Source organism: Girardinichthys multiradiatus, chromosome 5 (assembly GCF_021462225.1).
Source record: "Girardinichthys multiradiatus isolate DD_20200921_A chromosome 5, DD_fGirMul_XY1, whole genome shotgun sequence".
Taxonomy (NCBI): Eukaryota; Metazoa; Chordata; class Actinopteri; order Cyprinodontiformes; family Goodeidae; genus Girardinichthys; species Girardinichthys multiradiatus.
Genome location: NC_061798.1, coordinates 30,766,220 through 30,892,607, shown reverse-complemented (window position 1 = coordinate 30,892,607; position 126,388 = coordinate 30,766,220). Strand labels below are relative to the sequence as shown.

The window sequence follows — 126,388 nt, the reverse complement described above, 5'->3', positions numbered from 1 at the left end:
GCGAAGATACAAACAGTTCATTCACAGATATGTAGGATGTGACCCTCATCTCATCAAGATGAGTGAGCTTTCGAGAGGACCTCAAGATTTGCCTTTAATCGAGGCTGTTGATATCATGAACTATCTGGCACTTCAAACGTCTTACTACACTAAACAGCAGATGAAAGCCTATAAAAGTCTGGAGGCATAAAACGTTTTTGTCAGCGGGTGGGTCCAGAACCTCGGCACCAAATGGCTCCGCGATAATTATCGTTTGGTCTTTGCTAAGGTGAGTGTTAGTTCATATATTCATATATTAGTGGAGATGTTAGCGGTTAGCAGTAGTGGCTAAAACAAACATACATTTCACGACAAACTAATGGTTAACAGAACCACAAAAAAAGAAGTTGGACTGCTACTTATCGCTGACGAAGTGGTTGCTACAGACACTCACATTAGCAGACTCTGCTCCTCCCAACCGCAGACGTAGATTTGTAATCCACTTTTTAAGTCGTTTTTCGGTTAGTTTTTACATCTTTCACCTTTATGAATGACAACATTTGGCACTCGATAATAATGCTTTTCCTTTTCTCTGCTGGAGCGATTGGAGCAGCCATAAACGGCGCAAAACATGGGCGTGTTTACAAATCCTCGGCTACTTCACTTCCTGCCCTCCATCTGCATTCCGCGCTCTCGCGGCATTGCTATGTGACGTCACGTGAAAGCTAGCCATTCCAGCAGTTTTTTATTTCAAAATGTCATTTAAAAAAAAAAACAGCTTTAATTTTAAAAGGGTAATTTTTCCCCATGGCCTATTTATTTCATAATGCCACTTTTTAGCTGAATGACTTGGCCAGTCAATCAGGAGAAACAGGGCGGAACCAGGTTTTTGATTGGCTGCTCTTTTACCAAGACAGAAGCAATCCCACACCTGTCTCCTTGTCCTCCGTTTGGAGGAGGGGAGCAGAGGTGCTATCAGTCACTGTTTTGGAGGCCGAATCGTCCGATTCCTGCGCAGCATCAAAGATATCAATGCTTCTTCCAGTGAGCATTGGTCCGCTATGGGGAATTTCCCTTCCAGCGGAGAGAAAATGGCTGTGCGCGAAGGGATAAACCCACTAGCGATAGCTTAAAGGGCGAAGCCTATACGAAATAGAACTGATCTCTATGTAAGGCTCAGCCAATGAGGATGCAGGTCCAGCCCGTTGACGCTGATTGGCCGACAGTCATTCAGTTGTAAAGAGACACTGAAACAAATGGCCATGGGGAGAAATCACCCTTATAAAATAAAAGCTGGCTTTTGGAAATAAAAACTGACTTTTAAAAAATGACATTTTGAAATAAAAAAATTAAAAAAACTGCCGGAATTACATAAAAATAGCCTCAACAATAATTTCAATTATTAGGTAAGAATTCTACATGATAATTCATATTATAAAGCTGATTTTTAATGGAAATGAAATATATTTCATAATAATGAGCTGAGAATTTAAAATGCATTCAATTATTTCACAAGTTCATTGTCACATTAAATCATTATCTGTTATTTATTGATGTAGATACTTATTTCATAATGTTTCATTTATTTATTTAATTTTGAGCACTTTGGCGTTCCATACTCGAGGTGGCTGCTGGACAATTGTCATCTCAGCAATCTTGGCGATAACAATTGCGCAATAAAAATTGTGTTTTTTATGTTGGTTTTTTTTGCTGATTTTATGTCATAATCGAATTTTCTATAAAAGGGAATCATTAGTCTTCATTGAAATAAATAACTATGTTTAAAATTAATGTATATAAAACACAAGCTTAATTTATTTAATGGAATTACTGAAAAAAAAAAAAAAAACCTTTTTGATGATATTCTAATTTATTTGGTATCAAACTGAGTTTGCCAGGTGGACAATTATCTTGTGCCAAGCTTGCTCTCAGTGTGTGAGACATTTCAGCATGTTGTTGACAAAGGTAGCACTCTCAACGTCAAAACAGGGTTAGAAACAATAAAACGCTCCCCAGAGGCAAATACTGGTGACCATGATGTGTTTTGCAATTAAGTTAATAAAGCATTTACATTCTTTTCGTCAACTCTTCTAGCTCTAGGTCAGTACATGTGTGGGGTTAATCAATTTGAAGTGTTTTATCGTTTTCCAGCTTGCAGAAGTTGGTTTAACAACCTGACAAAGCTAATTTCTCTGGTGTGTCTGCAACAGAATTAAAACCATGGAAGGGCTCCTTGCAGAGAGAATAAACTGGTGCTAAACCAGCTTGCAGAAGAATGTGGCAAATTTCTAAATGCTTGCTAACTCTGTTATCTGTAAGGACAGTACTGCAGTTAAACACTAAGCCGTACACATGTTTCACATGTTAAAGAAAATCTCATCAGAGAATGTGCAGCTTCTTAAGGGTGGATGTTTTATGACCAGATTTCGAAACAATCCTTGTCTGATGCAACCAAGTAAAATCAGCTCCACACTTACACATCTGCTACAAATAAATATGTATTCCTTCTCAGCTTTGTTTTTCTTTCATTGCATCTCTTATGAAATCTTAAGAACAATAACCTTTTTAACAGAGCACAGTTGTCATACATAAACACAAAAAAATATTTATTTTACCTCACAGAAAGAAGAGATTTTCTACCCAAAGGTAAACACATCTTCCCCGACAAATTCTCCCCCCAGTGTTTTCTGGGTCAGCAACATGGTCAGAGTTACTGTAAATCTGGCCACAGAAGTTTAAAAAGAAGTCACAATTATGGTTAAAAAAACTGGAGTACTGCGTTTCAATTTTTTTGTTTTATAGTTACTTAGTAACCATATCCAGAAACTGCAATTCCTTGTCAAAGGTATTCGCACCCTTCGAAGTTTTTCTCATTTGGTAACATTACAGCCACAAACATCAAAGGCTTTTATTGTTATTTTAAGAAATAGACCAAGATTAGATAGCACACAACTATGAAGTGGAAGGAAAATTATACATAGTTTTATAAATTTCTTACAAATAAAAATCTCAAAAGCTTGTCATGCATATGTATTCAGCCCCTTTTACTCCAATACCCCTAAATAAAATCTAGATAAAACCAGTTATCCTTACAAGTCTTGAGTAAAATGAGTCTATCTCTGTGGAATTTAATCTCAGCTATTCTGAGAAGGCCTCAGAGGTTTGTTGGAGAACATTAGTGAACAAACAGCATCATGACGACCCAGGAACACAGCAGACACGTCAGGGAAAACACTGAGAGGTTTACAGCAGGGTTAGATTTATAAAACAATATTTCAAGATTTGAACTTCTCACAGAGAACTGCTCAGTCTCCAATCTGGAAATGGAAAGAGTATGAAACAGCAGTAAACCTACCAAGACATTGCTGTCCATCTAAACTTAGAGCGTTAACCAGAGAAAGAGCAAAGATGCCCCACTACACCTGGAAGGCCTGCAGAGGGGCTGCACAGCTGAGGTTCGGGAAAGTGACAAAAGGACCACTTTTAATAATGCACTTCATGTATCTGAGTGTCAAGTAGAAAGCCATTGTAAAAAGAAAGCCATGAGCAGTCAAGCCATGTAGAAAACACAGCAAACATTGAAGAGAGTGTCCCCCCCAAGGAGGACTAGTTTTAGAAACTTTTATATCCTACATGTATCACTTTGAGAAATAAAAGAAAGCAGAAAAAGTAATTTCCCCTATAAAACAAAATTAAAGGGGTTCATCATTTATTGATAGTCTGTGCAACAATTGTGTATTAATGCATATACCTTCTGGAATAAAGTTGCAGATGTGAGGGAAAGATGGATGACGCCAAATACAAACCAATCCTGAAATAAATCCTGTTAAAGGCTCCAAAAGACATGACGCTAGGGTGGATATTTGCCTTCAGGCAGGGCAACAACAGGACCTTCTCAAAATATTAGCATATTGTGATAAAGTTAATTATTTTCCATAATGTAATGATGAAAATTTAACATTCATATATTTTAGATTCATTGCACACTAACTGAAATATTTCAGGTCTTTTATTGTCTTAATACGGATGATTTTGGCATACAGCTCATGAAAATCCAAAATTCCCATCTCACAAAATTAGCATATTTCATCCGACCAATAAAAGAAAAGTGTTTTTAATACAAAAAACGTCAACCTTCAAATAATCATGTACAGTTATGCACTCAATACTTGGTCAGGAATCCTTTTGCAGAAATGACTGCTTCAATGCGGCGTGGCATGGAGGCAATCAGCCTGTGTCACTGCTGAGGTCTTATGGAGGCCCAGGATGCTTCGATAGCAGCCTTTAGCTCATCCAGAGTGTTGGGTCTTGAGTCTCTCAACGTTCTCTTCACAATATCCCACAGATTCTCTATGGGGTTCAGGTCAGGAGAGTTGGCAGGCCAATTGAGCACAGTGATACCATGGTCAGTAAACCATTTACCAATGGTTTTGTCACTGTGAGCAGGTACCAGGTCGTGCTGAAAAATGAAATCTTCATCTTCATAAAGCTTTTCAGCAGATGGAAGCATGAAGTGCTCCAAAATCTCCTGATAGCTAGCTGCATTGACCCTGCCCTTGATAAAACACAGTGGACCAACACCAGCAGCTGACACGGCACCCCAGACCATCACTGACTGTGGGTACTTGACACTGGACTTCTGGCATTTTGGCATTTCCTTCTCCCCAGTCTTCCTCCAGACTCTGGCACCTTGATTTCCGAATGACATGCAGAATTTGCTTTCATCCGAAAAAAGTACTTTGGACCACTGAGCAACAGTCCAGTGCTGCTTCTCTGTAGCCCAGGTCAGGCGCTTCTGCCACTGTTTCTGGTTCAAAAGTGGCTTGACCTGGAGAATGCAGCACCTGTAGCCCATTTCCTGCACACGCCTGTGCACGGTGGCTCTGGATGTTTCTACTCCAGACTCAGTCCACTGCTTCCGCAGGTCCCCCAAGGTCTGGAATCGGCCCTTCTCCACAATCTTCCTCAGGGTCCGGTCACCTCTTCTCGTTGTGCAGCGTTTTCTGCCACACTTTTTCCTTCCCACAGACTTCCCACTGAGGTGCCTTGATACAGCACTCTGGGAACAGCCTATTCATTCAGAAATTTCTCTCTGTGTCTTACCCTCTTGCTTGAGGGTGTCAATAGTGGCCTTCTGGACAGCAGTCAGGTCGGCAGTCTTACCCATGATTGGGGTTTTGAGTGATGAACCAGGCTGGGAGTTTTAAAGGCCTCAGGAATCTTTTGCAGGTGTTTAGAGTTAACTCGTTGATTCAGATGATGAGGTTCATAGCTCGTTTAGAGACCCTTTTAATGATATGCTAATTTTGTGAGATAGGAATTTTGGGTTTTCATGAGATGTATGCCAAAATCATCCGTATTAAGACAATAAAAGACCTGAAATATTTCAGTTAGTGTGCAATGAATCTAAAATATATGAATGTTAAATTTTCATCATGATATTATGGAAAATAATTAACTTTATCACAATATGCTAATATTTTGAGAAGGACTTGTATAAACATAGACCCAGAGCTACAATAGAATGGTTTGGATCTGCTGCTTACATGTGTTAGAATGGTTCAGTCAAAGTCCAGACATAAATCCAATTGAGTATATGTGTCAAGAGTTGAAAGCTGATTTTCACAGACACTTATCTTCCTGTCAGACTATGAGCTTTTTTATAAAGGCAACTTTCAGTTTCTAGATGTACTAAAGTGGTACAAACATACACCAAAAGATTTGCCGTAATTGCATCAAAATGTTGTTCAACAAAGTGCTAATTAGGAGAATGAATACATATGCACTCCAAATTTTCAGGTTTTTTGCTTCCTCTTTACAATTATGCACTTCTTTGTGCTGGTCTATCAAATAAAATGCCATTAAACTCTGTTGATGTTTGTGGTTGTAATCTGACAAAATAAACAAAAAACTGTATAAAAGTTAAGAGTTTAAGGTACTATAGTCTCACATTGTTTGAATGCTCCAAATAACTGTAGCATAATTAAAGTTCAGCTCAACCAAGTTTGAGTTGATCGCCCAGAAAGTCCTGAGGGAAAATGATCCAAACCATTTCAGAATACACTTTACATCCCTGCTTTTTTCTTCCTGTCTACAGATAATTTATCATCTATTAACAAGGCATTTTATAGCAGTTGCACAAAAACTTTACATTTTTTGATCAGTAAATCTGGTGTTTAGTTTTTTCTTCATGTAATCATGTTTTGACAATAGACATTGTTAAGTTACAAGTTGTTGTAAAAATGGATTCCTCGTATTTATCGATGACATTGATCCATGTAAGCTGTTTAGGTTAAAGCCCTTTTTTGTCTAAATAAGTGTCGTCTGCTTTACTCATTCTGCCCTCATGATAAATCACTTGGTAGATGATCAGAGCAAGCCCTAATGGAGAATCTATGAAAAAGGCTCAAAGAGAGTAAACAGGGTTTTACTAAGTGTTTACACTCTGTCTCCCTGCAGACATCAGAGCTGATAACTTAACATTACCAGGCACAATGAATAACCCTGACTCTGGAGCCTGTGTGCCCTCACAGGTCAAATAAACCTGCAAGTGTTTGTAGGATAAAAAAAACAGGCAGCTGCAAGATCTCTGTGTAGTTCTGCTGATAAAAAGAGATATGAGCTGGGAGTGTTGGAGTGGAGAGGTCACAGAGATCTGACACTGAGGGCCTTTTTATTCACCTGAAACTGTGCCACATTCCTTTGTTTCAGCTTCTCTTTACATGCGAGGTACGTGTGTCAGTGAGAGGAGTGGGCCAGCTTGCAACCAGGAAGCTTCCACGGCACACTTCCTCTTATTAACTTTAGGACCGCATTTAACCACATGAAAATGGTGCTGTACATTCTGAATATACAAAGAAAGAATATAGATAACATTGGCCATTGGACATTGGATATGAGGACAGCCAAGGAGAGCTTTAGCTTGACAGCAGACAGAATGAAGGCTGGCCTTAAGGTCTTGTCAAAACTGTTTTTTTTTTTTTTGTACCTGTTAAAAACCAAACCTAATGTTAGGATCTGGATTAACAGGACCTCTCCCTTATTGTTACACCCATGTAGCAACATTCTGCTGGTATCCTCTGCCACTAAACGTCTGTGCCTGTCAAGTTATTAATCCATTTCAACATTTCTCTTTGCCAGCTTCTCAGTGGGATCATCACTAGTCCATATTAAGCAGCAGACATTTCTGTGCTGTTGTTGGATGTCTCATTTGGGCTGTTATGCTGTTGACAAACCTAACACCTTCACCTTAAAGCTGTTGTCTAATGATAAAAGATGCCTTGTTATCTTGGGAGATATATTCAGCTACTCCAGAGTCAGGGGCAACAGAGGAGCCCACAGCATGATATGACCTCTACCGTGTTGGGTTGATTTACTCTTAATGACTAAGACTTATGTAATAGGGGGGTTTTGTTAAACATTTCTCTGGAATCAAGTAGGCAGGTGGTAATGAGAGACATATGAGACAAACAGCCTACTCAGACCATGGGCCAGTCAGGACGAAGCTCTATGTTAGATTTCTGTTTAGATTTCATTGCTTTGACTTGAGATTGTTGTGTATGTTGTCATGGTTCTCTCAAACGAACGGTATCAATGCTACTTTAAGCGTTACATCAAGGCTGTTATGAGATTCAGACATTGTTGCCAATAAAATGGCAACAGTTGTTGCCAAAATAAAAAAGTGGTAGTGATCCATCAGTATCTTACCAGATGTAGATAGCTCTGTTAGCATCTTCAGTCTGATGATACAGAGTTTAATGTTTCAGCTTACTTCTACCATGTTAAAACAGCAGTAATCTGTTTTAACATGTCTTTGCAGTGAATGCTAAACTGTTGATACATTTGCATCAGACACTTAGTCTCTTAAAAGTAAATTTTTTTACAGTGCACCCCATGGTAGACTGTAGTTTGTTGCTATGACTGGGGTCACACACCAGTAAGAGGGTATTTTTATATATTTATTTATATTTGTAATTGTATAATAAACTCAGGACATGTGGAGATCCACTACAATTGTTTTTCCAATTAATTCTGCTCTTTCTTGTGTTATTTATTAGCAAAAGAATCCATGTAAATGTTTCCATTCTGCCTTGCAAGAAATATAACAGTTGTTATGAAAATGCACAAACATAAACTTTCTCCAGCTGAGATTAAATTTGTTTTTTAATTGTAGAATGCATTTTAACTGCAAATGAAAAAACAAAGTAGCAACTTAAGTTGAAAACTACAAGTAAGACAACCTTGTCTTCATTATTTGTTTATTTAGGTCTTCATACTGTTTATCAATATTGTCGCTACAGTTGTTTATCTAAAAGTAAATGCAGAGAGGGGGATTTTGATCTGTCTGGCAGGTGATATCACAATAAATCCGCATGTTCCTCCCTTATCTCTTTTTCATCTGTGCTTCCTTATCTTTCTGGGACTAAATAAGGTTCCTCTCACTTTCACTACCTCTAACTGCTGCCCTTTATGCAGGGAAGTATGACGTGGCGTGCTTTCTTGCTAAATGTTCTTTCTTCTCTTTCAACAACCACCATCACTGCCCTTGAGCAAGACACTTTAGCTTATTAAAGATCCCACGGAGTTTCTCAGCTGCCCACTGTGGATAAATTAAGATTTCTTATAAAGAAAGGGGAAATAAAAGGTCTCTGGGGCTGAAATAAGAGATATAGGAATGTGTGTGTGCTGGGGTTGGGGGAAGCAGTGTGAGGACAGACGGAGCGTTCCTCCTGTCAGGCCGCTTGAGAAGAGCCAGGTGACCGCAGGGAGGGACAGGGGGAGAAGGTCAGAGGCTGCGCTGCTCTGTAAATACTTCAGGTGGTGAAGGAGCATTTGAGGTCAAACAGCATCTCAGCAGCGGACCTCAGTGGTGGTAAAATGATTACAGTTCAGCCTCCTTATTGAGCCAGAGTCTGGAGCGATTTTACTGAAAATGTGTTTCAGAACTGGAAGAGGCTGGCCTTTTTTAAATCTAGTTTAGCTTCCTTTTAATGTTGAATGCAGCTCCACTTCTTTAAACAAAGGCCACTATAGATTGTAATCCACTCTGTGTTATAAATATATTTTGCAAGAGCTCTACTGTGGAGGCAGATGCGGATAAAACATTTCACCATACAAGTTAAAGTTGAAAGCAGAGTTTAAATTCAGAAAAGGAAGAGTGAAATAATACATAAAAATATAACAGAATAGAGTAAATCTAATCTGACAGTAAAATAGATTTTAATCCTTTCATGCGAAACAAAAATATGTTTGTTTTTTACAGGCTGTCCCTTTGATACTTCTTTGTTTGTTTGTTTTTTGTCCCTTTATTTATACTAGCAGATTATACCATCCCAATCCCTCTTCCTGCAACACTTTGGTAGAAATGCACGTGTTCATGGAGGGGAGAGAAAGGAGGAGTGGAGGACTTCAGTATTTCTCAAAATGCGCTGCACAGCTTTGGCAGTTGGGGGAGAATGTGACGACTGGGTATCATGCTCTTCCCTCAGAGTGTTTTCTCACGGGAAAACCTCCCAGGATGCAAACAGGGGCTTAGAGCGTACGTGTGTGTTTTTAGTCCTATTAAGACCTTTGTTTCTTTTCCGGGAAGACTGTAGGTTGTGCAGATCACGGACCAGAGCTATAATAAGACTTGTGGAGCAATGTGAGCCATGGAGTTGCCAATGATAAAGTGACACCATTCAAAGCTATGTGCACTCAAGGGGTTAAACCTAAATCAGTGGTTCACAACCTTCAGTGAAAATGCTTTCACATGATCTTTTAATAACGCTAATATCTGCTATTTACTTTATAAACTTATACAAGAGACCATTATTTGTAATGTTGTCAGAGTTTTCTCAGCCAGACAACATTGATTAATGTTCAAATGACTGAAAATGTTTTGGCTATTAACAAACTTTATCATATTAATTGATAGATTGCACAAGGAAAAATGCTCTTGTTTTTGTTGAGGAAAAAGCAAAAAGAGGATCAATCAGCGAGGGAATGGTGTGGCTGTAACACAGTTAATTTGCAAACATAAAGGTATGAGAACAAGCTCAAGTGTCAGTTTGATTCTTTCTGATACAAGAAGGTACCCACGACTCAGTTACTTTTGTCTAGTCTTATATTAAAACACCCCATCAACAGCGAGTCGTCAGTCGTCAAGTGGGGAGCAAACACTTGGGTTTTGCAACACACCCTCTCTTGTGGCTTACCATTAAACATGTTCTGTTTCTGGGCTTCTCCAGGTGGACTGACATAGTCAACAACTAGATCTGCACAATGTATTGCACATTTATTGTTACTATAATATCACTGCTTGCAGTAAATGCTAGCTAAATATTTAAGTTCCACGCACTCAGGCTCTTCATGCCTTTTCTATATTTCGTGACATTTGTTTAATGCATCTCAAAAACTGGTGGTAAAGTCATTAAGAAACTAAAACTAACTTGTTTTATTGCCAAAAAAACATCGGCCAGAAGAAACCTTTTATTAAAGCGTTGCTGTTCAGATGAAAATAATGTTTGCTATGAACCCAAAGCAGAAAAACATTAACACTTGTATGCCTGTGTATTATTCAGCCTGTTGGATGGAGAAGATGACAACCCCTGACACAGCTGATAGTGCCAAAAATGCTAAATGTCCCAGAAAGATAAGGAAGCACAGACAAGAAAGAGATAAGGGAGGAACATGTGGATTTATCGTATATCTTTATCGCAATCTTTCTCATTAATGTCACACATTCCTATAGTGTAGATGGTAACATAAGGTTATATCATGGAGATACAAACAATTTCAGTTGGAGTTGTTTAAGTCCCTAAAATCTGCTTAAACAGGGGTTTGCTCTGACTGCCTGTTAGCTTTCCACCGATTTGAAGACTTCTTCACTTTTTACTGGCAAACATCTATTGAACCTCAGTTCAATGAACTATTCCTTTAAGTTAGTTTTGATTTTATTCCCAGATCCAAATTCAGAATTCAGAGGCACCTGCAACGCACACAACCACCAGCTTTCACTGCTTCAGTTTTAACAGGGATTTCTGAGATAATTGTGCCTGAACAACTCTTTGTTCTGTTAGTGATTATCAGCTCTACATCACAGTTACCTTGTCTGTCTTTACGCTGCAAATAAAGGTGAATCTCTGTGAATTAGAAAATCATGAAAAAGTATATTTCTGTAATTCAACTCAAAAAGTGTAACTCATGTATGTGTTTAATTCTGTTAAATGTAATTCAATTCAATTCAGTTCAGTTTATTTATATAGTGCCACTTCACAGCACATGTTGTCTCAAGGCACTTCATAAAAGTCAGGTACATACATTCCTATTAATCCTAACCATTGAACAGTGCAGTCAGATTCAGTTATTTATTCAAATTGGATAAAAAGTTTTTCTATCTAAAGAAACCCAGCAGATTGCATCCAGTCAGTGACTTGCAGCATTTATTCCTCCTGGATGAGCATGTAGAGACAGTGGACAGTCACTGGCGTTGACTTTGCAGCAATCCCTCATACTGAGCATGCATGTAGCGACAGTGGAGAGGAAAAACTCCCTTTTAACAGGAAGAAACCTCCAGCAGAACCAGAAACAGGCTCAATGTGAGCGGCCATCTGCCACGACCGACTGGGGGTTTGAGAGAACAGAGCAGAGACACAAAGAACAAAGAAGCACTGATCCAGAAGTACTTTCTATGGGAAGGAAAAGTTAATGTTAATGGATGTAGCTCCTTTAGTTGTTTCACCTAGAAAGAAAGAACAGATAAACTCTGAGCCAGTTTTCAAGGTTAGAGTCTGAAAGAGAGCACATATGATTATTTACAGTGAAGTAAAATAAAATAATAAACTGATAAAGTTTGTCCATTTAGAGCCCACTGATGGCCATTGTTATACTAAAAACCACAAGGATTGGGGGTACCTCTCTCTGTCAGACTGATTATAACCATTGGAAAAGAGAAGGGGTCATACAGGTAGCAGGCTTAAAAGATTTTGCCTTGAGTTTTGGTCAGGCACGTTTGCAGGCCAATCAAGCAGAGTGATTAATTTTAAAGCAGATATTGGTTTAAAATGAAAATGTCAGGGCAGCACTATTGCAATGCAGCAAGAAGGTACCGGGTCCAACTCCTGGCCAGGGATCTTTCTGCATGCTTCCTCCCACAGTCGAAAGACATGAACATGACTGTTAGGTCAATTGGTCTCTCTACATTGCCCTTAGGTTTGAATGGGTCTGTGCATGGTTAAATGCCTGAAATATATTGCTCTGTGTGTAAGGAACCTATACATCAGTTTACATTTTTGAGCTGAACTGCTTATCTAATTTATTTTTGCAATGACAAACTAACGTCTTGACATATACCTGTTATTGATATAAACATTTTCTCTGAAAATCACTAAAAGGCAGCTGAAGTACCACGCTTCGAGAACCGTGGGCCCTAAATAAACCAATAAACCATGAGTTTTAGAGATTTGAGTGAATAAGTTTGGATGGTGTTGTTGTCCTGCCTGCTGATCTAACTGTTATAGCAATAATGTGTTTATAAAGCCAACCAACTCCAAAACAATGAAAGATTGTTTTTACTGTCGGTTTTAATGAGAACCTCGCATGGTGATGAAAAAAAAATTAAATAAAGTGTTAGAAAGTTGTTAAGCGTTTAGAGGGATGTTTAACTGAAAGCTGTGTCCGCGCCTATCTTTCCGGTCAATCTGAGGGAGGGAGGGGTTTGGACCAATCTGAGGGAGGGAGGGGTTTGGACCAATCTGAGGGAGGGAGGGGTTTGGACCAATCTGAGGGAGGGAGGGGTTTGGAGCGAGCGCTCGCGTGTCACTGAAGCGGAGTCGGCTGCTGGCACGCGCTCCTACTGAGGAGCTCGCGGAGAAAGTTTTCATCGAGCCTCCGTTGTCCGGGTGCGCGTGCGTACTGCCCCATTTCAACAACCCCGAGGTCCGAGCCTCTTCTATCTCAAACGCTCCGAGTTTCAATTTGGACCGCTGCGTCATGTAGCCGTCTGACCGTCCTGCTGATGCGATTTGTGGATATTTTAAGTGGATAAGCTTCGGTTAGGGAGGACAGGGGAGGGGAAAGCGCCTGGTTGAACTGGTGGAAGTTGGGGCATCCGGTGACCGCTGGGGCGGACAGGCCACCATGCTCCGGCCATGGGCTGCGCACTGGGTCATGTTTGCACTGGTGTGTCGGGTTGTCGCTCAGTACTCGAGCGACCTGTGCAGCTGGAGAGGAAGGTGAGGATGAGGGAAAACTTCCGATTTATAACTTAGCAACTGGCTCAATAATGAACAGTTACAAGCAATTTATTTAGAAAAGGTACATGCATGCGTTTCTGTCTTAAAGAAATTCAAACTTTTGTCTTTGGACTTCAGTTTGTTGATGATAAATGCAGGAAACGCATAACATCTAAAGTTTATCCATATATAGAACAGATAAGCATTTTTTTCTGTTTGTCTTACACACAGTTTTTTTTTTTCCTGCTTCAAATAACCATAATCTTTAAATTACTTATCTTCAAGAAGGCCAGGCGAAAACAGTTAAAGATCTCCCAGTACGTCATTGCTTGTGGTTTAACATACGTTTCTTTTCTGAGTTACTCTTCTTAAGAAAACAACTACCAGAAGAGGCAGACAAAGAATAATTCCTGGAACCGACTGTTATTAATTGTTTGACCAATTTTATGCAGAGAATGTTCTCCTTAAGGTTCTCTTTTACAGGAATGTCTGTTTCTATCTTAAATAAACACATCCGCAGGGCGCCTTTGATCACTCCTTGAAATCCCTCAGTCATAAAAGATGTCAGTCAACACTGTGTTGTAAAGATGAACTGCTTCTTCTAACGATTTTTATCAGATCCTGGGGCTGGTGCTGCTCATGCACATCGGAGACAAATGAAACGATTTGTTTGCCAACAGCTGTTGGAGTTCAGTTTCATTTGCTCTCCTGCGCAAAAGTCCAAACCTCTGTTTCCACGTTTTGTCATATTTCAGCTACAAACTTCAATGCTGTTGGGATTTTATGTGGTTGTTCAGCATCTTAGAGCCCAACTGTGTAGTGAATGTGTTTCATATATGTGGCTTTCAAAAATATTTTTACAAATAAAAATCTGAGTGCATGCACATATGCACACTGCTTTTATTTTATTTTTAACCTTTAAATTAAATCCAGTGCAACAACTTGCATTCAAAGTCACCTGACTATATATTTTATAGAGTCCAATGGGTGCAATTAAATCTTGGCATAAATACAACTGCTTTGTAAAGTTGTGGAGGAGTTTAAAGCAGAGTTAGGTTATAAAAAACATCTCAAGCTTTGAGCATCTCACTGAGCTCTGTTCAAATGTGTCATCTTTAACTAGAGCATAGTACAACTGCAAACCTACCAGAACATGACCATCTACCCAAAGATGCCAGGCAAGGAGAGCATTAGTCAGTGAAGCTGCCAAATTGCCCTTGATTACACTAGAGGAACTGCAGAGCTCCGCAGCTCAGATGGGAGAACCTCTTCACTTGACAACAATTATTCTCACACTCTACAAATCTGGCTCCGTGAAAGAAAGGCAGGCTTGATGGGTTACCCTTAACAATTCCCCTTTGCAGTTTGTCACAAGCCATATAGAGATGACAGCAGACATGTGGAAGGAGGTGGTTTGGTTACATGAGACTAAAACTGAAGTGTGGCAAAAAACTAACACGCTAAACACGCCATCCATCTGGTGAAAGGTTGGTGGCAGCATCATGCTGTGGGGATACCTTTCTTGGCACGGACAGGGAAGCTTCTTAGAGTTAATTAGGAGAAGAATGGTGCTAAATACAGGGCAATATACAGTCATAACTACAACTGAATGGTTCGCATCCAAGCAAGTTCTGGACCTGAATCTAATTGAGAATTCTTGTCAGGATTTAATAATTGATGTTCACAGACACTATGTAGAATCTGACTGAGTTTGAGCAATATTTTAGTCTCTAGATGCTTTTAGAGACATTCTGCAAACATTTAAATCAGGACTGAATATACATGCAAGCCACACTTTTCAGATTTGTATTTGTAAACAAGCTATGAATGAAGCAGGTATGAAGACCCATCCAATAAATTAGAATATTGTTGAAAAGGTAATTTATTTCAGTAGCTTATCTCGCTGAAACATTATATAGATTAACTGCACACAAATTGATGTTTTCAAGTCTTTATTTCTGTTAATTATTAAGATTTTCTGCTTACAGCTAATGAAAATATGACATTTAAGATTAGAATATTACATCAGACCAATAAAACAAAATTTTACATACAGAAATATGAACTTTGTGTTTTATACCTGCTTAAAGATTATTTTCAAAAAGTACTCTTAATCTGACAAACAATCCTCATTGGAACCCATTCTGGTTTACTGAATATGACCGTACATTTATTTTCTCATGTTGTAGGATGTGTCTGTGATCACATGGAGAGAGCATTCATGTCAAGAATGCCTGTCGTCTTAATACTGGTCATAATTTTTATTCAATCTCTTTACAATAATGCTTGAGAAAAGTAATCTTCTGCTTATCTGTAGTGGTTTGAGCCATGAAACTCATCGCAGAGATGTGGAGCAGGTCTATCTTCGCTGCTCTCAGGGGTCTCTGGAGTGGCTCTACCCCACTGGGGCCATCATCATCAACCTGCGACCAAACACTGAGCCTTCATCGGGACGCATGGCTGACGTACATGCGTGCATCAAGCCTCAAACCTTCTCCCAGGTGGGCCAACATTTAGAAATGCAGTTGTCATTTGCCAAGTCATTGTACACCGTTTGGATAAGATTTCCTGCTCTTCCTGTTCAGGGTTCTCATGTGTACCTGGAGCACAGAGGAGACCTGAGGCTGCTGCTTTCAGACAAGGACCAGGCTCAGGGAGAAGTGCGCTGTTTCAACATGAAGGAGGGGGCTCTGTTTGTGGAGGCCATCCCGCAGACAGACATCAGCCGGAAGATAACGGCTTTCCAGTATGAACTGGTGCCCAGTCAGGGACCAGGAGCCCACATGTACCCATACCTGCGGCAGGGTTCAGGTAACAAGAAGTTTATTTCTGTTATTCTAGATGTATGAAACACATTTGTGTGTGTCTTCATTCTATTTTTAAGTTTACAAGCTTCATTAAAATTCTAAGTTTTAGTTTTTCATGCCAAAAATCTCCTGCTATCATCTTCATATTTAGGTGTGATTACACATGTTTTTTCCTATCTAGGTGCATCAGAACATTGAGTTAAAAAAAGCTTGATTGTTGAATTATTAAGCAAGGTGTGTGATGTAATTAGAGCTATGTTAATGTTTTGATATTAGGTGCTTACATTAAAGTGTGATGTTTGTGCATTTAAATGCATTAAACATAATGTGCATACCTTTATTTGCTGTACTGAGAATAAATCAACACTAATCTGCAAATCTTTAATAAACACATAAAAAAAAATCTTTTTATTATTGCTTATTTTTACTTGAAATATTTTTATAAAAGATTCTCTTTTTTTACCACAAAGTGCAAAAAAAACAAAACTCCACCTCAACAACTGCAGAGGAGCGACATATATTTTAAAACAGAAAAACAAACAGGAGGGGCAGTAAATATGCAATCATTCATGGCAAAGATAATCAATTGCTTCATAACTAACAATTATTTTGCTGATTGACTATTTTTCCGGTTAAGCAATTAATAATTCGATAGCAAAAAGGTTTTTTACAGAATTTGGCATATTTTACTCTAGTTAATACAGTTTTATACTCCATTAAACGATTATTTGATTACTAAATTAATTGATGATTATTTTAATAATCAATTAATCACAATAAATCCGATTAATTGTTTCAAAAATTTCTTCTGTTTGGTGTCAGTCGCATACAGTATTTAACCAGTTTTATTTCACTGAGATACATTAACTTCCTTTCAAGATCCAAGGTTTTTGTGGTGTAGACCTTGATCGTTATACCATTAACTGTTTTGTTAATTATCTACAATCTTTCTGTGGCTGAACACAATAGGCTCTGGTGATCTGAGGGCAGACACTGACAGACAAGCGTGGTGGTCTGAAAAACAGTTTTGTAAGCACGACGACTTGTCACTGTTTAATCTTGGTTTCTTCGTCCCAACCTTTATGACGCCTGCCTCCCCCATGTCCTCACTCTCTCAAGTGAGACACACGTATGAAAACAAAAAGACCAATCAGAAAAGTCCTGTCAGGGTCAAGCACAAGGGTCAGCTAATTCTCCCTCAGCTGTCAGTCAAAACCAGAACCACCCATCCCCCGCGTCTTCCCTTCTCCTTACAACAGGATTTCTGGGCAGCCCTCCCGCACATGTGCAGTGAGGTGGGAAGGGATGTAGGGCTACTTTTATAATGATGGAGAAGAACGCCTCCCACAGTGAAGTTTCCTGCCAGGGCGTGCGTCTGCCGTTTTATTGCTGTTTTTATAGCTGCCAGGGTCGAAGGTTAATCCTTTGATTCAGTGTGCTTTTTCTCAATTTTATGATATATGGTATGTTGTGGATCCCTGACTTAGAAGTCTAAGTACTGTTAAAAACTGTCTATCCTTTATTGGTCTCTGATTATAGCATGAGCCAACACTGGCATTTAAATAAAGCAACGTATTTGGATTTACATGCTGATATTGTCAAGATTCATTTTGAATTTTTTTATTGACCACCATGCTGATCGTTGATCGCTTTGTTTTATGCTTGCTGAAAAGGTTCATGGTTTTCAGGGAATAGATGTAAGAAGCTAAAATGATCCACAATACTTTAGGAAAAAACCTCTAACTATGACGACGTTTTTTTTGTTTGTATTTTGTTATTTATTGTCGCCACCTAGTGGATATTTCAATATATATTCAAAAGTATTTTTCAGAAAATCTAACCCCCTCATATTGGTGTAACTTAGTTTTTTTATATATATTTGTTTAAAAGGAAAAATCATCTAGTGTTGTTTAGTTGGGAGTCCAGGTTTTTGATAACATATTTTGATTAAATAAGCAAGGAAAAAAGAGAAGCAATGTATGTTTTTATGGTACAATTATTTAATATTCTTTCTGGTTTCTTTCCCATTTTCTGTTTTAGTCACCTGCAAACCCTGCTCAGATCAAGAGGTCCTCATGGCTGTCTGCACAAGTGATTTTGGTAAATGCGTACACACATACGCACACATTAAAAAATTAAATAATGCAGAATGATCTGCTGTTTGCAGATGTAGACCCTGGGGACAGCTGTTAACATGATTTTACAGATTCTATAACTATAATCAGTCCTGCAAAAACCAAAGGAGCAAAATGGATCGTAGCCACACAGCTGGTGACCACGAGATAAACTGCCCCTTGAGCTTTTGCAAAAAAAAGGATCAAGGGCCCAACTTTCCTCATCAAGAACTGTTGGGCTTACGCGGATGTTGTCTAACAGGGCCACCGTTCTCCAGTGACACAAAGCTCATGTTAAATACAGAAAAGGAGTAACTAAATTTAAAAATTGGGTTGTGTTAAGTCCTCATTTGACATGATACCCTTCATTCTTAATGACACCCCTGGTCAAGATGTTTAAAAGAAAACAATCTTTCATTTGAATATTTTTTTTCATGGGAAAAAGATCTAATAAAATAAATAATTAATAAATAATGAAATAATGGTTTTATGCAAGAACCTTTGCCACCCCTAACCCATCAAAAAATGTAGGTATTTAAGTATGTCAAGGCACAAAGGTATGTTTCTCTTAGCCACCATCCACTAGGCTGGATGAGGACGAGAGGTTTATCTTTCCACTACACCCAGTGAGCAGAATTGTAAGAGAGGTAAAAACAATCTGAACAGCTTAACTACTGCAAATGTTGGCATCTCTGGATCACCGGACTGCTGCCAGAAAAAGCTACTTCAGTCCTACCAACAAAAACATGTGGAGTTGGCTAAACGTTTCTGGGACCTTAAATCGGAACTGTGCACATTGGCCACATTAGAGTAAGATTGAGATTTTCAGAAACAAAAACTGGAGTTGGATTTTGGCATAAAACAAAGGATGAATATGTGGGAAAACTCTTCATTCTTACTCTAAAGTTTGGTGGAGGATCTGTAATGCTGAGGGCTTTTTAATCTTCCAAAAGGCCCTGGAATCCTGGCATCCTTTTAGGATGAAATCTATCAGGTTATGCCAGAAAACTGCAAATCTTAAACTTAAAAAACACTAGAAATCCAATAATTATTGGTGGAAAATTGGTTGCCCTTCAGGAATAAATAAAAATTAGCTGTGCTCCTTCTTGTTGACTCCAAGCAGAGTAGAAATAAAAAAATAACCCAACTAGACACATATGATTTCTGAAGCCTTTAAATATCTTCAAAAATGTTTATGTTGGAGTCAGCTGCATGTTTCACATATCTGTGCTTTCGGTGCAAGCCCTCGACGTCTCTGTTTTGGTTTGCTAACAGATCCACAGGTAGTGCAGTTTTAGCACAGCGGTTAATCCGTACAGAGCCTCTCATACACCTCTGTTGATAGAATTTAAAGTACTCAGACTCTAACTTTAACAATTACATAGGATAATTAGTTAAATAAGATCACTACTTTTAAGGTAATCCATATTTAGGTCAAACTGTTTTAATTTTATTTCCTCTGTCTTGTATTCTCCTATCCGATCTTTTAAGCTGGCAGTGGTATCTTTCGAGAGGTCATGCCAGGCACAAACCAGCACCTCGTGGTTGTGGTCACTCTGCATCGGCTGTTCCACCAGAAGAGCGGCTTGTTTGTGTGGGGCGGAGCCAGAGGACGGGCTTGGAGTGGACGGGTTAACGTTCCCGCTCCATGCATTGTTCATCCAGGAGAGCACGAGTACCTTCTGATCGGCTCTGTCCACTTTGGTGAGGCATGGCTTTCCTGTGCGCCTCGCTATAAGGACTTCTTGAGGATGTACGTTGAAGCAGTAAATGCAGGAACAAACCCCTGCCACATAGACACGAACTGAGAGATTTCTTCATGACTGGTGGAAGAAGATTTACCAAAAAATCCACGAGTTGATCTGTTAAAAGAGAAAAGGGTAAAAATAATAAGAAGATGGATCAGTTTGTCTAAAACACCGATGTCTGGGTTTTGTTGTTGAAAAGACTGATTATGCTGCCTGCCTACATTTGACTATTCTTGTAAATTACAAGTGTATTTCTGTACAGAAGTGGCAGCAAAGGAATGATTTCTGCAAACTGCACGTTGTGTCTTAATATTTGTTGTGATGATGGTGATACTGCTCATTCTAGAAATGAAAGTTTGCTTTGTAAAAAGCTTTCTGTAAATATTCATCTTCTGAGTGAAGTCAATGGTATGCAGCTCTGTGAGTCTATATGTACTGAATTTGTGTGTGATTGAGTTCAAATGGCTTTTACATATTTCCAAAAAAATAAAATGTGAGTCTTTTTATTAACAAACGGTATAAGGTGTATCAGTATGTGGCTTTGTTATTGCAGTATAATGAACAAAATGGAAAGGGTGTACAATGAAATGCAATAAATTAAAGTAGGCTCCATATTGGAACCAACAGAGAACAAAACGTTACTGTCGTCTTTGACGACCTTAATGAATGCAAGCAAAAGAACATTATCCCGAAAGCTGTCCAGTAGAAAAACATGATATAAGTTCTCACCAACCACTGGCAAGCAGGAGAGATGGAGTGCGTCAGTGATTTTGTCATTATGGAGCTACACTGCAGAGCCAACTGTGTTCATTATTTCTGTGTGAAAAAAGAAACAAAGATATTATTTTAGCAAAAAAACTTAGCCCATTCAATAGCTAAAGTACAATTATTTTTCTCTGTAGTTTCATGAAAGATGCTCAATACCAGCACATCTTAAAAGTAACCAGAAGGACAAAAGAGCTTCTTTTAGCCACATAAATAAGATGGGTGGTTACTTTGATATTTGATATGTTAAAGTGAAAGAGCAGGCGGATGTATGAATTACTTTAGACGGGTGTTTGTACATCTTTTCCTACCTCTGCTGTCAACAGCGGCGTATGTAATGCTTTCTCTCCTTCCTCAGGAAGTGCAGGAATGGAAGGAATGTCACTTTCCTGCTCTCGCTTTCTCTCCCACACAGACACATGTTCTGGTGCTTGTTATTGCTTGACTGCTGATTGATGTAATACTGGCTGGCAATTCCTGCCTTAATCATGATTTTCCAATCTTTAGTTGTAAGTCTTGTGAGTCTAAAGCCTATAACAACGACTTAAAAACAAAACAGTTACCTGTTTGACCTAAGTTTGCATTCTTTAATAAATGTTTTAATATGTGAAATAATACACAGAAAATTGGCAACTGACTCGACTTTTTTCTTCAGTTCTCATGCTGCCCTCTATGGGGTGTTGACCTGGTATTGAGCTATAATGCCCATATCAAAAACTGGTTCCTTGGTCCTGACAGTAAACATGCAATCACCTCAAGTTACATTACAACAGTTTTTTATCAAAAACCTTTCCTATTGTATATCAGTTAGGATTACCTATATTATCTCAGCTAAATGCTAGAATGTTTTATTACTTTCTTTTTTAATACGTTTACCCATACTATTATTACTTTGGCTTTAAACAGTTTGGGAAAGCCCAGACGGTGGTATGATTGCTTTAATTGTATGATTGCTCACTTGAGTTAATTCAACTGCCCTTAGATATGAGCGTGTGGTTGTTTGTCCTGTGTGTCTCTGTGTCGCCGCGTGATGGACTGGTGATCAGTCCACAGTGTACATCGCCTCTCACCCAATGGCCGCTGGAGGTAGGCACCAGCTCTCCAGATGGGCGACTCCTCGTACATGCATTTTTGTCTTCTGATTTTTATATTTTCTCTCAAACAAAAACATTATATGAAACAGACCAAAACTGCTTTTCAGAATTATAATACAAGACAAAAAAATATAAATATATAATATAAATATAAAACATTTTTTTTTTATATGTCATCATCAAGAAGTCAAACTACAAAATAATAAAACTAACATTAAATATGAAACATTGGTGATCATCAACAACATAAAAGATGAAACGAGTAAAAACAAGGCTACAGAAAAGCAGCTGAACTAGATTTTTCCACAATTTGACATTTGTTGTCACTTCATTCCCACTATTTATGGGCTATCTGTTAAAAAAGTGTGTTTTTAACACAATTATGTAAAATTAAATGATTAGTTTTGATTATATAGCATACTGATTTAATATGAATAGGTTTGAGGAGTTGTGGAGCAGAGCAGGGAACAGAGAGGAGACATCTAGACATAATAAAAAGGTTTAAGATAGATGCAATAAAACCAAGAGGGCCATCTATATATCTCTTCCTGTCTTCGCTGAGGAATGTGTATGCGTGTATGTGTGTTTTTGATGAGCTGTAGTTCGAAAAAAAACCAACACGCGTCTTACGTGCTGCTGAGGTCCAAACCAAGTCCATAACAGCCCACCCTGGAAACAGCCCAGCTCGGCCTGCCATCCTTGCTAATTCGGGACACACTTATCCCTCTGCATGGCGGTCTTAATGTCAACCAGAGTGTGTGAGATATGAAAAGCGTTTGTGCTGCAGTATGCAAGAGGCACAGCTGAGCAGTCAGCTGGACATAATGGGAACGGCTGAGCTCAGGGAAAATACACCCGCATGTTTCCACCCACACACACTGAGTAAAAGCGCTGACATTTTGAAATGCACTGGTCAGGGTGAGGTCTTTTGTTTAACATGGTGGAATAATATTTTAGGTTGTGAGCGGGTTCCAAAACGGGGTGAAAGAGGATATGATATACAGAGACAAATGTACTTCATAAAGTCCCCATGCTCCTCTGTTTAGACTTTAAACACACGCAGATAAAAGATTACAAAAGACTCTTAGAGATGTAGATGTACAGACTTTGCAACAAGGTTTAACCAAAATGCAAGTTTCACTGACTTATTCTGTCCTTGAATGAGAAGTTAAATTCCTATATTTAGTGGTATCTTATTTCCTCTTTCTTTAAATTAGTAAAGTATCCATTCATATTTATATTGGCTGTCCATCAATAATGGTCCACCCAGTCCTTCCTCATAATCATATTTAAAATATGTTTGTTAGTTTAATGAACTTAACTCAGACCTATCAATCATTAAAATATGTATAAAGATCCTAAATCAAAAGATTAACCAATGTGGTTTCTACAACAATTGCATACTTTAAATAATCGATTTTTTAATTTAATGTTTGTGGACCCTGTCCAGGGTGTACCCCGCCTCTCGCCCATAGACTGCTGGAGATAGCCACCAGCTCCCCCGCGACCCACTAGGGACGAAGCAGTATAGAAAATGACTGACTGACTGACTGTGGACTTAATAGCAATCTGTAATGTTATTTTATTTTCTTTAGTTGAATATAAAACGTTTTAAGATAACATTGTCTTTAAAGGCTCAAAATATTTTTAGTCCCCAGCATGGTGCTTCCTCGTATAATGAGACATAGTATGATATACATTCATATTCAATAAAGTCGAATATGCATTCTGATGAGGCTTGTTTATCAATCCCACATCTCTATAAAATTTTGATTTTATTGGTCTGATGTAAAATTCTAGTCCTAAATATCATGTTTTATTAGTTGTAAGCGGAACATCAATTTATATAAATAAGGACTTGAAAACAGCAGTCTGTGTGTAATTCACCCTATTTAATGTGTTTCACTTCGTGTATATACTTACTGAAATAAATGAACTTTTCCATAGTATATAATAATAATAATAATATATAATTTATTTAGTCTGACTCTAAGAAATTAATGTTGTACATACTGATTGATAGACTGGAAAAATGGGTGATTATCTGGTGCTGTTTTGTCTGGATTGGTTCAGATCTTGCTTCTCAGGCTGGTATTTCTTTCTCATTTGGCAATTAAAGATCTATGTAAACAAACATCAGAGGTGAGGTTCCTCAGGGAGCCACTTTGTTCAGCATCCATATGTTCCCAGCCTATATCAGATCATGCAGTGCCTCAACATCTCTTACCATATGTGTACTCAGGATCAGGATACAACTACACAGGCTGAATGAGGCGAACAACTGTAGGGCATGTCAGAAACCTTGGCATGGTTATGGGCTTAGACCTAAATTTAAACTTCCACATAAATTGTATTATTAATTCTACTTACTACCATCAAAAAACATTGCTAGAATAAAGGGTTTCCCAAAAAAACAGATCAGAGAAATACCAGTGCATGCTTTTTCTTTTCGGTAGGTTTGATTATTGTAAAATCATCATTACCATTTCATGTTAAGAAAAAGATAAATAAATCTATGAAGCAGCTGGAGCTCATCCAAAAGGCTGCTGCCTGTCATGATTTGAGGGTGTTTTGGGGTTTTCTTATTTCCAGTTTACGTTTTGGATCTTGTTTCTTGTTTTGGATCTTTATTTTCTTATTATTGTTTTCTAGTTCATGTTCTGTACTTTATATTTTCCCAAATAGTTTTATTATTGGATTTCTGTCTTGCCCTAGTCACGTTTTGTTTTCCCTGCATCTGTCAACCTGCAATCAGCTTTATCCGGTCCACCTCCATCATGTAATCAGTCTTCTCGTTTTACCTGTAACACGCTCCATATATACACAATTATTCTGTTTTCTCGTCGCAGAAACATCACGCCTTCTTGTTGTCATCCATGCCTATACCTGTTTGGTTTCTGCTCCCTTTTGTGAGTAATTCGCCTTGCTTTAAAATAAACTGTTTTACTTACAGTTAAGATGTCTAGCCATCTGCATTCTGGAGTCCTCCACCTTGCCAAACCTGACACTGCCAGAGTTCTGACTAAAACTAGGAAAATATATAATATTACACAAATCCTTAAATCGCTGCATAGTCTCACTGTTTGTTAAAGGATAGATTTTGAAGGCCTATAAGGCCCTGACTGGTTTGGGGGTCTAAATACATTTCAGAGTTGCTAGTCAGATATAACTTATGTTGACCCCTATTTTCCTTAGTCCAGGTTAGAGACCTCATCACTCTGTCTCAGGGGAAGCAGCATTTAGTTTCTGTCCTCAGCTCTCAACAAACTCCCTAAAAAACTAAGAAGTGCGGAAACAGTTGTTTTCTTTAAATATGTACAAGGAACTCATTTTAATGGCAACAAACCCAAAAAAGTTCAAAGGTCATTTTGTCAATTCAGTTTTACAATGTGTTAATCATTTATTTGTTTTAAATTAGCATTTTTCATATGTTCTATTTTTTCATGAGTACTCTTTTATTGCATTTCTTGTTTTTAATGTAATTTTCATTGCCTCTGTAACTTCCTGTGAAACACTACACTGTGTACGAATGCATCATTCATACACAAATAAAGGCCATGACTCTGATTCAAGGGGTCGCCTTGCAACAGTCTGGTGAACCTGAAAATATTTTCAGAAATTACTTTCAGAAATAAAAAACAAATACAGATCATATACATTGCTCAAAAAAATAAAGGGAACACTCAAATAACACATCCTAGATCTGAATGAATGAAATATTCTCATTGAATACTTTGTTCTGTACAAAGTTGAATGCGCTGACAACAAAATCACACAAAAATCATTAATGGAAATCAAATTTATTAACCAATGGAGGCCTGGATTTGGAGTCACACAAAATTAAAGTGGAAAAACACACTACAGGTTGATCCAACTTTGATGTAATGTCCTTAAAACAAGTCAAAATGAGGCTCAGTATTGTGTGTGACCTCCATGTGTCTGTATGACCTCCCTACAACATCTGGGCATGCTCCTGATGAGACGGAGGATGGTCTCCTGAGGGATCTCCTCCCAGACCTGGACTAAAGCATCCGCCAACTCCTGGACAGTCTGTGGTGCAACATGACGTTGGTGGATGGAGCGAGACATGATGTCCCAGATGTGCTCAATCGGATTCAGGTCTGGGGAACGGGCGGGCCAGTCCATAGCTTCAATGTCTTCATCTTGCAGGAACTGCTGACAGACTCCAGCCACATGAGGTGTAGCAATGTCCTGCATTAGGAGGAACCCAGGACCAACCGCACCAGAATATGGTCTCACAAGAGGTCTGAGGATCTCATCTCGGTACTTAATGGCAGTCAGGCTACCTCTGGCGAGCACACGGAGGGCTATGCGGCTCTCCAAAGAAATGCCACCCCGCACCATTACTGACCCACTGCCAAACTGGTCATGCTGAAGAATGTTGCAGGCAGCAGATCTCTCTCCACGGTGTCTCCAGACTCTGTCACGTCTGTCACATGAGCTCATTGTGAACCTGCTTTCATCTGTGAAGAGCACAGGGCACCAGTGGTGAATTTGCCAATCCTGGTGTTCTCTGGCAAATACTATTGGGATTATGATTATTGATTAATTAATATTAATCAAGAATTATAAGTAAAAATCATAATTTGAGAAAATTAATTTCTTAACCAAAAATCCTCATTTATGAATCGAAACCAGAGATGTCCTCTGGTGTTGTAATTGTGGCTCAAAAACTTTGATAATTACAATTATTAAATTATCTGTAATAGTTGGTAACTATTATTAGACGTCACTGTTTAATCAACCGTTTCTGCCGAAACGTGGGGAACTTTAACCTTATTTTGACTGACAAATCACTCTTGCACGAATAAACACAAACGCCTTCTCTTTATCTACGTGAATATTTATTAAATCAACAGTCCTGATTCAATTCGCTCTTCGATTCAATAATCTTCACCTAATCGAACATGCAAAGTTCTACACAAAAGGGTAAAAAATTATCTAACTAAACAAATAAAACAAAACAGCAGTGGGTGTGTATGGAATCAAACCAGCAGTTGTGGCAAACAAGTGATAATGTCACTGTGAGCGAAGCTCGGGGAGACCACCCCCCAAAGTATAGCTCAGCGGGACACAGGCAGTCATAAACGTCCTCCAAGCAAAGTTGTAAACCCAGAGGAGAAAGGGTAATAAACTTTTGGCGGCAAGCTAGTAAAGCACAAAGTTGAAGACAAAGAAAATGGTTGATTTTCACCATAAGGTTATTATAGCAGTCCAGTTTCACAGCGCACCCGTGCTCAGGTGTTCGCACAGTAAAAACACAACTTACGAGACTCGGCGGTCTCCGAAATGCAATAGCAGTCAAGTTTAAAAAAAAAAAGGTTGCATGCACATACAATTCAGAACACGTGGTCCACCAATACCAAGCGTCCTGCGTGGGCTGTGAGCACTACCCCCATTTGTGGACGTTGGGCCCTCATACCATCCCCTTGGAGTCGGTTTCTAACCATTTGTGCAGACACATGCACATTTGTGGCCTGCTGGAGGTCATTTTGCAAGGCTCTGTTCTGGCAGTGCTCCTCCAGTTCCTCCTTGCACAAAGGCGGAGGTAGTGGTCCTGTTGCTGGGTTGTTGCCCTCCTACGGCCTCCTCCACGTCTCCTGGTGTACTGGCCTGTCTCCTGGTAGCGCCTCCAAGCTCTGGACACTACGCTGACAGACACAGCAAACCTTCTTGCCATAGTTCGCATTGATGTGCCATCCTGGATGAGCTGCACTACCTGAGCCACTTGTGTGGGTTGTAGAGTCCGTCTCATGCTACCACGAGTGTGAAAGCACCACCAACATTCAAAAGTGACCAAAACATCAGCCAGAAAGCAAAGGTACTGAGAAGTGGTCTGTGGTCCCCACCTGCAGAACCACTCCTTTATTAAGTGTCTTGTTAATCACCAAAGATTTCCCCCCTGTTGTCTGTTTCATTTGAACAACAACATGTGAAACTGATTGTCAATCAGTGTTGCTTCCTAAGTGGACAGTTTGATTTCACAGAAGTTTGATTTACTTGGAGTTATATAGTGTTCCCTTTATTTTTTTGAGCAGTGTATATGAGAAAGGACCTGAGCAATACACTTTATATTTCACATCTTCCACACAGGTCATATAAAAAAAAACAAAAAAAGAAACCCTTTTCACCTACTTGGAAGTATGACTGGGTGGAGGGCTAACAATTTGCACTTCTGAAGCAAGTACGTGGATACCCGCCAGTCACTGAGTAGACTGTTAACACCTCTCTGTACCAATGTATTTTAGTGCCTGATCTGACAGCTGAAGCTTGCTCAAAGCTGAGTCAAGCAACAGGTCAATGATCCTAAACCCAGCAGCAAATCTGGAGCAAAATGCTGAAAAATAAAGGATTCAGGTTTCCATTCAATTAAAGACCCAATTACATTTTAACTGAAATGTTGCAACAAGACTTTACAAGTGTCAAGATAAGAATAAACATATTCCTGATTCCTTCAATCGTGTAAAGCAATATTTTCAATAATGTAAAATAAAAATCCTTAGTAACTACATAAGGCACTGATAATATCACTCAGATTAAAATTAAATCAAATTATATCTAGTAAAGTTGGTTAAAGATGATCAATTGATATACCACAGGTGCATTTCAATGAATTTGGATATTGTAAAAAAAGTTAAACTCATTTGAAATGTTATGATCATGCTAAAACTTATGCTGTCATGGGGATGATAGTTGACTAGGTCAGTAGTTTTCAAAGTGTGGTTCGCGGCCCAAGGAAGACCTCAGAAAGGTTGGGATGATGATAAAACAAAAACACTGTTCTTATCCTCAGCAGTTTGTTGAATGTTATTCAGTGGGATTATAATTGCGTTAACATATTTTAATAATATTCTTACATTAAATAAATGTATTGATTATTGAATAGTTAATAAAAGACATTCAAAAAAGCTGATATTTCTTTGGGTTTGCAAAAGGGGGTCCAGAAGCTAATGCTGTTTGGGGGTCCATGGTATGGAAAAGCTTGGGAACCCCTGGACTAGGCAACTGTCTGTCACTCTTTGACACTCGTTCAAAGGGAGGGTAAGCCAGAAAAGATCATTGCTAAAGAAGCTGGCTGCTCACAACATGCTGTATCCAAACATATTAATGGAAAATTAAGTGAAAGGAAAAAGGGTGCTACAACGCCCATAAAAGGGTTTGGAGGAGATTCAAAAAGTGTTGACGGAGCCTCCTTACAAAGACATGTCCAGGCCATGGTCTACAACTATCGCATTCCTCTTGTTAAGCCACATCTGAACCAGACACATCTTACTAAGGACAAGAAGGACTGGACTGTAGCTCAGTGATCCAATTCAAATTTTTACTTTATCAAGTCCAAAGACAGTGGAGTGTCTATCTAGAAAAATCTGAGCCCTTCATGCTTCCCTCTGCTAATGAGCTTTACTGAGAAGGTCATTTCAATTTCCAGCAGAACTTGGCACATGCCCAGTCTGCCAAAAGTATAAATACATGCTTCGATGACCATGGTATCACTACACTGGATAAGACGGCAAATATGTTTTACCTAAATGCCAGAGAGAACGTGGTGGAGTAGTTAGACGGTGCTGGAAGTGGAGGAGAGTCTTCCAAGTTGAATTCTGTCTAAACTCCATGTCATAATGATCAAAACTATCAGAAATGTTGGAAATATATCACTGTCCATTGAATAAATGTGTAATAGTATGCTGGGTGTCCGATGGGCCAAGGTGCAGAACGGAGCGTGGGAGCCGCATGGTGAGTTGAAGTATCTTTAACAATAAGAGAACTGGTAACTTACAGCATGGAACACAGGCTGGTACGCAAACATGGAGCAGGAGGTTAACAAGGTGGCAAACAGTGACATGGACCAGAGAATATAAATACAGAGGGTAGAGTGGAGGGATGACCAATGAACAACAAGATTGAATTAGGTGAAATGTGGAGCCGCTGGTGACAGGGAGAATGTACTTGAAGGAGGGAGGCTAATTAACACAAGGGAGTCCAGGGAAGTGAAAGAAACATTAAAACACAAGAATGAATCATAAACCTATTACAATGATGAACTAAAGTAACAGCAACGGAAGACCATAAACAGGGAAGTGCAGAGAAACGGACAAGAAACTCCAACTGAAAGTCTGATACCGAGGAATCATGACAAAATTAGATTAACTTTTTGAATTAAATTGCTGATTTTACATTTTGATTTTTTGTTTGTAAATTGTTTAAATAATAACCTGGTGTAATATATTGCTAATCCTTGCCCCAACCTGCATGTGCTGATGCCTTAATGAGTATTTATTTGCTTACATTTAAAACCTGTTCAAGTTCAGATAACTTTGTTTTATGGTCTCATACAAAAAGCCCATCAATGCAAAAAGGGAAGACTTTGTAAGACCTTTAAAAATACAAAATATCACTCATTTTAAGATTAAATGGATTTTAAATAACTCATACCAGCTTCCCTGTAGCCCTTTGTATGCGTTTCTGGAAGAGGATGGAGCGCCCCTCTGTGGAAGATAAATTAGGAGCTGCAGAAAATATGGGAAAGAATATTCAGAGGTTTTGCTTTTTGTTTTGTTTTGCTTCAAATGAAAACCAAACGAAAATGCACATAATTAATAAAAAAAAAACAACTTTACTGGGGTTATATATTTGTGCCAGCATTTTACTTTAAATATATGAATAGATAGCAATACATTTCACTGATAAGTCTCTCCCACTCATAACATGTGCCAATGGTCTAAAATTAGCCTTTTGAATGCAGAAGTGAGAATATTCTGCAGGCACCAGCTATTGTTTCAGTGTTGGGGCGTAGGTTATATTCTAGGTTCACTTTCAGTAGTTTCTTTTTCTTTGAAAGACATCAAAGATGTGGAGCTTTCAGAAACTGCTGTTCAACCTTTGCTGTAAGTTCATTATTTTATATAACCTCTTATATCTGGAGGAACTGATATAAAGCCAACGAATCAGAATACCTGATGCTGTTATCAAACTGTTAATTTTAAAATGTTTTCTTATGTTGTTTTTTGCCTCCAGCAGCTCTGAACTGTGTGAGCAGTGTTGCAGGTTTGATCCATGTGTTTGGATATGAGGGCAGAGATGGGAAGGTTTCCTGCTCATATCCTCATGGTTATGAGAATTATGAGAAGTACTTGTGCAGGAACGATTGTGATTACAGTGACATCCTTATTACAACATCACAAATGAATAAAAGCAGACACTTCATCTATGATGACAAAAGTGCAAGAATCTTCACAACAACAATTTCTAACTTTCTGTCAACCGACGCCGGGAATTATTGGTGTGGGGTGAGCAGGAATGCAAAAGATATCTACACTGAAGTAAAACTAGAAATAAGACAAGGTATGTAGATATTTCTTTTTACTGCTTAAGTCGTTAAATAGTTTTTAAACAGGGTTTATAAATGCTTTAAAGGAAAGGCCCTAAATATTTAGAATATTCAAAAGGTGTGGCAGCTGAGTAAAATTAGCACAATGACAGGATTTCCTCCATTTCCATGATTAGTTCACCAAACCTTTGCACTGCCGCTCTAAAGTATTGGATTATAAGAAACATGAAAACCTGGAAAGAGAGGACGTACTAATATTTAAACCTTATAATCAGAACAGGGTGTTTGAAGGTGATAGCTTTATATTCTTGGTTCGCAGTGTTACTGGATGGAACAAATTTTTCTTAAGATCTGTTACCAGTGCAAAGAAAATGAAAGTTTGATAACAATCTTATACTGTTGAGATCAAAATACTCATAAATGCCCCGAGGCACAACAAACTGCGGACAAGCATTTAAACTATATACATTGCCTGTAAAAATATTTATGTCCCTTGAAATTTTCAACATTTTGTGATGTTACACATACAAACTTTAACATCTTTGATTGAAATTTTATATGATAAACCAACAAATTGCATCACGGTTGTAAAGTGGAAGGAAGAGAATACAAAGTCTTCACTTTTTTTGTGCAAACTAAAATCAGAAAAGTGCTACCAATTGTCTTCTGGAGCCAGCTAATCAGTGAAAAACACAAAAAAAGTTCAAGGGGTATGAATATGTTTTCAAGACGCTGTCAAAGCTCACATATGCAAACAACCATGGTACTTTCATTATGTTATAAAACAACTGAACAGACATCCCCACCCCCACCAAGTTCAGTACGGCATAAAATGATTCAGATCAACTCATGGGAGCCAAAACATGAGTTTGCTTTCCCACATTAAAAATAGGGAAGCAGTTGCACCTCTTGCGCCAGTGCTGAGGTGCCTGTGAATACAAAGTCCTTGCAATGTTTTATTTATGAAGCCACTATGTAACTGCAACATGCAACATTGTCTGACTATGTTTTTTACAGACATGTGCTGCAGTACTGTAAATAACATCCAAGGTCATGAGGAAGGTTCAGTGTCCATCAGCTGTCCGTATGACTCTGATTCTGTCAACAACCTGAAGTACATCTGCAGAGGAAACCGTCCCTCCACATGTCTACAGCAAGCAGTAATCACCTCTGACACCGAACAAAATGGACGACTCACATTCAAAAGTGACACAAACTCAAGAATATTCAAAGTGACCATTTCCAAACTGACCCTGAATGATTCTGGATTGTACCTCTGTGGTGTGCAAAAAATCACACAAGAGGATGTTTTCTCTGCTGTTGAGCTGAAAGTCAAGGGTAGGTGATCAAACTTATAATGCTTATGAGTCTAACGGACTGAAAACATTTACCAAAAAAAAAGCAGCAGATTAGTGGCAAGTTCAATTTGAGTAGTTGTGTTTATAGACTCCTTAATAATTTTGTTTTGTGTACCTCCTAGAATGGTGCTGTTTAAAGTCACACCAAATTAGAGGAAATGTGGGGCGTCCAATAACTTTGCAGTGCCCTTATCCACCTCAACACCGAAATAACAGGAAGTTCGTCTGCAAAGGAAGCCAACGCAGCGGCTGCAGTGACATAATGATAGGTCAAAGCAGATTCTCACTGCACAATGTCTCCTTTGAGTCCTTCTCAGTTACAATCACACAGCTAGAAGAAGAAGATGCTGGGACGTACTGGTGCCGTTCAGACCCAGAGTGGACTGTTGGAAATTATACCCAGTTTCATCTGTCTGTAGGTAAGAGGCACATAGGGATGATCTAAATAATTGTTTGTGTTTAGCAAAATGTTTAACAAAAACAATTATATAACATAAATAAAACAAGATAGTAAAACAATCTAGAAAATGTAAAACAATTTATGGGAAAAAAATAGTTTCACACTAAAACATTTATTTACTCCAAATCAAAGCTCCAAGCTCAGTAGATGCAGTTCCCTGATGCAAACTGCATCACGCACAATGTGTGAAAATGTGGCGGTGAGTTGGACAAGTCTTAAAACAGTTTTTACATGGTTTATTACATTTAATTTTGTTGATTGTGACAGAAAAGGAACAGAATGCAGGCACAGAAAAAGAGCTTGAGGAGCTGCCAGCACATAGAACCACAGCAGGTGAGATGGTCAAAAAAAAACCAAGACTCAATACCACAAAGGAAACTGAAAAAGAATGAGCTCAGAATTTCTCATACTTAAATTTAGCACATGTAGAGTATTTCTCTAATGCCCTATAAGTGTTTTGAACTTTTCACACATATTCTATAAGCATTTGTAGTCCCAACTATTGCAGACTTTTTATTTATTTATTAATTTATTCAAAAATTAATGTCAGCAGAGCTTTAGTGGTTAAGATAGAGACACAACGCCAAACCCTGTCCGTTTTATTATTTCTGCACTCAACACCAAGCTACAGCAGAACATCAGTATTTGTATTTTTATCAGGTAATAATGACGCACAATAAACCCACGCCTTCATATTAACACCACTGAAAAGAACACCTTTAGTGTTTCTGTTTGTGCTGTTTGTGATGGCTGGTAAACATGTGACTCTTCTGTAGAGTTAACTCTTATCCTTCAATCAATATCTGTGCCAAATTCTTTGTGATTCTCAGTTGTGTAAAGTACCTCGCTAAAAACGTTTTCCAAAGTTTTCCAAAATGATCAATTTCTGAGAAATATTTGGTTCAAACAATAAAACAATAAAAACAAAAATAAACATTTTCTTGTCAGTTAATCCTAAAAGTACTGAGATGTGTGAATCCGCACCATAAAACTAATCCCAACCTGTTGAACAGTGAAAACCATGAACTGTAATGAGAGTTTTGTCTTTGACAGTATATCAGCACCAGAGCAGCACAGTGAAAACTGTCCATACACCTACACCACCGGGCTCTAAAGAACTCACTAAAGGTACAGTGAGTGTATATTTCGGTAGTCGGTATCCTGGGTTAGGCTCTGAAGGTACTTCTGTTACTTTCTAAATAATCCAGTTAAAGTTTAATGTCTCAATGATGGTTTGTTGGTTTCGGTTTACAGTTTGGTTTTTTGGGTTTCAGAATCAGAATCAGAAATGCTTTATTGCCAAGTACGTTTTTGGACATACAAGGAATTTGTTTTGGCGTGGTCGGTGCAATACAATACAAATTAGGTGAATGCAAGGAAAAATTATGTTGAAGGTTTTTAAAGTTATGAGTGTGTGCACCAATTAAAAGGGGAACCAACCTGAGATGGAGAATGTATGAAACTTCAAAGTAACCCTAAAGAAATTACTTTGGGATATTCGTATGCATATTTCCATTTTGTTTTTCTGTGCCCCTCAGCATTTATCTCACAGCTTTAGAAAAGATGATTGATTTGAATGATTTTAGAACAGATTTTGTGACCAATTACCAACTTCAGTTGTAGGAGGTACAAAGTAAACTCCTTCCCTTTGACTTTTGATAACACTTTTTACACCTCCTAAACACAGATAATAGATGTTTACATATCCTTATCATCATTAGCTCCGAATTCATGTTCATTTTGATCATGATTTAAATCTACTTTTCCAGGGTACCAGTAAGCTTCTGAAACAAACCCAAACCCAATCCTATCAAAAGTGTGTTGACAATGACCATTAAAGCCAAATCTATGACAGGAAACTAACCAACTTAAAATGAAATCTTTGACTTTTGATGACAAAAGTTATCAAATACCCACCAAAAAGTATACCAGACCCTGGTTATGGTGACCGAAAGCTTCTGGTGGAGCAGTAACGGCAATCTGTTAAGGAATATTTTCCTATATGTTATTGCAGTGTTTTCATTGATTTGAGCTTTTATGTATATTTTCTGAGTCATGCAATTTAGAATAAAAATTACAATATCTTCATATATGTGAATGTCAAAATAATTTACTAATCCCAAAGGGAAATGAAATAATTATTGTTTTTAAAAGTCATTAAAGTTATGTGTTGTACGATCTTTGCAACCTGAAAAAGAATAATTCAAATAACTCATTAAAAAAGGAAATTAATGCCAATGATGAACATGTGTAAACATCTGACAAGCATTACAGTTTTAGACTGTTCTATAATGGACTTCCATATTACAGTGATGCTGATACAAATATAAAAAAACAAAACAACCATCACTGTTTTGTCCTTGAAGCACCCTTTAAATATGCAATTCACTGCTTTTGTGAAGCAGTCACAAGTGTTTATTATATTTTTCTCTCTTAGGGCTTCCAGATGCTGTTTCCTATTCGCTTTCTGTAGGACTTCCTGTAGTGCTGCTGCTGATGCTGACAATCATCCTGGTCAAAGTTTACAGGAACAAATGCCATAAAGTGAAAGGTACATTTAGAGCTTCTAATTTTCTCAATGCTACCAAATACGTCTGTGTGCAGTTGTTTTTTTATGTTCTATTTTGTTGCAGAAACAAAGGTCATTGCAGACGGAAACAAGCTCGATTTCACAGAACAGGATGTGTGGGGTGGAGAAGATGTAAGAAAACTAAAGTTCAAAGATTTGCTCTGTGAGCAATGTGTGATAACACCATCGAGCCTTGCAAACACATTCATACCACTTACCAAACCATCTCAGCCAAACTGGATAAGGAGCATCAGAGGACATCAGTATTTTTACGTTTGTCTACAGATTCTAAGTTAGATTTAGATCTAAACTTTGACTGGGCCTGTGTAGCAAATCAACATGTTTTGATCTAAATCCGGGGTCCCCAAACTCTTTAGACGGTGTGGCTCCTCTCCACTCCATTTTTCTCTACTTGGTAAGGTAACTGTTTCAAGACCCTGTCCCGAAACCCATACTACACCCTATACCCCTCTGTGAAATGTGTACGTTGTAAAAGGGCACGTAGGGGTTGAAGTGCACAGGTTGCAAGCGTGCAAAATATGAGAATTGGGACAGTAAGGGGTTACATCATCGACTGTGCCCCTTAGCTGCGACATCAACAATGGCGGCACCCGTCGCTGTTTTTGCAGTCTTGCAGCTAAGAATTATTTTAAAACTGCAACAAGCAATCGTTTTGAAGAGAAGAAATTGCAGGACCTGAATAAAGCTACTACACCAGACTATTGCCGCGGCGCCAGTATTTGTTTGAAAGGTATTTTCAGTGTTATGGGCTACTGACTGCCCAGAATCACCCTGAAGTTGGTGCCGTCTTACAATGTTGAGCCTGGAAAACCAGTAAAAAAAAATCTATTGTTGGCTTGCTGTTTAGAGTTTGGGCAGTTATTATTATTCTGATTTTATGGTTGATTACATTGATGGTTGTGATTAGTTTTTGCTCCAAAGGTCACCTGCAGCAATGAATTGTGGGTAATATACTTTGGCAAAACCCTCTTTGATGTGAGCTTCACAGTGTGGATTATGGGCGCACAGGGGGCGGAACGAAAGACCACTCTGGAGAATTGGGACAAACTACACACTCGAACATATCAACGGGAACGCCCAATTGAGAGACTCAAGGGTGAAAGTGTGTGTATTGGGACAGGGCCCAACTGACGCACTGACAGCTGGAACTACGGCAGCTGAAGCCCCGCCTCCATTGTACCAACTTTTGGTACCTTTGGCAGTGTGGGCTGGTGCCAGGTCATGCTGGAAAGTGAAATCAGCATCTCCATAAAGCTTGTTAGCAAAGCATGAAATGCTCTAAAATGTCCTGGTAGATGGCTGTGTTGAATGTGGACTTCAGAAAACACAGTGGACCAGTGAACACCAGTAGATGGCATGACACCCCAAACCATCAATGACTGTGGAAACTTCACTGGACTTCAAGCAACATGGATTCTGTGCCTCTCCGCTCCTCTGAACTCTAGGATCTTGATTTCCATGTCCAGGATTTGTCTGTGCTCAGTGGCTCTTGACTCCAGCCTCAGTCCACTCCTTGTGAAGCTGCCTCAGATTCTTGAAGGGATTTGTCTTGACAATTCTCTTCAGGCTGCTGTTATTTCTGGTGCCAGTGCACCCTTTTCCACCACACTTTTCCTTCCTCTCAACTTTCTATAAATATGCTTTCGATTTTTTTATGATAATCTAATTTTCTGAGACATTGAATTTGGGGTTTTCATTATCTGTAAGCCATAATTATTAAAATTATAACAAATAAAGGCTTCATTCTACGTGTAATGAATCTAAACAATGAGTTTCACTTTCTGAAATTAAAAAATGTTGACCTTTTTTTTACAATATTCCGATTTTTTTTAATTCTACTTGTATTCCAAATTATGATTTCACAGAATAAAGCTGTATGAAAAAATAGGATGATAAAGTGCACAGATAATGGTTGTCATGTAGATTTATTTTTAAGGCAGATGGTTGCACTGGAGTTTAAGTTGGTAAATCAGAGCAAAAATAATGTATGCTTTACTTTGCTCTTCACAAATATGCACTACTTTGTGTTGGTCCATCACACAAAATCAATTAAATACACTGAGGACTGTGTTTGCAACGTTACAAAAGGTGAAAAAGGTCCAAAATTTGAAAACGTTCTAAAATATGAAACAGTTTAAAAAGTATGAATATCTTTGCAAGGCACTGTACATCATTTTGATGAATGTATTTTAGAAGACTTTTAGAAAATCAGTTTTATTGCATGTACTAATAATATTTGATCCATTGCATCTCTTTAGGTGTACCAGAATCATGATGCTGTAGTAATGAGGTCAAAGCAACAAAATGCCAGTTACTACGTCGATGATGTGAATGGAGATGAAGCAGACTACGAAAACTTCACAGCCGCAGAGAGTATCTACGGTAACCAATAAACCTGAAAAGATGAAGAGCAAGTTTGCTTCTACTCATACATCGATAATCATTCTTCATTTTTGGCTGAAAGTTAGATTTTTCCTTCTTACGAAACATTGTATTTGTGATCCAGAATTGATTTTATACTCTCTCAAGATATATAGCATTTTTAGTTTAAATTTGTGTTACTTTTGAATGCTTCTTTTTCACTGGAAATTTTTGCATGGCTTGACTTTAATGAAGAAGTTCATTATTACTCTGTTGTTGAGAACATAGAAAAATCCAGACAAAAAAAGTTATTTGTTGACAACTTGTAAATAAAGTAAATATGTTTTACTGAACGAATTCAAATAAAATGTTTGTTAATAATTAGATCTTAACAATATTTATATTTCAGATATCTATAATAAATAAATGTATGACTGTATTAATTTAATAGACTTACAGTTTATGATCATATACAATATGGTTTGATAATTTGTTTAATGCTGCATAAATGTGACTCAAAAGTAAATCCCAGCTGTCACTTCTAGTTTTTGGTATAAAAACATGGTACATTAATTTATAGTAAATATGATTTTGTATTTTATTTTTTTGTTTGTTTTGTTTTGTTTTAAAAGGATGTACTTCTTTTTAGAGCAAAGATGAAGAAATGCAAATAATAATAATAATAATTTTTTTAAGAGATAAATATTTTGTTTGGTTTCAGTTCCTTGATTAACACTGAAGCAGAAGTTGTTACATTAGAGTGACTTTCGATGTCAAGAAAGTCATAAAGGGGATTTATTAATTGGGTGTTTTCTGGCTTACATTGCTAAAAAACAACAACATGGAAACTCTAAAATTTGTCATAGCTTAGTAGGAATATCTCAACATCGCTCGCTTGTGGTCAGCCGAGTTTCTTCGCTAGCATCAAAGCGCAGGCAGATACAGCTCTGCTCCGTCTTTGCAAGTCTTATTATCACATGGATTTTCATGAAGAAGCACAAATTGTTGGAACATAACTAAAATGTACGCAGAAAAGCAGAATGATGCAAGGTCTTCTACGACTCACAAGTCTATGACAATTATAGATAAAATTTAGCACTTATTTCAAATATCTATTTATGGTTTGTGAGTTCATAAAAGTAACATAAGTTTGCTCCCCTGTTGCTCCAATTGAAATAATACATAGATAAAACAAACAAACTAATTTCTGAGTCAGATTAAATGTATCCAAAAGTTGTGTCTCTGAGAAACAGGAGAAAATCTCCAGCAAAGACATGAGAGATGCATCAGCCTTGTTTTCAGCTAAAAGCTGTTTGGAGCCTGAATATTATGTTCTCTTTGTCAAACTGTGATCTTCTGTGTTCTTAAAAGAAGTACGTTGCTGCTTATTACACCTACCTTACGCATTCATAGGTCAAAGGTCAAAGAGATGAGAGAGTGAATTCATATATCAAAGAGTGTGAAGCAGCCAAGCTCCAAAGAGAGACTTTCAAAAACATTCAGAAATCAAATCAACTATGAAATAAGTTACAGCCTTTAGGGGTGGTTTAAAATCTTTGCAGATTACTGCAGTTGTATGTATGTTGTACGCAAAGCCAAAAAAAAAGTATACTGAAGTAGTCACCGCCTGATAATTAAAGAGATACTTGATCATGTGTACAGTAGAGAGGAGCATGACTGTGGCTGGTATGTATTGTGTTCCCAACCCACTGCCCCTCCCACACACACCCATGAGCAAATTCGAACCCTGCGGATGAACAGAACATTAATAAGAACGGTTGCAGCAGAAGTCCTCTACAACAAATTGGATGCTAGGTTTGCGTTTCTGCTGTAAAGGTGAGTTACCTTTTATGGCAAAGATGTTTATTATCAGTTACACTTTCTTCACACATGATTTTTCATTAAGTTTGCAACAATAAAAGTCTTGAATGGCTTGTTTTGTTTTTCTGCGTGATGAAGAACTAAACTGCCTGTTTGCCATATTCTGGGAACATAACTACAGACTAAGCACTTTCACTATTTTACTGTGAGAGTCAGTTATTTGTTGAGTTGTGTTTTGTTAATTCCCGTCGGCAGAAGCAGGAAAAACAATACAATTGTTTCCCGCTGCGGCCACTAGATGATGTTGATGCTCTAGATTACTACCCGTGAATTCCTGACGTTTCTATGACTTTTTGTTGATAATGTTTAATGCAAGAAGGTGTGTGGCTGTAATAGGAATGTGGTTTATTGTTGCTTATTTGTTATTAATGAGTAAATTACTATTTTATCCTACTTTAGTTTAAAAAGAGAAAATATTTAGGCATATCTGAAAGCAATATATAAATATCTATTCAGTCAAATTTCAAACTAAACAGGAAGCAAAAATATTATTATTAAAACTCCAAACTATGAGAAGCAAACTGACAGAACAGGACTAAATAAAGTAAAGTTAACTTAAGCCCCTGCGGTATGCCAGGTTTTCAGCCCATGTCTTTCTGTGAATCACACTGTTGGAGTTAAAATACTATTATTTACTATAAACTGTGTTGCCTTTTCTATTTGCCATAAATTTAAAGAATGGAAAGGGAATTAATCGTGTCTTTATGGCAGCTTGCTTGTAAAGACATTATCAAAAGATATAATTGTAAATTAATTGAATTCTCACTCCTAAAGCAAAGTTATACACACAAATTAATAGTGCTGCACAAAATATTGAAGTGCAACTACCACTAAGGCGAGTGCATTATTAATACTAGAGTGTACTACTTTGACTGCAATATTTTGAAAGTTGTTTCATTTATACCAGTCAATAATAATAACTATGGTGGGCAAAAATACAACAATTTCATGCACTGGCCTGCAGTGGGAAACCAGATTGAACCCTTTTATTACATGGAAAACAATACATTCTTGTTTCTCTCAATGTATAATGTATAAATAATAATTTACATACTTAAAGAGGCATTTAAAGAGTCAGAATCACAAATATTGGAATAATTTGATCAGGGATGAAGGTGAAAGAGCGATTAAAGGAAAATTGATGTTTTTTAATAAAAAATCCTCATGCAATCAAATAAACTTGGTTTCTAATCTGTAACAAATCAAAAACTTTAATTTCTACCAAAGCTTAATGCCCCTACTTTTGTTATTTGTAAAATTATTTAAACAAGTGTTTTATGTAACAAACAAATGGAGTTTAAACGAAAATTCAACATGAAAAACTCACCATTACCTCCAGCTTCGTCTAATTACTCCTCCATGCGGCTCTGCTCCACCAATCAGCGTCAAGTCTGCATTTCTCCCTGGCCAATCATCCTTTAAGGCTCCGCTTTAAAAGATCTTCATCCGTAGACCCCTCCATTCTGCAGCTGAACTTTGACCCTCCTCCACCCCATCTCCACCATTTGGCTTCCAAACTCTTTCCAAATCTCCTCAGGCCTCCACTCCAACACCAGGATCGGATCCCAGGGGGAAGACATCTTTAAATCTAACCCTAAGACGTTCATTCAAGCCCATGTCATTCTCAGCATTCATGTCTTCCACTGGGGTCCGAGCAATAAAGATATAAACATTCACTAATAAACTTTTCTAATTGCATTTCTGCCTTCTCTTTGTGAGTCTTTCCAGGTTGAATTATTAATTCACTTATTTAAACTGGCATTTAAACGTTTAACATCCTGAAAATTATTGAATGTTTACTAGTTTACTCTGAAGTTAAGAGATTTATATTAAAAAAGCATTAACAGACGTGTCTTTATGTTTATGCTCATTTTTACTTTAGGTTGTAATTGGGGGACATAAAGATGTGGATCCTTCAAAACCTGCTAATCCTGTGCAGTAAGTTTTCTGCTTTGATTTTCTGAAAACATAACATGAAGAATGTTGATTTATCGCCTTGTGCTGAGTTTCTTTGAAACAAAGTACGTTCATTTCTACCAGATGATTCAAAACATAAATAAGAGAAATAATTCAAATTTGTTTCAGGGGAATACAGCTGACAATGATGCTATTTATGTGGTCAAATAGAATAATAATATTCATTGTTAAAGTGTATAAATAAATGAAAACTATATCAATGTTGTCTTCTGTCTGCAGCAGTTCTGAGTACTGTGAGCAGTGCTGCAGGTTTGATCCGTGTGTTTGGATATGAGGGCGGAGATGTGAGGGTTTCCTGTCCATATGGTGAAGGCTTTGGGAAACATCAGAAATACCTGTGTAAGAATAGCTGTGGTTACCGTGATTTTCTTATTAAATCATCGGAAAAAAATAAAACCAAATACTCCATTTATGATGACAAAAGAACAAGAGTCTTTACAGTGATCATCTCTGATCTTCATTTTGATGATGCTGGGAAATACTGGTGTGGAGTGACCAGAATAGGAAGAGATCTCTACACTGAAGTAAAGCTGGAAGTAAGACCAGGTAAACAGTTAAACTGTTTCACAATCCAGTAATAATACTTTCCTGAATACAAACTCATCAAAAGATTTAATGGTGAATAATAGAATTATATTTTACTGTTTTAGTACTCATGTTAATGCAAAAACACTTGACTCTGAATAATTGAGCTCCCAGCAATCCCTTTATATATTTTTGTTTTCTACTTCCAAGCACTATCGATTTTAAAAATAAAACTACGAATGGCAAAAGTCTGTTGATTAGTTTTGTCTCGCCACACACGCTCAACATGTCCAATTCACATCAAAGGTGGTCCAATGTCCATTGCAAGTCCAATGCATGTAAAAATATTAACATTACATCCAGGCAGAAAAAAAACCTGTTTCTAAAATATAAAAACTCTTAAACCTAAATCTGCCGGGGGACTAAATCATTTTGGGCTTAGCTGTGACAGTAAAACAATTTAAACTGTAGTAAGGTTTTTTTTTCTCTCTAACAGTGTATCAGCACCAGAGCAGCACAATAAAAACTATTACTACCACACCATCATACTATGAAGAACTGACTGAAGGTACAGTGTGTGTTTACGTATACATGGACACAGATTTGGTATTTAGTTAAGTAAGTCATATATTTTGAAATTGTTTTATAAGTTAGCCAAAGAATCAAAATGCTGCCTGATTAAAGACATTTTATCATCAGGGGAAAAAATAAGAGTTTCAGTTTTGTCTTGATTTAACTGCAGATAATTGTTGTACAGCCATGATTTGATTTCTGACAGACACTTTCTGAGTTCAGACAATTGATAAATCTCAGATGATCGGAAAGAGCAACACAATTGTATAGAGTCAGCATACAGAAGTTATGACACATTTTTGTGGCGTTTTAGGATGACCCCCAAAGGATATAGATACAACAAAAAGAGGATCGGGCCCAAAACTGAGCCTCGAGGTACCCCACAAGACAACAGTGCACTATCTGAGTAAACTTGGTTCATAAAAAACAGTAAAAGACCTTTCTGATAAATAAGGATAAATAAGGAGTGAACCAGTTTAATACAATGCCAGAAATGCCAAACAAGTCCCTCAGTCTGTTAATAAGTACAGTGTGATCCACGGTGTCAAAGGTTGATGTCAAGTCCAGTAAAACCAGCAAAGAAAAGTGACCAGAGTCAGCTGCCATCAGCAAGTCACTTGAAATCTTTAATAACTATGTCTCTATAGAGTGTAATTTTCGAAAGCCAGATTGAAAGGTATTTATAATGCCCTTTTCCTCCAAAAAGCGGTTAAGTTGTTCTGCTACAGATTTCTCAAGGATCTTTTATTAAAATGGTAGCTTAGAGATCGGTCTGTAGCTTTCAGGGAGAGAGGAGTCCAGATGAGGTTTTTTTTAGCAGTGGACAGACAACAGCTTTATTAAATAAGCAAGGCACTGAGCCAGAAGAAAGAGAAAAATTTATAAATTTTACAACCCTGGGACCAATGCAGTCAAATATAATCATGAAAAAATATGTAGGGAGGACATCAAGGAGGCTAGAAAACCGTTTCATTTAACCCAGCAATTCTTTGATGTCTTGGATTGACACTGGGGTAAAAAGTAATGGCGAAACAATGTTCATGTTTGTCAGTCAGTCAGTCATTTTCTACCGCTTAGTCCATAGTGGGTCGCTGGGGAGCTGGTGCCTATCTCCAGCAGTCTATGGGCGAGAGGCGGGGTACCCTGGACAGGTCGCCAGTCCATCGCAGGGCAACACACAAACAACAATGCACACACTCATTCATACACCTAAGGGCAATTTAGAGAGACCAATTAACCTAACAGTTCATGTTTGTGTCAAACATAATTTTTGTGTTTCTCCCCTTTAATTTGATATGATTTGGTAAATAATTTATATGTTTTAATGCCCTTTCTTGTCCAAAAAAAGCCAGAGTGGAAAAACACTAAACATGCTATATTTTGGTGCCTATTCTTCAAATACACATGAAAATAACTAATATTTTCTAAACCACATTCCCAACACTAACTTGACTCTGAATAATTGAGTTCCCAGTGACCTTTTACCTATTTCTCTTTTCTACTACCAAGCACTATCGATTCTAAAAATAAAACTGCCCGTGGCTAAAGTCTATCGATTAGTTCTGTCTCACCACACACGTTCAACATGTGTAATGCATGTTAAAGTTGACATCCGATGTGCCTAAAATTGCACATGGTGGCCCAAATGTGTTTGATTTGATGAAACTAAGCAGAGGTGGTACACGGCTCTGTGGTGCTTGTGTTGTAAATGGTCAAGGACTGCAGTGAAAGGAGAGAAACATTGATGGAGACCTCTGCTTTACACAATCTACATTCAGCCTGCTGGCAGACAACAGCAATGGCAAACAGTGGGTGATACTGTGCCCACAACATCTGGGAGGGCATAGCAGTTATGAAAAAAAGATTGGCATGATTCTACCAAACACCTGCCAATTTCTTTACAGTTGATGCCTTGAACGACCTCAACTAAACAATGTTGAAAAGGAGAAATGGTGTTTCTAGTTGAAAAAAATAATTTATGTGATTTAATTTACATTGTTAGAAAAGGCATGTGGGAAATTTCTATCATTATAGCAATCAAAGCCACTTTGAAGTAGCTGACTAACTTTGCATGTTTCACATGAGATTTTCAAGATGATTTTGATGAGCTCCAAGTCTTTGAGTTTGGAAGGCCTCCTTGCCATCACCCTAATCTTAAGTCCTTCCAAAGATTCTCTATCAGAGTCAAGCCAGGACTGGCTGGGCTGGTCCAGAACGTTAATATTACTTCCAGGTAGAAAAAAAAAACTTGTTTCTAAAATTAAAAAATCTCTTTAAGCCTAAATCTGCCAGGGGGATAGATAATTTTGGGCTTAACTGTGACAGTAAAACAATCTTAACTGTACTAAAGTTTCTTTTTTCTCTAACAGTGTATCATCACCAGAGCAGCACAGTGAAAACTATCATTACTACTACACCACTGTACTATGAGAAACTGAATGAAGGTACAGTGTGTGTTTAAGTACACATGGTCACAGATTTGGTATTTAGTTATGTTTGAGGTTAGGATTTAATGTTTGTCCACAAACATTATTAGATACATTCTGTATTTGACAGCTTTAAATAGTACATCATCAATAACAGGGGCAGTTGAAGGTTTACACTCTCATTTTAGGACTGTTCATGGTTTATTTAAATAGTGCTTTTTCCAGGATGTATTGACTAATATCCGGAAGAATAACGTTTTTAAAACATATTTTTTATATTAATGAGACTGAAATATTCAAATTTGCTTTATTTGCCTTGCCACATACTGATAATGATCATAGTCATCATTTCTTTGAAAATAAAAGTATAAAAAATGTCTTCTTTCTCCAGCAGCTCGGAGTAGTGTGAGCAGTGCCGGAGGTTTGATCCGTGTGTTTGGATATGAGAGCAGAGATGTGAGGGTCTCCTGCCCATATGGTCGGGGATATGAGGGTCATCAGAAGTACCTGTGCAAGAATGACTGCGGCTACAGCGAAATTCTTGTTAGAACGGCGCAAAAAAATAAAACCAAATACTCCATTAATGATGACAAAACAACAAGAATCTTTACGGTGATCATCTCTGATCTTTGTTTTGATGATGCTGGGACATACTGGTGTGGAGTGACCAGAGTAGGTAGAGATCTCTACACTGAAGTAAAGCTGGAAGTAAGACCAGGTAAATGAATGAAGTTTGTCTTTCACATATTGAATTTATGAGAAGAAAAAATAACCATGTCAAATGTGGTGTTTAATGCAGTTATTGGATGAATCATGTGAAATAATGTTTTATCAGTTATTTATTTAAACTGTAAGTATGTGTACTACAGGCTGTTTGTGCTACCTTTAGTGATTGAGTCTAATTAGTAATTTAAAATTGTTATGAGTTCTTAAACATTTTTATAGTTAAACATTTGGATGACAGTACAGCAAATAGAAATGCCAATTTTCCTTGAGGGCATTTTTTTCTTACAGTTGAATATCGCTTGAATAACTCCAAGTTTGTGTCATTTTACATTGGTGTTTATCTTAATGTCAGACAGCTGCTGCAACACGGTGAATAAAATCCACAGTATTGAAGAAGGTTCAGCGTCCATCAGCTGCCCGTATGACACTGAGTCTGTCAACAACCTGATGTTTGTCTGCAGAGGAAACCGTCCCTCCACATGTCTACAGCAGGCATTAATCACTTCCAACATCACACAAAATGGACGATTCAGACTCATTGATGAGAGGAAGTCTAGAATATTCACACTAACCATTTCCAGTCTGATGCTGAAGGATTCTGGGTTGTATCTTTGCGGCGTCCAGAGAAACTCAGGGTTGGATGTTTTTTCTGCTGTTCAGTTGGAGGTTAAAGGTGAGAGGTTGAACGTTTACCTCAAGTGCTTGTCTATCTATGCCATCTATGCCATTAAGAGTTGGTTAGTGGCACTAAAATTACTTCATTTTCTTCAAAATAATCCTGCTGTCTGTGCCCATTAGAGTGGTGTTGTGTGAAAACAATAAAGATGAGTGGATCTGTGGGAAGGCCAGTAACCTTCCAGTGCCCTTCTCCACCCCAACATCATAATGATACAATGCTCCTCTGCAAAGGACACGCAGTCAACAACTGCACAGACATGATGAATCAAAGTAGGTTTACGCTGCAAAATGTTTCCCCCAGCTCTTTTTCTGTGACCATCACAAAGCTGGAAGCAGGAGATGCTGGAACATACTGGTGTCGCTCAGACCCGGAGGCGAGCGTAGGAAACTACACCCACTTTCATCTGTCTGTAGGTGAGAGCGACACAGGCACGTAAAAGTATAAACTAACACAGTTTCTAGTACAATTTCTCATATTAGGTGCAGAGGTTAAAAAATAAAAACTAGGACAGTAATTTAAAAAAACCGTGAATCACTGTTGATTCAGTCTGTATTAACGCAGACTGAATCAGATTATTTCAAAGTATGTGTGTGTTGTTGTGTTTGTTTAAGTATTAGGCATTTACTTTTGCTGTTCTAGATTAGAATCTAGAGGCAGTGGTTGGTTTATGTCAGCTGAGATGAGCCTAAAGAAAAACAACAGTATTCATAGGATGTTATTAATCACAGCTGCTCATGAGCTTTTTGCAGTTAAAAGAGATAGTTACATTTTTGAAGTGAGGTTCAGTTTAAAAGTCAGTAGCTTGCAGTAGATAACTAGATAAATCCAGATGAGTTGGTAGAGCAGTGGTTTTCAATCCTGGTCCTCAAGGTAGACTGCCCTGCATGTTTCTCTGCTTTAACTCAGATTATTGCAGTTTAGCAAAAGCCTTTTAATCATCCATCAATTGGAATCAGGTGTGCTGGAGCAGAGGAACATCTAAAACACAAAGGACCGTGGACCCTGAGGACCAGGGTTAAAGAACATTGCTCTAGAAATGGTCTGAGATGACTGAGAACAGGAAGGTATTTCAATTAACAGGCGTAATAAACAAAAATATGTTTTTTTCATGAATGTAAATTTTTTAAATTCTACAGTCCTTTGTCTCAGATAGTTACTCTGACCTGAAATGTTTTACATGTTCTGTTCTCAGTACGTGATTCAAAAAGAAACACATTTCAAAAAGAAACATGTGTTGCCGGTTTGAACCCTCACTCTGTTTGTCTTAGTCATTGTGTCCTTGGGAAAAACACTTCACCCGCCTTGCCTGCTAATGGTGGTCAGAGGGCTCAGTGGTGCCGATATATGGCAGCCTTGCTTCTGGCAGTCTGCCCCAGGGCAGCTGTGGCTACATTGTAGTCTACTACTGTCAGTGTGAGAATGTGTGTATGAATGAGTGGATGACTAATTGTAGAGTGGGGCGCTTTGGAGTCCTCAAACTAGATAAAGCGCTATATAAGTACAAGGTATTTACCATTTAGTGGTGCACTGCTGCCCACCTCAGTCTCCCATATGGATATTCATAGGTTTCTATGTCAATAACAGACTAATGCAGCTGTGATGGTAGCTTACAGGGTCATAAAACTGCATTTACCTAAACTGATACATTTTTGAGATGATTTATATGATTTAGATGACTTAAAGTCTATTGAAAACTGACCTAACTCAAACTACCTGTTCCTACCTATCTGAATTTATGCCTAAACCCTGAGAGATCCACTGATTTAAAAGTTCACGTCAAAAATCCTGAATTATATAGTTAATGCGATTGAGCAAGAATAAGATATTTTTATTTGTTTCACAAGAATGTTTTTAAAATAATTTTTAGTGTTACAGGAGTGGTAAAAGAAAATAAGGTAAAAGTTAAGTACAGTCATACGTGTGGTCCTCAGGGCCCCCTATCCTGCATGTTTTAAATGTTTCTCTGTTCCAGCACATCTGATTCAAATGATTGCATGACCTTCTTTGCATGCCATCAAGTGCTGCTTCAGCCTAGTAATGACCCAGTTATTTAAGACAGCTGTATAGCAACAAAAAGACACCTAAAAAATGCAGGACAGGGGGCCTTGAGGAGCAGGGTTGGGAACCACTGGGTTAGAGAATATATCCAATATTGAGCACAGTATCATTGCATGTATAACTGAACAAAGTCAATTTTTAAATCTGTCCATTCATGAATCAATACAATATAAACAGGCTAAGCAGAGTATGTGTATGCATGTTAAATTTCTTCTGTTTTTCATTTATGGCAGATGAAGCAAACCATGAGCATTCGGATGCATCTGTCTTTGCACTTTTTGCTCTACCTGCTGTGATGCTGGTGGTAATGGTCCTGGTTAAAGTTTACAAGAACAAATGTCACAAAAAATAAAAGGTGAGCTTCTTTGTCTTTAATATGAGCAAACGATGGTGTCCCAATGGTTTTACTTCTTTATGATTTTTTTCAGAAAGACAAGTTGCCACATAAAGAAATAAACTTCAGTTTGTAGACAAACGAACTGATGTACATGTAAGACAACTGAAGTCTACAGCTTTCTTCATAGGATATGTGGGATCAGATGAGATAATGTTCATGTTTTCAACAAGAGAATGGATTAATGTATGCGCTCCAGGCTGGTGAAAGAGTGGAGACTCATTAATATCCTGAACAATTTCACTACAAGCTCAATTAATGAGATTCTTTTTTTTTTTTATCATGTAATCAGTCAGATTTTATTTAGAGAGCACTTTCATACAACCAAATGTAACACCTTGTTTTTCACAGAGGTAAAAAAACAAAGGGAAATGCATGTAAACAGCACTCAACAAACAAACTGCTTAACTAAATAATAATAAATAAAATAATTATTAAACAACAACAAAAAATGTCAAGTTTTATTTAACTGGGAAAATGCAGTTGTATCTGTAAAAATGAAACAAAATGGGTGTAAACAAATAAAAATATTAAAACTAAATTGTATACTTAAACTAAAGGAACAAAATGGAACATAACATTAAATTTAATTCATAATTAGATTCATAACCAAAATGAATATTTAAATTGAGATTAAAAGGATATATATTATTAAGAGATCAAAGTAATAGTGTAGAACGACCCAAAAATAAAAATGATGTGAAATTTATGGGAAATAAAATCTATTCATGTATTTTAAATCTTAATTATCCCATAAATTTATTTTTTTTATTTTTTTTAACAAAGGCCAGAGATCATCTCTTCCCTGGACACCTCAGTGCTCAGAGCTCTGTGGAGAGCAGTGCCAGTCCGAGCACGCTCCTTACTGGGCGTGGACTGGAGTGTAATAGAAACAATGTTACAGGCTTATTCTACTCAGGATATAAAGAATTCAAACATTACACATTTTGCCAGGTTCCTCTTGGAAAAAAATATTTTTAAACTCAATGAGGGATTGCCTGGTTAAATTAAGGTCATAATAAAAAAATAAGGCCAACTCTGTAGGGAGATGTAGACAGGACCAGTGCAGCTCAGTGTAAAACATCCAGGTAAAGAGAAGAGGAGGGAAGCTGCCTTCCTAGAGGGTGAGAAAGCAGCAATAAATGTGTCATGCTTTAAATATTCTCTTCATGAAGCCAGACTCATCAGCTCATACAGTAAAGCACTTATGCAGCAAGAGTTTTGGTTGTGATTTGTTTTCTGACTATCCTAAGAGCGAACATTGTATTTTGATTTTATTTTATGCCACTGTAACAGATATCAACAATGTGTTGGATTAAAGAACTTTGTTTAAACATGGAACTGCACACATTGTGTTCAATAAAACTTTGTTAATTTTTTTTATTCACAAATTCTTGATTTTAGATGTTTCTTTCTTTTTTGGCTACATATCTTTTTATATGATTTAATTTACTAGGTCTTAAATGGAAGAGACAGGAAACCCAAAAATGAGAGCTAAATGCAAAGATTCTTTCTCTTTATTTCACTGCAGGTCTTCCGAGGGGAGAAGAGGGGAGCTTTCTGTGTGGGTAAAGGTATATTGCCAGAGATGCAGCTGGGATAAGACTCCTCTTGACCTAAGAGGGCCAAATATATAATAACTAACTTCTTTTCTCAATTTCAGGTTAAACTAAAGGCTTAATTTACACAGCAGAGGTCACTAACTGGTGGTTGGGATCTGTACCCAAACAAAGTATTATCTAGAACCTGGCTCACTACAACACTTTCATGAATGTTGGGACCACAGCCATGGATTACAACATAAAAGTCCGATACAAACTTTCCTGGAACTTTCAAAATAAATGTCATTAACTGACTTCCAGCACAACTTAGGAAGGGGGGGTAACAGGTCATTGCCCGTACAAAACCCCCACATTTCCAATGAATTGATCTCTTACACCCGGACCCCACTGAGGAGCTGGCAGGAGAGACACAGGGCGCTAATGTCTCTTTGCAGGCAAACAGACATAACTCTTCAAACTGGATCCAAGAGTGTCATAAGATCATGCGATCATATGCACTAAGCTAAGTACGAATGAATTGCTGTTTGAGTGTCCAGTATTCATTCTTGAAAGGGGGTAATTAAGGTACAAGCGTTGCTTGACTTTCTCTCTGAGATCTACAGAAGAAAACTGTTTCCAGAGAGTTCCCAGCAGTTTCCCGGTCTGAAGGAAGACAACGGGACGCATCACCGTGGTAACGTGCAGTTTGGTCGGGGACAGAATGAGCCGTCCCACCCAACAGTTACAGAGGTTAGTTGAAGCTAATCTTTTGTTCACAGTGGATGCCTTCTTCAAATTTCGTCATCGCCCGGACAACTTCTCCTCAGCACGGTTCATACGAGGTTAGGTTTGGTAGAAGTGGTTTAGAATGAAATAATCTAAACGTTTTTCATTTTATGGAGTTTGGTTTTGTTTGTGTTGAACTCAGCTATCTTGGTGCTAGCAGGCTATCTGCTCAGCACGTGCTCAGTTTTGTGTTCTGTGTTTTTGTGTTTTTAAAGTTAAGACAAACTTTATTCAAAAGGTGATTATAGACACAGAAGATCGGCCATAACGCGCCATCCGCCCTTATGCATTTTAACCCTTTTATTAATGGTATTTTAAAGGTGTGTGTTTGATTCTGGTGCCAAGCTATCAGCTTCTTTTGTTAGCTTTAACTGCTAACAGCTTAGAACACGTGCTTGCCTGCTAAAGAATATTTACCCAGAAAGGTTGTTAGTTTTCAATCCAGTAAATAATAGTTCCCTAAACATTATTTTACTAAACTTGATAACTAAGTAAACACCATTAGCCCCATTTCTCCAGAAAGATTTGGCTCTTTTCCAAAATATTTCCTTAAATATTTTACCATTTCCTTAACAATATTTCGTTAAATATTATTTTAATAAATAAATGCAGCTAATGAGACACTGTTGAGAATTAGTCATCCAGAACGTTGGTTTTATTCAGATCAAAATATTTTATCTGATCTTGCATTGTAAGTGGTTGTCTAAAGGTTTGCTGATTATTGCCTAAGTTAGTTCCAAGACTAACTTAACTTCACTTCCAGATTGTTCAAGATAATCCTTGGTTCTCAAACATAAACATTGCATGGTAATGTTGCATCACTCTTTCGGTCATGGTTTTCAACCATCTTTAATCAACTTGTTTATATTGTACACAGCCCATTAGTCTTCGTTATTCTTTAATTCTGCTTGGTAGTTTAGATGGATTGTCTTAGCATAGTAAAGAGTTTGTTGATTGAAATATGTTTGACTTTGAGTTGAATTATTTTTGCTGGATGGACTATCTTATTGCTGTGGTTAATGAACTACACATCAAACCCAGCAACCAGAGAGGTAAAGTAACAGTCGTTTGACAATATACCGCATATGAGCTTCGAATACTGACTTGCTATAAAATGAGTGAAATTTACATAGCAATTTCAATTTTTAATCCCGAATGGATGGATTTGTTTATGATTTTTCTTGCTCTGAGGAGTTAAAAATCTTCCTGCCATAGTTTTCAGAGACTGTAGCGATTATTAAAATGTGAATTTTGTCGATTTGTTTTTTCAATATCCCGCTACTGCCTGAACATTACTAGATACAGTGTCTGCAGCCAGATCCATCTTAAAGTGACTTGGTTCTCAACAAAGCCATCAATGAAATAAGTCTTTACACAGAAGAATATCACAGTTGCTGTAAAAATAAGAGTGAGCAGAGAGTAGGAAGAAGAAACATTTTAAGGTCCCTTCATCTCCATTAAACACAATATATCTGTTAAATATTTCACACAGCAAATTGTTTCCCAGAGCTGCAACATATCGTGGAGATTGAAAATTAAAGGTTAACAACATGAAAGTTTATGTTAAACATAAAGGATCAATTGTACAAATCAAAATTCTGCTGGTACCTTTATATTTGTCGGTGAGCCAACTGTATTTGTTTGAAATGAAAAAGAAAAATTTGATAAAAACAAAACACAAATGCTTTAAAATCCTATTTGTCCATCCTTCCGTCAGTCCTCTAAATTTGCACAATTGTGTTAAAGGTCTCAGATGGACTGAAGCTAGCTGTTACCTGGCAACAAGAAGGGTACAGGTCAAGGTACCAGGACAGAGACATTTGACAAGCATGTAGTGATGCAGGCCCACACACACTTTATGACAAGTTACAAGATGTTCATGAACTTGCTGTTCACCTAATATGCATGATTGTTTTGCACAGCAAAAATGGAAACAGGAAACCATCTTGTTGATAGTGATACGTCTTGTACCAAAAACCCCACACAGTCTTTCATTCAGAAAAAAAATCGGACAGGTATTTGTTAGGTTTTTGTTTTCATAAGACACCTCTTTAAAAGCTGCATTTCAACGCTTTGCTGAATAGAAGCTGTGTGGAAGAGTGCGTCTGTACTACTAAGTTGAACAATTAGACACAAAAGCTAAGAGTTCTCTCTTCTCCCAGTCTTCATGCGCAAACTTTATTCACATTCAGTGCACAAAAATATCTCCATCAATAATTCCTAAAATTCCCTCCCTTCAATTCTTACAGGGTGTAATTACTGACATTAGACTGGTCAACATGTGTTGACCAGTCTAATGTAACATTCTGACTTATGCAAACTTGGTTTCTTGTTGTACAAAACACGGGTAATAGATGTGCTATTTTATGTCACAAACACAATTTAACAAAGTAAATTGCTTTCACAGCTGCTGAAGGGTTGTTTAAATAGAAAACAAAGAAGAGTATTATTAATAATGAGGTCTGTTGTCATGTGTCAGGGGTGTTACTCTCACCAGCTAGGTGATTTCCTTCTTAAGTTTCAGACAGCAACTTAAAATTGCATTTGCTGTAGTTTGAACAGATGCTCATCTTGTTCAGTAAGTCGTTTTATAAAATTGTTTTAAATAAAACATATTTAACGGACTTAATGTAACATTTCCTGATCTCCGTTGTTGATACATGAAAGATCCTGTTTGCAAAGACTGAAATGTTCAAATCTTTTTACCTTGTAATGACCCTTTGAAGAAATAAACTACATTTAATTAAACTGATAGAATAATAAAATTTTTAAGTACTCTTGTTTAACAAATCATTTTATGTTTTGCTTCCAGCAGCTCTCAGGTGTGTGAGTGGTGCTGCTGATTTGATCCATGTGTCTGAATTCGAGGGCAGAGAAGTACAAATTTTATGGTCATATAATGAGGGATATGAGGATTATGAAAAGCACCTGTGTAAGAATGAATGCAGCTCTAGTGATGTTCTTATTAAAACAGCATCTGGAAATAATAACAAATACTCCATCCACGATGATAAGAGAACCAGAATCTTCACAACAACCATCTCATTGATCTTCGTCTTGATGATGCTACAAAATACTTTTGTGGGGTGGCCAGACTAGGAAGAGATTGGTACACTGAAGTAAAGCTGGAAATAAAACCAAGTAAAATAATAATAAAGTTTGTTTCTGAGTTCAGTCAACATTATAAAACTGAATCAAATTAAGCTGTTTCAGCTATGACTTTATTTAATGTAGCTATCAGCTAAATTAGGGTCGCTAAATATTGTTTGCCCCACTCCTTGAACCGTCACCTTAACGTGGTGGAGGGGTTTGAGTGCACGAATGATCTTAGAGGGTATGTTTCCTGGGGTTTAAATGCCCCTGTTAGGGTCTCCCTTGGCAAACAGGCTCTAGGTGATGGGTCAGACAAAGAGCGGTTCAAGAACCCTTCATGACGACTATTAAATCAAGGCACGTGACGTCGCCCGGTACGACGGAGCCGGGGTCCCACCCAGGAGCCAGGCCTGGGGGCGGGACTTGTCGGAGAGTTCCTGGTGGCTGGGTTGCTCCTCGCGGGACCCGGTCGGGCCAAGCCCGAATGAGAGACGCGAGGCTATTCCCCAGTGGGCCCACCACCTGCAGGGGGAACCGTGAGGGGCCGTGCAAAGAGGATTGGGCGGCGGACGAAGGTGAAGACCTCGGCGGCCTAATCCCCGGATTCTTAGGATGGCTCTATGGACATGTAATGTCACCTCACTAGGGCGGAGGGAGCCTGAGCTTGTGCGGGAGGTCGAGAGATATCAACTAGAAATAGTCGGGCTCGCCTCCACGCACAGGGGCTCTGGAACCCATCTCAAGAGGGGCTGGACTCTCTTCTACTCTGGAGTGGCCCACGGGGAGAGGCGGCGGGCTGGGTGGGTTTGCTTGTTGCCCCCCAGCTCAGCCGTTTCATGTTGGGGTTTACCCCAGTGGATGAGAGGGTCGCATCCCTGCGCCTTCGGGTTGGGGACAGGTGTCTGACTGTCGTTTCGGCCTAAGGGGCGAGCGGTAGTGCGGAGTACCCGGCCTTCTTGGCGTCCCTGTTGGGGGTGCTGGATAGTGCTCCATTACTCTGCTGGGGGACTTCAACGCCCACGTGGGAAACAACAGTGACACCTGGAGAGACGTGATCAGGAGGAATGGCCTCCCCCATCTGAATCCGAGTGGTGTTTTGTTATTGGACTTCTGTGCTAGTCACGGATTGTCCATAATGAAGACCATTTTCAAACATAAGGGTGTCCATCAGTGCACTTGGCACCAGGACACCCTAGGCAGGAGGTCAATGATTGACTTTGTTGTCGTATCATCAGACCTTCGGCCACATGTTTTGGACACTTGGGTGAAGAGAGGGGCTGAGCTTTCCACTGATCACCACCAGGTGGTGAGTTGGATCCACTGGAGGAGGAGAAAGCCGGACAGACTTGGCAGGCCCAAGCGCATAGTGAGGGACTGCTGGGAACGTCTGGCGGAGCCCTTGGCCAGGGATGTATTCAACTCCCACCTTCGGGAGAGCTTTGACCAGATTCCGGGGGATGTTGGAGACATAGAGTCCGAGTGGACCATGTTCTCCGCATCTATTGTCGATGCTGCTGCCCGTAGCTGGGGCCATAAGGTCTGCGGTGCCTGTCGCGGTGGCAATCCCCGAACCCGGTGGTGGACACCGGCAGTAAGGGACGCTGTCAAGCTGAAGAAAGAGTCCCATAGGCTGTGATTCTCTTGTGGGACTCCTGAGGCAGCTGACGGGTACCGTAAGGCCAAGCGTGTCGCGGCCCGGGCTGTGGCAGAGGCAAAAACTCAGGCCTGGGAGGAGTTTGGTGAGGCCATGGAGAAGGACTACCTGTTGGCCTCGAAGTGATTCTGGCAAACTGTCCGGCGCCTCAGGAGTGGAAAGCAGTGCTTCGCCAACAATGTTTGCAGTGGGGGTGGGAGGCTGCTGACCTCGACTAGGGACATTCTCGGGCGGTGGAAGGAGTACTTTGAGGATCTCCTCAATCCTGCCATCACGCATTCCCTGGTGGAAACAGAGGCTGGGGACTCGGGGTTGGACTCTTTCATCACCCAGGCTGAAGTCACCGAGGTGGTTAAAAAGCTCCGCAGTGGCAGGGCTTCGGGGGTGGATGAGATCCGCCCTGAGTACTTCGAGCGTCTGGATGTTGTGGGGCTGTCATGGTTGACACGCCTCTTCAACATTGCGTGGCGGTCAGGGACAGTGCCTCTGGACTGGCAGACAGGGGTAGCGGTCCCCCTTCATAAGAAGAGTGACCAGAGGGTGTGTTCCAACTACAGGGGGATCACACTCCTGAGCCTCCCTGGTAAGGCCTACGCTAGGGTATTGGAGAGGAGAGTCCAGCCGATAGTCGAACCTCAGCTTCAGGAGGAGCAGTGTGGTTTTCGTCCTGGCCGTGGAACACTGGACAAGCTCTATACCCTCTACAGGGTACTCGAGGGTTCATGGGAGTTTGCCCAACCGGTCCACATGTGTTTTGTGTACCTGGAGAAAGCATTCGACTGTCCCTCGTGGTGCCCTGTGGGGGGTGCTCCAGGACTATGGAATCGGGGGCCCTTTACTAGGGGCCATCCGGTCTTTGTACAAGCAGAGCAGGAGTTTGGTTTGCATTGCCGGCACTAAGTCGGACCTGTTCCCGGTGCATGTTGGACTCCGGCAGGACTGCCCTTTTTCACCGGTCCTGTTCATAACTTTTATGGACAGGATTTCTAGGTGCAGCCAAGGGCCGGAGGGGCTCTGGTTTGGGGACCAGAAGATTTAGTCTCTTCTTTTTGCAGATGACGTGGTCCTGCTGGCCCCCTCTAGCCAAGACCTACAGCATGCGCTGGAGCAGTTTGCAACCAAGTGTGAAGCAGCTGGGATGAAGATCAGCTCCTCCAAGTCCGAGGCCATGGTTCTTCACCGGAAAAGGGTGGCTTGTCCTCTTCAGGTTGGAGGGGAGTTCCTGCCTCAAGTGGAAGAGTTTAAGTATCTCGGGGTCTTGTTCACGAGTGAGGGAAGAATGGAGCTGGAGATCGACAGACGGATCGGTGCGGCTGCCGCAGTAATGGGGGCCGCTTTGCCGGTCCATTGTGGTGAAGAGAGAGCTGAGCCGAAAAGCGAAGCTCTCGATTTACCAGCCGGTCTACATTCCTACCCTCACCTATGGCCATGAACTTTGGGTCATGACCGAAAGAACGAGATCCCGGATACAAGCGGCTGAAATGAGCTTCCTCCGTAGGGTGGCCGGGCACTCCCTTAGAGATAAGGTGAGGAGCTCGGCCATCCGGGAGGGGCTCGGAGTAGAGCCGCTGCTCCTCCACATCGAGAGGAGCCAGTTGAGGTGGCACGGGCATCTATACCGGATGCCCCCTGGACGCCTTCCTCGGGAGGTGTTTCAGGCACGTCCCACCGGGAGGAGGCCCAGGGGACGGCCCAGGACACGCTGGAGGGACTACGTCTCTCGGCTGGCCTGGGAACGCCTTGGGCTCCCCCCAGAGGAGCTGGAGGAGGTGTCTGGAGAGAGGGAAGTCTGGGCGTCTCTGCTGCTCCCGTGACCCAGTCCCGGATAAAGCAGAAGACGATGAGTACGAGTATGAGTACGAGTAAATATTGTTTGTCAGTTAAGGTATAAGATAAATTATTGCATTTCAGTGGACCCTCTGCACCACCTTCAGTGCTTCAGCCTCACAGAAAATAAGATTCAATAAATATGAGCTCTTAAACACTTCTATTTATACTGACAGGAGAAAGTAGTTGAGTAGGCTATACAGTTAACTATCAAAACATTTTTCTAGACAATGAAATTAAATAATTTCATAAATGATGTTTCCAAGATACGCTATAAATACAACCCCGATTTCAATGAAGTTGGGACGTTGTGTAAAACGTAAATAAAAATAAAATGTAATCCTGTTCAACCTATATGCAATTGAATACACCACAAAAACAAGATATTTAATGTTCAAGCTAATAAACTTTGTTTTTATTTACAAATATTCACTCACCTTGAATTTGATGCTTGCAAAACATTCCAAAAAAGCTGAAAAATGGGCAACAAAAGACTGGGAAAGTTGAGGAAGGCTCAAAAACACCTATTTGGATTATTACACAAGTGAACAGATTCATTGGAAACATACAACACAGCTCTTCGCTACATCTGCAAGTGCAAGTCAGATCTCTATCATGTAAAGCGAAGCCATATATCAACACCCAGAAACACCGCCGGTTTCTCTGAGCCCAAGCTGAGATGGAGTTACGCAAAGTGGAAATGTGTGCTGTGGTCTGGTAGGTCCACATTTGAAATTGTTTTTGGAAACCATGGATGCTGTGTCCGCTGGGCCAAAGAGGAAAAGAAATATCCGGATTTTTATCAGCACAAAGTTTAAAAGCAAGCATCCATGATGGTACAGGGATGTGTTAGGGCCCATGGACTGGCTAACTTTCACTTAGAGCAACAAACGCTTCAGGGACGTCACTGCTTATATTAGCAAGACATTGCCAAGCCGCATTCTGTACATGTTACAACAGCATGGCTATGTAGTAAGAGAGTGCAGTACTAGACTGGCCTGCCTGTAGTCCAGACCATGCTACCATTGAAAATGCGTGGCACACTGAAGTTGTACAAAAAGCAAGAATGGGAAACACTTCCACCTACAAAGCTTCAACAATTAGTGTCATTAGTTCCCAAACACTTATTGAGTGTTGTCAAAAGGAAAGGTGATATAACACAGTGGTAAACAGGGCCCATGTACCAGCTTTTTGGAAAGTGTTGGATGTATCAAATTCAAAAGTGAATGTTAGCAAAAAAACAATAAAACTTTTCAGTTTGAACATTAAATATCTTGTTTTTGTAGTGTATTAAACTGTATATAGGTTGAACAGGATTTCCAACTTCTCTGGAATTGGGGTTGTACTTTTTCTTACAATTGTTGCTAGTTCATGGTGTTGTTTGTCCTCATGTCAAACAGCTGCTGCAACACGGTGAATAAAACCCAAAGTATTGAGGAAGGTTCAGTGTCCATCAGCTGCCTGTATGACTGAGTCTGTCAACAACCTGATGTTTGTCTGCAGTGGAAACCGTCCTTCCACATGTCTACAGCAAGCAGTAGTCCCTTCCAACAACACATAAAATGGACAATTCAGACTCACTGATGACAGGAAGTCTAGAATATTCACAGTGACCATTTCCAGTCTGACCCTGAATGATTCTGGGTCGTATCTTTGTGGTGTCCAAAGAAACTCAGGGCTGGATGTTTCCTCTGCTGTTGAATTGGAGGTCAAAGGTGAGGAATCAAGCACGTTACCTCAAATTTCTGTAATTAATGCAATAAACTGAGAGAAAAGAGTGTGACTTGATCCTTTTAACAATTCTGCTGTTTTGTTTATCAATCAGAATGGTGCTGTGTGGAGTCCAAGGACATGAGCGGCATTATGGGACATACTGTAACCTTCCAGTGTCCTTATCCGCCTCATCATAGTAATAATACGATGTTCCTTTGCAAAGGAAACAAGCGCAGCAACTGCACAGACATGGCTTATCAAAGCAGGTTCATGCGGCATAATCGTACTGCAACATTTGTTTCTGTGATGATCACAAATCGTGAAGCAGAGGATTCGAGGACATACTGGTGTAGATCAGACCTAGAGTGGAGTGTGGGAAACTACATGCAGTTTCATCTGTCTGTTGGTAAGAGCATGGTTTTTATTTAGACTGAAACTAAAAATTACAGTTTTATTTATAAAGCAGATTAAAAATGAAAGATAGGAAACTGGTTTCAGGGAAATAACTAAATTGGTGTAAGGATTTTATTTTTGTGCTGAAATACCCTTGGTTTATTTGAGTTGGTGTGTTGCTTGTTACAGAGAAAGAACAGAGTGATACGTCAGGACAGCCCAAGATGAAAGGTGAGATGGTGAAATGAAACTGAACAGTCAGTTTTTATAGAAATGCATAACATCTCACATTCATGTTTAGCATGTTCATGTTCAATGTGTTTGTTACAGTTGGTTCTTCTCTACTCCAAAAACACGCCACACCCCCTTTGACACCTAAACTCAAACCAAACAGATCAATCTAACTAAAGCTCCCCTTAACGTCACTTAGTCATATGCATAATTTGCTTTAGCTTCCTCAAAGTCTTACAGAACAATCTGACAAACTGTTATGATTTGAAACAGGTACTTTTCAACTCAGTTACAATCAAACATCCATTTAAAAGAAAATCTTTATGTAATTAAAAGTTACTTAGATACATTTTCTTAACAGCTTTTTTATTCACTGCTGTGTTCAGTCAGAAAACTGACTGAAGGCTGAATTTAGCTCGTTTTATGCTCTTTTCCATAAGTCAAAGTTAGCATTTATAAAGAAGCACCACTTTAATTGCTTTCCTTTTTTTAAGTCCTGTGTCTACTGAACCACTCACTTTTTCTATTTAGCAAAACTAGCATGTGACCTTAATGCCTAAACACTTGATACACAACACTGATGACAGTCACAGTCATTTTGAAAGATTGATTTCTCCGCCAATTGTTGCAGTAAGTCCAAATGAGATTAACGGTATATTATTGTCGTGGTGCGACTTTTTGGACTTTGTTGTGGTTTGTGTTTTGACTTTAGTTTGGTTTTGTAGTCATGGTTGTTTGTTTATTTTCTTCTACTGCCTCCTAGTGTTTGTTGTTTTCTCTCCCCTCACTTCTAGTTCCTTCTGTGGTTGCTTTCCTATTTCTTGTTATGGTATTATTATTATTATTATTAGAGTTCTTTGTCTCCCTGGATTCTTTGGTTTAATTTCTCATTTAGTATCTCTGTTTATTTATGTTAGGTATTTGTTCTCTTTCTGGGTTTAGTCCTCTGCTTTGTTTCTCTAGTTCCAGCCTACCTTTTTTAGGTTAGCTTTAGTTATTGTTTACTTTTGGTTTGCACATTTTCTAGTTCTCACGTTCTCTGTTTCCTTTTTTGTTACTTCAGTCAGTGTTTGTTTAGGTTTTGTTTATTCTACGGTCAGGGTTTCTTTATAGGTTCTTTGTTTATTTTTAGGTCGTGTTGTTCTTCTATTTTCTCTAGTTCTCTGTTTACTTTCTTTAATGTCTATTTTAGGTTATGTCTTAGTCCAGCTCCTCTCATGTCCACTTAATTTTCTAGTTAGGTCTTCTTAGCAGCTATCTATATCCCCTCAGTTCTCTGCAGCCTGGTTCACACCTGTTTTCCATCCTCCTCTGATTTCCTGCCTCTAGTTCTCATTGATTCATACCTCACTCCCCTCTGCTTATAAGCTCTCTGGTTCTCTTTGTTCTTCGCTGGTTCCTTCCATTCTCTACCCACGTCATGTGCTGTTCGTACCATGTTCCTGCTAAGCCAACTTTGTAAATTGTGGATTTTCGTCTTTGTTAATTGCCTGCAGTGATTTTGCTACGTTACTGCTACGTTTTGGAAAACCTTTTTGATTCTTCTTAAAATAAAGAAGAAGGTTCCTTTAAACATGCTGCTACCTAGCTCTTGTCTGCTCGTTGGTCACTCTAAACCCCAGAATGCGACAATTATATAGTAAATGTAAAAGATAAGTAGGAATAAAGCTTATAATAAATCTGTGATTTCAGTAAATGGGCAAGTCATGCTTTTAATATGTGATTGATCATAAGTTGAGACATATTAGCAGATATTATACATTTGTGTCTCAGATATTGTTAGTACAAAAATTAACAAATGTTGTTGCATATAGAAAAACTCTGAATTTGTTGGATGTGTGTGTTTTTTTTATTCAGGAAAGCCAGATTTTAAGTATAGCTGTGCTGGTTTACCACTCACAATGTGGCACGTTTGCCTGGCATGTCTTTCCTGTGAGGCAGCGAAGCTAGTGTAGCTTCTGTTTTTCTTTGTCTATTCCTGGACACAAATAGACAGAGTTAAGCTGAGGATCACAGTGTTGACAACATTAAACCACTGTGGTTTCCCCAAAATGTCTCTAAAAGCAGAAATGTGCCTGTGTTCCTTTTGGGAAAAAAAGAAGAGACCTGTAATGATTCTGCTCTTATTAGAACGGTCCTGTGTGACGTCCAAGTACATTAAAGGCACCTCGTCTAATAACATGGCACTGTCCTTATCCACCTGAACATCATGATAGCAGGATGTTTTTGAAGGAACTCGACTGGTTGGTGGTTCCAAACCTCTTGGAGAACCAACCACAGATCTTCTTGTTATCATTTTCTTAATTGTTTTGACCCACATGCAGATTGACACTCAGGAGGCAGGAGAAAAGTTAAACAAGTTTATTATTGTTCACAAATGTGATATGAAACTGGAACCGGGACTGGAGACACAGCACTGTACGGAGAAAAAGATCAGGTAAGTACTCTGAAGTCTGACGGGAATAACTGAAGAAGGATTGGAGTTTTTGCTTACAGTTGATGGAGAGGTGGCTGGATGAGGGAGAATGATGTGGAGCCTGGGAGGACGGGTATAAGCTGCTGCCAAATCGGGGACCTTCCCAAGGAAATGGTGAGCGCTCTGGTGGAGGTTCCGGTGAGTACTTGACGGTAGGGTTATTAAATATTTATTTATATGAACAGAGGTTACCTGGAGAGGTGTTTGTGGAGTTACAGGTCCTTCTCAAAATATTAGCATATTGTGATAAAGTTCATTATTTTCCATAATGTAATGATGAAAATTTAACATTCATTTATTTTAGATTCATTGCACACTAACTGAAATATTTCAGGTCTTTTATTGTCTTAATACGGATGATTTTGGCATACAGCTCATGAAAACCCAAAATTCCTATCTCACAAAATTAGCATATCATTAAAAGGGCCTCTAAACGAGCTATGAACCTAATCATCTGAATCAACGAGTTAACTCTAAACACCTGCAAAAGATTCCTGAGGCCTTTAAAACTCCCAGCCTGGTTCATCACTCAAAACCCCAATCATGGGTAAGACTGCCGACCTGACTGCTGTCCAGAAGGCCACTTTTGACACCCTCAAGCAAGAGGGTAAGACACAGAAAGAAATTTCTGAACAAATAGGCTGTTCCCAGAGTGCTGTATCAAGGCACCTCAGTGGGAAGTCTGTGGGAAGGAAAAAGTGTGGCAGAAAACGCTGCATAACGAGAAGAGGTGACCGGACCCTGAGGAAGATTGTGGAGAAGGGCCGATTCCAGACCTTGGGGGACCTGCGGAAGCAGTGGACTGAGTCTGGAGTAGAAACATCCAGAGCCACCGTGCACAGGCGTGTGTAGGAAATGGGCTACAGGTGCCGCATTCCCCAGGTCAAGCCACTTTTGAACCAGAAACAGCGGCAGAAGCGCCTGACCTGGGCTACAGAGAAGCAGCACTGGACTGTTGCTCAGTGGTCCAAAGTACTTTTTTCGGATGAAAGTAAATTATGCATGTCATTCGGAAATCAAGGTGCCAGAGTCTGGAGGAAGACTGGGGAGAAGGAAATGCCAAAATGCCAGAAGTCCAGTGTCAAGTACCCACAGTCAGTGATGGTCTGGGGTGCCGTGTCAGCTGCTGGTGTTGGTCCACTGTGTTTTATCAAGGGCAGGGTCAATGCAGCTAGCTATCAGGAGATTTTGGAGCACTTCATGCTTCCATCTGCTGAAAAGCTTTATGGAGATGAAGATTTCATTTTTCAGCACGACCTGGCACCTGCTCACAGTGACAAAACCACTGGTAAATGGTTTACTGACCATGGTATCACTGTGCTCAATTGGCCTGCCAACTCTCCTGACCTGAACCCCATAGAGAATCTGTGGGATATTGTGAAGAGAACGTTGAGAGACTCAAGACCCAACACTCTGGATGAGCTAAAGGCCGCTATCGAAGCATCCTGGGCCTCCTTAAGACCTCAGCAGTGCCACAGGCTGATTGCCTCCATGCCACGCCGCATTGAAGCAGTCATTTCTGCAAAAGGATTCCCGACCAAGTATTGAGTGCATAACTGTACATGATTATTTGAAGGTTGACGTTTTTTGTATTAAAATCACTTTTCTTTTATTGGTCGGATGAAATATGCTAATTTTGTGAGATAGGAATTTTGGGTTTTCATGAGCTGTATGCCAAAATCATCCGTATTAAGACAATAAAAGACCTGAAATATTTCAGTTAGTGTGCAATGAATCTAAAATATATGAATGTTAAATTTTCATCATGACATTATGGAAAATAATGAACTTTATAACAATATGCTAATTTTTTGAGAAGGACCTGTAGTTGGTGGAGGGTGAGTAGGGTTCGCTTTGCCTGAGGACGAAGGACTTGAACTGTCAGCTGGAGCTTGATCCAAAAAGGTTTCTTAGAAAGCTTGTGGTCTTTGACTGAGACAGGATCCAGACAGAAGCTTGGAGAAAGGACTGAAGATCTCTAGAGCCTGAGACTAGGACAGTGGGTTTCCTAGGAAGGAGCACACAATCAGGTAAATATACTGTGAACTTTAGCTTGGACTCAAACATTAGAGGTGAAATTACCTCAAAGGCAACCACTCAGGTACTGGAGTGCTGACAGCTCCACCTTCTTATACTCCAGGTTGATGGAAATGGGAAACACCTGCTACCCTCAGCAATGGAGGATCTTGGCGGCATCTAGTGGTAAGTAAGTGTTTGCAGCAGGCAAATAAAAAACATGAAACTCCCAGGCTCCGATACTTCTGTGGATGTAGGCTTTCTTACATCCTTCTCTCTCTTCATGTAATCCCAGACACACTCCATGATGTTGAGATCAGGGCTGTGTGGGGGCCATACCACCACTTCCAGTAAGTATTATGTATTGTACGTTGGATTGTTTGACATGAATTAAAGATATTTACATATACATATTTACAGCATTTTTTCACACCTGCCTAAAACTTGTGCACAGTATTTTACATACAGTAAAACACATGACCAAAGAACAAGTCAGGCCCTTCTGTATATATACAGAAATCAGGTTGATTCTTACTTTGCTTGCTAGTCTAGCACAAGTGTTTTTTTTATGTTATATTATTAGTTGTTTGATTTCTTTTCCTTGTCTGTTGCAAAGAAAGAATAACTTACTGAAAATTTGGTACTGAAGGATCTGCCAAAGCAAAACAAGATGTCAGGTGAGACCTTGAATGACGGGAACATATGAATACAACCATAGGAATAAAATGTAAAGCCCTCACAGTTCTTACAGGAAATTAGATGAGCAAACAGGGTGAATGTAGCATGCTGTTCTCTACATTTTCACACATACAGCAGTAGTCTTATTTGCATAGCTGCTAGTTGGTAGAGCTTTTAAAACATCTGAGGCTTTCTGTACCATGTGACTAATTAGGGAAATGGTTTGTGGGTTGGTGTGAAATTTGAAATGCAAGATCAAGCCAAATATGTTAGACCACTCTTCACATTTTTTAAACCTGAGACTTCATTGTTTGTGTGCAAACAAGCAAGAGAAAGAAAATATTCCATTTTCTGGGAACATTTTCAGCTGATCCCTCCTAGAGAAGAGTGTCATGAGGACATGTTGTGACCAGTCAGGGGCATATGATGCAACTGAGGAAAAACAGATCAGAAGAACCAAGGGAACTAAAGGAAGAACTGAGAAAATAAAAACGATATAAACTGATATGCAAAGACCTTATTGGCAATAATAAACAACACATAATACTTTGAATACAATTATGAACCATCATGACAGCAGATGGGTTGTCAATGCACGGCCTTTAGGTTTTGGTCAGTAGTAGGCCATGGCTGAGCATTTAAAACACTGACAAACAAATCATTTTCTCAACACAATTTGGTGTAAAGCTTGTCTGGCCATCACTACTTACCATCACCAATGGTGGCAAAGGAAATAAAGCAAAAACAGGCAAAACATAAAGAGGAACACAGGCATGAAGCAAGAGACTACAGGGAGCATAACTGCTTCAAAAACAGGAAAGAGAAAATTAAGGATCTGACAGTGAGGAAAGTGACTATTGGAATAAAAACGGGAGAGTGCCTAGACTGGTGGAAAACAGCTGTGAAGGGACTTAGACTGAGTGAGCTGAGGAATACAGACTTATCACTAAGCACAAGTAAACACAGGTATGAAGAATAACTAACCTCACACCAGCACTGTTTGCTTATGCGAGGTCTCTGCTTTCCTTTAATATTCTAACTAAGCTATATTTTAAATTCTTTCCTCTGGGGAATTTATTTAATTATAACATCTCATATGCATAGACATTAGATTCTGATTCAGAGCAGCACTGTTCCCCAAAACATCTTTAGTTTCCAAGAGTTTAGTTCTTTTGCAAATAGTGAAAATAAACTAAAACTTCATCATTTTATGAAACATATTTTGAAAAAAAAACTAAAAAATTAAAATAATTTTATATTATTTTGTGTTAAAGTGACTCTGGACCAAATGGATGACAGCAAAAATAAAAGCAAGATAAGGTGTATTACAAGACTTTTTCTCTTACGGTGTTTTGGCTGCAGACTAGCACAGCTGCAAAGGTCATTACAACAACACCTCAGGCTACATTTAATGTCTCTGAGAAATCACATCAAGCTACAGAGTGGTCCATCAAATTATTTCTCCATTTTTAATTACTTTTAATAACATTTGTGAAAACAATGAAGAAACCCCCAAAATGAAGACAAAACCTAAAACTTTAAAGATTTGAGGTAGTAAATCAATATTAGGAGGGTGCCTCTTTGACCTTGTTTACCAAATGTCCTCAGTATACACTGCTATGTAGCGGGGCTACACGTCTTTTAAATACAGGGTTAAAAACCACTCCTGTAAACCTGTATGCATACTAGAATAGGATACAACAGACTGACAGGTTACTGGTTACCTGCTGCTTTCAGTGCATTTTCCTCATTAAGTTTAAACATGTTTACTTAAGAAAACAAATATTTCAGCTGTAGAGTCTCTAAATATTTCTGCAACTTCCATTAAATTCTGAATTCCCCAATTAGATTCAACATTTAAAACAAGTCTGACTGAGAAGCACTTTAGGGTAGCTTATCTGTTGTTTCAGGAATGTTGTGGTTTGGTGCTCAAGCTGTTCTAATCTTTATATGCACCTTTTAGATTTACGGGAATCTTGTTGTACCTTCTGTTCTGGTAATGATAGTGATTATCATCCTAAATAAAGAGTGCCGCAAAAAAGGTCACAAAGTAAAAGGTTAGTTAGGTTCTTCCACTGCCAACTAAAACTCATGACTGCCAACTAATTTGTCTTCTAATGCTTTGCTCTATCAGAAGCAGATGTCACCACAAACAGAAGCAAAAATGAGGCAGAAAACTCAGAGGAAGTGATGGGTGGAGCTGATGTAAGAAAATTGAAGTTTACACAAATTTGCTGGCAGGAAAAAGTTTATTTTATGCAATACATTTTTGTTTAACACTTCAGCTTTTAGCTGCTTGATAGAGAAAAGTAGAAATGCAGCTCACTTCTCTGTTTAAACCCTGTATCTGATATAAAAGCAATTAACTTCTACTTTATGGGAAAAAAAAAATATTTTAATTTAATACCAAAAACTCACTGTATTTATGTAATTATAGTGTTTGAATCTGGAAAACTTTGTTACACTACACCTTTCATTTACATGTATAGAGGGTGAGAGACAAGCTGGTATTCATGAACTTCAGATCACAAACGTCTTAGGGTGTATTCACACCAGGAAAGTCCTTTGGTCCACTTGTTTGGTCCAGATCAAAAGCAGACTTTTTTTTTTTTTGTTTGGTGTGGGTCGCTTTCACATTATACTGTACTACACTATACTACACTGTAAATAAAGTCACGCGTGTGACAATTGTTGCTCCCATTGGACAGAAATGACTAGGGCTGACAGAGCACAGACCCGGAAATGGAGGAAAACTATTATGGAAGTAAAGCTTGCCGCATTGCTGTTCTGCATATTTGTGCAGTTAATATAGTTTCACAATCATTGTGAGTGTCAAGAGCAGCTAATTCAGCAAAGGTTTTGCGACGTTCTATTTCTATCAGGGACAGCGTAGGAGAATGCGAGCTACAAGCCGAAGAAGATGTGCTCTGCATGCCCTGATCCACAGCATGATGGCAGCGGTATTGCTAAGCAACGGACAGAGGATCAGTTATAACTTCAGTGCATTCACTATTTGCAACATTCACTACAGTGGCTCGTTAAGTTCAAAAAGGCGTATGTTTCCTGTAGTTGGGTCGGATTGAGGCCGGTCCGTATTTACGCCAGAAGATCGAGACCATCTCCAAAAGTGGGTCTCGGTCCGTTTAGGGGGTAACAAATACTGGTCCATTTAAAGCGGACCATACCTGGCAAGGGTAAATACACCCTTAAACAAAGGGGAGGCACTGTCTCACCTGAAGTGGGCTCATTAAGAGATCAGGCCAATCATTTATTAGAATGAACCTCAGCACAATCTAAGCCGTGCAGGTTGACCAGTCTTCCTGCATCTATTGATCTGTCATCTGTTTGTTCTGTTATAGAGTTATAAAAATCATGATGATCTTGAATTGAGCTCGCAGCAGAGGACCTGCAAAGAGCAGAGTGCCCGTTATCAATTAGGTAATTCAGACTATGAAGATGACTAATAGACTAATGGAACTTATAAAACTTAAAAGAGATGAAGACTGCACCAAATATTGCCATTTATTTTACTTGTTATTGCATGAAAATCTGTGTAAAAATACAGAAATGTTTTCAACTATGACAGTGTAGCGATTTAAAAGATAATAATTAACTGTCAACAGTTAGTTGAAAAATGTACTGATGCACAAGTTCCTTATAGGATTTCCAGGTCTGGATGCAGAAGATGTCCTTTACAGCTGAATGCTGAGTGTGTGTTATTGTTGTGAAGGTGAGCTGCTTCAGAGAAGGATGATTATTATTAATTTGATTCACTTTAGATGTATGATCTTGTGTTGATAAAGAAGTTTTCCCTAAATATGCAACATTAAATCCCTCGAATTAGTCAAGTTTTTGTTTAATATTTTGAGTGTAAAATGTGCTGATGTTTATTTACCCATTTAGCCACTAGATGTTGGTGTTGCTTTATGTAACATCCTGTGAATACTAAATGTTTCTCTAATTGATGACACATTTCATAATAGTCAGTGCTACATTGTGTTTAATGTATCATCTATATATGTCAGTGTGGTGTTTAACCATATAAAAATATTTTAGTAAAACAAATTGGATGGATTGCATGCAAAGCACTCAAGAAAACACCAACAAAATAATGACAATACAGATACAGTGTAAGGATTCATGATTAACTGTTTAATGTAAATGTGAAGATAATTCTAATATTCACTTTACTAAAAGAGATGTCAGGAGTTCAACGGACCAGATTCAGTATGTACAACACTACAGATAACACTCCAGTGAGATAACGTTAGGCAAATAACACTTGACAGAGCATCAGCTCCTTTGGAGACAGTCTTTTGAAGGCCACACGGTTTGCAAGCAAATCTAGAAATTTACAATAAGAAACCTTTCAAACCTAATACACAAAGTTGTAAAACAAGAAAAAGCATCGTCAGTACCAGCTTACCTTGCCGGGGTACAGTGCAGCTTATGGGGAAGAGGCGGGGTACACCCTGGATATGTTGTCATTCCATCACAGGACAACACAGAGACACACACTCATACCTAAGGGCAATTTACAGAGACCAATAAACCTAAGAATAATGGGGTTCTTTGGACTGTGAGAAGAAGCTGAAACTCAATTGTACTTTTTCCAATAAGATTACTTTGTAGAGCATACATAACATTTCACACATATGAGATATTTGAACCCACATTGTGGCTTTAAAACTCCACAGTAGAGTTATAACAACATCAACCAACGTTGGTTTTAGGTTAAATGTTTTTCACACCACTTTTACTTCATGCCTGTTTTAGTTTCTCTGTGGTCTTGAGGATCGCAAGGCTTCAAAACCTTTTGTTATGCAGTATCCTATACTGTATGATCTTATAGCAATTTAACATGTATTTAGTGAGTTGATTTAATGTCATGTGATCGGAGTTATTCATACAGATGATCTGTATTTTTCTATGATAATAAAGAATTTTGAAAATCTAAGCAGACAAAGTCTCCAAACTGAGTGAAATTTATTTTTAATTGTAGTTTTCTTTCAGAATAAATTTAGAAAAATGTCAGCATCGCTGAGTTGTTTGACCAGGGTTGCAAATCTGATCCATGAGTCTGGATTTGAAAGTAGATGTCAGATTTCAATTCAATTCTATTCTATTCAATTCAGTTTATTTATATAGCGCCAATTCATAACACATGTCGTCTCAAGGCACTTCACAAAGTCAGGTACATACATTCCAATTAATCCTAACCATTGAACAGTGCAGTCAGATTCAGTTATTTATTCAAATTGGATAAAAAGTTTTTCTATCTAAGGAAACTCAGCAGATTGCATCCAGTCAGTGACTTGCAGCATTCACTCCTCCTGGATGAGCATGTAGAGACAGTGGACAGTCACTGGCATTGACTTTGCCTAGAAAGAAAGAACAGATAAACTCTGAGCCAGTTTTCAAGGTTAGAGTCTGAAAGAGAGCACATAGAGTTAGTCACAGTAGAAGCTCAGTCAGTAGCTATGTCTAGGAGAGAGAAAGGGTTAAACACTGAAAGACAGGGCCAAGTGGATCATCGGTAGAGGGTGAGCATGAAGTTGTTGCCAGCAGAAGCTTGGACGATGCCCCCCTCCAGAAAGGTGTCACAAGTAGACACAGAGTCAGGCCGGGTGTAGCTTCCAGGAAGAGAAAAGAGAGAGAACATAAAGTTAAAAGCTGAAATAACAGCAAATAATGCAAAATTGGAGAGTAGTTTGAGAATTTAGCAGAGAGAGTGAAAGTGGTCATTATGTCCTCCAGCAGCCTAAGCCTATAGCAACATAACTACAGAGATAGCTCAGGATAACCTAAGCCACTCTAACTATAAGCTTTATCAAAAAGGAAAGTTTTAAGCCTAGCCTTAAAAGTAGACAGGGTGTCTGCCTCACGGACTAAAACTGGGAGCTGGTTCCACAGGAGAGGAGCCTGATAACTAAAGGATCTGCCTCCCATTCTACTTCTAGAGACTCTAGGAACCATCAGTAAACCTGCAGTCAGAGAACAAAGTGCTCTTTTAGGAACATATGGAACAATCAGATCTCTGATGTATGATGGAGCTAGATCATTAAGGGCTTTATATGTGAGGAGGAGAATTTTTTTATTCTATTCTGGATTTAACAGGGAGCCAATGAAGGGAAGCTAAAGTAGGAGAAATATGATCTCTCTTTTTAATTTTACACATCCTCCGACTGACGGAGCAGCACCATTGTTATGTTAATTAAAGAGAACGGTTCCACATTCTCCGTGACTACTCCAAACGTCACCAGACCCATTCTCCATTATTCACTGTCAAATTATAAAACAACTCCAATTTAATGTTCCGTTCTGGTCCGTCTGGTACTGGCCAGGTCAAGTTCCACAATTTCAACCGTAGCAAACAGGAAAAAGAATGCCAACAACTTCCAGTTTACCACAGTTAAATAAATAGAGACCGTTAACCACATATTAAACAAATTTTTTAACATTGACAATAAAGTTAACCGATTTATTTAAATATTGGACGCAAACCACTTTTCTTGCACCAAATAAGAAAGTAGATTTATCATTTAAACATTCAGTGTCATAGTTTTCTTTACAGATTTGACCCACATGCAGAATGACACTCAGGAGGCAGGAGAAAAGTTTAACAAGTTTATTTGACAGGTAATGGATGTTTAACTGGAACCGGGACTGGAGGCACAGCACTGTACGGGAAAGGAGGACAGGTAAGTTCTCTAGAGACAAACGGGGTGCCTGGGAACTGGAGCAATATCTTTAGCTTACTGTTTTGATGAATAGAGGTTGGCGAGGAGGAATGATGCGGAGCCCGGGAGGACTGAACAGACATTGCTGCGAAAACGGTGAATAATCCAGGATGACGGTGAGTACTCTGCAGAGGCTTTGGTGAGTATAGGCAGTAAGATAATCCGGATCAATTAAACTGAGATGATTTTACCTGGTGAGTCTTTGGTGAACAATTGGTGGAGGGTGAGCAGGGTTCGCTTGTCTAACGGAGTTGGTATTGAGCTGTCAACTGGAGATTGAACTAAACTAGGTTTCTTCTGAGGTTTGAGTACTTAGGCTGAGGCAAAACTGAGGACTTAGAGCCAGAGCTGATGGTCGCAAGAACGTGAGACCAGGATATGAGGATTCCTAGGAAGGAGCACAAAAAAGGTAAGAGACTATGAACTTAAACTCTAGACTGAGAATACAAGGCTTGGCCATTAGGAGTTACCACAGAGGTTCACACTCAGGCACTGGAGTGCTGACAGCTCCACCTTCTTATACTCCTCCAGGTTGATGGAAATGCAGAACACCTTTTACCCTCAACATAAGGGGATCTTGGCGACATCTAGTAGTGAGTAAGTGTTAGCAGTAGGTAAAAAAACAACACATGAAAAACCCCCAGACTCCGATATTCAGTTTGAAACGTCGTAATCCTCTCTGAATAGATTTGCATCCTGCTTGTAATTATGATGCCAAATATACAATGGCTAAACTTAACTGCATTTGCTTTTTTATGAGAACTCTTTGGACGCTGTTGAAATGATGAATGAAACATTTCTTTTGTTTACGACTCCTTTATATCCCCTTTTTTATCGCTTGAACTTGTACATGCTCTCTTCGGGCTCTAAGCAACTTGGAGCAGAGGATGGTGAATCTGGGGGTCAAAGTTTCCTGCTCATATCCTGAGTGTCATGAAAAGGTCATTTTGTGTAAGATTGCCTCCAGTGCAAGCAATATTCAATGACAATGATTACAACAACACAAAGGAAATCAACAATCATCTCTGATCTTCACTTCACTGACACTGGGAAATGCTGGTGTTGAGTGACCAGAACAGCAAGAGATCTCTGCAGTAACACTGGAAGAGGCTAATGCACATTTACCTTCAAATATCACCCTGATTTATAACTTATGAAAAGGAATCAAAGGGACTATTACAAACACATAATCATGTTTTTCTCTATGATGTGCAGCAATTTTTTAGTTGAAAAATGTCTTTCTTTAGACGTCATTGAGTCAAGTTATCACTGAAGGAGAACAAAAGTGTTTTCAGAAATTTGGGGGTTCTAGCCACATGGTTTAATGCAAACGGTGAAAATAAAGAAGGAAAGACGTTTGTCTGAAAAGGAGGTCGATGCAGCAACTGTTGACAAGATGGGTCAAAGCAATGTCACACTGCACAATGTTTCTAGCAGCTCTTTCTGTGTGTTGATCAGAAAGTAGGATACTGATGTCAATCAGACTCAGATAGAAGCAGGAATGTTCACAGACATCTTTTGCGCTGTAGCCTCTCTTTTCTTGGCATTATGCTGCAAAATTTGTAAATGAAATAAAATAATCATTAGTGTGCCTAATAATCCATTATGATTTGCTGAATCTCCAAAAGGCTGAGAACAGTTTCAACTGTTGAAGTATAAACGCTTGCATGAAAAAAACTACTTGACTAAAGGTGACTTTCGCTACACAGAACAGAGTTTTGACCACGATGTGTAATTATATTGTTTTTTTTTTTTCTATTTTCAACACTTTATTGAGAGAGCTACTTGAAATTATCCTCCAAAATGATTGTATTAATGCTTTTTTTCCCCCTATGGATAATTATGATTTAAAATGAGAAAAAAAAAAATAGTAAACTGGTCTAATATGTAAAACAGTAAAACTTTAAATTCTCTTTCTGACTGCATCTCTCCCTCTCTTTCTCTTCATTAAACCTGACAAAGTAAATAGCTAGACAAGGCTTTGAAAAGCGGATTTCATAAATACAAAAACCTGTCGGCTCTGCAGATGTCCCCACCTCCTCCCCTCCTTGTTTTTGAGTGTTTTTTGGGCCAGAAAGCGCCTAATGTTTTCAGCGTCACCACCATTTTAAGTGTTGTGGTTAATTTTGCGTCAAACAATGTCAGAGATTCCACAAACACTGAACATCATCTGTCTATCTTTATGATGCTGGTTGTAAGAGGAGTGTGGTGGCTGCAGTGGTTTAGTTTCACTTGTTGCTCAATAAGAGCTAAGTGGAGAGGGGGGAAGAAGGGGGAAGACGGAGGCTTTTGAATCAGGCTGGTGCAGAATTTTCACAATAATTTAAATAAATGTCCAGCCAATATCAAAACACTTCTGGGGAAATTGATGGCAGAGATGATCATTTTTATTTTAAATATTGATGAATGAAGAAAGAACATTGACCTCCAACTGAAAGGGTTCTTTTTACATCCAGGGAAAAAGGGCAGATGCTTGAATACCACTGGGGCTCTATCTGTGCATGTGCCTGAATAGAAGTGATGGAAACTTTAATCAGATTTATCTGTCAGCTGCTAAGAGCAACAAAGGATAAAATACATCACCTCATTACTTGCATGAACAAAGGGATTCATCTGAGGGCAGACTGAATAATTCTACAGATTTTAATCAAATAAGATTTAGCATGAATGCACTTCAGCTTAAATCAATGCATTGATTTTTTATGATTTAGGTTATTTAATCTCAAATAGTTGCTTCTTAAACTGCACCCTTTAGCTATTGGTCATATCTGTTCTGATTTCCCTTTTTTAAGGGTATTGAATGGGAAACCAACTCCTGGTATTCAGTGGTAGTTTATGTTCTGAAAATAAAACAGTGCCATAAGCCTCTGTGTCATTGCTTTAGCTTTTTTCTGTTCTTCCTACATTTCGTTGTAACTGGTATTGGTATCAGATGGGGTTTTATCACTCTTTGCTTTCAGACTGAATAAAATGTAAATAATTTGGAGAATTTTGATGAGTAAACTATCTGGAAATGACGATTGACGGTTTAGCATTTCACATTCAGCCAGAGATCTTCATCGCATGTTAAATAAAAAAAACTATACTTCACTTAACAAACTGATTGGATAGCAGTCAGGGTTACAGAACTGACATAATGTATTAATAAAATTTGAATCTAAATACAACTGTATCTCATATGCTTATAAAGTCAATGTTTAAAGATGAAAAATAATTCTAACAGTCAAAGTGTGATACTATTTTTATTTTTTTTTTTCTGTATTTTGCCTAAACTAAATCTATGGTTTAATTACAAGGATTAAACAGCTGTCCATCAATTCATTGTCTTCCACTTATTTAATTTTGGGAAGCATAGTAACAGTTTCAGAAGGGAAACACAGAAATCCCTCTCTCAGCTACATTCTCCTGCTCCTTCTAGGGAATCTCAAGGTGTTCCCAGGCCAGACGGGATTTATAGTCTCTCTAGCAACTTCCAGGTCTTTCCTCGGGTCTCCGCCCCAGTGGAACATTCCTGGAAAACCTCCAAAGGGAGACGCCCAGGAGGCATCTTGATCCTATGTTATACCACCTCAATTGGTTACAGCAGCTCTACTTCAGGCTCCCCCAGGTGACGAAGCTGTGTCCGGCCACCCTACAGAGGAAGCTCATTTCAGCCACTTGTATCTGGTAACTTGTTCTTTCCCTTATGATCTATATTCCATTAAACGTACTGAACAGACAGACGTGATCAGACAAACTGTTTAGTATTTATTCATTAAAAATGATGTAATGATTTGGTCTGCATAAAGAACCAACTTTAAATCTATTCAAACACAGTGGCATGTGAACATATCATAAGGACATATGCAAAATCCACTCTTTTATCCGTTAATAACATTTTGTTGTGTACTTGAAGTCTGTAGGAGTGCAGAAAAGTGAAATTTAGTCTGTCCAGGTGCTGTGGAGATAACTTTATATTCTGTTTGGGTCATATTTTTAAATCCGCTGTGTTTGTTCTATTCCCTATTTGAAGTGTTACGTCACAGTATTTGCTATAGAACAGATAAACAAGGACTTCCGGCTAACCAGTTTCATGACTCTACCTTTTTTTTTTCTCCCTGCAATTTTGTAGTCCAAGCTCAAGTATCCCGAAGCTGCAAGTGAATAAGTATAAATGTTCAGTTGTTGGGTGTATTAACCCATACAATTCAATGCTGGTGAAGACCAGCAAGATGAGTGGGTTTGTGGGATGTCTCATTATATTGCCCTGTTCCTGTCCCCTGCAACACTGGAATAACAGGAGGTTCCTCTTCACCAATGTGACAACTGCACTGACGTGGTGACGAGGAGAAGCAGGTTCACTCTGCAAGGCCATATCTCTTCCCGCGCTGTCTTAGTGGTGATCACAAAGCTGGAAGCAGGTGATGCTGGGAAGTACTCATAAGTACTGGTGTGGCATCACATGTTTAAAACTTTATTCCGATTATGTTCATTCACATATTACTTCTTTATTTTAGGTGTTACTGTCTTTAAAATAGTGGCTTACACAGGTTCTGCTATCCTCTTGGTGCTTTTTGCTCTGCTCATCACTTTTAATGGCAATGCAAATGGTAGACTTAGAAGATGCAAAAGCATTGATTTTATACAGAGATTTACTGTGATTCAAAACATTAAAGTACTTCCTTGAGTATGAAACCAGCACTGACAAGAAAAACAGAACTATACTAAGAATATACTATACTTGGAAATAAATGTAGCATTCTAGTTAAAAGCCTGTCCAACAACAAGGTTCAGAACAGGACAAGTGGTCTGTGTCACAATCTGCCATTTAGTGTTTTGTGTTTGTTTACTTTTGCTCAGTCAGGTGTTTTTCTGTTCCTCCATGTCTTTAGCTTACGTCTTTTAGTTGTTTCTCTCTAGATTCTTGTGTTTCATGTGTTTGTTTATATTTACCTTTAGATCTGCTTTCCCTTAGTTTTGTTATTTAGTAGTATCTAGTCTTCTTTGCTGCTTAGTTCCTCATGTTCATTAGTTTAATTAGACACATTACCCTCAGTCTCTCTGCAGCCTGTTCCACACCTGTTCCCTGTTCCCCATGATTACTCTGTCCCTCTGTTCATTGGTTCTCCCTGTATTCCCCGTCTGTATTTAAGCTGGTTTGTTTTCATTGTTCCCTGCTGGTTCCTCTCAACAACTGCCCTGTTACCTTCTTCCTAGTGGTTTATTTTATGTTTGGACTCCTGAACCTGTTCTCTGTGGATTACCTGCTTGTACTCAGTACTCTGCCTGCCTGTCTGTAAGTCTTTCATCGTATTATTAAAACTTCATCTACTCACCATGCGGCCTCCTCGCCATGTTCTGCGCTTTGGTCCTGCCTCCAAACCCTCAAACATGTCTGAGGTTTAGCTTCTTCTTTAAAAAGCATGCCCAACCCCATGATCTGAACAGGAAACAGACTATTTCCTTTTAGTATAGAACCTAGTACGGTAGAAAACCACAGAGCTATATGTGATGACTAGGATTTATGACATGACACCAAAATAAAATATAGAATTGTTGTAAAGTTGTCTTTATAATTGGTTATTAGGGGGTATAATAAATCATATCTTAATAGGAAAATTGGTGTATGTATTAACATGCATACACATAAGAGCACTTGGTCACACCACTTCAATTTCCTGTTGCTCAAAGAGTCGACAAAAAGATCTGCTGAACGATGTCGTGGAGCTATGAAAACCTTCAGATCTGCCTCTGCTGTAAGTTAATTTGGATTTATAAAACTACATAAAGTTTGGCTGTAGACAGGTGTCATCGAGGTGGTAATGCTTTAGTAGGATTAATATGACAAATAGCAGCAAGGTATGTGTTAGAATGAGATTCTAATACAGAAATTTGCTGGTATTGTCATTTATACTTTGTTTTTCTTTATATTGTCCTTTCATATTTTTTTTTTCTACTGAATTTTTTCTTTTAATTATTTACTATTGCTACTACTGCTACTGACTACTACTATTACTTGTACTATTAATAAAAAAACAAAAATATGATAGTAGCAATAACATCTTGCTTTTTTGACATATTTACCTTGTGAAAATCTGTTATATCTGATAACTAGAAGCAATTAAAACATGCTACTAGAGTAAAAGAAACAAGCTAAAATGTTGAATAAAATGAAGCAAAGCAACATCGTTACTTTAAGTATTTAGTAATATTCAGCTGAAGATTAAAATGTTTTCTGTTATTTTGCTGTCTATTAATAAAGAAAAAGATCGCACAACTGATCTTATATGTTCAGGACACAGTTGTATTCTCTGTTTCTGTTGTTACAGTCGTTAAAAACCACTCAGTTGACTGACTGAAACACATTATATAGATTAATTATACCAAGACTGATGTTTTCAGCTCTTTATTTCTAATAATTATGAAGATTTTCTACCTACAGCTAAAAAAAAGTCATCAGACTAAGAAAAAACATTTTTAATACAGAAATGGAGGCTTAATTATCTGGTCAAAGGTTGTTATTTTTAAAAAGTACTTTTAATCTGTCAAATGAGACTCATCAGAACTAGTGGCGATTGCTCTAAGACTGCAAGGGAAGCTCAGCTTCCCCTAAAATGTCAAAAAATGAGTGATCCAATATATGCTGTTGTGTGTACATGTCATTGACTAAATATGCGCTACAATGTGCTCAACGTTTGTTCAGAATCAGCTTCTTATCACTGGTAACGACGCGGCTTTCCTCTCACTCATTCCCGCAGCTTCACAGTGCTTTAAACAGTGAGTTCAATAGCGAAGCAAAAATGCTGGGCTTTGTCCTGCTCTTCGGATGCTCAGCATCTCTGGGGGTCTATGGGGCAGTGGGCTGGCCCGGACGCTCAGCTTCTGCATGATAATTGGATGACCAGCATCCGCCACTGATCAAAACACATTCTAACTGATTGAATATGACTAAATAAAGAACTATATAAGAGTGTTGTTAGCCTGTTAGGACAGAAATGTTTTACCTGAAGTATGAGGAAATAGCCTTCAACAGAACAATTTGTTGAGAGTCGAGTAACAAGCCATGTTGGATTTTTTTTTTTTTTTTTGCTAAACAATCATTTTACCTTTGATTTTGAATTAATATGTTTAAAGAGAATTAGAAAGGATTTTGTGGTCAGTCTTTTAAACCTCTGTTCTTCCCCTATGCAACGAAACATGGTAACACAGTTATGACAAATGTACTGTGCTGATTTTTTTATTTATTATTTATTATTCTTAGAAAAATTAAAACACCAAACATTTTTTGTTGCGGGGGTATATACTGCAAAAAGGTTTGGTAATGCAATGTCTTTAAAAAAAAAACTACCACTTTATGAATATAACATACATATTTAATCCTTTTAAATATTTAGGGCAATTTTAATGTTAGAAAGTGAACCTCTGCCCTAGTTTCAAGTCTTTTGCAGCAGACATTTCTTCTTTGTTTGGTCCCATCTAACCAGATCACATTCTTTCATGTGTGTTGAGGCCATGCATCACTTGGGCAAACAGGTAGAGTGGACTTTATATGGCTTTCTTCTTCCATAAATGGCAGATTTCTAGAGTGCACTACTAATAGACCTTTCACTACTGAGCAGACGATCTATGCAGTACCTCCAAAATTATTATTGGCCTCTTGGCTTCTTTTCCAGTTAATGTTCTACTTGTCTACCCTTTAGCCTTAAACATTGTGGTTGTAACATAAAAAAATGTGAGGAAATTCAAGCAGTTTGAATATTTTTTCATGACGCTTTTGCTGGTTGCAAACTTTCAATTCAGGACACTAACTTCTTAATTACTTTGATAGAAACTGACTTCTTTGGGAGCAAAGTTGTGTCTACAAAAAATATGACTCTTTTTTTGTTATGGTGGTGAAACATTCTTGAGATTCATATTACAAAAGCATTATGATCAAAACATGTTTTTTTAATTGTACATTTACACTGTTTTTAAGTCCAGGCCTAAACACAACACTATGCATCTCCAAAGGTTATATCTACAATGTTTCTGATGTTATGTTTTCTTCTCTACACAGTTGCTTTATGTTGTGTGACCAATGCAGTGATCCATGTATCTGGATATGAAGGCACAGGAGTAAATATTGTTTGTCCCTACAATCTCAACTTTGAGCATCATGAAAAGTACCTATGTAGGAATGATTGTAAACAGGATGAGGATGTTCTGGTAAAGAGCACAGAAGGAACGAAGGGAAGATACTCCACCAGCGATAATAAGGAGAAGCACACTTTCAAGGTGACCATTTCTGATCTAAGTTCTAAGGATGCTGGCAAATATTGGTGTGGGGTGTCCAAGTTTGGATATGACACCTTCCCTGCAGAAGTCTCACTGAAAGTAGAGAAAGGTAAAGAAAAATGCAAATGATATTATACATGATGAGGGATGAATATAAACAAATATATGTATTGGTTGTTCAGAGGTTTTTTTCTCTGTACGAAAGGTTTCATGTAAAAACCTTTGAACATTTTGGCTTAGAAGCCAGCAATTAAGGGCAGCATCACTTGTTCATATCTACCCATCTCTGCAATGAAGTCTAGAAAATTCATAAAATGTAGGGAGGGCAAGTTAGCACCATTTCTACTCATGGTAATTAAAAGGGTTTTACATGGAAAACATAGTACACAGAAATATAAAACACATAAACACGAAACAAAATCACATAAAAAGATGAGATGTTTTAACAAAAAATAAATAAATATCAAAATGACAAATTTAAGCACATAAAAAGATGAAAAATGTTAGAAATGATAAAACAGTCTTTGACTTTTGTGGGAAACTGCATAAACAATAATTCTTTTAGTTCTGAGTTAAAGATGCCAACAGGTTCTGCACATCTCAGATTTATTACAGTGTGTTCAGAGCTAAAATTAAAATACGATTTAATAACCCTTATTTAACAACCTGCTACAAGATTAAAGGGAATTTTTGAATAGTTTAGATCTGTTGTGACATTGCAGCATTTCCCAAAACAGATTAAATTCAGCTTTTAAAATGAAGCAGAAATATTGCATGTATTCTGTGCATAAGCCAAACACATATTGTTCCCCAAATCATAAATTCTAACTTTCTATCTAACAGAGTGGTGTTGTGTGAAGACCACCAGGATTAATGGCATTGTGGGAAGTCCCATTATGATGTCCTGTCCTCATCCACCACAACACCAGGATAAGAGAAAGTTCCTCTGTAAGGGAGACCACCGTGATAATTGCACCGATTTAGTGACAGGCGGAAGCAGGTTCACTCTGCAAGACGATGTCTCTTCCAGCTCTTTCTTGGTGAGGATCACAAAGCTGGAAGAAGGTGATGCTGGGACATACTGGTGTGGTTCTGATTCAAAGTGGAGTCCTGGAAACTACACCAAGATTGAGCTGACAGTTGGTAAGAAACCAGAAAACAAGAGGAAAAAAGCAGATAAATATGAATTCATTCAGGTTTTATTTTCAGAGGTTAATTGCAAATCATGCAGAGAACTTGCTATCTACTCAATTCTTTAGCTGGATTACCCTCTCTTCTAGTTTCTGTCTACTGTCTGCATCTGGCACTGTGCTTCATCTTTGTAAAATATCTCACTTTAGTGTTCATATCATTATCAATGATCTTACAGCCCGCTTGTGAAACTATCATGTGATGTATGGTTACTCTGCAAAGAAACCAAAGATCTTACAGCAACCTCCAGTCTTTGCAATGTGTCTTTGCAGATACTTACAGACTCGTGGCATAGTTCAGAACATTTGATGAGGACTTTACCCTTACAGGGCCATCTCTCTTTCTTTCTGGAAACACGATGTTTCCCACTTTGATCCTGCATCATCGGGTAATCTTTCCGTCTTTGGGCAATACTTGGTCTCTACAGCCATGGGGTTCCTCCTCGTGTGCATTATGGGATTTTTTGTTATGATGCTGGGGTGTTTGGGTTTTGGTTTTCATTTATTTGTGTTTTGATACTTCTGGTGTCTTTGTTACAGTTGCAATAGTCTTGCTGTAATTAGTTAATTTCTCTGTGTGCATTAGTGTTAGAAAGGTCTGCCATATTAGTTTGTTCCTTTAGATTCATCTTCTTACAGTGCTTTCACATTAAATCTTTTGAACGCTTTTTACTGTGCCAGAGTTTGGTGTCTGGAGTGGATCACGTCAGTATGAACCCATTCCAGACCCTGGAACACATCAGAGAACCACAAAGAACCGGTTTTCCGAACCCTGGAGGGGTTTGCTTGCAATGTGAATGCTTCTTAGATCCCCAGCTTACCAAAACCACCTAAGCAGGAACATGTAATGCAATGTAAGAGCAAAACATTTTAGTAGAGTAAGAAGAAGAAGAAAATCAAAGCAAGAGCACAAATCCGAAGACAAAAGAGTTTGAAAATGTCTTGTGGGGCTAAGTAGAGTAGTGAACACCAAAGTAGCAACAGAAACCGCAGCACTGCCAGCGTTTTGTGTTGCACTATTTGCTTGTTGTGAATATGATGGCGGAATGTGATGTATGATCTGCTTTTGGTCCCGACCAATCGATCAGCACAATGCTGGAGCAATACGTCCACTGAAATAATCCATTGCTACTGTGTGACTTTTGGCCCAGTCTAAGAATCTCTGTTTGAAAGCATACCAGGCAAACTGAAAGTGTGAGTTATCTTACCTTTATGAATTCCTGGACTGATCCCTGGACCAGACCAGCAGTGTGAATGTGCCTTTACTTATTTCTTGTGTTCTGTTCTCTGTGTATTCTAGTTTATTCTCCTATAGGTCAGTATTTGTTTTTTTCCTCTTGGTTTGTGATTTCCTTTGTTTCAGGTTTAGTTTCCTCTGTTCACTGTGTTAATTAGTCTCCTTCCCTCAGTTTCTCTGCTCAGCACCCTCTGCTCAGCACCCTCCATTCCCCTGATTAGCTCACCTGGATCCACTGTCATTGTTCACACCTCCCTCAAAATGTAAGCTCACTGGTTTCCATTGTTCTTTACTTGTTCCTCCCTTTACTCTGCCTTGCTCCATGTACGCCTCTCCCTGCGATCTCCCAGTAAGTCTCCTTTTTATGGTTATTACTAAAAACTGCTCTTTGCCACATTCAGTTCTCTGTGCTTGGGTTCTTTATTAACCCACAAATGGGGTATTTTTAGTTTTAGCTGCTGTGTATTCTGTTCACCTATTTCTTAGTAATAATATGTACAAAATGGTTATTGCAAGCTAGGCAGAACAATATGTAGTCATAACTTTGACACATACACTTTCTGCCTGACAGAGTGGTGCTGTGCGAAGACAAACAACATACAGGGCAGTGTGAGTTACCCCCTTCATTTTTACTGCCCCTATTCACCACAACGACGTCATAACAGGAAGTTCCTCTGCAAGGGAGATCAGCGCAGCAACTGCACTGATGTGTTGTTGAGTCAAAGCAGGTTCTCTTTGCAAGATTATGAGTCCTCCAGTTCTTTCTCTGTGAGGATCACAAACCTGGAAGAAGGTGATGCTGGGACATACTGGTGTGGTTCAGACTCGAAATGGGGTGCTGGAAATTACACCAAGATTGAGCTGTCTTTAGGTACGTGTTTATTATAATAAACAATATTATTACATTTGTTGTGATTATGAGTATGAATATATTATTTAATATTAATACTTTAATATTTTATTAAATAATATTTCAGTCTGTTAAGGGTTGTCCTGTGAATACCAACCCAATAAGGCGGTGGTATTAGGACAAAATTGAAAGGGACGAGCCAAGCTCTGACATTATTGAGCAGCAAAACTCTATTCACACATGGAATGAATTACCACAATTTCTGAAAATACAAGAATTTATTAACAAGAATAAGTCAACTCAAAATTAAACATATTTCAATCAACAAACTCTTTACTATACTAACACACCCTACCAAACTACCAAGCAGAATTAAAGAATAACGAAGACTAATGGGCTATGTACAATATAAACAATTTGGTTAAAGATGATTGAAAACCATGACTGAAAGACTGATGCAACATTACCATGCAATGTTTATGTTTGAGAACCAAGGATTATCTTGAAGAATCTGGAAATGAAGTTAAGTTAGTCTTGGAACTAACTTAGACAAGAATTGGTATACCTTCAAACAACCATTCACAATGCAAGATCAGATAAAATATAATTTTAATAAAATAATATTTTAAAGAATGATTTGCTAAACAAAACCAACTGTCTGGATGACCAATTCTCAAAGGTGTTCAATTAGCTGCTTTTTTGGGTAAATGACCTTTAGCTGAGTCTTAATAGGCAAGCACATGTTCTTAGCTGTTAGCAGTTGGGGCTAACAAATTAAACTTGTTGCTTATCATCAGAATCAAACACATACCTTTAAAATATCACTAACAAGAGGGTTGAAATGCATAAGTAAGCGTGGACGGCACATTATGGCGGCACGTTATGGCCGATCTTCTGCAATCACCCTTTAAATAAAGTTTGTCTTAACTTTAAACCACAAACACAGAACACACAAACTGAGCACATATGCTGAGCAGATAATCTGCTAGCACTAAGATGGCTGAGTTTGTCAACACAAACAAAACCAAACATTATAAAATGAAAAATATTTTGATTATTTCATTCTAAACTACTTCTCTCTGCCCAAAACACAACCTCTTGCGTAAACTGTGCTGAGGAAAAGTTGTCCGGGGCGACAAAGTTGCAGAAAGCATCCACAGTGAACAAAGGGTTAACTTGCTAACCTCCGTAGCTGTGGGGTGGGGCGGCTCGTTCTGTCGGCTGGCCAAACTGCATGTTACTGATGTAGCCACAGTGATGCGGTTCCACTGTCCTTCCTTCAGACCGGGAAAAACTGCAACACTCGGCGTTGTAGAGACAGGGTCTCTGCTGGGAACTCTCTAGAACACAGTTTGCTTCTGTAGACCTCAGAGAGAACGTCAAGCCATGCTTGTACCTTAATTACCCCGTTCATGAATGAATACGAGATACACAAACAGCAATTCATTCCTACTTAACTTAGCACATATGATCGCATGATCGTATGACACTCTTGGATCCAGTTTGAAGAGTTATGTCTGTTTGCCTGCAGAGAGACATTAGCGCGCTGTGTCCCTCCATCCAGTTTCTCTGAGGACCTGCGTGGAAGAGGTCTGTTTGTTGCAAAGCGGTGTTTTTATTTGGACAGTGATGTCACAGGAAGTCTACTGTTACTCCTGTTCCTGGCTGTGCTGGAAGTAGGTTAATGCAATTTATTTTGAAAGTTCAAGAAAAGTTCTTACTGGCCGTTAATGTTTTAACTCATGGTTGAGGTCCCAGGGGGTGTGACATAGTTTAAAAAGTAAAACTGTATAATTAAAACAAGAGGTTATGCATGATTTACAGACACTTTTACACACACGGACAAAATTGTTGGTACCTCTCAGTTAATGAAAGAAAAACCCACAGTGGTCACTGAAATAACTTAAATCTGACAAAGGTAATAATGAATAAAAATTCTATGAAAATGAACAAATGAAAGTCAGACATTGCTTTTCAAACATGCTTCAACAGAATTATTTTAAATAATAAACTCATGAAACAGGCCTGGACAAAAATGATGGTACCCCTGAAATTAATGTGACCAAAGGGACATGTTAAATCAAGGTGTGTCCATTAATTAGCATCACAGGTGTCTACATTCTTGTAATCAGTCAGTGGGGCTATATATAGGGCTACAGGTAGTCACTGTGCTGTTTGGTGACATGGTTTGTACCACACTCAACATGGACCAGAGAAAGCGAAGGAAAGGGTTGTCTCAGGCGATTAGAAAGAAAATTATAGACAAGCATGTTAAAGGTAAAGGTTTTAAGACATTAGTCCAGTTCCGCTTGGAATCTGCATGGAAGAGGTCAGTTTGTTGCAAAGCAGGGTTTTTATTCAAACAGTGATGTCCTGTTCCTGGCTGTGCTGGAAGTAGGTTAAAGCGATTTATTTTGAAAGTTGTAGAAAAGTTCTTATTCGCCTTTAATGTTGTAACGCATGGCTGGGGTCCCAACACATTTTAGAAATATATTAAGTACTGTATAAATACAACACTGCTGACTTTGGGGTTAGACATAGTTTTAAAAGTAAAACAAATCTCATAAGTAAAACTGTATAATTAAACAAGACGTTATGCATAATTTACAGACACTTTTACATGCTTGCTCTCCAACTGTATAGCCACGGCTGCACTTTATGGTCTCTCCACTGTCAAGTTCTGTCAAGATGCCTTTATGGCTTTTTAATCCATTTTTAAAAGGAAAGTAAACCAAACCAAATGACAGTGTAAATTGTTTTTGTCATTTCCCAGCCGAATAATATAAAGCCCTCCAAATGCACCCTAAAACTGTATACTACCTTTCAAAACTAATGGCACTGAAGTATGCTATAATACACCTCCATCAGACTCTCACGGCTAAAATGAAAACACTGAAAACAAGCCAGATTCCCCCTTACTTGTGTTATCTCATCAACATGTCATTCATGATTTCCAAACAGAACTTTAATGTTATGATTCATCTGACTCTGGAACAGTTTTTCACTTTCTCATGATCCATTTTTAAATGACCTTTGCAAGCTGTGAACCATGATCAGCTCAGGTTCTTCCTTTAGATGTAAGGGCATTAACCACCAACGTTTTGAAGCCATGCAGTTTGTTGAAGAAAAATTGTATTTTCTAAAGAAAGAGAACGATGATAACCATTCAATCAGCTTTATTAATTTAGCTTTTGAGGACAATTTTATTGAAATTTCACAATAATTTGACACATATTTGTGCAAACCTGCAGAACATCCTCCCATTTTGAATGTGACAGACTTCTCTTTGGTCTTCTTCTGTATGTAATAGTGTTGCCACTTATTCTTACCAGTTACAAAGTTTTCTTACAGCTGAGTTATATTTTTAACTCATCAACGACAATCAAAAAGTATCTATTATATTTCACTTTCGGTATGCTTTTTTAAGTTCTGTCATTGAAAATATATTGCTTTGTGGTTTTTCAATTGCCTTTTGTATTGCATGTAAACTTTTTTTGGAGCATATTTGTATTTTATGATTGTATATCTTTCTGACAGAGTGGTGCTGTGTGAAGACTGAAAAGATGAGGGGCATTGTGGGACATTCCATTGCTTTGTCTTGTCCCTATCCACCACACCATTGGAATAGCAAGAAATTCCTCTGCAAAGGAGAACACAACGACACCTGTAATGATGTGTTGCTGAATCAAGGCAGGTTCACTCTGCAAGATAATGTGTCGTCCAGTTCTTTCTTAGTGAAGATCACAGAGCTGGAGGAAGATGATGCTGGAATGTACTGGTGTGGTTCAGATTCCAAGTGGAGTGCTGGAAACTACACCAAGATTGAGCTGTTAGTAGGTAAGGCAGAGTCAGCTCTGTAGATTGGTTTGTAAAGCCAAATCGAGAATTACTGCACTATTTCAGGGTGTCAAACATCTGTTTATGTGCCAAGATAAAGCAAATGAATCAATAAAGAATATTTACATAAACAGAATCAACCATATCTGGAATTACAGATCTACATAATACAAGAATGCAATATTGATTAGACAAGGATTTGTGTCTGCATACCAAATCATGCGTTGTTTCAAATGCATTTACAGATGTCATCAGAAGGTGTCATCAGCATTGAATTTAGTTTATCTGTCAGATTGTTTGTATCGTTTAGAAGGGGTAGCTCTTTTTGTGTTAAATTTGGAGGATCGTTGCAATGAATCCAGGCTATGTGTTTTTTTTTTTTTTTTCATGTTTTGTTAATTATTCAATTGACTCATGTTTGGGCAACTGCTGAGCAGTACAATGGAAAAGAAATACCTGTGCTCAATAGGTAGCAAATATATATTGGAGTACATTCTCAACTTGGTCTTTCACAGTTAATGATACTTACGATATACATTGCTCAAAAAAATAAAGGGAACACTCAAATAACACATCCTAGATCTGAATGAATGAAATATTCTCATTGAATACTTTGTTCTGTACAAAGTTGAATGTGCTGACAACAGAATCACACAAAAATCATCAATGGAAATCAAATGTATTAACCAATGAAGGCCTGGATTTGGAGTCACACACAAAATTAAAGTGGAAAAACACACTACAGGCTGATCCAGCTTTGATGTAATGTCCTTAAAACATTTACTTTTCCTTCCCATAGAAAGGACTCCTGGATCAGTGCTTCTTTGTTCTCTTTGTGTCTCTGCTCTGTTCTCTCAAACCCCCAGTCGGTCGTGGCAGATGACCGCTCACACTGAGCCTGGTTCTGCTGGACGTTTCTTCCTGTTAAAAGGGAGTTTTTCCTCTCCACTGTCGCTACATGCATGCTCAGTATGAGGGATTGCTGCAAAGTCAACGCCAGTCACTGTCCACTGTCTCTACATGCTCATCTGGGAGGAGTGAATGCTACAAGTCACTGACTGGATGCAATCTGCTGGGTTTCCTTAGATAGAAAAACGTTTTATCCAATTTGAATAAATAACTAACTCTGACTGCACTGTTCAATGATTAGGATTAATTGGAATGTATGTACCTGACTGTTGTGGAGTGCCTTGAGACAACATGTGTTGTGAATTGGCGCTATATAAATAAAACTGAATTGAATTGAATTGAAAACAAGTCAAAATGACATGCGGCCCTCCAAAGAAATGCCACCCCACACCATTACTGACCCACTGCCAAACCGGTCATGCTGAAGGATGTTGCAGGCAGCAGATCGCTCTCCACGGTGTCTCCAGACTCTGTCACGTCTGTCACATGTGCTCAGTGTGAACCTGCTTTCATCTGTGAAGAGCACAGGGCGCCAGTGGCAAATTTGTCAATCCTGGTGTTCTCTGGCAAATGCCGAGCGTCCTGCACGGTATTGAGCTGTGAGCACAACCCCCATTTGTGGACGTCCGGTCCTCATACCATCCTCATGCAGTCGGTTTCTAACCGTTTGTACAGACTCATGCACATTTGTGGCCTGCTGGAGGTCATTTTGCAGGGCTCTGTTCTGGCAGTGCTCCTCCAGTTCCTCCTTCCACAAAGGCGGAGGTAGTGGTCCTGCTGCTGGGTTGTTGCCCTCCTACGGCCTCCTCCATGTCTCCTGGTGTACTGGCCTGTCTCCTGGTAGCGCCTCCAGGCTCTGGACACTACGCTGACAGACACAGCAAACCTTCTTGCCACAGTTCGCATTGATGTGCCATCCTGGATGAGCTGCACTACCTGAGCCACTTGTGTGGGTTGTAGAGTCTGTCTCATGCTACCACGAGTGTGAAAGCACCACCAACATTCAAAAGTGACCAAAACATCAGCCAGAAAGTAAAGGTACTGAGAAGTGGTCTGTGGTCCCCACCTGCAGAATCACTCCTTTATTGAGTGGGTCTTGCTAATGACCAAAGATTTCCCCCTGTTGTCTATTTCATTTGAACAACATCATGTGAAATTGATTGTGAATCAGTGTTGCTTCCTAAGTGGACAGTTTGATTTCACAGAAGTTTGACTTACTTGGAGTTATATTGTGTTGTTTAAGTGTTCCCTTTATTTTTTTGAGCAGTGTAGTTGATGCAATGAGAAAACAAATGCAAACTGTGTACAGTGCCTTGCGAAAGTATTCGCCTCCCTTGAACTTTTCAACCTCTTGCCACATTTCAGGCTTCAAACATAAAGATATAAAATTCTAAATTTTTGTGAACAATCAACAACAAATGGGACACAATCGTCAAGTGGAATGAAATTTATTGGATGCGTCAAACTTTTTTAACAAATAAAAAACTGAAAATTGGGGCTTGCAATATTATTCGGCCCCTTTACTTTCAGTGCAGCAAACTCACTCCAGAAGTTCAGTGAGGATCTCTGTCCCAAATGACTGATGATGATGAATAGAATCCATCTGTGTATAATCAAGTCTCCGTATAAATGCTCCTGCTCTGTGATAGTCTCAGGGTTCTGTTCAAAGCGCAGAGAGCATCATGAAGACCAAGGAACACACCAGGCAGGTCCGAGATACTGTTGTGGAGAAGTTTAAAGCCGGATTTGGATACAAAAAGATTTCCCAAGCTTTAAACATCCCAAGGAGCACTGTGCAAGCAATCATATTGAAATGGAAGGAGTATCAGACCACTGCAAATCTACCAAGACCCGGCCGTCCCTCTAAACTTTCATCTCGAACAAGGAGAAGACTGATCAGAGATGCAGCCAAGAGGCCCATGATCACTCTGGATGAACTGCAGAGATCTACAGCTGAGGTGGGAGAGTCTGTCCATAGGACAACTATCAGTCGTACACTGCACAAATCTGGCCTTTATGGAAGAGTGGCAAGAAGAAAGCCATTTCTCAAAGATATCCATAAAAAGTCTCATTTAAAGTTTGTCACAAGCCACCTGGGAGACACACCAAACATGTAGAAGAAGGTGCTCTGGTCTGATGAAACCAAAATCTAACTGTTTGGCCACAATGCAAAACGATATGTTTGGCGTAAAAGCAACACAGCTCATCACCCTGAACACACCATCCCCATTGTCAAACATGGTGGTGGCAGCATCATGGTTTGGGCCTGCTTTTCGTCAGCAGGGACAGGGAAGATGGTCAAAATTGATGGGAAGATGGATGGGGCCAAATACAGGACCATTCTGGAAGAAAACCTGTTGGAGTCTGCAAGAGACCTGAGACTGGGACGGAGATTTTTCTTCCAACAAGACAATGATCTAAAACATAAAGCCAAATCTACACTGGAATGATTCACAAATAAACGTATTCAGGTGTTGGAATGGCCAAGTCAAAGTCCAGACCTGAATCCGATCGAGAATCTGTGGAAAGACATGAAGACTGCTGTTCACGAACGCTCTCCATCCAACCTCACTGAGCTTGAGCTGTTTTGCAATGAAGAATGAGCAAGAATTTCAGTCTCTCGATGTGCAAAACTGATAGAGACAAACCCCAAGACTTGCAGCTGTAATTGCAGCAAAGGGTGGCGCTACAAAGTATTAAAGCAAAGGGGCCGAATAATATTGCACGCCCCACTTTTCAGTTTTTTATTTGTTAAAAAGTTTGACACATCCAATAAATTTCATTCCACTTCACGATTGTGTCCCACTTGTTGTTGATTCTTCACAAAAAATTTGAATTTTATACCTTTATGTTTGAAGCCTGAAATGTGGCAAGAGGTTGAAAGGTTCAAGGGGGCTGAATACTTTCGCAAGGCACTGTATAAACTTTTTTTCAGATGTTTTGGTTAGAAAAGAGTCACACTATATACCATACCATCTTTATTTGGAAAGCACTTTAAGACAAATCAAGATTCACAAAGTGCTGTTTATATTGCAAACAAAACATACAGGAAACCGACAGGTTAAACATAGACAATTTAGAATATGCATCCTAGAAATTAAGATAGATAAAAAAGGAAATAAAACATAATCCAACCTCTCAGGAAGTTTTAAACGCTTTTGCAAATATGTGTGTTTTATGTGCACTGTAAATATTTTATTTTCCTTTGTTTTATTTTCAGATGCTTCCCCTCTTAAAATGGTGGCTTACATTGTCCCTGCTGTCCTGCTGGTACTTTTAGTTGCTATGTTCATAGCATATGAATCCAAATCAAACGGTAAACATTAGATCTATATTAAAAAGAAGCTTTAAAAACAGACATAAATCTTGAACCAAAATGTTACCTAGAAATTTGTGTTCCAGGAGCTCAGGCCAGGAAAGACAAGAGAAGAAGAAAGCTTGAAGCTCCAGAGATGGTGGGTGCCACTGAAGTAAAAAAGAAAAATCTTAAAAATCAATCTCAACAGTGACTCTGGCTGGCATCCATGTTGGCTAATAACACAAAGATGATAACACACACCTGGACAAGGACCCAAGTTTATTTTGTCATTAGGCGCAGTGATGAGGATTGTAATAGAGATAAAAAAAATACTGCTGGAGAACCATGTGCGCTTTTTATTAGATGAGACTAAGATTTCTTCTGTTTTTGCCTTTTTTTTGTTACACACGTTTCAGATTATCACACAAATTGTTATATTAGACAAAGATAACCTTAGCACAATGCAATTTTCAAATAATTAAGAGTAAGAAAGATATCCAAACCAACCTGACCCTATGTCAACATATTATTGTCTACTTTGTGAAATCAAGAATGAATTGTGATAAACCACATTTCCATTCAGCATCACCACAACCAGGCCTGATTACTGCCATCACTATCCTAGTATCAAAAAATTATTTAAATAGAACCTGTTTCACGAAATGAAGTTGGCTAAAAGATCTCACAAAGCAACATGTATTGCATCCACCTAAAAAAATTCAAAAACAGATGTGAAAAAGAGTTTCAAAACACTGGTGTCGGTTACAAAGTCATTTCTAAAGTTTTGGAACCAGAGTGAGAGCCAAAATCCACAAATAGAGAAAACATGAAACAGTGATGAATCTTCTCATGAGTGGCCAGTCTACCTGAATGATTATAGAGGGCATCAACCAGTCGTCCAGGAGGTCATCAAAACAATTCTGCAAAGAATAGTGGGAAAAAATTCCTCCACAGTGATGTAAAAGATACATTGCAAATGCTTGATTAGAGTTGTTACTTCCCAGGGTGGTACAACTAGTAATTAGATTTGGGATGCGATTACTTCTACTAAGAACAAATTTTTGTTTGTACTTGTCAGTCATTAGAAAAACAGACGGACATTGGACAGCCAGATGGACGGACTTTGATAATCAACACTTAACGTTGTTTTCTTTGTTTTTTCCTTAGAATTGTGTAAAGCCAGAAGATTCAGTTTACAAGAACACCAGTCACAATGATGAAGCAGCGGATGTCCAAGAACAACTTTATGAAAACCTCGTAACAACAAACGACATCAGCTCTGTATATATGTAGTACAGATCACCCACAGACAGTTAATTTTTGCCTAACTTTTAAAGTTTTGATTTCTTGCTTAAGCTTTTTGCTATAGTGTCCATATTATAATCTGTAAACTTATTGAGCTTAGCAATATATATTTATTAAACAAATGTTGCCTAAATGGTACACATTTGAACAATAGTAGCCTGTTTTAACTTTTCAATGTCAGACTAAAACACGGACTCTTCAAAAAACTTTATTCATAGCTTTGGTAGTTTCTAAAAAATGATGAGACATGTAGCAACAGTGTTAACCAGTGTCAAGCCTCTACTTTCTAGAGGCTTGACCTCAGCCAATAGGAGAGAAGCTGAAGCGATGACGCTGTTCCAAAGACCGTTTCTGTCCAGTCCCCTTTATTTTTACATTTCCAGCAGTTTGTTAAAGAGGAAGAGACAATACAGCGACCAAGGAATGTAAAAAGGAAAGACGGCAATAAATTGACTCAGGGAAATCTGTTGGGTACAAAAGGAGGAGAAAACCAATAAAAGGACAGTGAAATTAGAAAAATAATTTATTTTTGAGGGAAAATAATCTTTTAAATATGTTTGGATGGTAATAAATATGAAATAAGTAAACAAGTTAGTGAAAATAAAACAAAAGGAAATTCACTTGTATTAAATAAACAGGAAAAACATTGTGTTCAAGAAAAAATGAAAAAAATTATTTGAAAATGTGGTTTTAAATTTGTGGTTTAAATACATTTATTTGATTAAATAGAAATATATCTGAATGGTTGATCAATTATTGAATACATATCTTCTTTTCATTATTTTGTTGCATTTAGTTGCACTCTACTTAATATTTCTAGCTTTTTTTTGGTCCAGTAATTATTTTATTGAGTCTTTTATTTATTACTTTATGTATTCTTCATTATGGCAAAATTGGTCCTCCATACACAGACTCCATCCACTACCAATTCATATGGAACCGGACCCTCCGTAAAAATATTAACAGGATGCCCAGAAGAAACTTGGTCATCATCTTTTACAATATTATAGAACAGCAGCATATTTAGGTCGGTAATATTAGTGGTTGACTCCCCCTAGTGGTCTGGTATGGAAGCAAATCGTTACCATATTTCAAATGAAAAAGCATTTTCAGAAATGCTTTTTCATTTTAAGAATGTGGCTGCATTGTTTGACTCATAAATGAAATTAGTAATCAATAATTCTATTTGCATTTTAATTTTCTTCTTCAAGACTGCTCATTCTTTCACTTAATTAAAATGAAAAAGAAAAAGACTTTTGAGATTTATTTTTCAAAATGTACCCCAGCAAATAGATACCAGAATTCAATTTGAAATGTAAAATTTGAAAATGAAAAAGCATTTCTAGAAATGCTTTTTCATTTTAAGAATGTGGCTGCATTATTTGATTCATAAATAAAATTAGTAATCAATCATCCTATTTGCATTTTCTTCTTCACGACTGCACATTTTATGCCATAATCAAAAAGAAAACAAAGCAGATATTGCTTTTTCGTTTTCGTGGTCTGCCCGCAAAGTACTGCCCAAAACTCGAAAACGAAAAAGCATTCCGAGCGGCGGGCGCAGAAGAGTGACGTCAGCAGCCGCTCTTCCTCAGCTCCCTGCTGACTGAGCTACCCAGCTTGTTCGGTAGGGGGCGCTGTGCACGTCTGCATTGCATTACATTGCAAACATGCCGAGAAATTGATTGAATTGCAGCAGGGCCTGCACGGTGGTGCAGTTGGTAGCACTGTTGCCTTGCAGCAAGAAGGTCCTGGGTTCAATTCCTGACCAGGGGTCTTTCTGCATGGAGTTTGCATGTTCTCCCCGTGCATGCGTGGGTCCTCACTGGGTACTCTGGCTTCCTCCCACAGTCCAAAGACATGCCTGTTAGGTTAATTGGTCACTCTAAATTGACTTTAGGTGTATGAGTGTGTGCATGGTTGTTTGTGTGTTGCCCTGTGATGGACTGGTGACCTGTCCAGGGTGTACCCTGCCTCTTGCCCATAGACTGCTGGAGATAGGCATCAGCTCCCCTGCAACCCACTATGGAATAAGCAGTAGAAAATGACTGACTGACTGCAGCAGGGCCAAGCTCAATTTGTGGCAGAACTGGTAGTTCAAACAATGCAGCCACATTCTTAAAATGACAATGCTTTTTCATTTGAAATATGGTAACGATTTGCTTCCATAGTCTGGTGCTCCTCCCGTTTTTGGATTGAGTTAGCAGATCAATTTAACTTGCTGTTTTTGCCATTTGCTCCATTTTCCCTTTGCATTTGTTTTGTTGGTAGTAGGTTTTTGCTTCTTAATTTATGCTTCTTTTTGCTATTATCTGTTATTGCAGTATTTGTCCGAGGCATATTTGTGTGTGTGTGTTTTGTGTGTTTTGGAGTTTGCATCATTCGTGTTTTTGCTGCACATCTGGCGTACAAATTGCCAATAGGAGAGAGGTTTATGGAGCTTTACTTTTGACACTCCACATCACATGTGGTTACACGTTTTACAGTCTCTCCTATAGATGCAAGTTTAAAAAAAAAACATATTTTTTTATTGGATGGTTTAAAAGGGACATGATGCATACTTTTATTTTGAAAGCAGACGTAAACCTGAACGTAGTGATGCTTGGTTCTCCTGAGCCATAACAAAAAGCGTGAGGGCTGGCTTAATATTCGTTTGGGGCCTTGTGTGGAGGCTCGAAGTGGAGCCTCGTTTGACCACGGTTGTTTTCTGGAAAGGAAAGGCCCGTACCATCGAGTGAGTGAATTTTGGGGACTCTAACTGTCCCTAACTGCTGAGTAACTGTCCCAGGAACATCTGGGGATTGAGAGGCTAACAGCAGACATGTGGACACCGAAGGACGAACAGCAGCAGCAGGCAGCAGAGGGAGAGATTTCCGGAGCAGCTAACAAAGAGAAGCGGTCTCGTTTGGAAGAAAATAAGCTGCGTCTCAAAATTTTGGAGCCTGTTTTCAACCCCCGAGTTCTGCTGCGCAGATTAGGTTTGTGTGTTTTCATCTCAGTTTCAGTTTAAAAACTGTTTTCAGGAGGCTAACAAATGTAGCTTCCTAACAGAACGTTGTTTTGGTAGCTTAGCTTGCTAACTGTTTGACCTGACTGGGTCAAACACCGTTTAGGACGAAGCTGAAGTAGGCTTCTGATTGTAGATTCCGTTTCGAGAAACGGCTAATGGGCAATTCCGCCTCATTTTTCACTACCTTGAGCATCTGTAATGCACTCTAGCTCGAAGACTACAATACTTAGATACTTCAGACCTGGAATCTTAATCAGGTATTGTGTTGTTTTGTGAAAATGGTTACAATCTGCTTAGTAGAGGCGTGTTCCACATAGATTTCCATAAACCCACTGACATTTAACAGGCTTAAAGTGCCTGTGACATCGAGTTTTTATGATGAATCCAATTACATTTATGCAAAGGCAACAGTAATAAAATATTTCAAAAGGTAAATTCATGTTGCTGAAATGAACTGTTGTTGAGATATATGGTCATAAATTTCACTAAAAGGCACTTCCAGACTACTCCTTTGCACTCTTTTATGACGTAGAAGGGGAACCCCGCGAGTAAACTGACCGCTGTTACAATGGCAGACAACACAGACAGTAGCAAAGAATCTAATGTTTCTATATATATATATATATATTTATATTTCAGTCACTATCAGAGAGAGACGAAGGAGAGTCAGAAGAAGACAGTTAGCTGTCTTTAGATGGCAGAGCATAAGTGCTGCAAGGTGCAGACATCCATCCAATTCTCTATTTTTGCCGGATGCCTGAGTTGCGCTGAGCGCACACTGAATGCGTTTAGTAAGTCTCTCATAAACAAAGCCCGTAGTTGGCCGTATTTTGACCCCGTGTCATCGGTTATGAGGTAATGTTCATATTTCGGAGCATGCAGGCAAAACAAGAGAGGAAAATCCCTGTCTGCTCCTTTCTGCTGCTATCCCTCTAAATGAGTAAAAAAAAAAATCAGTACAGTGTGAGCCCAGCGTCAATCTGCATGAATCATATCCACCTACAGGAAACAGAAACACATCTGGATTTTCAAAATATTTTACTAAAGACAGATTAGATCTCACTATATCAATACTTGCATATATTTATATATAAACTAAGCAACAAATATAGCTTTGCTGCACTCAATGTACTCACCCACTTTAGAATAAAACACATGAAAATATCTGGATGCATAAAACAAAAAGTGAGGCAGATTTAACTGGTTTAACTTCCACAGACTGAGTTGTTTCTGACTTGCCTCCTCATTTATCACTGGCTTTTATTGCTCAATTTGTTTATGGTTCTTGGAGCTCCTCCGGGTTTTGCAAGTGACCGGAGCGGTGCGGAGCAGATACAGTGTAAATCCAGGGTTACAGTAAATATGGCACTGAGTGAAACAGCCGGAGGCGAAGCGAGCAGCATGGAGCGGTAGCAGCTGACACAAGGGATGACTCAAGATATTAAGACACTACCTGGAGTGTCTTTTTTTGTTTTTATTAGAAACTTTAGAGAAACACTTTTTTAAATATATTTTATACAAGTGTAAAAATATCAAATTTAAATAATAATGATTTTGGATTATTATCATGTAAATAAAATGATATTTTCAGATGTTTAATTATTAACAATAACTGCTGATATCTAAATATACTTTTGTGATAAGGAAGTATTCTTACCTGCGGAGCCTTGATCCGTTTAGCAACAGCAGCAACAACCTTTTCTTTGGCGATCTTTTCCCATCAGATGTTCTGAACAGCGTTGCTGGAGCAGCTACTTCAACGTTCTCCTGGTTTGTCAGATATTCTCCTGATCTCTGACATCATTTCTCTTGTGAATTTAGAGGTTTCTTGTTCGAAGCAGTTTGCAGAGAAGTTCTCCAATCACAACTGACTGTGCTTGGTGGGACCAGCCCATCTGTCCCTTGTACGTTTTCCAGCTCTGAGTCCAGGCAGCTCTGATCCTCTTCACTTCAGGAAAGTAGTGCAGACTAACGGCTGCTGTTGTAGTATTGCTGCCACCACCAGCAATGCATCGTTTCACCATATTAACGCTGTTTTTATTGCAACTTGGCTTCTACCTGAACACTTTATCATTGACGCTCACACAATGAATGACCGGAGACTTCCCCCTAGAGGTCATTTCCGGGCGACTTTGTACTTGCAAAATGTAACATTGACATGTTTATTTTGTGTCACAATTGTCTTTCATCGTGTCTTTAATTCTTATATGTCAATTACTGCCCAGTTTCTTCAATATTAAGATGTTTTCTTTCAATTTCTGCATTTGTGGGAAAAGCGTGTCACAGGCACTTTAAAGTAAAAAAATAATAATAATAATAAAAAAAGACAATTGAGACCTTTTATAAAAAGTTTCTATATTTCTAAAAAATTCTATTTTCTCATAATGCATAAAACCATTGAATAGCCTGTAACATCCCTCCTTCAGCACGTCAGAACAATCAGGGCTGCAACAGAAAAAAATTAGAATAAAAATGTTATTGTCCATCTGTACATAAATTCAGACCAATACTGTAAGTAGATTTATTGATATGTTGGTGGCAGGATTTGTTTTTTATATTTTGTTTGGCTTGTCCATGTTACCTATGTGTGAAGCCTTAGTTATGTTAACATTAGGTGCAATTCTAGATCTGTCATACTCAATTTAGAGTTGGAGTAAATGATAGAAATGGAAATATGTATTTTTTGAAAACTTTAAACAGTTGTCATGAGCAGCTTATGGTCAGCTGAAGATTGGTGTGATCTTAGCTTAGAGAGATGGAGAGCACAGCTGAGGAGGAGCCAGAGCCTAAATGTATTACAGGAGTACTTTAAGCATCCTGTTACCTTTTACCAACCTGCCAGGACTGTTTTATGCCTCGATGACCCAGCAGAACCAGCTGGATTCCTCTCAACAACTACTGATGCTTACATGTGGGACTGCAGGTAGGAGGTGTTGCTGCTTACTGAAGAAAGAGAGTTGAGGATGACAATCTGTACATCATCAGGCAACCTTGGTCACTGGGTTGGTAAAACCCAGTGACCAAAAAAACGCTGAGATGGAGCCGGACAGCAGCTTCAAGCTCCTGGGCGTTCACATCACGGAGGACTTATCCTGGACAATAAATGCAGACAGGGATGGGAATTGATAAGAATTTAGCAATACCAATTTCATTATCGATCTTGCTTTTTGATTGAATACCTTATCGATTCTCGTTGAGTTTAGAAAAAAAGTATATTACAAATGGGTTTGGTTGCTGTAACTCTTTAATTTAAAGAATGCACCAACAGCTATCATCCTTTACCAAAATGATTTAAATCTGGGTCTAATACAGTCACCTTCAGGAATGCTTGGATGTCCTCATCCTGAAGTTTAAAATGGAGGAAAAACAATACAAATCTGGCCACAGGTTGGAGTTTGTTTTACTAGAGACAGCAAGTGTGGATGTCAAATCTTCTCAATAGCATTTTTGACAAGTGTGCAATATAAACAAAATAAACATAATTTTAATTTTAGCTTTATGTGTATCAAAAGGCTTTCATAGTCGTGGGTCTATAACTGCAGCTTTGATGGCAGAAAACTGCTCACAGAATCTCTCCACCATCAAAAACAGAGAGTTGCATCTTGTCCTCACATCTAAGAGGAACATGTGCTGGGGCAGCCCTGAAAAGCACCTACAGACAAAAAACATTGCGTAACCATTGTGGATTGATCCTAATCCATTCATTTACATTTTGGTTGACTTTGATTCAAGTATTTAAAATGTATTCTTACCAAGAAGTTGCTGCCTCTCCTTGAGGACTACTTTTGCTATGTGGGATCTCTTCATCCATGAAATCACACAACGAATCCTTGTTGCCCAGTTGGAAATTTTATTGCAGCTGTAAAGCTTCTGAGCTCCAAGGTTTAACGTGTTTGCAAAACATGGAAGCTTGATGATGATTAGCTTTTTCACAACTACACTCATGTTTGCTGCATTATCCACAGTGCATTATCCATGACCTTCTCTTTTACTCAAAACTCCTCAAAGATGCCATCAATCTCCTCCACCACAGCTGCCCCTGTGTGATTTGTAGACTGCTTTATTTTAAGGACTTTTTCCTTATTCTGAACTTCCCTTACATAGTGCAGTGTTACAGTGATGTAATGGTCTTGAGTAAAACTTGTCCATCAATCAGCTGTGATGGCTGCTTTTGTGACATGCTTTAGGTCTGAGATCAGATTGCTCATTTCAACTCCTTACCAAGCTGGGATCAAATGGTTTGTTAAACTGTCTCTACTTGGGGGATGGTATTTTGAGTTGTGAGTCTTTGTCATCTCCCTGCAGAGAATATGTATTGAAAATACATTAAACAGAGCTATACTGATTAAAATAACATTTTGACTGTTCTAATTTTCAGCTGAGCCATGCCAGACACTAAATTATCCAACCAAAATTCAAGGGCTTCTACCGTAGCGAAAGAGTGCAAACCTTTCACCACAAATGTAGTCACTGCTCTGTGACATTTATGTATTTTCGTCTCGGTCATTTTACTCTTCCCTGCTTCGATTAAAGGGTAGCCAAAGGTATGCTAGAGCCAGCATCTGAGCCAGCCTCACTCTGGCAGTCCTTGTCAGATAAATGTTAATATAGGATGGAGATTATTCAAACAGTATGGCCCTAAAATTAATAAAATCAACAACGCCTGAATGAGTTTAGCATTACCTGGGATATTTAAGGCAGAAGGCAATGTGCTGAAAGCTCCCCCTCGCGAGTCACCACAATTGATAAGCAGTGTGTTGAAGATTTACAAGTATGCAAATTAATTGTGTGTTGCTTGGTCAAATGCTTGAGTATGTTGGAGGTACTTCCTCCTTTTGTTGTGGTCAAAGCTCTGCACATGTTGCAACTGACCCTAGTATCGGCTATTTTCACAAAATATAACCATACTTTGAAATGCTTCTGCCTCAACGCCATCTTGGATATGTTCTGAACCAAAATAAGGAGCGTGTTCATGACGTCATCTCGCAAATGTGTCGCATGTTAGTGGCAGTGAACAGTGGAATTGTTATGCATGCACATTAACAATTCCAAGGAAGCGATTTATTGGGAGCCAGTTTTCTACAAGAACCGGTTCTTGATTCCCATCCCTACATGCAGACACTGTGGTCAAGAAAGCCTGACGGAGACTCATATTCCTGAGAAGGCTGAGGCAATTCGGTATGAACACCAGCATCCTCACAAACTTCTATAGATTTATTGTCCAGAGTTCATCCTACTGAACTCTGGACAATAATACTGCATTAAACCACATGTGACACTTTATTAGCCTATTGCTGGTGCACTGTGCGTACTTTGTTTTATCGTACGCTATTAGTACTTTTTGTTATTATGGCGAGTTGAACGGTTCTTCTTATCTCAAGCATTTCATTGCATTGTTGACCTGCATATGACAAAACAAACCAATAAGAGAATAAAGAATATTGCAATGTTTTTATAGGTACCACCAGCGCCATAGAAAGAGAGAGTTACGACACTCTTTGAACTCGTCGACAGGCGGTCACATGGTTCATGTAGCTCTCAACAGTTCCAAACATGTCAGCGGTGTTGGTCAGTTTGAACGGCCTCAGGCTCGACATAATGTAAAAAGCGACTTTTTTCACTCTTTCCTGTGACTTTTGGTAATTAAATAATTATGAACTGATTACTGGTTACTAAATCAAACTTTGAAAATCCAAACAGAAGTAACAATACCTATTATAAATGCTCTTTCTGATCTCCTCCACCTGCTAGCACTTGCTAGCATGGGAATGCTATAACTGTATTCTGTGCAAGCAGTTAAAAGCTCTGATCAACCTTAAGATCTACATCCTTTACTATGTGGAAAGATCTATTGCCTATGCATTTAAAAAAATATATCCAAATATTACAGATGGAAATGAGCAGAATTAAATTTTTATTTAAGAATTAAATAATTTTTAAATGAATGAGGAAAATATGTAGCTGTATGAAAATATGACTCAAGACGTGGGATGATTTCTTTATTTTTGTAGGAGACATAATTATTCTATTTTTTCCTGCCATGCGAACTGAGTACTTGTATCTAAACAGAGTTTATTGTGCCTGTAGTCTGACAACTGTTGTAAAATTGTAATTCATTGACTAAAATGTTCATTTAATTGAAGCTGTAGTTAAAATCGTATTAGATGACAACAACTGTGAATTGTGCAAAAATAACTGGCCAAACAATTTATTGTAAGATATGTAAAATGCAAAACTAGCTTTAATAAAGAAGTACTTGCACTACCATTTATACAGTTTATTAATTACATCTGCACCAATAAACTGTATCTGATCAAATCTGGACAAGGTAGAAATGTGCCCAAGTCCGCATGAGGGTTCATCCTCCTTGGCATCATTGGCACCAGCTCCTTTTGAAGTCAGTCACCACATCTGCTGACCTCCCAGAAAACAATACAGAAACAGTTTAGAGGACTCGGAATCAATCACTATCATAGCTGGAAGGTCATACTGGAAGGCAAGTAAATACAAAGAAAAGTAAATGTGAGAGAAAGAGAGAGATTAATGATAATGTCCCCATTTATGTGGCCGTTGTTGACAAACAATCTATAGCTTTAACTAAATTAACCATGTCAATATCACAGTATTTTTCAAGATGTGCTAGTTCAGTAGCTGGTTATTACAATAAAAATTAGAAAATTATCAACGTTAAGAATGTAAGCTGTAATGGACATTTTAAAATGCTGTATCAGACACAATGAGATAGACCCGTCTAAACCCGCCATGCTTGCAATGAGCTAGGTGCAGTTAAAATACAACGAGTTAACATGCTAAATTAACTAAACTTGGCGATATAAAATATAATTACTAAACTGCGATACAGAACAGTCAACTAAAGCTTCACAATAGCAAAATAATGTTGCATTTTATCAACTTACCGTAAAAAAATCCTTCCGAAACACCAACAATGAACTACGTCCAATGCTGGAGCTGCTGGTGTTTGGACTATTAGCAGCTCCATGACCCACGTGACTTCCGCATTCCATTCTTTCTATAGAAGTCAATGGGAGTGTTGTAACTCTCTCTTTCTACGGCGCTGGGTACAACTATAAACATTTATTTTAGAATAAAGTATCAGTTCTGAATGATATCATTGTTTCTACTGTGTCTCTCTAATGCCCCTTACACACTGTCTCTACTGAGCCCGGCTCTACCCGCTGGGCCCACTTTGCAACTGTTTTCATGTACTGTTTTTTACCCACCGGTACATACTTTTTTTCAGCTCTGCTCCTGAACCGAGGCTGTTCAGGGCTCTCAGGGGTTGAGAGGGGATTACATGTGAGGTAAAATGACTGCTGTTCACTGATTGGCCATGGAACCAGGAAAAATTTGAATGTTTTTGCTGAGGAAGTGCAGGGAAAAGTTAATACAACTCAAGAGCGACTATAATAATATTAAGGACCACAATGGCTAGAGCGGGTCAAACTGAAATTTGCTAATTTACAAATCACAAACCATGCCTGAAGGCTGAAGGAAAGAATCAGATTGATGAATTACAAGCAGGTAGGGACGCTGTATTTAATAACATCCTAAACCAGCTGATCTCACATAAAATCAGTTGTTCAGACGGACAAACATTTCCCCCAAAACAAAAAACAATACCACCATGAAACAGCCTGTTTAGTTCGGATATTTACATTTATTGACGGTCCTTACGAGAACCACCGTCTGCAGGAGGAAGGAGCGGGTAGAAAGCAGCTGCCCGTAATCAGACTTTCTGCATTGGATCAAATGGGAGGAATCCGCAAAACCCAAATATCCAACCTAAAGCTGATTTCATCGGGAAAAAAAAGGTTGCGATTTTGCGCTTTAAAGTCCTTGTCCTCGTTATTGCCATGGCTGAGACAAAAACATCCTTGTTAAGCCTGAAATTGTAACTTCTTCAGGCGAACGTTGGAGCTTCACCAGTTCAGACAGCAGCGTCCCCACCATTAGGAAGAACCCTACGCCTTCAAAGATTTCACGGTTTCAAAAAGCCTGTCCAGTATGGAGTATTTTTCTTAGTATCTGTATTGACCTTTTAAGCAGGAGTTCATAATGGAAGGATGCCAAACATTTTTTACGGCTCTATTGTCCCCTGCATTTTATTTGTCATTACATCCTCTGCCGGCCATATTTTCTGTTTAACTTAAATTTCACCACTGAAGTTCTTCTGTTTTTTTGTTTGCAAACAACATATTAACTCTACAGTGATAAACTCTACTAACCTTACTTGAAATATTTAATTAAATGATCATGTATAATGTACATAATCTGTTTCTGTACTTCCTGCAGATGTTCAGCGGATGCTGTTAGTTAAAGAAGATCCTCCAAAGGACTCAAATCCCCATAACCAAAAGGAGGAAGTTGGCACCAGTCTACAGGTAAATCAACTCTGCAGGATGGAAACCAATGCCAGCAGATTTTCAATACTTGATTTTCTCATAAAGGGCGAGAAGGATGAAGAGTCCACATTGTTTTCACAGTTTTTTCAACCCAAAAAGGAGGACAGATATGTCCCAAATGAAGAAGGTGGAGCAGCAGAATTCACCAGGAATCAAGACCATGAGGATCCTTCTAACTCATCAGGGACTGAAGTCAGTGAGGATGATGATGACGACCATCAATCAAACTCTCTTCAAAGAGATATGAAACATCATTCAAGATCAGGGTCTTCAAACTCTTTTGATAATAAATGTGTTACAATGAAAAACCCAAAAAAGGTCCAGGCAAGCATTAAGTTTAGTTGTGATGACTTGGACAAAATGTCTACTAGAAAGGAAAGATTAAACACACACAAGACAATCCGTGCTGGAGGGAAACCTTTTTCCTGTGATATTTGTGATCTCAGATTTAGCCAAAAGAAAATTTTAAAGGAACACATTAGAACCCACATAGACAATAAACCGTTTTGTTGTGATGTTTGTGAAAAACGATTCAGCAAAAAAGCAATATTAAACAAACACAGGAAGACCCACACAGACGAGAATCCTTATTCTTGTGATTTTTGTGGGCAAAAATTTAATCAAAAATCAACATTTATTGCTCATCTAGGAATCCACACAGGACAGAAACCTTTCTCCTGTGACATCTGTGGACAATTCTTTAGACTAAAAGCATTTTTAAAAGTACACATAACTATCCACACAGGACAGAAACCTGGTGGAAAAAAGCTTGCGAGTATCAACCCAGATGAGAAACCTTATCGTTGTGATGTTTGTAGTAAAGGTTTTAATCAAAACTCTGGATTACATAATCACAAGAGAATTCACACAGGACAGAAGCCTTTTTGTTGTGATCTTTGTGGAAAAAGATTTAGCCTAAAAGACTCACTAAGGAAACACAGAAGGTGCCACACAGGTGAGAAACCTTATTGGTGTGAACTTTGTGGAATGACATTTAGCCAGATCTCTAATTTAATCAGGCACAGGCGAAGCCACGCAGATGAGAAACCTTTTTGTTGTGATCTTTGTAAAAAAAGATTTAGCAATAAATATGGCTTAAACACACATTTGCGAACCCATACAGGAGAGAAACCTTTCTCTTGTGAAATTTGTGGACACAGATCTAAATGTAAGGAATATTTAAAGAAACACAAGAGAACACACACAGGTGAGAAACCTTTTTGTTGTGATCTTTGTGGAAAAAGATATGGCCAGAAGTCGACATTAAACAAACACAGGACAATTCACACAGCTGTTAAACCTTATTGTTGTGATGTTTGTGGACAGAGATTTAATCAAAGATCAGCACTGAATGCACACACAGGAATCCATACAGGAGAGAAACCTTTTTCCTGTGATATTTGTGGACGGTGCTTTAGACGAAAATCATTTGTAAAAGCTCACATGACAACACATGCAGGACAGAAACCTTTCTCCTGTGATATTTGTGGACACAGATTTAACCTAAAAAAGGACTTAAACAAACACATAAGAATCCACACAGGAGAGAAACCTTTTTTTTGTGGTCTTTGTGGAAAAAGATTTAATGACAAACCAACACTAACCGTACACATAAGAACCCACACAGGAGAGAAACCTTTTTCGTGTGATCTTTGTGGAAACAGATTTAGTACAAAACGATTATTAAAAAGACACACAATAATCCACACAAAAGAGAAACCATTTTGTTATGTTTGTGGAAAAGGATTTAGCCATAAACAACTATTAAATGAACACTTGAGCACTCACCCTAAAGGTGAAACTAGCTATGAAAAATCAACGACTGTTTGATTTGCTTGTTGATGGTTGCAGTGCAACAGAGGAATAGGGAAAGTGTAACAGTTCCAGGTTGAGGGTTCTTTGTCCATATTTTTTGTAAAGATTTAATGCCCCTTTTCGACTAGTCCCTACTTAGAGCAGTTTGCTCTGGGTCGACTCGCTTTTTTGGATTTTCTATTAGTGACGTTTACGTGGAACAGTTACTATTTTTAGTACCTGTTTGCTTGTGGTTCCAACCATTCCAAGTCCAATGAAAATGCGATGTCAGTAACTAATATTTTCAACTGTTGAATCGTTTTACGCTAGGTTTATTAAGTATATGAGCACTATTATAGCAAGCTAGCATTAGTTAATATTAGCTTACCATCACACGTCCTGTAGTTCATATCCTTCTGTTTTATACGACAAGGCTTCCCTCTTTCTCCTGAACTTATCCACAGTGCTTCGGGTCTCACTGCACAAACCCTTCTCTCGTCTTTCATTCGGAGTCTGACAGCAGCCATAAACGGAGCAGCAGTCTTGGCTAACTGTGTTTTTTGTGTCTATCACATCACTTCGGACTGAGCAGTCGGCTTGCTATTAACGATCCCGCCCCCATTAAGAACTTAATTGTGATGGAAAATTAATCAAACCTTGGTAAACGGAAAGAAAGAACCTAAACTCAGATCTTCAATGGAAAACAGTGACTTTCTCCTGTCAACGTACTGTTTTCCCAGCTGCCCCAGGAGGCCGAGTGGTCTTCTGGTCCAATCAGCTCTAGCCTGTCTACCTGGACTCTGTTCCCGAGGAACTGCATGTTTGGGTCACTTGCCAGAGCGATCCTAGTTGAGAGGTTTTGTGTCTGGGCAGAGCCATAATCTTTGAATATAACAAAATAGATTACAATGATTTCTGTTCGGGCTGCACGGTGGTGCAGTTGGTAGCACTGTTGCCTTGCAGCAAGAAGGTCCTGGGTTCGATTCCTGACCGGGGGTCTTTCTGCATGGAGTTTGCATGTTCTCCCCGTGCATGCGTGGGTTCTCACCGGGTACTCCGGCTTCCTCCCACAGTCCAAAGACATGCCTGTTAGATTAATTGGTCCCTCTAAATTGCCCTTAGGTGTATGAATGAGTGTGTGCATGGTTGTTTGTGTGTTGCCCTGCGATGGACTGGCGACCTGTCCAGGGTGTACCCTGCCTCTCGCCCATAGACTGCTGGAGATAGGCACCAGCTCCCCTGCGACCCACTATGGAAGAAGCGGTAGAAAATGACTGACTGATTTCTGTTCATTGTTTTTTCTTTTTTTTTGTGTGTGTTGTTTGAACTGGTTAAGTTTATTAAACAGGTTCACAGAATCCAGAGGTTACCTGCAGCTATAAAAGTATAAGATACCCTTGCTTTATGTCATTATGTTTTATGTTGTTGGCAGTTTTATTACCCGTGCTGCAGGTCACAGCCTTTTGCTTTTGTTCTGATTTTGTCTGTGTTTTCCTACTTTCCTGTCTTGTTAACCCACACATGATGTTTCACAGCCTCAGTGAGCTTACTTGAGGGTGGTCTCCCTGTCTACGTTGCTAAAGCTAGTTGAGTGAACACACTTGTCCTTTGATAGAATGGCATGGATTTCATCCATCGTTTTGTTTATTACATTTAGCACATCCATCTTGTCCACCATCTTGTCTTTCAGCTAACGTACTCTTGCTCAGACACACCTGTACAGACATACACACATGCATACATACAGCCTTAATTTTTATATTGCTGCATTGAGAATTATTTTGTTTTGCTGAAGGCCTTTTGTCTATGTACTTTGTTGAAAGTTACTGGTTTAGTGAAAGTTGTTTTAAACACTTCAACTGTGAAGTTGGGTTATTGCTTCATTAAATTCTGGTCTAATTTAATAGAGCTTGTTTGTTTATATTCTTTATATTTGTGAAGTGCTTGCTGATTGAAATTGCCGGTTCATAGATTTACTACTTCATTCCTTGCTCTACAGGTTTAGCTAATTATTAAATAAATTGGAATATTGTGAAAAAGTAAAATATGCTGTCACTTACTTCAGAGGGCGGAACTCATTATGTAGATTCATTATGCATACACTGAAACATTTCAAGCCTTTATATCTTGTAATTTTTATATTTATGGCTCATAGATAATGAAAACCCAAAATTGAGAAAAGGCTAAATATTTGAAATTTATGGTTTCACAACCAAATCAGCTAATTAAATCAAAACACATGCAAAGGTTTCCTGAGCCACTAAATTGATACTCATTGAGGGTCATAGGCTACACAATCATGGAGAATATGCTGACTTGACAGATGTCCAGCAGACAGTCATTGACACCTTGTGGAGGGAGAGCCTAAATAGCTTATTGCTAAAGAAGCTGGTTGTGCAGAGTGTTTAGCCAAACATATAAGTAGGAATTTGAGTGGAAGGAAAACGTGTGGTAGGAAAAGCTGCACCAGAAGCAAGCATAACTGCAGCCTTGGGAGAATTGTCAGTCAAAATCCATCCTGTCCTGTTTTCAGATCAGTAAGTAAGTAACGTTTGCATTTCATTTGGAAATCAAGGTCCCTGAGTCTGGAGGGAGAGAGGAGAGAGGAGAGGCACAGAATCCACTTTGCTTTAAGTTCTGTTGAAGTTTCTGCAGTGAGTGATGATTAGCTGTGTCATGTCAGCTGGTGTTGGACCACTGTTTTCTGATGTCCACAGTCAACAAAGCCATCTAGCAGGACATTTTAGATCACATTAAGGTTCCTTCTGCTGGCAAGCTTCATGGAGATGCTGATTTCATTTTCCAGCAGCACCTGCCCACACTGCCAAAAGTACCAAAAGATGGTTCAATGACCATGGTGTTACTGTTCTTCATTGGCCAGCAAACTCGCCTAACCTCAACCCCATAGACAGGCTTTTGAGTATTATCAAGAGGAAGATCAGAGACACCAGATCCAACACTGCAGATGACCTGAAGGCCGTTATCAAAGCAACCTGCGCTTTCATTTCACTTCTGCAGAACCAGATCACCTCCACTGTATTGATGCAGTGAGTCTTCTAAAATGATCCCCAACCAAGTATTTGATGCATAGAAATGAACATATGAATATACATATGAATAACAAGAAATGAAGGTTTGAAATATTTCAATACATACAATGAATCTAGAAAATATGAGCTTGGCTTTGTGAAATGAGTGACAAAATATATTGAACTTTTTCACAATTGAACATTTCTGGAGAAGAACCTGTGTTTAAAAACATGAGATGTTAAAATTGTAAAAGAGTTGGTCACATTGTGAATATTCCAATTTTGTAGTTATACCTGTATAATATTACACCTCATCTAGCCTGGTACTTCTGGAACAGGAACTGTCACAGACTGAAAGTGTTTGGCTATTGGTTCCTGACTATCGGATGCTTCCCTGACACCCCTGCTACAGAGTGTGTGTGCAGAAATATTGTATTTACTAAACTGACATATGCAGTTATCAGCATGGACCTTGTGTTGATGTTTGACCTAGATTTGTGGTCATCTAGGTTGTAGGTTTGTTTGGGAGAAAGTCTGAGGGTTTTTTTTTTTCTTCTCCCAGTCCACCATTTGCTTTTTTTTATCTGTCGACGAATGCTGATACAATAGATCAGTATTTCCCCCAACTTAAGACAGGTTTTTTTTCCCTAAAAATGCAAGGATGAAGATCAGCACTCTGAAACATGCTATGATGGTAATGACTGCAGAACAAGCAAAAAGCTAGGTGTTGTCATAGAATCCAAAATAATTTTAGCAATCACTTAAAGCCTGGATAGAGAAACTTGTGGGTATAAAGAGCTCTGTATCAAAATGCTGCTGTGTGAGTCTTGACCAACACCTAGAAAATGGATCCTGTCACATCAGTCTTTAATACACTGTACTGACTCCCTGTTTGTATAATGATTATCTTTTTGGTTTTTTTTTGTCGGTTTTGTCAAATAGTGTTGGAATGTCCAACGTCTCATTTTCTTTTAGGCCGTGTCTCAGACCAAATTTGCATGCAGGTAATCATTCTTTCAAATTTTGGGCCGCATCATTTTTTAGTTTTAAAGACATGTCCTGTATTTGCTGGCTTTCTCAAATCCACATACCACAGCTTATGTGAATTTGCGGAGAAAAGCCTGTTTGGTTTAGACCTGTGGGGTGCTGTTGTCGATGGTAAGGCACACAATTTGATCCTATTATGAATTCAAACATTACATTGCAATCGAATAGTTACAGAATTAAACAATCTGCACTCTATTAGGTCTTATTGCTACATTTTTCTGACCAAAACATTATTGTATTATTTTTGTCACATTTTCTAAGTTGACCAATGTAGAAGTGACTGGAAATTTGATCCAATTATATAATTAAAAAATATGCACGAAAAACTGGAAATGGTCAAGCACTTTATTTAGGAAGTCTTGATTAAATGGCTTACAGCATTTTATTTCCATTGTGTTTCAACATAGATAATGTAATATTTGAGGTGCGTTTGAAAACACCAGGGATTCATTGCCTCTGGTCCTAAAACAGTATGACAGCAGTACAAACTTGATGTGGAGCTTGACACATGGCCCAGCCCATTATGAAGTAATCATACATAATTGCCACACAAAGAACGCCCTACATGTTTTTATAGCAATCCTGCCCTCTGTTGTGCAGGATATATCTCTCCGAAATGATCCACCAAGAGTTCTGCACACAGAAACTCGTCTTTCATTTGAAAAGGGTTGTTAGAGGATGGAGGGATTAGACAGTTTTAAGCATTGAAAGCTGATGTGGTGTAGAACAGCTTGTACAGTTTCTGGAAGTGTTGTCATAGGTGTCGCTTTCATTCGGAGGTGCACAAACGTTGGAATTTTATTTTGTTAATTTGTGTCACAGTCTGTCCTGGACACAACATACATGCATATTATTTTCTGTCCAAGGAAGACTGTTTCTAGTTTTCGCAACTCCCACAAACAATAGACCTCTGCATAATCTGTAATCTGTTGTAGTATAATAAAAAAACTCAGACAATTATTTTAATCTTCTTTCACTGTCTTCCAAAGATGTGCCTCCACAATACTCTAACCACAGAGGTCTAATCTGCATCTGGGGTGACCATAGGCGTAGGAACCGGGGGGAACGTTTCCCCCTCAATACTGGAGACAGGCGCATTTGTCCCCACTAAAAATTATACAGCAGAGAAGAAAAATACTTGATTTTGAAATTTTTACCTGGAGTGCTTTTGTTGTGAAAGCACAACGCAGTGTGATGTCACTGGTTGCCCCTCCCTTAGCTGCACTAAGTGTTTGGGAGGTGGGGGAGATCCAGGAGACTGCGGTATCAGCTACAGTCTGATCAGAGACCTCTGAATGAGGTAAAACTGTCTGTAGGGAATGTTGTCAGAAAATATGGCTGGTTATTGTTGTTGGTACACATTTATATTTAGAAACCATATCTTTTGAGTTAAGTCCTCTTAATCCAGGGATGGACACCTGTCCATTATTGAACCTTTATCAGTGTTGCCAAGTAACATGAATACCCTCCCAAAAAATGTTTATTCATCCTATTTCAGCAAAATGCCACCACCAAAGAAAAGACTTGGGCAACAGCATCTTAGAAAGAGTGACGTCAATGTGAGTAACGGTTACATTTCACGAGGTCAACACCTAATCATACTCAGCTATTTAACATGTATGACATTATATGGTACGGATGGCACTGATGAGAAGATGGAGACCAAGGAAAGAGAGAGAAAGACACTAAACCTGATCCATATGAGAGCATGCAATGAAAAGCAGGACAGTCAGAGACAGAGGTTGTAGTGAAAAACACTGAGCAACAAGCAACAGACATCTTTCAGACCACATACTGATGAGAGTATTACACAGAACATAGAAACAAGAGAAAATGTGTTTCATTGGCTAAAAGAGATAAAACCATGATTCAGTTTGCTTTAATACCAGAACCTCCAGGATTCTAAAGCCACCAAAGTGAGCACCTCCAGGTATATTTATTATAGCAGAATAAACTGCTTATGATCCAGTTTTAAATAGTAAGATGATTTTAGCATAAATTTGTTTTTATTGACTCTCATGAATCTAATCACAATGAGCTGTTAAGTCACTCTGTTAAATGCCTTGCTAACATTGTTTTGTGGGTTGATAGTTTGAGTTGAACTCTTTCTAATTATTCAATACTTTCACATACCTGTAATACATGTGTATGTAATATATTTTCTAAATATAATTTCCTAAAATGCTGGTATAATTTTATACAAATCATTACAGTAGTCAATGTATTGTTATATTTTTTGTATGTCTGTTATGCTTTAGGATTCTAGATTTTATAAGCTGTCTACAAATAATTTGTTTTTCTTCTAAGCATTTTGTACTCCTTTTGTGATCCCTGGCCTTTCCATATAGTGTTTTCTATTATTATATTGAATTATTGGGCAGTGTTAGTTATATAAGTAAGTAAATGTATTGCAAAATGTCTTAAAAGCTTGTCTTCATACATTCCATTCCAGTTTATTAATCCAAGTTCAGCTTTGAATGCCTTTATTGGTTTGTTTTTGTTATTTTCCTTTTATACAGAACTTTATGTTTTTTCTCATTCTTTCTACAGATACATTCATGGATGTATTTCAGGTTATTGGTGCATAAAATACCAATAAGTGTGGCTGAGTGAGTTGTTAATCTGCTGGGTTTAGTAATCAGTGGACTGTAGCTGAAACTATACATCATATAAATAAAAACTTCAATTATTTTCTGTTCTTTTGAATTTAGAAGAATGATATTAAAATCTGCATGAATAAACATGACTTTGTGATTTTACATAGGCAAATTTCTTTATTGTCTGTGAGGCTACTTGTGTTAGATGCTGGAGCTCTGTACACACAACTGATAACATTTTTCTATTTTCCATGAAAATTACTACATTTCATTACATCATCTATACAAGCTGTCATGTTTTCCACAACTTATATTTTAGACTATGTACAGAGCCACACCCCTCCTTTCTTATTCTCACTGTTCATATAAATAAATTCATATCTAGTCAAATGGAAATCCTCCAATTATTAACTCCTTAATGCTCAAAGGTAGATGTAAACAATAATCTAACTTACTTCATCTACATGCATTTTCAGCAGACATTCAAGTTGAATGTCGGCATTTACAATTATATTTACAATCCATGTTGATACTGAGTCACTCCTTGCAGATGCGTGATTTGACCCGTTGGTCATTTGGTTGCCTAATTGCATATTTTCTGGAGAGCCTGTCTGTGTTAAATGGAGGGCCTTTTTTTTCTTTGTTTTATTGGAGTTGTGTGCCTGTGACGTGTTCTTCATTATGCGTTTAATAGTTTTATGCTTTTAACATTGGTTTAAAAAAGGTTAATATTTGGGCTGTTTTTTTTTTTTTTTGTATAAAGGTGGGTGGGTTTTAAGATGTGTTTGGTTGGGCTGGAAACTCAGTCAGATCTGGCAACCGGGAACAACAGACGGTTGGGCCGTACGGAGCAGTTAGGAAAACTCACATTGAGGTAACACCGCCAAGTGAGCGAGTGTTTGGATCAAATTTGAGCTAGTGATGTCAAAATGAGGCTTTTTGAAGCTTATAATCATTTTGAACCATTGTGTCATAAAGTGGTTCACTACCCGAAGCTTCATTCAACTCCCTTGGCTGACATCTAACTGGCAGTAGTGATTATTGCACCAAATGAAGCCCTGCAAATGTGATGCACCTCTTGTGTAAATAATAGCACTTATGTATGTATATATGCGTGTTGTACATATGTGTTTTTAGTAACTTATTAAAGATTCTGAGTGATTAACTCATGAAAAAATATTAATTTAAAAACAATATGAACCAGGCTGCACAGTGGCACAGTTGGTAGTACTGTTGCCTTGCAGCAAGAAGGTCCTGGGTTCAATTCCCGGCCACAGGTCTTTCTGCATGTTCTCCCCGTGCATGCGTGGGTTCTCACTGGGTACTCTGGCTTCCTCCCACAGTCCAAAGACATGCCTGTTAGTTTAATTGGTCACTCTAAATTGACCTTAGGTGAATGATAGTGTGTGTAGTTGTTTGTGTGTTGCCCTGCGATGGACTGGCAACCTGTCCAGGGTGTACCCTGCCTCTCACCCATGGACTGCTGGAGATATGCACCAGCTCCCCTGCGACCCACTATGGAATAAGCGGTAGAAAATGACTGACTGACAATATAAACCGTAGGGGATTACAGATGAAAAATAGCAAATAGGCTAATTCTGGCTTCTTTAACATGAATTGTCATTTGTTTTATGAAAATCCACTGTCCCATTTTAAATAAGTAACAAAAAAAAATAAATGAAGTGAAAAAATTTGATTTGTCATTTATATTTTCTTTGGGAGTGTGCTTGGTGTACTAAGTGTTTTTGGACATTGTGCTTGGTGTAATAAAGAGGGTGCTTGTGTTACTTCAAGTGTTTTTATTCAAGAAAAGTAATTTCTGCACAGTAGAAGGGCTCAAACGGTTTCTTTTTTTTTTTTGAGACAATTTCTCCAGCTTTGGAAAATATCTCTTTCACAGGGAACAGAGGAGGCTGGTGTGACAAGGAACTGCTTGGCTGGGTGGTCTAAGTTTGGATAAAGTGAAAGGCTGGGAGTCCTTCACTATGAAGTCCACAAGAGCTTCATCAAGCTCTTGCTTCCTGGATCCTAAAAAAAATAAATAAAGAAAAGTTACTTCAATTTAACTTACAAACAGTTAACTGTCATTCTTTCTAATTCTGCATGTATATCTGTGTTATGCTGACCTTGATTGGTGGCAGGAGGCTGAGTGTTCTCGTGTTTGACTCTATAATGCCTCAGCATTGATGACGTATTATTATTATACTTCATCAGCTGCGGGCAAAGCAAACACTGCACCTGTAAAACCAAGATAACAACCCGTTACCGCACCTCTTGCATAACATGATACCATGACTATAACACTACTGCATAGTAGTATAGGCTATAGGCTTTCTAATAAACACTTTGAATGTACATTACCTTATTAGGTGGCACCAAATCAAAATATTCCCACACTTGGGAACACTTCCTAGATGGTTGCTAATGACAGAATAATCCACCAAAACTCCGAATATCCAAAAACAAGAGCTGTTCGTAATGTATAATACGTGTAGAACGGGGATGTGAACAGGGGCTTGAGAGCATCTTAAATACACTGAATCGCGCCAAATGTTTGAAACTCCGCCAGTCAACTCGAAGCAGTCAGCTGACTTGGTCTGAATGAAGCAGTGAAGTGGTTCACACGTCATCTGTGACGTCACATGAAGCAAGCTCCGGCCCACTGCTTCACCATAACTACCCTGTCGAGTTTGAAGCGTGCTTTGAAGCCTCGGTGTTAGAGGTAACATGACTAATCTGAGCCTCTAACTGCTCAGTAACTGTTCCGCGAACACCTGAGCGGAGAGAGGCTAACAACAGACATGTGGACACCGCAGGGCGAACACCAGCAGCAGGCAGCAGTGGGAGAGATTTCCGGAGCAGCTAACAAAGAGGAGCGGTCTCGTTTGGAACAAAATAAGCTGCATCACAAAACCGTGGAGGCTGTTTTCAACCCCCGAGTTCTGCTGCACAGATTAGGTTTGTATGTTTTGATTTAAATTACATTTGAGAAACAGTTCTCAGGAGGCTAACGGATGTAGCTTCCTAACAGGTTTCTATTGTCTGTGTTAGCAGCTTAGCTTGCTGACTGTTTGGTCATTTAAACAACAGCAACTGTTGGTCTCATTTTAGTCACTCATTTAAATGCACAACTTTTCAGAAATAAAGTGAAAGCTTAAATGACCACATAATTGTTTTTGAAGGGCACTTAGCACCAGGGATGCTAACTTACACAACAGGCCCATTTTTATGCTAAATTTTACTGGTGTTTATAATAGTTTTTGTCTTTAAATAGTACCGACTGTTATTTATATTCTAAATAATCAAAGAGGTATTTTTGAACGATCAAGATTATTGGAACAGTTTTCAATATTCTTTCTCAGGTTTAAACATGATTAGCCACTGTGGCTTATTGTCATCCAATTCAATTAGCCACATACAAAGTATATTAGCCACAACTTGATTAGTGTTGGTTAAAAAACAAGAAGTTAAGGTTTTAACTGAACTCAGGTGTAATTTAATGCAGACTTAGACAAAAACAATTGACCTCTGTAGAAATAACAGGCAGGAGCGTAGTGCTGGATGTAAAAAGAAACTACTTGTTCTCTACTAGCCACACATTGATTAGGTTAGTAAAAGTATTACACAGATCCCTGTTCCCTGATGTCACTCAGCAGAAAACGTTTCACTATTTACACTTGTTGCTGGCCCAGTCTTAGTTAACATAAATACAACTACTATTATCTTACTGTTCAAAACTCAAATTATATAGTTTCTAAAAGTAAAACAAAAGCACTAGCGACTGAAAAAAAGTGTAGAAATGAATAAAATATAATTTTCTTATATAAATCCACATTATTGAGAAGTTGAATTTACATTGTAGAAAACGTAAAACCAAACCTGGAATAATAAAACAGAAATTTCCCACATTTTGTCTGTTTTTGTTAATTAAGCTCCTAAATTGATTATTTTTACTGCCAATGTCTGTTAGAGAAAAATGTGAAACAACATAGTTTGGGGATATTTTAGTTAGGTTTTATAGAAACTAAGACCAAAAAGAGAATGGCTATTTCCGGTACATTCCTGCTAAAATTTAAGCATAACTAATAAATAAGATATCCATAATGTTTTCTCCAGTTGATCACTGTGTTGTTGTGCAGTTACACAAAAAAAGATATGAACTGAACAAAAAGAAAAAAAAAGTAAAATATTTGCAACTGCCATGTTTTAACCATCCACTGCTCACTGCTAGTATTGATGGTGTATGTGGTGTTTGGAGAGAAAATTAGCTCTGTATCAACGTGAAGGTCAATAGGGCAACACTAATCTAAACTGGAGTCTCCCTGACCTGTGGTGTCGCTAGCTGAGGTCACTTACGTGAGCTAATAGTAACCAAGGAAGTGCAGCATACAGTCCACAATCAATTCAGATGTCAACACAGTAAATCTTGTAACATTAACAAGTAGAGAAGATATTAGAATTTCATAAAATAAATAACTTTATCTTACTAAGCTGGGACTTTCTCTAGCATTTTATCCGTGCATGACGGACCGCCACAAATAGCATGAAATTCTAACAAAACACCTTCCCCGACCAATAGATGCAGCTTGTAGAGAAGCACCATGATTGAATAGCCGATGAAGTATTTGTTTGTCAGAACACCTCTAACAGTTTCTGTAACTCATGTTACTGGGCTGGCAGTGATTCATTATGCATAAAAGCTGCCAGAATTTTAAAATAAAGTTATATTACAAGCAATTATTAATCACCATAGCGAATTGCAACCAAACTGAGTTAGGCAAAGTGAAAATGATATGCTAATCTTCATCTAATTCTGATGAGATTTAAGTTTTTTTTTTTTATTTTTTATATTGCACCAATACACAACAAACATCATCTGAAGGCACTTCAGAAAGAAAGACAGTTAATTACATACATTCTAATATGATCCTAGTTCTTTCGTTTTTCCCTCACCAAGGTCTGGTATCTGTTGGGTGATAGAAATAGTCATCTGAATCATAGGTTCAGGGGTATTTCTGCTATTAATAAATCTGAACTAAAATATATCTAACACTGTCAAAATGGATGACATTATCATTAACAAGAGACACATTCTTTAAAATACACTGTAAAACTGCTAAGACCTATATTCCAAACAAAAATGTTTTAAGTTTTACAGAACACAGTTTTTAGATAATCTGTCTTTAGTTATGAATACTTCAGTACAATTTTGACTAGTACACGTGTTTTAGTTTATACAGATGATCAAACATGGTTTAAACACCTATTTAAAAAAAGTGAAATAGCATTTTGCCCTTAAGGTTCAAATAGGGTATTAACTTCAGCATCCTGTTGGTCAGCAAGGAGAGCGGGTAGATAATCCAAATCAGAATCAGCTTTGCCAAGTTTGTACAGACAAATGAGAAATATGACTCCGGTTCACTTTGCCCTCAATAATAAAGAAAATCTTTTTAAATGTGCACATATACACAATTATATATATAAAAAAAAAGTATCAATATATTATGAAATATAAAAGCATGATCACCCAAATAAAGGCCTTTGGCAAAAGTATGACAAGAATGCTGTAACTATGAGCGTGTCTATAGGCTTTCATTGAACCTACATTAATACTCTTACATAACATGCCACCTTCAGCACCGTCTGGTCTGACCATGCATGGCTGCCAGACATAGAACAGGATAGAAATATCCTTTATTGTCCCTCAATGCAGAACATCGGGATTCATTAATATAAAAATGCGTGGGTGATACTGTGACCATAAATGTTAAAGGTTATGCTTACAAGAACCGCCTCTGACTCGGCAGCTCCTGACTTGTGGCAGCTCCTATTTGGTTGGGACTGGTATGTTTAGAGGCAGAACTAACCATTGAGGGCATCTGGACAATGTTATCTACTTCAGGGTGCTGCTCCTCCATTCATTGTTTGTTGATAATCATCACATGTAGATTTGAGATGTATCATATCTTCTGTTCTCTAAAAGGTGAATTTGTTTTTTGTTTTTTTATTTGTTGCCACAATTAAGAAATATTTGCCCTTGAGAGATAAATCCTTTTTATCAGATGATAGTCTAACATTTAGCATAAAGGAGTTTAACAGCTCTTTGGGAATCACCTAGGCAAGGGATTAGCAACATTTACAACCCTAAGAGTCACGTTTGCCTTTGGTCCATCTATTGGTGTCACTTTGTGGAAATGTTATGCATACTATGAAAGTTTTAATAACAACCTACTTAATATTTGTATCAAGTAGGTTGTTATTAAAACTTTGAGATCTGGTTTATAACTGGTGCTTTGTTAAAGTTGTGCAGTTTTTTCCCTGGAATTTTGGTCTTGGTTCCATTGTTTCATGAAAATAGGTTGGACATTTAAAACAAAATGCATAAGTTGATCTTGTTTCTTTGAAAACAGTAAAGCAACAATTATTATTTTGCTCCTGGTCAAAATATATTACAGATATTATTATTATTATTATTATGAAATATTGAGAACCACTTTGCACTGCCTTGGGCTTGACAAGCATGCTGCTCTAGACTCGATGTGCCCCTGGGCAAGGCATTTAACCTCAAGCTGCCTACCGATCTGCGTATCGGTGTATGAATGTGAGCGTTAGTGAGTGCAATTGGGTGAATGTGGCTCTAGTGTAAAGCGCTTTGAATGGTCTGTATGACTGGAAAAGTGCTATATAAGTTCATGAAAATAAAGACAACTCTTTGAATGGGAAGGTGTGTCCAAACTTTTGGTTTGTAATATATTTTAAACTGTAGCAACTGTAAAGAAAAACATTTTTCATTTTGGCTGTGGCTTTTTAAAAGTGTTTTTTCTTTTTTTTTTTTTTTTTAAACTAGCAGCCCATTTCAACAGAGGACTTTTGGTGTCATAAGAGGGTACTCATTCAATAATATATATTTTTTGGATTTTCATTTATTTATTTATGTATTTTTGGCCCAAAAACACATTCTCCACTTCAAAGGTAGTGTTTCCTCTGTCGTTATGTTGGACAACCCCCTACTCTCCAACAACCCCCTACACCTCCCCTAGATGTTAATAATTATATCAGATTTATTTTCTAAATGCTGTAGATCACAACAGAAGTCATTAAAGGTTACCTACAGGGGTTGGACAATGAAACTGAAACACCTGTCATTTTAGTGTGGGAGGTTTCATGGCTAAATTGGACCAGCCTGGTAGCCAGTCTTCACGGCAGAATTAAATGTGCACCTCAACTCTCCTGTTTCCACCAGAACTGTCCGTCAGGAGCTCCACAGGGTCAATATACACGGCCGGGCTGCTATAGCCAAACCTTTGGTCACTCATGCCAATGCCAAACGTCGGTTTCAATGGTGCAAGGAGCGCAAATCTTGGGCTGTGGACAATGTGAAACATGTATTGTTCTCTGATGAGTCCACCTTTACTGTTTTCCCCACATCCGGGAGAGTTACGGTGTGGAGAAGCCCCAAAGAAGCGTACCACCCAGACTGTTGCATGCCCAGAGTGAAGCATGGGGGTGGATCAGTGATGGTTTGGGCTGCCATATCATGGCATTCCCTTGGCCCAATACTTGTGCTAGATGGGTGCGTCACTGAAAGGACTACCGAACCATTCTTGAGGACCATGTGCATCCAGTGGTTCAAACATTGTATCCTGAAGGCGGTGCCCCAATACACACAGCAAGACTGGTGAAAGATTGGTTTGATGAACATGAAAGTGATGTTGAACATCTCCCATGGCCTGCACAGTCACCAGATCTAAATATTATTGAGCCACTTTGGGGCGTTTTGGAGGAGCGAGTCGGGAAACGTTTTCCTCCACCAGTATCACGTAGTGACCTGGCCACTATCCTGCAAGAAGAATGGCTTAAAATCCCTCTGACCGCTGTGCAGGACTTGTATATGTCATTCCCAAGACGAATTGATGCTGTATTGGCCGCAAAAGGAGGCCCTACACCATACTAATAAATTATTGTGGTCTAAAACCAGGTGTTTCAGTTTCATTGTCCAACCCCTGTATATAAAACATGTCTACATGAAACAAACTAAATCATCTTGGTATTTGTTATTTTTACATCTCTATTTCAATTTTACCTTTCCGTGGACGTGCCTCCACAATTTCCTGCTCACTTTATCTCTTGCAGTGGAGCTCGGCAACATATGCGCAGTCATTGGTGTACCACCAACCTGAGCTCACAGTGAGACTGATGTGAGTGCTTAAATCTATGAGAATAAACAATAATATGTGGCGTGTGCATTTAAATCTCATACACGGTCACTCAGTATTTGTTCTGGCACACGCTTAACTCTGAGAAACTCTTGCTCCACCAGCTTGGAGCTCACGCTCGGCTGTGTCTCTACACTCGCAAATTGAAAGTAAAAATGGTTCATAGAAAGAACCACACCAATCACAGAGCGTTTTTTTTCCATGTTTGCAAATACCGTGTTCGGTTGAATGAAAAACCACCAGTCGCAACCAGCAAATCAAAGTACTGCAGCAAGTGGCAAAAATTACAAAACGGTAGGATTTAATAAAAAATTAAAGAGAACATATTAACTTAAATTAAACACTTGAATTTTGTAGCCTAAGAATATTTAGTTGGGCATACAAATATCAGGAGACCTTGTGCATTTTAGGTAATATTTCTTCATTTTTTGAGCAACAGAGATGTAAAAAATGCTTTTGTCCCATTTTCAGAATTTATTTTCTTACAGCTCCTGAGAGGTGACACAAAACCTACATTGTATCCAGAAAAAAAAGTTTTATAATTCTAAGGTAGATTTGTGGAGGAAGACCCCGATGAAAACAGACATTCTTCATCTGAAGCTCGTAATGGAAGCAACATAAATGACAAAACCCAAAGGATGGTTTACAAAAAAGAATAATTTACCATTTAATTTGTACAAAGCAATAAAACAAAATACAGGAATCAAAGTTTTCTTCAAAGATTATCTAAATTACAACACAAAGCTACTCTTGAAAGTGAACTAACTAGTTAAAGGCAAACTTTGAAGATTCAAAAGAACACAGGATACACAATCAAACTGGCAAGGAGCAGAAACTAAAACAATCGGTTCAAACCACAAGAATGAAATTAGTTCACAAATAGTCTCTTGGCTGTGAATGTGACAAACTTGAGATTCAAAGTCACTGAAATGAAACAGCCTAGACAAACATACAATGGTATACTGCTCATGAGGCACAGCAACCCTGATTAAAGTATTGTGCCAGCTTTTAAATTTTCCTCTCATTCATTGACTGCAGCTTCTGGATGGGCGGTGCAGTCTTCCAGCCAATAATCTTTGGAAAGGTAAACCTTGGGGGCTTCTCTGGGGGACCAACAGCAGAGGGAAGTAACTACACAGCAACTGGAGATGTAGTAGTAGGAGCACCCTGCCCACATGTAAAGGGAAAAAAAAAAAAAAAAAACATCACAAGAAGATGGAGGCAATGCAGACCTGGTGCCAAAACATAAAGACAGAAAGATGGAGAGAAACAGATAAAGATATAAAAGATAAAAATATGGAGAGAGACAGAAAGATGGAAACATACATGAAGATAGAAAGATGTAGATGGAATGATAAATGTCAATACATAAATAATGATACATAACGGGCTGTTAGGTCCCTGTATGATCGGTATCAGACCTTGGTCCGCATAGCCAGCAGTAAGTCGGACTCGTTTCCAGTGAGGGTTGGACTCCTTCAAGATTACCCTTTGTCACAGATTCTGGTCATAACTTTTATGGACAAAATTTCTAGGCGCAGCCAAGATGTTGAGGGAATCCGTTTTGGTGGTCGTAGGATTGCGTCTTGCAGATGATGTGGTCCTATTGGCTTCATCAGCTCGTGATCTACAACTCTCACTGGAGCAGTTCGCAGAATCAGTTCCTCCGAGGCCATGGTCTTGAGCCTGAAAAGGGTAGAGTGCCTTCTCCGGGTTGGGAGGGAGGTCCTGCCTCAAGTGGAGGAGTTCAAGTATCTTGGGGTCTTGTTCACGAATGAGGGAAAAATGGAGCGGGAGATTGATGGATGGATTGGTGCTGCGTCAGCAGTGATGCGGGTGCTGTACCGGTCTGTCGTGGTGAAGAGAGAGCTGAGTCAAAAATCGAAGTTCTCGATTTACCGGTTGATTTACGTTCCTACCCTCACCTGAGTTCATGAGCTTGGTGTCATGACCGAAAGAACGAGATTACGGATACAAGCGGCCAAAATAAGTTTCCTCCGCTGGGTGTCTGGGCTCTCCCTTAGAGATGGGGTGAAAAGCTTGATCATCTGGGAGGGACTCAGAGTAGAGCCGCTGCTTCTCCACGTCGAGAGGAGCCAGTTGAGGTGGCTTGGGCATCTGGATAGGATGCCCGGTGAGGGGTTCCACCGGGAGGAGGCCCAGTGGAAATCCCAGGACACGCTATAGGGACTATGTTTCTCGACTGGCCTGGGAACGCCTTTGGATTCCCCCAGATGAACTGGCACAAGTGACTGGGGGGAGGGAAGTCTGGGTTTCTCTGCTTAGGCTGCTGCCCTGCGACCCAACCCTGGATAAGCGGAAGACGATGGATGGATGGATGATACATAGTGAATGAAGTAGTGATTATTGTTCTTCCCAAACATACACGTCATTCTAGATATGATTATTGCACATTCCAAAATGTTAGTGAACAGAACACCAAAATGGGCCTTCCAGGATACATCACTAACAGTGTCATCTATTTTGACCTTAGCCACTTTCACATTATAGTTCTGCAGTAAGTACATCCCCCCCCCACCCCCCTTGCTCTTTTCACTTCATATGCCAAGATCTCAGGCGGTGCTTTGCAAAGAACAGAATTTGATTTTCTGCTACTGGTCTATAAAATACAAAATAATTTTGTGCTGAAATAAATTACTTAGTTGCTTTTCAAGTTAGAGCCATCTATGCCCCTCAGGTTTCCGAGACCTTCTTTCTCAGTTTTCTGTAAGGAAACTTTGAGTTGATAGGCTCCTTTTTAAAAGTGAAACGAGCTTCCTGAAAAGCTCAGACAAGCAGAAACTGTTGGCTTCTTTAAATAGGGATTAATAAATTATCAGTTGATCATCATGTACATAATGTGTTTCTGTGCTTCCCGTAGGAGTTCAGCAGACTCTGTTGGTTGAAGAAGATGGTCCAAAATACCAGAGTCCTGGTGATGACCCCCAGGACCCAAAGCCCCACCACATAAAGGAGGAACAGGAGGAAGTCTGCACCAATCTGCAAGTAGAGCAACTCGGTAAGAGGGAGACCAATGCCAGGTTTCCCATCATTGAAACTCCCATAAAGAACGAGGATGATGAAGAGTCCCCTCTGTTCTCACCGCTTCTTCATCCCATAAAGGAAGATGGATATTTCCCAGAAGAAGGTGGACCAGCAGAATTATCCAGGAATCAAGACTGTGGAGATGCCACTAACTCCTCAGAGACTGAAGTCAGCGAGAATGATGAAGAGTCCCCTCTGTTCTCACCGCTTTGTCAACCCAAGAAGGAAGACAGATGTTTCCCAGAAGAAGAAGGTGGACCAGCACAATTCACCAGGAATCAGGACCGTGGAGATGCTACTAACTCCTCAGAGACTGAAGTTAGCGAGGATGAAGAAGATGATGATGCTGTTCACCATATCAAACATTACTCAAGAGCAGGGTCTCCAAACTGTTCAGATAATAAATGTTTTACCATAAATAAAAATCTAAGAAATAGAAGGAAAATTATAAGTACAATCAAAATAATCCACACCGTAGAGAAACCTTTTTGCTGTGATATTTGTGGACACAGATGCAGCCAAAAGAAAAATCTAAACACACACCTTAGAATCCACACAGGTGAGAAACCCTTTCGTTGTGATATTTGTGAAGCAAGATTTAGTCAAAAATCCATGTTAAACAGACACAAAAGGGTCCACACAGGTGAGAAACCTTTCTGTTGTGTTACTTGTGGCCAAAAATTCAGCCGAAAAGGAAATTTAAACACACACTTAAGAATCCACACAGGACAGAGACCATTTTGTTGTGATATTTGTGGACAAAGATTTAACCATAAAGGAAATTTAAACACACACTTAAGAATCCACACAGGACAGAAACCTTTTCATTGTGATATTTGTGGCCAATGCTTCAGGCTAAAAGCATTTTTAAACGCTCACATAAGAATCCACACAGGTGAGAAACCTTTCTCCTGTGATATTTGTGGACACAGGTGTAGCCAAAAGAGAAATTTACAAAAACACATTAGAACGCACACAGGTGAGAAACCCTTTTGGTGTGATCTTTGTGGGAAAAGATTTAATCAAAAATCAATGTTAAACACACACCAGAGGATCCACACAGGTGAGAAACCTTATTGTTGTGATGTTTGTGGACAAAGTTTTATTAAAAAATCAGCATTGACTACCCATATGAGAATCCACACAGGACTGAAACCGTTTTCTTGTGATTTTTGTGGGAAAAGATTTAGCCATAAAGAAACATTAATCAGACATAGGAGAATCCACACAGATGAGAAACCTTATTGTTGTGAGGTTTGTGGACAAAGATTTAATCAGAAATCAATACTAAATAGACACATGACAACCCACACAGGACAGAAACCTTTCTTTTGTGATTTTTGTGGAAAAAGATTTGGCCAAAACAAAAGTTTAGTAACACACATTAGAACCCACACAGGTGAGAAACGTTATTGTTGTGATTTTTGTGGAAAAAGATTTTGTCTAAAACAAACATTAAGCAAACACTTGAGCATTCACACTGAAGAAAAAACCTTAGCTATGAATAATAAGTAACTCTTGTGGCGACTCGAGAGAGGAGACTGAGATTAACCTGTACAGGCTGTTGTGAAATACTCCTGTTGACAAATAAGTCACCTGTTTGGAATGACCGAATAAGCATAAGGAAACAAATTATTACACCTGACCCCTTACCACAAATTCAGTCATAAGAGCCAGTTTTTCTTCTTTTAGAAAGCCTTATGTTTTTAAAATATCTAAACGGGTACATGAAAGCACATGAGATTCGACAGCATACATATTAAACCATGGTTAAACCAAAATAAGAAAGCTGTTTATGAAAATAGGAGTCGATTCTTTATATTATTTATGATTAAAAAGTAGCCAATGTGTGCTGCTTATCACAGGCCCTTGATTAATTTATCAGCACATGGGACCACCTGTATGACAGCAGGGGTTTGTGGCAACTTGATTGTTGATGGTTGCAATGTATCAAAGGAACAGTCAAATTGCCAGGGTGAAGGAACTATGTATGTCCCCACATTTTACAAAGCTGTAAATCAACAGACTCTACAATAATTGTTTACTTAAAATCTTTTAACAACAGCCTTAAAAACACTTTTTACAAAACGCATTCAGTTGTAAGAACACCACACTGGACTGT

The 126,388-nt window shown here is 38.7% G+C and overlaps 6 protein-coding genes and 2 long non-coding RNA genes across 26 annotated transcripts in view; 6 read left to right on the top strand and 2 right to left on the bottom strand.

Moving 5' to 3' along the window:
• Positions 1-12,779: 12,779 nt before the first annotated feature.
• On the top strand, positions 12,780-21,264 carry LOC124868375 (meteorin-like protein). The gene is made up of 5 exons (XM_047365593.1): positions 12,780-13,193; positions 15,511-15,694; positions 15,779-16,004; positions 18,041-18,100; positions 19,606-21,264. The coding sequence occupies exons 1-5, from the start codon at positions 13,099-13,101 to the stop codon at positions 19,920-19,922; spliced, it is 882 nt and encodes a 293-aa protein (XP_047221549.1). The 5' UTR covers positions 12,780-13,098; the 3' UTR covers positions 19,923-21,264.
• Positions 19,839-22,484, bottom strand: LOC124868380. Its single transcript, XR_007038313.1, has 3 exons — positions 22,352-22,484; positions 20,592-20,678; positions 19,839-19,976 (listed from the first exon to the last, which is right to left on the bottom strand). It is a non-coding gene; the product is annotated as an uncharacterized LOC124868380 (long non-coding RNA).
• Positions 22,485-30,508: 8,024 nt separating this feature from the next.
• Positions 30,509-38,542, top strand: LOC124868365 (polymeric immunoglobulin receptor-like). Of its 5 annotated transcripts, none has more exons than XM_047365568.1 (9): positions 30,509-30,627; positions 30,761-31,084; positions 32,088-32,408; positions 32,551-32,847; positions 33,156-33,221; positions 33,942-34,016; positions 35,326-35,439; positions 35,522-35,589; positions 37,737-38,542. In XM_047365568.1, the coding sequence occupies exons 1-9, from the start codon at positions 30,591-30,593 to the stop codon at positions 37,869-37,871; spliced, it is 1,437 nt and encodes a 478-aa protein (XP_047221524.1). In that variant the 5' UTR covers positions 30,509-30,590; the 3' UTR covers positions 37,872-38,542. The 5 variants fall into 5 exon arrangements, with proteins under 5 accessions (XP_047221524.1, XP_047221523.1, XP_047221525.1 ...); XM_047365567.1 differs by having other exon boundaries at positions 30,517-30,627; positions 30,758-31,084; XM_047365569.1 differs by lacking the exon at positions 33,156-33,221 and having other exon boundaries at positions 30,517-30,627; positions 30,758-31,084.
• Positions 38,543-39,573: 1,031 nt separating this feature from the next.
• Positions 39,574-51,466, top strand: LOC124868362 (polymeric immunoglobulin receptor-like). 11 transcript variants are annotated; one of them, XR_007038309.1, is made up of 11 exons: positions 39,574-39,675; positions 41,603-41,658; positions 41,917-42,243; positions 42,719-42,790; positions 45,165-45,239; positions 45,613-45,939; positions 46,300-46,620; positions 46,746-47,035; positions 48,918-49,039; positions 50,610-50,652; positions 50,742-51,466. XR_007038309.1 is itself a non-coding variant. In XM_047365556.1 (11 exons), the coding sequence occupies exons 2-9, from the start codon at positions 41,625-41,627 to the stop codon at positions 49,034-49,036; spliced, it is 1,569 nt and encodes a 522-aa protein (XP_047221512.1). In that variant the 5' UTR covers positions 39,574-39,675; positions 41,603-41,624; the 3' UTR covers positions 49,037-49,039; positions 50,610-50,652; positions 50,742-51,466. The 11 variants fall into 11 exon arrangements, 9 of the variants coding, with proteins under 9 accessions (XP_047221512.1, XP_047221518.1, XP_047221514.1 ...); XM_047365556.1 differs by having other exon boundaries at positions 46,746-47,039; XM_047365562.1 differs by lacking the exons at positions 50,610-50,652; positions 50,742-51,466 and adding an exon at positions 49,113-49,523 and having other exon boundaries at positions 41,917-42,036; positions 42,139-42,243; positions 46,746-47,039.
• A 7,016-nt stretch (positions 51,467-58,482) lies between these two features.
• LOC124868364 (polymeric immunoglobulin receptor-like) lies at positions 58,483-94,240 on the top strand. Of its 2 annotated transcripts, XM_047365565.1 has the most exons (17): positions 58,483-59,694; positions 59,805-60,098; positions 60,275-60,316; positions 62,813-62,930; positions 64,734-64,822; positions 64,933-64,994; positions 65,104-65,158; positions 75,645-75,892; positions 76,338-77,501; positions 77,897-77,961; positions 80,262-80,588; positions 81,323-81,622; positions 83,478-83,777; positions 87,294-87,593; positions 91,723-91,818; positions 91,905-91,957; positions 92,968-94,240. In XM_047365565.1, the coding sequence occupies exons 10-17, from the start codon at positions 77,922-77,924 to the stop codon at positions 93,091-93,093; spliced, it is 1,542 nt and encodes a 513-aa protein (XP_047221521.1). In that variant the 5' UTR covers positions 58,483-59,694; positions 59,805-60,098; positions 60,275-60,316; positions 62,813-62,930; positions 64,734-64,822; positions 64,933-64,994; positions 65,104-65,158; positions 75,645-75,892; positions 76,338-77,501; positions 77,897-77,921; the 3' UTR covers positions 93,094-94,240. The 2 variants fall into 2 exon arrangements, with proteins under 2 accessions (XP_047221521.1, XP_047221522.1); XM_047365566.1 differs by lacking the exons at positions 58,483-59,694; positions 59,805-60,098; positions 60,275-60,316; ... (2 more) ...; positions 64,933-64,994; positions 65,104-65,158 and adding exons at positions 72,498-72,635; positions 72,758-72,823 and having other exon boundaries at positions 76,338-77,961.
• Positions 72,101-74,016, bottom strand: LOC124868381. Its single transcript, XR_007038314.1, has 3 exons — positions 72,697-74,016; positions 72,246-72,614; positions 72,101-72,166 (listed from the first exon to the last, which is right to left on the bottom strand). It is a non-coding gene; the product is annotated as an uncharacterized LOC124868381 (long non-coding RNA).
• A 1,324-nt stretch (positions 94,241-95,564) lies between the features above and the next one.
• LOC124868356 (gastrula zinc finger protein XlCGF26.1-like) lies at positions 95,565-107,374 on the top strand. 3 transcript variants are annotated; one of them, XM_047365543.1, is made up of 3 exons: positions 95,565-96,083; positions 104,429-104,517; positions 104,638-107,374. In XM_047365543.1, the coding sequence occupies exons 1-3, from the start codon at positions 95,927-95,929 to the stop codon at positions 106,366-106,368; spliced, it is 1,977 nt and encodes a 658-aa protein (XP_047221499.1). In that variant the 5' UTR covers positions 95,565-95,926; the 3' UTR covers positions 106,369-107,374. The 3 variants fall into 3 exon arrangements, with proteins under 3 accessions (XP_047221499.1, XP_047221497.1, XP_047221498.1); XM_047365541.1 differs by having other exon boundaries at positions 95,569-96,083; positions 104,584-107,374; XM_047365542.1 differs by having other exon boundaries at positions 95,578-96,083; positions 104,620-107,374.
• Positions 107,375-115,499: 8,125 nt separating this feature from the next.
• Positions 115,500-126,388, top strand: part of LOC124868357 (gastrula zinc finger protein XlCGF57.1-like) — an 11,634-nt gene continuing 745 nt past the window's right edge. Inside the window, exons 1-3 of one of the 2 annotated variants that reach the window (XM_047365545.1) lie at positions 115,512-115,963; positions 124,103-124,240; positions 124,345-124,486. In XM_047365545.1, the coding sequence (XP_047221501.1) occupies positions 115,807-115,963; positions 124,103-124,240; positions 124,345-124,418 (369 nt within the window). In that variant the 5' untranslated portion in view covers positions 115,512-115,806 and the 3' untranslated portion in view covers positions 124,419-124,486. Of the gene's footprint in view, positions 115,964-124,102 lie in introns of both variants that reach the window. The other variant, XM_047365544.1, reaches the window with a different exon arrangement.

Coding starts and splice junctions, on each gene's coding strand:
- LOC124868362 (XM_047365556.1), top strand. CDS start 41,625: ATGTGGATCCTTCAAAACCTGCTAATCCTGTGCA. Junction 42,791..45,164: donor CTATGAAGAACTGACTGAAG/GTACAGTGTGTG, acceptor TTTCTCTAACAG/TGTATCATCACCAGAGCAGC. Junction 45,940..46,299: donor AAAGCTGGAAGTAAGACCAG/GTAAATGAATGA, acceptor TCTTAATGTCAG/ACAGCTGCTGCAACACGGTG.
- LOC124868356 (XM_047365541.1), top strand. CDS start 95,927: ATGTGGACACCGAAGGACGAACAGCAGCAGCAGGCAGCAGAGGGAGAG. Junction 96,084..104,428: donor AGTTCTGCTGCGCAGATTAG/GTTTGTGTGTTT, acceptor TACTTCCTGCAG/ATGTTCAGCGGATGCTGTTA. Junction 104,518..104,583: donor AAGTTGGCACCAGTCTACAG/GTAAATCAACTC, acceptor TTTCTCATAAAG/GGCGAGAAGGATGAAGAGTC.
- LOC124868365 (XM_047365567.1), top strand. CDS start 30,591: ATGTGGAGCTTTCAGAAACTGCTGTTCAACCTTTGCT. Junction 30,628..30,757: donor ACTGCTGTTCAACCTTTGCT/GTAAGTTCATTA, acceptor TTTTGCCTCCAG/CAGCTCTGAACTGTGTGAGC. Junction 35,590..37,736: donor ATGTGTGGGGTGGAGAAGAT/GTAAGAAAACTA, acceptor GCATCTCTTTAG/GTGTACCAGAATCATGATGC.
- LOC124868375 (XM_047365593.1), top strand. CDS start 13,099: ATGCTCCGGCCATGGGCTGCGCACTGGGTCATGTTTGCACTGGTGTGT. Junction 13,194..15,510: donor CTGTGCAGCTGGAGAGGAAG/GTGAGGATGAGG, acceptor GCTTATCTGTAG/TGGTTTGAGCCATGAAACTC. Junction 16,005..18,040: donor ATACCTGCGGCAGGGTTCAG/GTAACAAGAAGT, acceptor TTTCTGTTTTAG/TCACCTGCAAACCCTGCTCA.
- LOC124868364 (XM_047365565.1), top strand. CDS start 77,922: ATGTCGTGGAGCTATGAAAACCTTCAGATCTGCCTCTGCT. Junction 81,623..83,477: donor CAAGATTGAGCTGACAGTTG/GTAAGAAACCAG, acceptor TCTGCCTGACAG/AGTGGTGCTGTGCGAAGACA. Junction 91,958..92,967: donor AGCTTGAAGCTCCAGAGATG/GTGGGTGCCACT, acceptor TTTTTTCCTTAG/AATTGTGTAAAGCCAGAAGA.